Source organism: Sceloporus occidentalis, unplaced genomic scaffold, assembly GCF_023333645.1.
Source record: "Sceloporus occidentalis isolate IW3139 unplaced genomic scaffold, rSceOcc1.0.p SCAF_120, whole genome shotgun sequence".
Taxonomy (NCBI): domain Eukaryota; kingdom Metazoa; phylum Chordata; class Lepidosauria; order Squamata; family Phrynosomatidae; genus Sceloporus; species Sceloporus occidentalis.
This window is the reverse complement of record NW_028317100.1, coordinates 1,270,216-1,414,394: the sequence shown is the minus strand read 5'-3', so window position 1 is coordinate 1,414,394 and position 144,179 is coordinate 1,270,216. Positions and strand designations below refer to the sequence as shown.

The 144,179-nt window shown below is 39.4% G+C and overlaps 1 protein-coding gene across 2 annotated transcripts; it reads left to right on the top strand.

The window, feature by feature from the left end:
* The first annotated feature begins 28,687 nt into the window (after window positions 1-28,687).
* On the top strand, window positions 28,688-67,949 carry LOC149282257 (actin filament-associated protein 1-like). 2 transcript variants are annotated; one of them, XM_089498396.1, is made up of 17 exons: window positions 28,688-28,818; window positions 29,228-29,312; window positions 36,229-36,337; window positions 37,223-37,434; window positions 37,604-37,783; window positions 44,579-44,671; window positions 45,343-45,424; window positions 52,993-53,142; window positions 54,288-54,499; window positions 55,068-55,213; window positions 58,278-58,395; window positions 59,934-60,191; window positions 63,877-63,991; window positions 64,776-64,940; window positions 66,706-66,896; window positions 67,229-67,390; window positions 67,923-67,949. In XM_089498396.1, the coding sequence occupies exons 1-17, from the start codon at window positions 28,688-28,690 to the stop codon at window positions 67,947-67,949; spliced, it is 2,436 nt and encodes an 811-aa protein (XP_089354522.1). The 2 variants fall into 2 exon arrangements, with proteins under 2 accessions (XP_089354522.1, XP_089354523.1); XM_089498397.1 differs by lacking the exon at window positions 59,934-60,191.
* The last annotated feature ends 76,230 nt before the right edge of the window (window positions 67,950-144,179 follow it).

The window sequence follows — 144,179 nt, the reverse complement described above, 5'->3', positions numbered from 1 at the left end:
AAGGAAACCCAAGCTTTATGGAAGAAGAGCACAGTGGGCCAAACAACCTCGTTTTAGTGAAGAAACCTCCTAGAAATCAGCACATAGGACTCATTTGTTTTCCTGCACCTCATTGTTTCATTTTCTGGCCGGGTTCCTCCACCTGGAGTATGCACAGGATCTGGTGTCCACATCTGTACAGAATGAGCGGAAGATTATCTGCCGGGCCCTAACATTCCTCTGTAGGCACCTATGATGTCATGTTTTGTACCTTTCGATATATAGTGAAGTAATTTAGCTCTGTGTCTTATATCGAATATAGATTTACTTTCAAAATGTTTTCCTTGGGAGCAAGAGCTTGTTTTATCAGTATAAGGTCTGTCTGCAGCTGTTCAGTTTGGTTTGTGGGCTGATTTCTGACACAAAGCCATTCTTGGGTTTTAGGATTTATTTGTTCAATGTTTGCATGATTCTAGTCAACTTGAGACGTGTTAATTGTTTATTAACAAACCCAGGCTTGTGAAATTCTGTATAGTCTACTCGACCCATTCTCCAGATGCCATGCCCCATGGAATGCCTATTGTGATCTCTTCCTCTTGTCAGGAGTAGCTAGCCACCAACTCAGCTTAACTCTTTAGAGGAGTCCTCAATCAAACATTGGAGAGCTGTGATCAGCCGAGTTTAGGTAAAACTCTAGAATTTTCAGACAAATAAGTCTCTTTTGTGTAGCTATCAACAAACCGTTATGCCAAGCAAGGGTTAGCACCAAGCAAAGGTTCCTTGAACAGTGATGGGAATTACAAAACAACGACACACATTGTATGATTCCAAAAATACAATATGGTCAAGAACATGCATTTATAAGATAATTGACACCTACATAATCCAGAACATTACAATCATTAAGCTTGAGTTTAAAAAAAATAAACAGGATTATGTTCAGGCTCCCTAAGGTGGACCACCCAACGACTCTTAGTGCTCTGGCCTGTATACTTCTCGTTGTCATAGACTTTCTGAGACGTTGCAGAGCCGGCGTTCCTCAGGCTGGTAGACGCTCTCGTACCACGCCATCGGCTCATCTAAAAAAAGAACTTCTTGAGTCTGCATTTCCGATGCTTCCATTTGGCGTAGCTTTGTTAACCAGAGGCTCAATATGGTTTACCACACTGTCTATTTTCACTTCCTTTGGGTGTCTTGATGCCTAATTCTTTTTTCACAAACACTTTCTTTTTAAAGCATTACCTGTCCACATAAAAGTAAGACATCCAAGAGATTTGTGCTCGTAAGTTTCTCTTCTGTGTGTTCCCCTTTAGATATGGTTTCATAATGCTACGATTTATGACGTTGACTTTGAATTGATGGTGTATGAAAACCAACTACAGATAGTCATTAGTCTGTCTTTTTGCTGTGTAGAAGAACATTGCAGCGTAAGAAACACAAGGTTAAAAATAGCTCATTTTGATCCTTCTAGTAATAAGCGGATGGCGATTAAATGTTGGGAGCCTGACTATACCAGGTGATCCTGATACATTGATTCTTGTGACTCCAATTCTTTGTTGAAAAGTTATTATTCTTGCCTTGTGGTCAAAAACGTCAATTAGCCTGGAATAGTAATTGTTTTTAAAATTGGTTGTAATTTTTATTGTTAATACTCTAGATCATACTCCTTAACAAAAAAAGAATACAATGAAGATCTAGACTCCAGTGTTCATGCTAGTAAATGTTTATTCACTAACGGGAGAGTTGATGGGAGAATTGTGGCTTCAACTCCCTCACTTCACGTTTTGGTATCAAAGGGCCAACATTGGCAGTTTTTGTTCAGCAAAAAGGGCCGAGCTGGCCTTGTGTAATGGAAACTTCGTTGGGTGAGATGACTGAAGAAACCTAGCTAGTATTGGGAGATTTTCTAAAAGTGACCAATTTAACTATACATTATTCATGGCCATCTCAGTCCATTTGCAGGAGAAGATCACTTGGCCCTTCGTAATTTATTGACGTGCCATTGAGATTAAATGTTCAGTGTTCAGTTTAGTTAATGCACCTTTAAGTAACCAACTTACATGTATAACGTATATATCAAATATAATTACTTAGAAGGGTGCTGGGTTTCCATTGCTTGTATTCATTTGGCATATACAGGGGAATGTTGTCAACTAGAAAGTACATTTAAAAAAAGGCTCAGCAACCCAGAGGGAAACATACATTACAACTTCGGCACTCAAAAGGTTAAATGACTGTAGTTGTATGATAGATCCTTAACCCTGCATGTTTCCTGGATGATCAATGCACAGCAATACTTTACTTACCACTCAAGTGCTTAAAGGGGTCATTTCAATACCATAGGGCAAGCTAGCATTTAATTCACGTCATCAGTTTTCCCACTGCTATAAGTCACCCCCCGAGGATGCTGGAGATGAGAGGAGGACCTCTTCTGGAAAGCTGTGGCGGAGGACAGTTTGATTTATGTTCTGTACGGTTGCAGTCTATATACTGACTTGGTGCTTGGTCAGCATTACTTTATTATTCAAAGCAACGGAATCTGCTCCATCACTCATCTCCTATCTCAGAGAACATCACAGACATCTATAGGCTCCAACAACCCAAGTCCTCAGGGTCTTTCAGCCATTAAAACTAAATATATTTAATGGGCTGAACTCTGGGTAAAACTAGGTAAGAATAAATGTTCTTAATCCAGCGGTCCAAAAACTTTGCCTATATGCCCCTTAATTTTTACATGTCTGTTTTTTTTATATCCTCTGTGTGGGGGTCTCTCACACACACAGCGGGAAGTCCTTCCCTGGGAATATTTCAATGTTGACCCAGCCTTTTTACATTAAAAATAAACCGAAATACATATAAATGACCACCCTTTGCCTTCAAAACAGCATCCGTTCTTCTAGGTACCCTTGCCCAAATTCAGGGATTTTATAAGCATATGGTTAGATTTATAATTTTACAATTATACCAAACAGGTACTTATGATCATCAATGTGATTTTTATTTTATTTTTGGGGGATGCTGGTTAGAGCCATGCCTATGGGGTAGGACCTTTCATGACTATTAGAGTTTTCAAAGAATAACAATTTTAAATATTTATATATATTCTGTTTCTGCACATATTATTATGAGTTTTATGGCTGTAGAACACTGTGATAGACTCATACCCAGTAAACCCTCTGAGCTTCTAGAAAAAAAAGGACATCAAAGGATGATTTGGGTCCGAAAGATGGTCTCTTTCTCCTAAAATGTGACTCCTGGGAGGTCAATAACCCACTGTTTTTGAAAACGATCACTAAAACAAATAAAAAAAAAATTCACTCATAAAAAAACATTACTGCTCTTTTAAAACTAGTTTGTATTGTGCCTAAAAACGCATGATCTCAGCCCATTTGTATAAAATGTTGATTCATCCAGTCACAAGAAAAATCTTTCTTTAGGCTGGAGGATATTGCATCAGCTGCGAGTCTGTTTTAGGAAAAGGTGGATCCCAATTCCAAAAATAGCTGAAATCTGTAACGTTCACCTCCTACCAAAGGCATTGTGTTTCATTACACGAAGAATAAACTGGATGCACAGGTAGTAGAATGCCCCCTATATATGTATATATGTATATACACCTCGTAGATCCTCTTTAAATATATCATGTTCTAGACTATCCCTGTTAATCTTGTCCTTAGTGTAAATCCTTCTATTGAAGAATACACGGTGCATAATTTAAACATATAACATTAAAAGATAATATAAAATAATAGATCTAAAATTTAAACAATGCAAACCATCCAGATGCTTTGAGGCGTATGGCTGCATACATGCGGACATGCGATGACACGTTGGAAAATGTGTTAAAGCAACGGGTGGCAGCAATAGAGTGTGAGACACTTAGTAGATGTCTTACCGTTTCTACACAATATGCAAAATTTTTTTAAGCATTCAACCATGCTTCATGAAAAAATGCCAAGTTGGCATATATAACATACAAGGACAGCTATGTCATATCTCCCAAAAGCACCAGGGTTTCGTCCGCTGTTCAGGGCATGTGCCCCGCTGTCCCAACTTTTTAAGAGGATGATGGAATAGGTTAGAAAGATCTCCTGACCTCCCCAGACTGGCCCAAGGAGCTGTGAAATCAGTGGAGGTCTGTGTTGTTGCTCCCATGTGGCCACCTTGTGATGCTCGGCAGTCAAGCACCAGGCCATGACTGTTGGGGTAAGATGGATAGGTGGCCACTTCCCAGGTCTCAAGCACTGAAATCATGACAGCCCCACCTCTTGCAATATCTCGCAACACAAGTGACCCATTTTGGACACCTGAAATGTTAGTGGATATGCTATGCTAAATTGACTTGATCTGCGACACAGGGTCACCTTGCTTGTGGTGAACGATAGAATGTCTCAGTCTAAACCCCCCAAGCGACCCACGGCATCCTTCATTAATGAACACCACTACTAGGAAAGAATTCCTGGGAAGAAAAATAAATGTGGCACTGTCTGACAAAAAAAAGTGTTTTCCCATTCCTCTTTAAATAATACACACACTTTTTTCTTTGATGGTGTAACAGGCGGATGACGCTAATTTTTTCCTATAATTTACACATAATCTTCGAAATGTGCTACAAAAAGCCAAATGCGCCTCATTTCGCTCCTTGACAATTCCTTTCAGGAAGCTTAGAGTTTCCTATCGAGGACCGGTAACTTCGGTGATGCTTGATTAGGGGGCTAATTTATGTCATAGAAGCTGAGATCTACACCAGAATGAGCATAATATAATCATTCTCCTGCCCTAAATTTCCCAACCCTTACAAAGGCTGTTTGAACCAATCAGCAGCAATCAGCAACTTAACAATAGGTGATAAATTGCTTAATGGGGATAAATCGCACCAACTGGAAGTTAAGAAAACCGCTCCCGTAGTTTACATTACAAAATGCAGTTTATTCAATAAATATTGTTAAGTAGGTTTATTGTATCTCTAGAAGATTTCGAGAGTTTCCTAAACTAATAGACCCGCTTTAGGAATAGAACTCAAAATTCTGTACGGAGAAGAGCTGCTAAGCCATGATATAATTTCCTGTATGTACAGGGCTGCGGAATATGATGGCGCTATATAAACTTACCTGGGAACATCCTGCTACCCAAAGCCCTCTCCCTTCGGGATGTAAGTGGGCGGGTCTGCTGGTGTCAATGGGCTTGTCTACAGACAATGGGCGGGGCAGATGATGCAGGTGGGGCTAGCTCCAAAGTATTTATGGGGTAGGAGGGAAAATGGGCGGTGAAAGGGGTGTGGCTAAACGCTGCTCCGGCAACCCTGCGATTTTGTGCAGTGACTCGCAGACCCGGATGAGCGGCGCATCATCCAGAGACTCCGGGCGAACCTCAAAGAGTTCCCAGGCATGTATATAAATCAGTATATATTAATAGTATGTGAACCACAAGCACGCATTCACTGCGAGGATGTCCAAGCCAAGGTATCCTTCCAGCATGCTAAAGCTATGGCCTTCATCTGCAATGGGCTTTATTCCTGTAAAAATCTTGCAAAGACTCATGGGATTTGTAGTACACCACAGATGGAGTGCCACATATAATATTTTCCATTCATGGTCGAGGATTATTTCACCAGCTATCTTGAAAATCCTACGAGGATAAAAAAAAAAGTATTGGGAAAATAAACAAAACCGATACTTAGAAATAAAATCTCCATTGAGAATGAGGCAATTTGTGTGCAGCCCATACCAAATGATAAAGATAAATTATTCACAGGTCAGGACTAAAACAAACCTATAGTTTACAATGCAACATCTGTAACGTGTTTAAAACTGCTGGGACTGTTTTCTCGAGAGAAAAGGCTTGTAAAACTCGCCCATGTGGTGGGTCACAGACTTACCGAAACCTATAGACAAACAGTGGATCAGTTTTAGACAGGTATGGACAGATTTCAGCACGAGAGGCGTAAGAAAAACGGGGGGGGGGGTCAGCGTTTTCTTTCTTTATAAGTGACAGGCAGGAATTAAGACGTAAATCATAGCATCGGCTGTGTCCGCAGAGCTTCCGGGCTACCGGTCTATTGAGAACTGTGTTTAGCCGTCATCTGAAGCATATGGACCCCAGACAATTTTAATATAGTGTAGATACTGTCAAAAAAATAAGACTTAGCATGACGTTTGGAGTTAGAAATCCATAGCACCTTAACTTGAAACAAGACGTTTGTCTGTATTCCTATTATCCATAATTCTTTGTTAAACTTTCAGCAGTGAAGGAGGATCCATCTGGAGCTGGTTCTCATCTAATGCCCAGATAGCTGCTAGGCTGACATCAGAGAAGATATCATTTTCTTGTTTGTTGAGTGTAGTCAAAGATTTTAAAAGCATGAAGGTTCCATGGGTCAAAGCTCAAGGGGCCAGGGCAGCACCACCACTTGGTGCCTTTTGGACGGCAGCCTTTCTAACATGGGATCAGTCATGTTTCCTGGTCTAGGGTGGTAGGTCCTGGGGGTGGCACTGGCAGTCACAAAACACTCTAGGGTGGTCAAGCCCCTAGGTGTCCCACTACACAATGGGCTGCACCGTTCAATGGATTCTTGGTGCCGACCAGTGAGAGGGGCGGCTGGGGTAAAAACATGGCAGCATTGAATAGGCATTAAGGTATCCTGTATCTAAGACAAGACCAAGGACTGAGTCTCAGGAAAAACGGGTTGACTAAATGGGCTGAGTGGTCCTTATCTGCCGTCAAATTCTGTTTCTATGTATGGATCTACTAACCTTATGGATTCAGAGATTTTCTGGTTACAGGTCATTCTTTTCCTGAGTGTTTTCTACTAGCCATTTGGAACCAATATTACTCATCGCTGTTGTCTACAATAGAGGCATTATCTTTAATTCAAGGGCTTGTAGAGACGAGAAAAAGCCATATAGTTTATTTTTGTAAATCACGTGCGCGCTCATATTCTGCATGTGATTTTTCTTTATAACTCCACATTGAATCTTTGTGACCGTAGTAATTATACTGCTGGGGCGATGATAACACGATAAGAAAACAGCTGCCCCGGGCAGTGTTTTTGGATTGGAGTCTGCCATTCCAACAATAGAACATATTAAAGAATGCTCAAATACAAAGTTTTGTTTAAAGACGCCAAGCCACTTGGGTACTAATTGAACTCTAGCGTGTTAAACAAATAATCCTTTACAGATCTGTCAATTTATTTGAAGGTTTAATCACATTAAAACAACTCAAAACTTGTAAGAAGCCTTTTCAGTACCTATGGCAACAGCCTGTCGGTGACTACTTTTGTGCCACTTGATGAAGAATGGGACAAAATTGTGTTTGATGAAATAGTTATTTCTATCACCTCAGTTTTTTCAGGATTCAGACTACGTTAGGATTAGAGGACAAAAAAAATATATATAATTTTTTTGGTTTTTTTTTAAGTTGCTCCTTGTAAACGCCTCACCGGCTTCCAGTACTCATAAATAAAGATGTGAGGGAAACAAGTGATCCTTCAGTGACAGGTAGATATCTTTAGAGAAACACGATAGTGTTTGTCTTTCAATATTTCCATTACAGCCACACATTTTAAGTAACCATTACGCATTCCTTTCCAGACCACCTCATAGATTAACATCTGCCGAGGCATCGGTCTACTTATTCAGCGTACGAGTGTCTTGTTCTATTTGCTGTAAAGCTGAAAATGTTCTTTAAACACAAAAGAACACTGTACGATATGCAGTGTAGAATACGCCCTGTACGATACGCCCTGTACGATACGCCCTGTACGATACGCCCTGTACGATACGCCCTGTACGATACGCCCTGTACGATACGCCCTGTACGATACGCCCTGTACGATACGCCCTGTACGATACGCCCTGTACGATACGCCCTGTTTGATACGCTGTGTAGGATACGCACTGTAAGATGCACTGTAAGATACACCGTGTAGGATACACACTGTAAGATACGCCGTGTAGGATACGCTGCATAGGATACGCCGTGTAGGATACGCACTGTAAGATACACCGTGTAGGATACGCACTGTAAGATACGCCGTGTAGGATACGCACTGTAAGATACGCCGCATAGGATACGCTGCATAGGATACGCACTGTAAGATGCACTGTTTGATACGCCTTGTAGGATACGCTGCATAGGACACGCACTGTAAGATACACTGTGTAGGATACGCCATGTAGGAAAGGCACTGTAAGATACGCCTTATAGTATATGCAATGTAAAATATGCCGTACAGGATACTCACCTTCCTGTATATTTACAGAAATAAAATGACTTATCTTTTATGTAGAAATTTTTAAAGATGGGGAAGAGGTATACTCCAGATTACCCCCAGTCTCGATTATTGGCAATAGATGTATATGCATACCTGCCAACGTCCCAAATTTGTCAGGAGAGTCCCTTTTTTTAAATCTTGTCCTGGCATCAATCCCTATCCGCGATGCATTACACGGTGCACGGGGAGCATTGCGTCTGAGTCTGAGGGACACACATCTTAAACGCCGGTAAATTAACTCCACTCCGGAACAGAATGAGGTGGAGCCTAAAGTAGGAGGAGTCCTGCAGCGCTACATAACCCCGCCTACTTAACACCGCCCCTGTTATGTCCCAGGACACCTGGCATGGTGTATATAATATTTATCTTATTACGTATATATTTTGTGTTGTGCTGGTGCATCACACCTGAGATGTTTTTGTTAGTAAATATATTAATCTAAATGTAAACAACCTCTAGCGCTAGAGGCTCAGTCTGCTCAAATATATATATATATTTTTTTGTGTTCCAGCATATACCATTTCATTGTACAAAGGGAAGCTTAACCCTATGAACACCGGGGAGATTAGCTATTCATTGCGCTGCGTTGACATCCAAGTTCTGTATGAATACAATAGATGTACATTTTCTCCACTTCATTTATCTTTATTAATGTACTTACTGTGTAAAACGTCTGTGAGAGGAGTCATGAAAATAAACCGGATCTGGCACAGGATCTTGATAAAAGTATACATTTCCCGAAATCAGACACCCTGAAGTATTCAGGACTGGCTGGCATGTCTTTCCACACAATGTTACCCAGACAGGAATGTTTGCGGAATACTGCGGTTTTCAAATAGTTTTCATAAATTTAAACAAAACTGAGATTATCTCTTGATGGCTAGTTTGGAATATAAAAAAAAAAAAAGCTGTGAATACCGTGTATATGTGTGTTTTTGACAGATATTCAATGTTCAATATATAAACTCGCACATTAAGGAAAGCTCGCCTATGTCGCTTATGTATTGAAAATACATTTATTGCGGATGGGGGGTACGCAAATATAGACTGTAGTTTGGTGAGCAGAGTGTACAAACTGGTCAATACAAACAGGGTGGCCCTCAGGGCTTGCAAGGAGTATTTGTGGGCCCCTTTTATTCCCTTTCTTAGGAAGGGGCAAATAGGGGTCCTACCCTCCCTTGTGCTTGTGGTGTCATGATTAACTCATATAATGTAGTGAATGCATGGAAGGGTAACCCAGCAGAGGTGGTTAGTTTCTTTGTTTAAGCATTCAATGAGTTAATCTGAGGCTGATTTAAATGTGTTTTTGTGCATGCCCTCTGTATCTGTTCTGGCAAGAGGCGTCATCTTCCCAAAGGACCCCTGTGGCGATTCATGGCCCAACTGATAAGGACCCTGAGTTATAGGAATTCCATTCCTATCTTAAGTGGAGGGGTTTCCATCACCTTTACCCCACTATAACTTATTGGCACATCAAAGATGGGACCCGATTCTTGGGGATGGTGTCATATAATTGGACATGTGGTCGGAGGGGCGTTTTCTTGCAAAAGAGCCTGATTTAGGGGCAATGCAGCGACCTCAAAGCAGAACTCCATGAGATACTCTGATCGGAACAACATCGTAAGAAACCATCTGGACTTAAGGAGTTCCCACAGGCCTACTTATTGGAGAAACTCGTGAGTGAGGGTCCTGTGTTTAAGTCCCTTTTGTTTTTAAGAACTGTTTGCTGTTTTTTTTTTTTTTTTGTATGTCTTGTTTTTGGTAATCGTGGCACTGTGTAATCTTTGTCTTTTTGTTATTAAAATATTCAAAATCTAAGTCTGTCTTTGGGCTCTAGTATCGATATCCACAAACCCTAAGAGAAGATAACACGTTACCGTATTGTTATACCGTATTTGCTCGATTATAAGACGAGGTTTTTTTCAGAGCAAATGCTCTGAAAAATACCCCTCGTCTTCTAATCGGGGTCGTCTTCTAATCAGACCTCAAATAGAGGTCTGATTATGAGACTAAGATCCAGATCCCCCGCACCGCTGCAGGGGACCTGGATCCTCCTGTCCCCCCCCCCCATTTAACACCCCCCACACACACTTACCGGTGCTTCCTGCTGTATTGCCGGGGCAGCGGGTTGACGTCTACGCGATCCACGTAGACAACGCCCGCTGCAGCCGGAAGGTGGTGTGGCTAGCAGCGGGGGTTGTCTGCGTCCGTCACGCATACCTTCCCCGACTGTCAGAGATCAGAGTTCCCCGCACCGATGCGGGGAACTCTGATCTCTGACAGCCGGGGAAGGTATGCGCGACGGACGCAGACAAACCCCCGCTGCCAACTCCACCTCCTTCCGGCTGCAGCGGAAAGAGACGTCAACCCGCTGCCCCGGCAATACAGCAGGAAACTGGAAGCACCGGTAAGTGTGTGTGTTAAATGGGGGCATAGGGCATTTCTGGAATGCCTTATACCCCTATATGCCACTCTGGCACTTAGGGGGTTAAAAGGCATATTATGGGGCAGAGTGGCATATAGGGAGGTATAAGGCATTTAATAGAGCACTCTGCCTCCTGAAATGCCTTATACCTCCCTATGTGCCACTCTGCCCCATAATATGCATTTTAACCCCCTAAATGCCAGAATGGGATATAGGGGTATAAGGCATTTCTGGAGGCAGAGTGGCACATAGGGGGTCAAAAGGCATACCATGGGGCACAGTGGCATATAGAGGGTTAAAAGGCATATCATGGGCCACAGTGCCATATTGGTGTGGCAAGCCTGGGGGCAGATGTGCGTAACTGGGGGACAGGTTGGAAAATACAAGGAAATAAAAACAAAAAAAATATTTTTCTCAATCATAGCTTTTATTTAAAAAAATAGTTTACATGAATTAACATTTACTGGTAAAACTTTTTTCCTTTAGGGTCTTATATTCAGGCTTTTTCTTTTTTCCTAAGTTAATATTCAGATTTTGGGGGGTCGTCTTATAATCAGGGTCGTCTTATAATCGAGCAAATACGGTGTGTATATATATATATATAGATAAAGGTTCTAATTCGGATTTCTCACGAATCCGGTATCAAAATCGTGAGTGGTGGCAGACTACCTGGAGGGATACAGGCAGGATTTGGAGGTTCATTTGGTGTAACTGATGCCTTGTTAAGGGGTGAAGTTAGTAAATCCAGAGGCCTGGTGCTATTAACCCCTTCATGCCCACGCCCTCCACACAGTCACGGCTTGGCAAGTAGTCCTGACCGTGACATGTGGTTCCTGCATAACTATTCAATATAGGATATAACATAAGAGATCTGCTTAAGTCAGCGATACAGAAACCTCACCTGTGAGGGAGAGGTGTAGTAATTAGAGGGGAGCCCGAGACGTAAGCTAAGGGTGACCCCGAATACAGATTCTTCACAAGTACAGCACACATCCATACTTCACACACCATGCTCTATGAAATATAAGTATACATGGGAACATGCGATGTTTGGCTTCCCAGACCTCCCCATCTCCTGGGATTGTGGTCAAGATCGAGTGGCTGGGTTATTCACATATAGGGTACGAGCTGGTCCCAATTAGACTCGACCTATAGATTGATGTGGTACGTATTGATTGCTTTAAAATCAGATGAAACCAGGTTTTTGTCAATAATAACTTAGGTTACTATATATATACAGACTTCTGTTTTCTGTTCAAGGAGAAATTTTATTTCCATAGGACTTCTTTTTTAAAATGCTTGTTGATTAGTGCCAACCCTGGCCACTCATAACACTGGAGAAAAGTTGGCATGGTAGATGACGGGATAGGCACAAAGCTGTCCTGAATGTAAGATAAGATCAAGGACTGGTCTGCGTCTTTACATTTGGGGATATGGGCAGAGTAGATGGACCGAATGGTCATCAAATTCCATGTTTCTATATTTAAGCTTATCCTGTAATAAATAAAAATAAATTAAAAAAACAAAACGCTACAATGTGCATTTTAAAAGAGTGAAAGAAACATGTGAAAAGCAGGGCTTCTCACCCTTACACAAGAATTCCTCTTGTTACATCCATCATTCTGATACAAAGTGATTTCTTTTTTACTGATATGTTAATGAGCAGAAGAAAAATCTTAATCAAATCGGTATTCCCTTTGCCTTCAAAACAGCATCAATTCTTCTAGGTGCACTTGTACAAAGTCAGAGATTTTGTAGGCGTATAGTTAGGTGTATGATGATCAAACAGTTATACCTTACAGGCAATATCATCATCAATTCAATAATCATTAACTCAAACAGAGACAGCTGTATAGGATGTATAAAACTGGTTAGGGAACAGCCAAGCTCAATAGACAACTAAATTTCAAAAGTGATACACCATGGCAAAACAGAGCACAGCAACAAGACACAAGAAATTGGCAATGTTGAGGACTGTAGACGCAAAGATTGGCCTATGGAAGACACATCATGCTGACTTAATTTTGTTTATTCCTTCCCAAATGGAAGATGTTCAGCAGTGCCATCAGCTAGGCATTGCCAGAAAACAGTGGGACCCTGGGACTCTTGAAGACTTGCGGCCAAAATAATATACACCAGTGGAAACAAGTCTAAGCAACTCAACAATGCAGCAGGTGGCTCTAGTAGAAGGCACAAGAATGATTGTTTGCAGGCAACAGTGAAGGATGATGGGGGTTCCTTGCACGTTGGCGGCTGCATTTCTGCAAACAGAGTTAGGGATTTGGTCAAAATGAATGGTCTCCCCAATGCTGAGAAGTACAGACAAATACTTATCCATCATGCAGGGAGGCATTTGATTGGCCCCAAATGTATTCTGCAGCATGACAGCAACCCCAATTGAATTTATTTAGAGTATTCTTCTGTTCATTTACTTTGCATTTTGATAAAAATAAACTATTAACGTGTCTGTTTTTCTTACTTTACACACAGTACTGTACATCAAACGTATGTGTGTATATATATATATGTATAGAATATTATACTTTAATATAAATAAATTGAAACTAAAATTCCATGCACTGGCTTCAATTTCTACTGATAAGAAGAACTGAGATTCTAGGAATAGATCTGTGGGAAACCTTAACTTAGGAACTGTTCCGTTGCATTCTTGCCATCAACATGCTACATGATTATGATTTAGGCCAAAAACTCTGCTTTTCATCTCTTATAAAAAGAACCACGAGGAGTACGCCAAATTGAATGACATTAAATGTTAGAACAGAAATACTTGGAACTAACATAAATTCTCCTTGTACATCATTTGAAGTGGCATGTGTTACCGACAGACTCTTCTCTGTAAACCTCTGTAAACCAATAAACCTTGGCTTTGGAAATTGCATTTTTTTGGTAATCATCTCTTGGGAAGATTTTGAAATTAAAACCTAATAACAGATGAACTGGCACTGCATATCCATTTAGGACCCATGGGAGTGTTTTCTGTTCATGTGCACATGGGTCTCTTAAGACCCCCATCTGGAGTGTTGGCCAAGCCAGTTGACTGGTCACTGCTGGCAATTGTTAACTATATCATGTGCCAGTAAATCTGGGGAAAAGGGGCCAATTCATAAGTCCCTTTACATTTTTCTATACGATTTGGTCTAAAGGAATAGATATTTGTTATTAAATTGCATTTTAATAGATCGATATACATGCCCCTCACCTGAGCAGCTGTATTGATTCCCAAAGAGGGTACCAGGCTGGAAGGGGATTGATGATGGTGATGAAAGTGATACTATGTATCTGCCTGGAGGACTGTAGAATACTGTGTATAGAACTGTATAGTGTTAATTCTCCCTGCCAGATGCCGATGGCTGCATTGGGAAAAGGTCAGCTGCCTTGGAAACAATGACTTCACCACTTGACATACATTATGCTGCTATAATGAACAGAAATCCAAAATCCCCTCACGTGTAGTCAGTGGTAACCCTTGCAGTAAGCAAGACCTGATGAGCATGACGTCACCGGGATGTGGTACATTCCCGTCTTAAGAAGTAATGGAATGGTGCTGCACAGCAAAAAAAGAAAATAAAAAATAATAATGATAAATATATATATATATATAGATAAATATATATATACACAGTGCTGTAAAAAAGGTATTTGCCCCTTTCCGATTTCGTCTATTTTTGCATATTTGTTACACTTAAATGTTTTCGTCATCACCAACTAATTTTATTACAATACATAGATAACCCGGGTAAAGACACAAAGCTATTTTAAAATGATGATTTCATGTAAAGAAGGAAAAAAGTTATCCAACCCTACATGACCCTATGTAGAAAAAGTAATCGCCCCCTAAGTTAGTCAATCAACCAATTAACCAATTTTAATATATAAATGGGTTTAGTTTCACTAGACACAGCCAGACATGGGTGCAATCTACAGAAAGAACGGTTAGACACGGGGCTGGTCGTGTGATGGTCTGGCGCTGCTTTGCCTCTTCAGGACCTGGGCGACTTCTCATAATTGTTTTAACCATTAATTCTGCTCACTACCAGAAAATCTTGAAATGATAAGGTCCGGCCATCAGTTTGTGACCCAGCGCTCAAGCACAGTTGTGTTATGAAGCTCACAAGCAATCCCACCACTGAATGGCACAAATCAAACAAAATGAAGGTTTTGGAGGCCGAGACAAAGTCCTGACTTGAATTTGATTGAGATGCTGTGGCATGACCTTACACAGATAGTTCTTGCTTAAAAACCTCTTAATGTGGCTGAATTAAAACAATTGTGCCAGGAAGAGTGGCCAAAATTCCTCCACAGCGATATAAAAGGCTTATTGCCAGTTATTGCAAACGTCAGATTTCAGCTGTCGCTGCCAAGGGTGGCCCAACCGCTTATTGGATTTAGGGAGCAATTATGTTTTCACATGGGTGAAATAGGTTTTGATTAACTCTTAACCTTCAATGAATTGATTATTTAAAAAGCTGATTGTTTGCGTTTTTCTCATGTTGTCTTTGTCTTATATTAAAATGAGTTGGATAATCTGTAACATTATAGAAGAAATCAGGAAGGGGCAAATGCTTTTTCACACCGCTATAATGTATAGAAAATATTTGAAAGAAATTTGCTGTATTCTATAGATTTTTACCTATTTTTTTTTTTAAAGATCCATAAAACTTGCTCACTCCTTAAATTCAAAGTGCTGCCAAAAAGTTGGCAATTCCTCTGCTTTTCTTTTAAAACTTTTTGCCATCTTTTCTCCCTTAAGCGAGTTTTGTACGAGCTCAGTATGTGTTTGTATTTGAATATAATTGTACATAACGTTTCCGTTCCTCCATATCCCCTCCACATTGCTGACCCCAGAACCCTATTAACGAATGCCTTGGGAATGTGAAAGGCCAGTGCGTTGCACGAGCCGCAAAGCCCACGTGGACAGATACTCATCACTGTAGTCTGCCATTAGCAGAGTCGAGGGCAGAGTCCTGATGAAGACACGGGTCCGCGCACGTTTCTGGCTTCGCTCCAGCTTGTATTCTTCCTTATCGCTTGTAGCCCAGGCAGGCCAGGTGTATGCTTACACAAACTCACCCATGTTCTTTTTTTTTTTTTCTTTACCGATCCTCAGTCCCACTCATTATAGTGGAAGTTGGGCTTGTTTGCTGCTATGTAATTTGCATGTTTTTGGTAGTCGCCAGATTACCTGAACATACTCTACCAGTTAAATTTTAGCTGTGGATTTTAGCCTACATATGGGTTTTTCATACCAAGGACGTCGTACAGGAAAAGAGATGGGACATTTTGTTTTAAGGCTGCGTCTGGTTCACATTTCTATTATATTCGTGGGAAGGGTCAATGCGAATCAGTTTGTCAGTGTTCTAAAGAAAAATGTTCTCTAGGTTCCCATTTTCATCAACTGATCTTTGAGGTTTCGACCCTAAGGGATCCAGGCTGTCTGCCACCAGTGTAAAATATTACGTACGTTTTCACCCTATAGATTATTACGAATGTACAGGCTGGTTTGAGTTTTATCTAGTCGACCTCTTTATGAAACTAATGCTTGAAAATAAAATGCAATGAAATAAACTATACTGACAGTTACCTTAATATAAAAAATATATAATAAAAAAACACAGGTTTTTCACAATTATGGTGTTTGCTGGGATATACCATGAGCTTTCTGCTTCATTCCTCTTACTTCTCTTCATTCACTTCTATTTATTATTCTCCTGTCTTCTTCTTTAACTTCCTCCTGGGTGGTTCTTCAACCCTTGGGTTTCTAACATTTGATGTCGGTGCGGTAAAAGAGTACTGGTAAACCTGCTTACAAGTTTTACTGGTAAGAACCCTAAAGTGGGAAGGGGCAGAAAAAAAACCCAAATGGGGGTACGGGTGTAAGTAATGGAGAGAGAGAGAGAGAGAGGGACGTACAAAATTTATCCACATACAGATATAAAGTAACAGCAGGTGTTGCAATAAATATTTGTCTGTCTGCAAAAAACAATGATTATGTCGCCCCCCCACACACACACACAGTAGGGTCGTGATGTATTCACTGTAGATTTCCAGAGAAATTCTATAGTGGAGCTTGTTGGGTTACGTGGTCCAGCCCTTGTATGCTCCTTACAGTCACATTTATTTTGTGAATTTAAAAACTTCTGTGGCCTTTGTAATGTCCGTCCTGACATACTAGAGATGGAACCATAAGAAGATTCTGCATGTCTATGTTTGAGAATAGAAGACAGCAGAACGAACAGGGGCACCCAAGTGCATGGCCATTTACCTCTGAAACCTCAAGTTGTACTAAACCCATTATGGGTTTATTCACTAAAAGGAGAGTTGCCAGGAGAGTTTGCAGAATTCTGTTTTCAACTCCCTCACTTCACTATACATTATGAAGGGCAAACACTAACATGTTTCTCCAGCAAGGAGGGCTGAGATGGACCTGTGTAATGCATAATTCAAAGGGTGAGGGCCAGCCAAGCTCTTCTTGCAGATAAAGCTGACTGGGGTTAGACCCACAACTGTCCCTTTATTGAATAAACCCCTTCGACTCTATATTGAGTACCATGGCATTGATACAGCGTGCTTTACCCCCACTTTGTCAAATCCTTCTTCAGTTCTCATCATTAACGAAGGTGCTGTTTCTTCATCAATATTCAAAGACCGCTTATTATACCGCTTTGCTTAATGGCAGCAGATTCTCATCAATCGATGTGTTCTTTTAGTAGGCAGGAAGGCTTCATCGTTGCTCCGCATTGTTAGCGTAAGTTCAACCATCCAACCCCATAAAGGATTTGCTGGAGCTATGAGATTTGGTGCCATTTTTGTGAATTTTTATTTGTGAAATTACCAAGAGAAGTAGGGCTTGGTAAGGACCAGAACTTCAGCACTTTTTTTTTATTAGATCGATGAAAACCCCTATGGGAGCGTTATTGGTCAGCCAGCTGGGCAATCAGTGATTTATGTCCTGGTCTGAATTTGAGATAGCGCTGAAAAGGTTTACAAGCCTTTTAGTTTTCAATTAAGTTATTTTTTTTAGATGTTGTTTTTGGATATTTTCCCTTTGAAATGAATAGAAAGGAAATTCCTCTTTCGTACATCCGTTGACGTACTTGGTGCCATTACCTTCTTACTATAGCATTTGGTGTCGCTCTGCCCACTTTTCAGAATTTTCTAACATCTAGATCTGCCACATTTCAGTATGACGTATATTTAGTAGTAAATGCTTTTATAATATATGTTTGAGTTGTTTTTTTTTTAGTTGTGTGTATGTATAGACATCATGTAATAAACACGACAATATGGTGGAAAATGTCAATTACTCTGGGCCGAACAGAGGAATGCGTTCTGGTGAGCAGAGAACATATTGTTATTATTTTTGTTATTATTGTCTTTTAGTCATATAGCGCCAACAATTCACATAAGGGGTCTGTCAAAAAAAAAAGAACTGACGGACTAAGACAAAGTGATACATCAGGTATTTTTGTATTTCTTTGGGCGATGTAGTTTTTAAGCTATATTATTGTCCTTCACACATTGCCTTGTTCTTTTGTATTTTTAATAAAATGATAATATTAAGGGTTAAATCCCATCAAACTACGGTTGCTGTACAGTAGAGGAAAAATGAATTAGTTTCTTGTGTGAGGAGTCAACCTAATGCCCAGCTGGTCCCTGAAATCTGCCTCATGCTGACTCTTCCATTCTCTTTCTGATTTATTACAATACGGTTACAGATATTAAGGGATCAACTTAAAATGCAAGGCCCTCGCCCCCATCCTCGCCATCTGCTGGGGCGTTGAGAATACATAGGGGGTGTCTTTTGGAAACAGGAGCTCATATTGCATCTGTTTTAATTAAACGGCAGATAATTTCAAGGTTTACAAGGACTGAGAAGTGTTGAGAGATGTGATACAAGGATAACCTAAAAGTGAAAACAGAATTAGCCCCATCTAGCCAGCCCAATTTTTTTCTTGCTGTAAAACCTAAAATGTTACTTATTCCTTTGCTTTGTATTTTATTCCGGATGGATTTATGCCTGTCTCCTACCAGTTTACAGTTCCCAAACTGTGTCACGCTTTACCACTTTTGCTGTAAGGCATTTCACTCAGGTGTCCTTGGCAAGGCTTGTAAGGGACATAGAACGTCATTAAATTGTCCACCAAAGACCCCAGTAAATGTCCACCATGAGCAATGTTGGTGCCTACAGCTGTTTCCACTTACCCACTCACTCCTTAACTTCATCTCGTGCATTCTGCGGTTTGGTCCGTCTATGAACCAAGCTGTTACAAGTCGCCAGTTCAGTTTACCTTGGTGAATTGATGAGATTGGCAGCTCAACTTTGGGAGTTCTTACAATCTTAATGGTGAAAACAATAACTAAAATGTGTTCTTAGGGAGATGTTCTTGGCTGAGTCTAGGATACAGGAAATATAGCTGTAGTTGCCCTGTTGACTTATGTCAACATGGTGTCACTAAATTGGCTTTCTGCACTGGGCTTGGGCAGATTTGATCTGTTTGTGATTTAAGGACTTTTTGGATCACCTAAGGTCAAGCAAGAGTTGTATTTCCGATTTACAGTGCACTAGCTAAAAGGCATCAAAAGTCCATCTCTTTATAGACCAGGATTATTAAAAATTGGGGTCAAAAACCCATTATGCCCATCACAGGGATGCACTCAACTGAGTCCCTGGATACGATGTTGCTTCCTGGCATGCGGTCCTGGGATATTGGATTGGATATGCTATAGTGAATTTTGCATTCTATTAGGGTTTCTATATTTCTTTCTCCACTAATAATTTGCAACAATTTTATTTGTAGTTTTGATTTTAATATTAACTTTACCACATACAATACAGTGAAAGGAAATGTTGTCTCTGGGGTTCCTTCAGTAGGGAAAGTTGGAATTAGATTAGATTTACTGGAGCGTTTTCAACTCTTTCTTTATTCATTAGGAAGGACCAACACAGGCAGGTTTCTCCAACAATAAGTTCTGAGCTGGCCGGCATAATGCATAATTAAGTGGCTGACGAGACTGAACATCTCATCGATTTAGATATACATTATACGGGGCTAGACAAGCTCTCCATGCAGCAGAAGCTCCTTAGGGTTGGGCATTCATAATGTATAGTCAAGTCAATGAGTTGCAACCACAAGTCTCCAGCCGGCTCTCACTTCAGTGAATAGACCCCTCTGTGGTAAAATTTGGAGGTGTTGAGCATGGCAGGATATATTTGATGTCTGAGGCCTACATTTACATTATTCCTGGAACCTCTGGAGTTCTTTAAAACATTCCCACATGTTATATGATCTTTCTTCGGTGAAACTGAATTATTGTGCCCTGATCCCATTATGTCAGTGTAGTCTGGCTTTATTCAAATTTCACAAACCACTACAGATTTGTGTTATTGCTGTGAATGTATCTGGTTTGGAAAAAAAATCCTCTTTGTCCATGGCTGGTGATGTTGTACACGACCACTGTAAAACGTCTGAAGAAAGAAACCTGTCAACGCTTCCCAGAACTGCTGACCACATTGACTCGCAAAGCATCTTACACGGGATTATAAAGTGCGACTAAGAGGGCCATGCTTTACAACACGCGTGGGAGAGCGATGAAGCCTAAATTAGTGCGAATATATATATTTTTTTTTTACCTAAAGCAGGAGCTTTGTTGATGTGGTCAAAAGTGACAAGGGGAAAGTTGACATCCATGTTTGGCCCAAAGTAACCACTTGACTTGATGTTGGCCATTCTGATGCTGTCTGCTCATATGCATTATTCTGCATCATGCAATATTTTGTTTAAAAACCTTAGGTTAACTTTGTGTGAAGACATTTACTTTCTTTAATAGGAATGAAGACGCTCAAAGTGATTATTTTCATATAATTATGTTTTGTAATTTGTTTTGTCTTATAATTGTACGTTTAAAACTCTTTGTCTCATATTCCGAAGAGACTCTGATCCTTCTGTCACGTAAAGTGGTAAAGTAAGTATGGTGAGATCAATTAATGGTATGGGACATTCAGACTTTCAGCTAGAACTGTTTCTATAATAACATAAGCATCCTCCTAACATTTTTTGATTTACTTTAAGCCACTCGGTAAATATTTGCACTACATGTGAGCAGCCAGAGGTATTTATTATTGTGTGAAATTATTTTGTTTTTTTGGAACAGTTTTAGGATAGTGTTGAGAGTTTGTTTTTTGGGGGGCAAAAACGACATGGAAACACATGACTTGTAATTTTCATAACCTATTTATCTTTATTGAATCCTTAGTTTACAAACTGTTGAACCATCTGTCAGTTATTAATTAAGAGCATCAATTAAACAAACATATTTAACATTCATGAAGGAGAGATGGTAAATCTATAAAGATCAAAAGTTAAGTCACGCAGGATAAAAGATGACATGAATTCTCCTTCATAGTTATTATAGTTTATGGCAACCAAGGAGCGCATATACATGGGGAGAAAGCAAAAACAACACCAATAGTGTAATATGTATACAAAATTAAAAATAAAAATAAAATAAAAAATTTTTTACTTTTTCATTTGTTTGACTACAAATCCATGCGAAAATCGAATTTTCTCCTGAGGAAGCCAGTATAGCACTGGCGAAACGCGTTGAGAGAGAGTATCCCATACAATGGATCCGGGACTTTGGTTCACCTGCGCTTTTGCACACTATGATATAGTTGTGCCTGTAATAACTGTAAGTGTATCCAGACCTCCCCCTCCTCAGATTAGTCAAGATACTGCACCATTTGTGGTCTTTTTCTATTCTTATAGATTTTAGAAGATATTACATTCTGCTACTACTGAACCTTGATGAGCCTGATTTATTCAGCAAGTTTGTGAGTGGATCTTACACCCCTTTTTTTATTTTTAATTTTGTATACATATTACACTATTGGTGTTGTTTTTGCTTTCTCCCCATGTATATGCGCTCCTTGGTTGCCATAAACTATAATAACTATGAAGGAGAATTCATGTCATCTTTTATCCTGCGTGACTTAACTTTTGATCTTGGTTGCCATATTGTATTGTTGAGCATCTTTGGAGGCTAGTATCTTGGGGAGTATTCATTTATTCATTTATTTATTCATATTACTTTTTACACTTTACACGTGGAATTTGGATTTTTGTTTTTGGTCTAGTTATTATAGTTGGCTGTATCAGAAAGATAGAGAGTGATTATTAAAAATCCGGGCATTTTTGATGATATGTTGGGAGCCTTGCTCATCAGATTTTGGCACCTGCTGATAAAAGGCACAGATTCATCTGTCTGTCGTCCCCTTAATGTTCTTCTTTTCTTAGAGCGAATGTTTGGTGGGTGTGGGGTATCATAGTGTTCTACAGCCCTAAAAGACACAATAATGTGTATATAAACGGCAGATGGTAGACCAAATGCGTTGGTGGGTGAAATTGTGTTACATGGCTATCGGTAGATCGCAATGGGGTTGTCTTTCAGCTCCTTGACTTTTACTATATGATATGAAAGTCCAACCCCAGTGTGCCTCTGTATAATTTATAGTTAAATCAATGAGTTTTCTGCATCGTCTCCTCACACATAATGCATTGTGAAATGAGAGGGTTAAAACCACAACTCTCCTGCCCTAAAGTCATAAAAATTCTCCCCAGCAACACCCCCCTAAAACAACAAATGCCTCTTAGCCGTTTAAAATGCCTTAACTTTTGTGTCTTGAACCAAAAAGAAGAGCACATCCACGTAAGAAGGAAAGTAATATGAAACTAACACAGTGGTGATTCTGTGTAACCAGAAATGATGTTGGATAAGAAAACCTGGCTCACGATCAGCATTTCAATTCATCCCAGAGATGTTCTATTGGGTTGAGGTGCAGGTTACATGAGATCCTTCACACCTAACTTATCAAATCATGGAGCTTGCTTTGTGCGCTGGGGAACAGTCATCCTACAATGGGCCTTCCCCAAACTGTTCCAACGAAGGTGGAAGCATACAGTTGTCGAACATTGTCTTTGTATGCTGTAGCATTAACATTACCCTTCACTGGGCGTAAGCAGCCCAAACCTGAAAAACATCCCTAGAAGCATAACTTCCTCTGCCAAACTCTGCCAAAGCCAGATTCATCAATCAGTCTTCCAGATGTGATGTGAGGTAGTCCTATAAGTTCCCACCGACAACGTATTTAGAGGGCACAATGATTACTTTAGTAGAACCAGCATTTTAAAGTTATGTCATATTCATTTTTTTAATGGTTACAGTTTTTTAGCTGAGCACATACAGCACTTTTTTTTTTCTAAACTTTTTTGAACCAATGCAGACTTTGATCTGACCAACCTTCTTAATGACATCTGCTTGAAGTAAAATTCCATTACGTTTAGAAATGAGCTCCGAAGTGCCCCACAGGGTGCCAACTGAAGACTTTCCTAGATTTCCCCTTTACTAGTAAGCCTCGTAGAATATTGAACATGTGCATCTCAAGATTTTAAACCGGCGTATTACTGGAAGAACAGCAGACGCAGACAGGTTAGTGGGACATAGGAAGAAGGCTGTTTATTTTGATTAACTCAATGCTACGCCAGAAGAAGGGAACTGGTGTAAGCGTGAGGATGGGGAAGTGAATGGAGAAATGGAAACGTGATTCAAGATGGAAATCAAATATCTTCCTTTCTTAACCGACTTTAATTGACTGACTGGCCTTCTATACACATTTATGAACATACAATAATATTTGATATTTTTTCTTTAGTGCAGTACCACCCATTTTGATTTTCTTAGAAGCATTTTTTAAGGGTTAACCATAGCTAACGCAAGGTGCATAGATTTGACTTATGTCTTGGAAATATAAGGAAAGAGCTGTTGTATATTTTAGCAAGTTCCTTGGAACCCATATGTGTTTTTTATATTCCAAATTAAAACAAATACGTTAACTTGTTGATATATGTCTTAATTCCTTGGGAGCCGTAAATGAAAAACCTTGTGGTGATCCATTCCTAGCGCAACATATTCATTTAATTATTCATAAACTAACAAATGCAAAATGGGGATTCATATGCTAAATATAGCAATTATAAAATGAACACATGTACATATTTAATATATCGTTAGATTTCCATGTCCTCTGTGCTGTGATTGGGAAGCTCTCATAGCTCCGTTCTTTTAATTATTGATTTATTATAGCATTTCTGAATTTTCGTTATACCTATAACTATTTGTATTGGTCCCATGAGAAAATGTTCGGAACTCCAGGAAACATTCTAAGCTCCTAGAAAAGAGAGGGGCAGTGGGATCTGGGGTCTCCAAACAGACACACTTAGGAGGTTTGTGTACTTTTTGTTCAAAAAAAGTAATTAGTGATCATAAATATTGCATACCTTAATGTATGCATAGACATTATATATATATATATATATATATATATATATATATATATATATATATATATATATATATATATATATATATATATAATGTAAAGTGTTGGTTAGTCCTTAAAATCTGGCTCCCAGAAACTTACAGCTGTTGAGCTACGAAGGTTAATGCCTTCTGATCGGAAGAGAAATATTGTGAGACGTGAGCCTTTTTGTACTTGCATTGTAACAGCTCATCATGCATTAAAGAATGTGCGTTGCATAGATTGCTCGCTGCTCGCTCCTCTTGCCATTAGAGTATTAATTACGATTAAAAAAGCAGATGTTATGACAAATATTTGGCATACGGGCAAACCCCTGACCCTGGTTATATTGCTGATTAGTGTTTTTGCTGTATACTGCTCTGAATAATCACCTCTCCGATGATGATGATTTGGGATGGTCCGGAAAAATGAAAAGAATAACATAAGTCGAATGTATCATTCCTCCAGGGTGACATTCTGCTTTCTGGTAATGCTTATTTTTTTGGATGACATCATAAGGGTTTGCTGAAGTTTGCAGGTCATGCAGTAATTTCATCAGTCTAGAGGATTTGCTATTTGGTAAACAGTAATATCATTGGGGTAGAAGACATTCCATATGCTTAATAGCTTTTCAGAAGGGATAATTAACTAATTACATTTTATTGCCCTTTTTTTGTCTTAAAGGAATAGATTCTTGCAACTGTATTTTTTATGACATCACTAGAAACACACCATGTAACAACTCCTTCAAGATTATGTTTACAAAGTGTCCCGTGGGTTCTAGATTGCATGACTTGAAGCTAACCTCCATTTACTGTTTGGGTCTGTTTGATGGTGGCTCAGATCACAGGTTTTAAAAAGCAAGATCATTATGCTTTTATATGACTCCATTTTCACCAAGAGTCTATTCCTCATATGTATCATTGACAAAAAAGAATTCCTTATTGACTTAGAAAAATATTTACTTTTGTCACATCTGGTTTACGTTGTCTTCTCGTGAATTGAACCACATTTGCTGTGATCCTTAAAACTGCAAACTCCATCATTTATGGGAATGATGGGAGTGTGCGCACGAATCTTTGAGCATTAGTCAATTAGTTGTTGTAAAGGTGTGTGTGCGTACCCTTGGGGCGTAAGTGAATGATTGTCTTAGACTGATTGGCTATTTACGTGAGCCTTCCTATTACCCCCCCCCCCCCCGACACACTGAATCAAGCCTTAAATTATATATTTAATTTGGGTTCATTTCCTCCACAAAAGGTGCAGGGGTTATAGATGACACTGCCAGGTATAAGAAATGAATTTACAAATTCATGATGTTCAGGTATGCATGTATTTTTTAATTATTAATTTATCTGAAGTGCGAACCTACATTTTACCAATACCTAATTGTCTAAAAAGCAGCACTTAGGCCTTTCTTTTCTACGTAATTTTTATCTAAAGATGGAGACTGTGTGACTAGGTGATAAGGCAATAAAAAGAGTCATTTTGAAGGCCTCTTTGCTCAGTCATAGTGCTAAATATATGCCTTAATTGGCTGTAATTAGCATTGGCCCCAGGTCCCTTGGGTCATCTCCTGTATCTGACTGCCATCTGCTCCTGAGAGCTGTAGCCTGGGGCAGACATTTGCCTTCATCACATTCGTGGTCCTGTCTGCCATGCGGGACTTGTTCCGGGAGCTCTGTTTCATTGAGAAAGCGAGACGCGTCGTAGGGAATATTCGTTTTTATGCTAGTAGATAAACCATGATATGAAGTGGCTGGTTCTAAGAGCTAAAGACAGAAGCAGAATTTTAAATCAAATCAAGTCAATCCATTCCGACCAGTTTGATCAGGATACCAATCTATGAAAGAAAGAAACACTGGTCTTATGTCCCTCGTTCTGTGACGAAACCTTCAGTACGCTACACAGCAGGTGAAGCGGTAATATAAATAACGTATTATCTGAAAGTTATTTGTTATGTTCTTTTTGTCTGTGCTTTCATGCCGCTGTCCTTTAACACTGATACTAAAGAACTTGTATGAGTAGTTTGTTGGTCGAGGAAATGTTGATTTAAAAGAAAGCTAGCTATCTGTTAAAAGGGCAAGATAAAAATATTTAAATGTTCATTATTCATTGGACATCTCTGCAGAATATGATGGAGCTTAAAAAAACACAAAAATATAATAATAGTATTATGTTGTAGCTGTTATATAACCTCATGGAAATCTAGAAAGTATTTAAGTATGACCACGGGGGCTTTGAACTTTTTTTTTTTGTGCTTAGGGATATGTCACATGCCGGAATCACTGAAATGGTTAAATGGCAAATTGTAGCTGATATTGGCTTCTGACAGGGTCTTATTGTTCCTGCCATGGTTGGCTGTTGTGTGACCTTGCATCATGCTATCACTGGTGCCTGAAGCTCATATGTTACTGGGATGACCTGTCTAATACATGATGTTCTCTGTCCTAAAATGTTTCTATGCGAACGCCCCTATGAAAACTATGAAAATGAAAACTGCATCTCACCCAAGTATCATATGCAAGGGGGTACAAATTAGCAATTTTGTGTTTCTTCTTGTTTAGAATATTTCAAGATTTGGTCTGATTGATATGAAAATGAAGAATAGTAATGAATATTAAAATGAATAAAAAAACCCCAAACAACCTCTGGATCTGTAACTAAGCTGAATAAATCACACCAACATATTTTAATACAGCTATTTATTGTTAAAACGGCATTCTTAAAGATTCATTATTTATACTATTAGAACGTTCATGTTCTAATAAATTATATTATATATATATATATAATCTGCCCCTCCCCCAAGCCCCTAAGGGGTCCTGTCCATGATCAGGTCCACTGGAGGCTTCCTCTCCAGGAGGAGATTCTGCAGAACGTCCATAGGAGGTTTACCAAATTGGTGAATGGGTTTCAGGATATAATTATCATGAAATGTTTAAAGACATCAATATAAATAGGTTGAAGGAGAGAAGGGAAAAAGGGGATGTCATAGACATATTTAGATACATTAAAGGCTTCAACGAGTTACTAGAAGGAAGAATATTTTAATGGAGGAGATATGTTAAGACAAGAAGCCATAGTCTAAAACTACAGGGTCCGTGGCTTAGATGTAATGCACAAGAGGGGGCAGATAAAAAGAACAGCCTTCCAGCAGAAGAGGAAGAGGCTAATGAAGTGAGGATATTTAATCACACACGAGATAGGCATAAGGCTCCTCGGAAAGTAAGACAGACCAAGAACAAAAGTGTGGATAAAAGTGGGCCAAATTGTTTTAGTCTGCAATCAGAGTCTATGTTTCTGTGGTTTTTCTTAATCCGTCCGTTTCCCTCATGAGTGGAGACAACACCAGTGGAACGATACATTTGTAAATCACAAGCCTGATTGGGTTTTGTCAGAGCTGACGAGCTGCCGCTCGGGGTGAGCAGGTCGCTACTAATGAAGTGTTTTTTGTACAGTAAAGAAACTTGGCTTGGAAGAATAAAAACAAACCCATCCATACCACATAATCACTTAATCATTCTCTCCAGAAGAAAAGAAAATGTTGACTGGCTACATATTCATATCTTGATTAAAACGAATTTGCGAGCGTCAGGAGAAATAAATAAAAAAAAATATCTTTGGTTTCTCAGTATCTGAGGCAGAATGTATCTTAGTTTTCCATCTGTTCATGCTTTGTTTGCATGGAGTGAAAGAACCGATGCTGTGGTCCGTAGTACTTCATATCTGGGTTCTTTTCACATATTGAGTGTTTCAGAGGTTCAACCTTTGGGACTTTTTGTCAAAAAAAAAAGGCAATTAATGGGGAATTAGTTGTGTTCAGTAACTAAATACGTGATATGTGTTTTATTGAATAGGTAGGATTCGGGGGAATATGTAACGTGTCTGAGTTTGATGCACCAGTTACTAGGAGTCTGCCTACTTAATATTTATATAGAGTAACTAGTTGGATTCTGCCAAAGCCCTATACACTGAGAATGTCTCGGCAGCATTGGCCAAGAGATCTTTTGGTCTCAAAAGCCTTTTCTCAACAGTGAAGTGTCACTTGGGTGACGATGGTGTAATAAAGGCCACTTTTATCACCCTGCTGTGTCATATCTGGAGATTAATGGAAATGTCCCAGAAGCTTCAGCAATGGTAGCTCATAACAGGGGTAGGTTTTTAATCTCCAAGTGGTGGCAAGTGTGGGATTTAGCATTATCACTCTCCACTTGCATTTGCCCACTTACTACTTGCATAAGAAGTGTGTGTGTGTGTGTGTACCTGAGGTTCTATTCCACAAAACGTCTTACTGTAGCCCAACGAGCCCCTTTAGCATGACTTTGAAAGTGCAGATGGCTGCCAGCATACACTCCTCATTACTCCCATACATTAAAGCTTTCGCATGATGCCATCAGACCTTTCGTGTTCAGTCTGCGTCTTATAAAAATACAGATTTGTTTGGAATTAGATAATTCCTATTCTGTTTTTTTCTGATTAGGGGTAAAATGAGGAACAATGTAGGCGAATTACTCTAGGTTATTTAAGTCATCTGTAGCTGCCGGTAAAACTCCTATTGTTTCCATTTATGCAGGCTGATTTAATGTCATTTTATACATTATTTGAGAAAATATGTTTTTTTTTGTTAGAAATGGAGGAACTGATAGCTGAACTTCGCTTGTTTCTTGAACTACTGGACCACGAGTATCTTACAACAGCCGTTAGAGAGAAGAAGACCGTTATAAGCAACATTCTTCACAGGTTACCGTCATCCAAAGGTCAGTACACTGAGGGCCGCTTTATTTGAGCTTGATTAGCCAATCAACCCGCTCTATGCAAATACATTGACATTGTGATACTGGCTGCCAATGACATAGATAAAGTTGTAATTTGTGACATCACACTCTCTTTTTATGTTTCGTAATAAAAAGAGAATTTACTTTTGCTTTGGGTGTTCACCAGGACTCAAGAAACATTTATTTAATAAAATAGTAATGCATTTTCTTCATATTTTAAAGTATATTTCATTTTCTTTAAACTCATTTTCTATTTTATTATTTTAAAACATTTTATATATTTTAAGTTATATTCACAGGAAGTATGGAAGCATTTTGATATTAATTTGATATTTTGTTTTTTTGTTTTTTTTTTATTCCTTAAATTTTAAACCATTAATTTGTTCCACAGAAAGCGAGGTAAAAAACCATATTCACAAAACAGAGAGCGTGCCTGCACCCCCTCAGATGCCATTGCCAGAGATCCCCCAACAATGGCTGGTAAGAGCTGTTTTGCTAATGTGAGGCGGGCAGGGGTGGTAGCTGGGTACTATAGGTGGTCCCCAGAGCAATAACGCTGTGTAGAGAAGACATGGAGTATCCGTAAGCTGTAGCCCTTCCCTTGTTGACTAAAAGATGTGGTCATGGCTAAGATATGTGGCCTGCGGATAAAAAACTAGGGTTGGGCGAGACCTGACATGCCTTCCTTTGTTGTAATCTCCTGCCTTTCCTGTACTCTGCATAACGCTTGGTAGGCTAGAGTGCCAACAACCCATAGGGTGCAAATGCATTGATGGGAAAATATTGTTTTCACTTAAAAAATGAAAAACACTAACCTCAACATTGCATAATATCGACAGTGCCCCGCATCACAGCCATTGCGGCACCCAACCATCGATTCGGCACATTGTTTACGTTATGCCATCGAAATCACAAAGGTTTGCGTTCAAGCATTGATAAAGTTAACTTCAGGCACAGAAGTTTTCCATTCCAGCACTGAAAAGATTAATTACACAAATGTGAAAGTTACACTCAAAGAGATAAACTAGAAACATATATGCAGGCGCACAGACTGAAAAGGTAGTTTATGTTGTATCCATTGTGAGGATGGCGGGGAGGCTGCATTATGCTACAATGTAACGGTCTGCAGAGCGCTACATTCATTAAGTTAGTCAGGAGCCAGCTATGCCAGCTGCTACTCACAGAGCGGAGACCAGGCTGTTAGAGCACAGCCTTCTCCCTCTATAGAACTGGTTCAGGTGTCCAACTGGCAACCACCTTAACCTTTCAAAATGAGTTTCTTGGTAGCCTTAGAGGAAAATACTCTGACTCTGCCCCTAAAAACAATGCATATGTAAGTACCGTATTTGCTCGATTATAAGACGAGGTTTTTTTCAGAGCAAATGCTCTGAAAAATACCCCTCGTCTTCTAATCGGGGTCGTCTTCTAATCAGACCTCAAATAGAGTCTGATTAGGAGACTAAGATCCAGATCCCCCGCACCGCTGCAGGGGACCTGGATCCTCCTGTCTCACCCCCCCCCCCCCATCATACACACTTACCGGTGCTTCCTGCTGTATTGCCGGGGCAGCGGGTTGACGTCTACGCGATCCGCGTAGACAACGTCCGCTGCAGCCGGAAGGAGGTGTGGCTAGCAGCGGGGGTTGTCTGCGTCCGTCGCGTAGACCTTCCCCGACTGTCAGAGATCTCTGATCTCTGACAGCCGGGGAAAGTATAAGCGACGGACGCATACAAACCCCCGCTGCCAACTCCACCTCCTTCCGGCTGCAGCAGAAGGCGACGTCAACCCGCTGCCCCGGCTGGAAGCACCGGTAAGAGAGGGCTGAGAGGGGAGAGAGAGGAGAGAGGAGAGAGGAGAGGGGAGGGGAGGGGAGGGGAGGGGGGGGAGAGAGTGTGTGTGTGTTAGTTAAATGGGGGCATAGGGCATTTCTGGAGTGGCGTTAAGGGGGCATTTAATAGAGCACTCTGCCTCCTGAAATGCCTTATACCTCCCTATATGCCACTCTGCCCCATAATATGCCTTTTAACCCCCTAAATGCCAGAGTGGCATATAGGGGTATAAGGCATTTCTGGAGGCAGAGTGCTCTATACAATGCCTTTTAACTCCCTTAATGCCACTCTGCCTCCTGAAATGCCTTATACCTCCCTATATGCCACTCTGCCCCATAATATGCATTTTAACCCCCTAAATGCCAGAATGGGATATAGGGGTATAAGGCATTTCTGGAGGCAGAGTGGCATATAGGGGGTCAAAAGGCATACCATGGGGCACAGTGGCATATAGAGGGTTAAAAGGCATATCATGGGCCACAGTGCCATATTGGTGTGGCAAGCCTGGGGGCAGATGTGCGTAACTGGGGGACAGGCTGGAAAATACAAGAAATAAAAACAAAAAAAATATTTTTCTCAATCATAGCTTTTATTAAAAAAAATAGTTTACATGAATTAACATTTACTGGTAAAACTTTTTTCCTTTAGGGTCGTCTTATATTCAGGCTTTTTCTTTTTTCCTAAGTTAATATTCAGATTTTGGGGGGTCGTCTTATAATCAGGGTCGTCTTATAATCGAGCAAATACGGTACTTCCAAGTGCTTTGTTAAAGCCGGAAGAATAAAGGTATTTACCCGAGGAGAATCTGCAGCCGCCTTCCTGTCCCTTGGCCTAACGATTATTGCCACTGGCTGCTTAATGCTTTGTGTACATGCGCGTTGAGGTATGAACAGACCCCACTGCCCGCAACATTTGTCGAGCCAGCACTGGAGCTGACTATAGGTGTGCATTTCACGTGCGGGAGGTCTCCTGCCCAGAAAAAAGCTGGGGGGTGTGGAAAGGGACAAATGTATATGGGAGGATTCTCCATTTGCAAGTGGGACACTATATGTTAAAGTACAAGGAGTAGCCCTTTAAAGGAAGAGGCTGGAGAGAGGACCATTTTTTCAGTTGGTGACTGATTGAGGGCATATGGCGTAAAGGTGGAAAGGTCTCAACTGGCTGAATGTAGACTTTTCTTTGCTTTTGATGTTTGTGTTCTGGGTAAGATACCCCTCGCTCACAAACGGTTTATAAAATAATCATTTTGTTCTGGCACAGAACCACAGTAAATTAAATACACTCGGGGTATTGGGTGGAGACATTAATATGTCAAGCACAATCATGTCATCACTATCTCGGTTTATATCTCTGTCCGGCTCATTATTCTTGGGAAGCGAACGCAATGATAAATTGTTCCAGTGTTCGCTGAACACAGAGCCATTCAGGGATGAGCCTGGAATATTCACTAAGGGGTGTGAGCTCCCAAAATGTTAGAGCGCAGTGTTTTTACAGCTTATTCACATGGGATACACGCACAATGTGCGAGGTGTGCACAGATGGGCTCGTTTCTCTTACGTATTTATTGAATTTAGAAGAAAATGTGTTTTTGGAATGGCGTGGGCAGTTTAATGCCAGTTAACACAGATTCTATCTTTTTCTGTTTTAGCAAAGGTTCTAGTTGACCTACTCTGCCAAATGTAACCCTTTTATAACTGAGGCATTAGAAAACCTCATTATTCGTACTGTTCAGTGTTCAAACCCTTCTTTAATCATGTGACATTTTTTCATGGATAATTATTGTTCCTAAAAGTTTTTGTGCCTTTATGCAATCAAATGAAATGCCAAAGAGTGTTTTTTTTTTATTTGTTTAAGATGCTAGGGAGCTCAATTGAACAACAGCATTCAAACTCTATAGAGGGAACATTGAAAAGCCTGGCCATTGTGGGTCTGTGTATGAGCGCCACCTGTGGTTGTATGTGGAACTACAGGGAAAAAAGATGCTTTACATCTTAAGACAAAAGCAGCCTCAGCTTTAATTCTTAAGATAAACGTTCAGTCCCTTGGAAGTTGCTTACAGAGTTTCAGAGTAGTCAGCACTTACGTAATAAACTCTATGATTTTTTTAGTATAAACTACACAATGCCCATTCCAGTTATATGCCGTATTTGCTTGATTATAAGGCTACCCCCCGAAATTTGGATATTATATTTAGGCTTTTTCTTTTTTCTCCTAAATTAAAGACTACCCTATAGGAGAAAAAAGTTTTTACTAAAAATTGCCACAAAGGCAATTGAGTAATCTGCAGAATATCTTAGAGGGCTGGGTGTAAATGAAACCTTATGTCAGAAATGGCAGGAGCACAAGAGAATTGGTTATTAAAGCCTAATTCTTCACAGCTTCCCATGATCCTAACAAAAAAATGTTCTCCTTATCTGACAGCATCTTCTAATTAGGACTGCAACAATAAGCCTTATAGATAAGCATTTGTAAATATGCAACAATATAAATTATCCCCTAAAAGGTCCTGTTATTGTTGTTGTTATTATTATTATTGTCTTTTATTTATATGGCACCAACAGTTTACGCAGCTGTTAATACAATACATATATTCAAGGGGTCTGACAAGACGAGAGTTGACAGACTGAGACAAACCGTTACATTAGGTGGAGAGAGCCCGGCTCGCAAGCTTACAATCTTGATGGAATGTGGTGACAAACATAAGGTACAGAGAAAGGGTGAGAGGTAGTGTCCACCTACTCTGCGGAATCTGATACTTTTAGAACTACCGTATTGGCTCGGATATAGGCCGCCCCCGTATATAGGCCACACCCTAAAAGTTTGGTGCTTTTTTAAAGAAAGTTTTTTTCTTTAAAAAAGCACCAAAAAAACATGCTGCCACTCTGTCCCCCCCCCCCCGAGATATGCTGCCACTGCCCCCCCCCCCGAGATATGCTACCACTGTCCTCCTCACTTACCGGAGCAGACTCCCGGGTGTCTTGCGGGGCCGGCGGGGGACATCTACGCAATACGCGTATACAACTTCTGGTTGTGCCGGCACCAGAAGTTGTATACGTGTATTGCGTAGATGTCCCCCGCCGGCCCCGCAAGACACCCGGGAGTCTGCTCCGGTAAGTCGGGGGGGGGCAGAGGTAAAACGCATCGTGCGGACGGTCCGCACGATGCACTTAGACAACCTCCCGTGCCGGCACCCCCCCCCCCCCGTGGGAAGTGCTGGCAGGGGAGGCTGTCTGAGCGTATCGGGGAGTAGGATGCAGGTCCCCTGCACCGCTGCGGGGGATCTGTATCCAAACCCCGCTGCCTGCCCGGCGCCCGGGACTGCATGTCCCGGGCGTCGGGCGCTAGACCCTGAATATAGGCCGCACCCCCACTTTAAAAACTTAAAGTGGGGGAAAAAAGTGCGGCCTATATTCGAGCTGATCTGGTAAATGCACGATTAGATACATTGTTCCTGGTACAGTCGAATGCCCATGCTCTTCCCAGAAAAAAATTCTTTAATCATTTTAAACTTCGTCCCGTATATATAATGTTTGGTTCAAACACTTAATTGTCAATTGTCAAAGGAGGCACTGATAAGGCAATAGACTGCTCTTCAGCGATAGGGTCATTTTGCCCATTAAAAAAAAAAAGTGTGAATATTGCAAATATCAAACACCAGTGGCCCATTTTAATGGGGATGAAGCACTCTCATTTTGGTTTCATTTTGCCTTTAAGATGCTAACGGAATAGCACTGGTAAAATGCAGATCTGTTGAGTAACAGCAATTTTATTCTTCCAGTGGTATTCTTGGCTTTCGCAGATCGACAGACCTCGCGCCCCCCATGTACTCCTGACTCGGAGAGTATGCATTATATGCCCTGGAACAGCCCCTGGCGCTTCGTGTTTGGAACAGCTGTGAAAATTCTAAAATGGAACGCTTCAGTTTCCCTTGTATACATTGGCGAGCCTGGGAGGGGAATATAGCTCTCATGTTCAAGGTGCACATTTGGCTGGCAATGCCTGGGAGAAATCATTGATGCTAAGTAACATCATAGAACAGGCTTTTCCACCTAATGGCACTTATACAGAAGGTGAAAACAAGACAGACGTCTATTAAATAAAACCTTTATATATTTACATTGATGCCACACCTTTTAAAAAAGGGAATTCTGAAAACTATTGCAAATATTTGTAAAATATAGAATTTTATGCTATTTAAATCCCTTTTCATGATCCTCCAAAAAAAAAAAAGCAAATCTCCTATACAAACAGTCTTTTGACACATGACATTTATATTAAGAAGGAATGAGGTGTAAGGTGCCTTTCAACCGGACTCAGGACCTAAGTTGCCTTTTTTTATTTGAACAATAATACAGCCTTGTTTAACAAGGACCGTTCCATGACGGGTCTATATGCAATGTAACATTTACGGCAGCTTGAAAGAACGGCCAGTACAATCACAAATTGATTCCATCTGTGTTGACGTTGGCTTAACGTCGCAGCCCGGCCCAACCCTTTAGTAACTAGCGGTGTATAGGTATCTGTTTCAGACATGAACACCATTTGTGTTTCATTTCCTCTTTTCTTTTTCTGTCTACATAATGTTAACAAAGCCCTTCCATGTATTCAGTAAGAGCACAAGGTACTGGCAAAGGTTCCAAAAGGTGCATTGTATGACGTTTTTGTAGTTGAGTTTTTGTACCATAGTCAATTTCTGGTATGTAGTGATATTGCAGAAAACATCTCAAGGCAGTTTTCTCAGGTTATTCTTGCTTGGTGTGAATCCATAGTAGATCTTCCAGGTATTTTTATTAACATGTTGAACATCAGCATATAAGAGTGGTGCCTTCAAGACCACTAAACCAGGAGGCTGACTTGAACATGTTGGTTGAAGGACCACTCCGGTGAACTTATTTTGCAGGATGGGTAGACCTGGACCGGCATGTTGAGTAGTTGTGAGACTTCATCCACATACCTGAGAACCCATTGTCTGGTCATTACCTGATTTAACAATGCATTCTGTAGAGTCAGTTCGCCAATTCTAGCCAAGTCTCTATATGGGTCGTGCAAATTGCATAGTGAAGTTGTTGAGCTGAAATGTCAATTCCTTGCAGCTTCCAGGCTTAGTGAATAAACCCCTCTTAATCAATAACATTCTCATTTCCATAAATGTCTCATGCCGTTGCGAATAGCAGATGGTGTTCCTCCCTCGGCCAAGGCCGCTTTATTTGTACCAAGAGGAAATGCTAGGAGGATCTAAGGTGGCAGAAGTCCGATGTTTATTTGGGGAAAAATGAGTGTTTGGGGATTTTTTTTTACATTTCAGCGTGACAGTCAGAAAATATACATCATGGGATGTTTATAGTATGTTTAACTTGTTTAAAGGGTTGTGTGGGTGGAATATTTACTGTGTGAGGGGCTTATAGGGTAAGTGATTGTGGTTAGGAGTTAACAACGTTCTGTTGAAGTTGGTATTCTCTCAAACCCCATATAACATATGAATATATAGCAGGCCTCTAGTTGCAGTTCTAACGTATTTCTTTTAGGATTAAGCATGACTTACTTAAGAATTTTGTTTTTTCTGTCAGCCGCCAGATAATGGGCCGCCCCCTCTGCCAACATCTTCCCTTCCAGAGGGCTATTATGAAGAAGCTGTGCCGCTAAGCCCCGGTAAAGCCCCAGAATACATAACATCCAGTAAGTAGCTCTCTGAAGAAAAGCATACTTAACCATATGACGACATGGAAGCCAGTGTTCTGGCCCATGGCTGAAGGAACTCTTCTTTTAAAAAAATAATTTTTAGTTTCCTACTGAAAAAGTGAAAGAAGGTTAGCTCTGGCTGCGAGAAACCACCTTTTGACCTCAGTCCATGACAGCGGTAATCCATTCCAGATTTTGGAGAAGCTATTTCACTTTATAGTGATTCCCCCCCCCCCCTCTTGGCAGTTCTCCGTCCAACACTCTCCAGGCCTGGAGCGAAAGCGCGCAGTTTGCTTAGGCCAAACTAAGGACTGTCACTTTGTCTGCCAAATCAATGCTTAGATACTAATGTATCCCCCTCCTTCCATTTTTTTATTGTTGACACAGCAGTTACAAAGCAGAGTATGTGGGGGGGTGGCGGGGCGGTGGCAAACAAATCTTGTTCAGGGAAACAAAGAAACATCTTTCGAAAAAAGAACTCTGGTGTAATCAGAGTCTGTGGTTTGAGGATTCTATCAAGGGAAAAGATCAGTCTGAAGTTCTTTAAAGCCATACATGATATATTGCCCTACGCTGTCTCAAAGGGCATTATTCACGATTTGGTACCAGTATTCCATCTGTCCTGCTGTTGAGATTGTAATAATTATCACATGATGGGACTCTTCTGAGTTAAGCTTCTTAGATCCATGTGATAACAATTCGTATTAATGCCAGTGATATACCGGTAGATAAAAAAATATTGAATAAATGTTTGGCTGTTTTTTATGCCTTTTTATGCTTCCTTTTGCATGGAATAATGATAATATTAGTATGATATATATTAGTCTATGATGTTCTGTCAAGTAACGTATAATTGTTCAATTTATGTATACAATTCTTTAGACTACGACTCTGATGCTATGAGCAGTTCTTATGAATCCTATGATGAGGAGGAAGAAGATGGCAAAGGTCAGAAGAAGAGACTTCAGTGGCCATCAGAAGAGGCCTCGATGGATCTTGTGAAGGATGCTAAAATTTGTGCCTTTCTTTTACGGAAGAAAAGATTTGGCCAGTGGACCAAACTGTTGTGTGTCATTAAAGAAAACAAGTTATTGGTAACTAGTCTCAGAGTTCTTCAGTGAAAACCGTTGACTACAATTTAAGGTTTAAAAGGTTGAAACTTCTCCATTCATTTGTGTTCCCAGTGTTCCCCATAGTTCTAGACCTATTTTGCTTTGGTATTTTTAATATTCAGTGTTCATCATTTTTTTATTTTTCTATTAGTGCTACAAAAGCTCCAAGGACCAGCAACCTCAGATGGAGCTGGCGCTGAACGGCTGTTCTGTGTCTTATGTTCCAAAAGATAGCAAAAAGAAGAAACACGAGCTGAAGATTACTCACCAGGGAACAGATGCTTTGGTTCTTGCTGTCCAGAGCGAGGAACAGGCAGAGCAGTGGCTGAAGGTAAGCCAGACCATAGCCTGACTTTGATAAACGGTTCTGTGCTTTAATGGCTGGCTGTAGTTGATGACCACACTTATGACGTTTTATACTTTGTACGTTAAAATGGAATGATTTCATGAACTAGGGGCAGCTCTGTTAATGATATTTAACTGTTGAAACCTCCACTAGATGGAGTGCTCTGTTGTAATAACTTAGCATAGCAGGCGTATTCTCAGCCCCTTTGGTTGTCAGGACCTTGGCAAGCAGGTCGGGTAGGGCCCGGTTGCAGAGGGTTAAAGTCTGTACTCCACAGTGTATCATGACTGGTAGGTAGGTACAGACAGGCAAATAAAGAATGAAGGGGCTGGATAAATATGCAGTTAACAGTCTATATTGGAGTAAGCTGACATGACAGGTAAGTGGAACACAGGACCGGTCTTCACTGACAATACGACTGGAATGCCCTCGGACAGGGCACGCGGCCGGAGAGCCCTCGGACAGGGCACGCGGCCGGAGAGCCCTCGGACAGGGCACGGGGCCGGAGAGCCCTCTGACAGGGCACGTGGCTGGAGAGCACTTGGACAGGACCCCATACACACGGCAAGGAGCCCTCGGACAGGGCACGCGGCAGGAGAGCACTCGGACAGGACCCCATACACACGGCAGGGAGCCCTCAGGCAAGGCACATGTAGTCAGGCAAGCCGGGTCAGAACCAGAAAGACGAATCAATGCCGAATCCAGGAGCAGAGTGAGAACAACCCGGGTCAATACCAGGAGATCACTATTAGGAGCCAACAGCAAGGTCAGGACAAGCCGGTTTAAAACGGGTAGATTTCAACAGGGAACAGCAAAGCTGAATACACTACATTGTAAAAGTCCAGACTGTAGGGCAGAGCAGGTATATAAGGGCAGGGCTACACCCAGGTAACGTGGCTTAGCTGATACAAATTAGTAGTTTGTGCTCCGGAGAGGAAAGGGTGGCTGCAGGCATGGGAGTAGGTATCGATATTACATAGTCCAGGCAGGCAGGGTGGAATCCTGCCATTTGTAGAGGGGAGGCCTCATGATGCTAATGATATCAGCTACTAATAACCTTTGTAATTATTTATTAGCGTCCCTTTTTCAATCATATCATGCACTATTTTTAGTGGAAAACTTCCATCTTGCCTTTATTTGCTCCATATTACAGAACTCTCCAGGTTTGACCTGGAGTCTCAGAGTCAAGCTCTGTTTCAATTTTTTCTTTGTGAACAGGGGCGTGGCATGTGGCTACACCCAAAACCTGCCCACTCCTCGCCTACATTTCCTTGCACCCCCCACTAAAGGTTCTAGCCCCGCCCCACGGGAATCCACTCCCCAGAAGAGGGAGCACTCCTTGGACCCCAGTCTGAGAAGTACATAAGCGTGTACAGATTTCATACGTGTGCAGTGACATGTCTTGGGTGAACGCTATTCAGATCCAAAATAAGATTTGGGTGCTGAGAGGGCCTCTGCAATGTTAATAAGCGCTGCTGTTCCATTTAGACAAAACTTTTATTGTAATCTCTAGTTACACAACTGAACTAACAGATCTGTCGTTTTATTCTTCCCCGTGGAGGTAAGTATGCGAATACGATAAGGTGCGTCTGCGCTGCTCTATCACTAAACCTTTAGAACGGCTCGGAGAGAGGGATGTTTTTGGTTTTTTTGGAATGCAGAACATTTATTTTTTGTAATACTTTCAAGTAAATGTTCCAACTATAACACATTAATGCGCGAAATCTCCATCTGAGCCCCATTTGGAAGAAACATTCAATTTTTAATAAAGTGTATTAATTCATGAAACGGAAACAAGCTACAGAACAAGAAGGAACGCCGACACCCTCTTTCATAACAAAGAAACTCTTGCTGGCACAAGGGATTGGCAAAAGGGAATCGCCAACTGGAAATGTAATGCGCTACGCACCAGAGCACATTTCAGATGGAGGAGTAGCAACTGGAAATGCAATGGTCTAAGCACCAGATTTATATTGCAACATTTGGTATCTTTAGAGACATACATTTTATTATGATATTTTAATGTGTTCCGGACAGCCAGTACTTATGCCCTATACCTGACCCAATGCAGTGCCCCCGGCCACCCCTCCGCAGCCGCCATCTTTATGGAGTGCTGACATATAACATCATATCCCAGCACTTCACATCTTAAAGGCATGCAGCTCCTTTTGCTGTATATTATTGAGGCTGTGCCAGCTCCGGGCGGTCCTCCATATTGTAACCGGGCCGGATGGGGAGATCAGAGATTTCCACTGTGACCGGCCCATTGATCAGAGGCATACAAAAAGTCCTGATGTCCAGTGACAAAATTCCAATTCTTCTTCTTTCTCTCGGAAATTACTATTGCTGAGTTATTTCAGCAATATCTGTATACTGAAGAATATTATTAACCCCTTAAGGACAATGGGCGGTCCCTAAACCCATTAAAAACAATGCATTTTGAGCCTGTACATGTACAGGCTTTGTCATTTAGGGGTTAAGAAGGAAATGCTGAATAACCCATATACTAAACTGCTACCAATCACTCGAATGATGGTGAATAATCTTTGCAGCCCCTTCCATTCTGATATATTATGAATGTGTTAGTAGATACATTCATGCTTATAAACCCGTCTTATCGTGGCCTGCAGACTGTGCTGGGATCAGGGAACGGTGTGCAGACATCACATATCCCTTTCTTGGGAATATTTTGTCTAATGCTACCTTTCTTAAGAAAATGAAAAAAAGCAGGAAGGGAGGTGACTGAAAAGGGAATTCTTTGGACAAAGTAGAAATTCATTCTTTGGGTGTAGACGGTGTGTGTTTCTTACCGAAATGAGGATCTACAGCAGGGTTCAGAAAGTATCTGTTTCTATCATCAAAAATATATATAACAAATCTGAAATACACCATGAAAGATAAATCATGGACTAGTATGTCTCATATGTCCCTCTATGGGACCTTTTACTGAGAGGGCGGTAGATAAATGGAGCAGCCTCCCAGCAGAAGTGGTAGAGCTGAATGCAATATGGGGATTTAAACATACATGGGGTAGTCATATGGCTATCCTAAATCTAAAACACACTCTCTGTTTATATGTTGGGGAGAGAGCAGTAGGAAAGTACATTTAAATAATTGGGTATGGTATGGGGTGCACAGTTTCCATGGCCCTTACAGCAGGTTTCACAGCAGTCTTTCCATGGAGTCGCAGTCCGGCTTAAATAATAAAAGGATTATACGGATCCAAGTGAATGATATAAGCACAACAGAGGGTTAACGTGTAGCCTTAATCCATCAAAAACAAAGCTAATGAAACATCTAAGGTGAACTCAAGTCTAGACGGCAAACCACATTAATGGCCTAAGGGGTTACTTGTAAAGAAAGGTTCTGGTAAAATCACTGTCATCTAAACTAAATACTTATATACATAAACACCAAAAGCTGCATTTCTGACCAAATACAGGGTCGTGACCCAGTCTGTTCGCAGACAGTCTACAGAGTAATCATTTGTAACAAAACGCTACCTCCTATTTCTCAGCGTTCCTTTTTGCCGTTGAGCCTTCTTGAATGTACAAAACAATCTAAGCAGCGTATCCTAAGCAGGCTACGAAACCTAGAGCAACCCAATAACACTCCAGTATTGAGAGTGTATACTTGGAACACAATCTGCTCTTCAAGGCTGGATGGTCGTTTTATATGTTTGCTGGTTTTCAGTAAAACATTAGCAAATGTTTCACTAGTACTTTGTGACTGTGCCGAGTTGTAGATAAGTGGAACAGCCCTCTAGCAGAAATGGTAGGGGTTAACACAGTGAGGTGAAATAGGCATATGGCTATCCCGAATATATAAGACAAGGCCAACGATCGGATAAGGCAGGGGCGTCCAACATGTGGCCCGCGGGACCTCGAGGTGCGGCCCACGTGAGATCGGCAGCCAGGATCACAAGAGCCCTGCTGCTTACTTGTGGGAGGGTCTATTGTCCTGCACAGAGGAAGCGGGAGGCCACGCCCCCTGCTGAAGTCTGTGAGCGGCATCGAGAGCTGTAGTGCAGGTAAGGGGGTGCTGGAGGGTGTTTGAATGAGTATGCGTGATTGAGGGAATTAATCTGTGAATGAATGAATTTGTGTGTGTGATAGCATGGATGTGTAAGTGCTGGAACCTAGGCATGATGGGACTGTGATTGCTGTTAGCAATCACACTCCTATCATGCCAAATCAGCTAGTACATGCTGAAACCTGGCTAGCTGCCCCCCTTGTGTATTGATGCTGCCAGCAGTATGGGGTCTGCACTTACAGCCACCCTGTACCAGCATGTATTGGCTAACTTGGGATGATAGGAGTGTGTTGGTAACGGCTAACAGCAATCACAGTCCCATCATGCCTAGGTTCCAGAATTTACTGGTTGTCTGGGTATAAAAAGAGTGTGTTTGCTGTTAGCAATCATACCCCTATCATGCCAAGTCAGCCAGTACGTGCTGAAACCTGGCTAGCTGCCCCCTTGTGTATTGATGCTGCCAGCAGTATGGGGTCTGCACTTACAGCCACCCTGTACTAGCATGTACTGGCTGACTTGGGATGATAGGAGTGTGATTGCTAACAGCATTCTGCTAACAGCAGTCACAGTCCCATCATGCCTCGGTTCCAGCATTTACTGGTTGCCTGGGTATAAAAAGAGTGTGTTTGCTGTTAGCAATCACACTCCTATCATGCCAAGTCATATTGTTGATTTTTTTTTTCTCCAATTGTGGTGTGTTTAACGCACTAAAATTGGACAAAAAATACAATAACTATTAATTTATATATGATTGTTGGCAGCACTCCTATCATGCCCAGCCAACCAGTACATGCTGGAATCTGGGTATTGCTGTTAACAATCATAATATATTTTTTTGTACAATTTTGGTGTGTAACTTACTTTTATTAAAAGTGTGGGATTTTTTTAAATTATTTTTAAAGGTGAGAGGGGGGTCATTTTCGGTTTCGTTTAAGTGAACCCTGAATTTTCGGTTTTGGTCCAGAATTTTAATTTTAGTGCATCCCTAAAATAAATAGACCTATTTCATTTTAATTTATCCAGAATCCTGAATTTGTAGTCACAAAACTTTGTAGGCCCAGAAATCAGTGAGAGGAAAAGTCAAGGTTTTGTGTCATTTACTTTATTTTAATCTGTATATTTTATTAAAGGCCATATTTTCTCACAGTGAAAAATGAGTGCGGCCCTCGCACGTATACAATTCTGATTAAGTGGCCCACTGCAGAAAAAACTTGGACACCCATGGGATAAGGACTAGATGGGCAAGGTAGTTCTTAATTACATGGTTTCTGTGGGTTCCATGAATACATGGGAGTTCTGTGGGTTTGACCCGGAGTCTCTGGGTGAGTATTTTTAATTATCCCAGCGGTTTGTGGCCACATTCACTCCTCACCCATCTTTTACCCAGTTCCCTCTCAATAAGACACTCCGGGGCCAGCCCTGCCCTATGCACAACTGGCCCCACTCGTCGTACGATAAGCGGCTCCATTAGAAGGGAGAGCTCTGGGTAGCCTAACTTGTGAAGTTCCCACCATGAAGCACAGTCTAACAAAATGGCGCTCATTTTTCACCTTTGCTTGTCTCACGTTGTTTTTTTTCTGCTTGCTTTGCTTATTCTTCTCGCTGTTAATATGGCAGGGCCGCTCCGTTTTGACCCGGTATGACAGCCCTGTATGTGTTTGGGACGAGTGACAAGAATAGCTGACTGCCTGCATGACTTCTTACATGCCTAGTGTTTTGGCCCAGTCTTCCGTTACAACATGCTGCTGCCAAAATAACTTAAGGGGGTGCGAGCCAACAAAAGCCAAACATGTTTAAGCATTCAGCGGTCACGGATAAGACGACCATCGCCGTTCAGGATACCGAGTACACGGATTTCTTTGTTTGTTACACAGCCGCTGTATGTAAAACATGAAAATAATTTAGCCACTTATAGAACTGAACACCACAACATCTCACGACAAAGTCTCTAACCACGAGGGTCTTTATTAACCGTGTTAAAGACCCTCGTGCCTCTTGACAAAGCTTGATGTTGAGATTCAGCAGTTGCCGTAGCAACTAGTGATTCATGCCCCCTGCTGATTGGTCCATTTTCAGTTTGCCCCAGGATTGCGGTTCTTTTTGATTCAAGATGGCCTCCCTCATTAAATATGCTTGTTATGGGCTTTTTGCATGATTTCTTTTTCGTTCCTGTCATGCTCCCCCCATTGTGTTTATCAGATTCTTTCGGGTTAACAACGGGGTAAAGAAATAGACTCCCCCACCATCATCATGAAAAGTCTGCATAGAATGACTAATGCTAGCTTCATCCAGATAATAGAAATATACCATTACTCAGCACGGAAACCGGATCGTGTTATTAGCAGGAATTCTGCAAAAAGATACTTTACATGACAGCTGGGATTGACCCAAATTTATTAGAAGTTCCAACCAGTGTTGGAAGCAGCCAGTGAGGCTGCAACGCCGCGATGTGATATATCCCAGGCCGGTCTGCGCTCTTATTATATTCCTGACCCACATTAATCTCTTGTACAATCATTATGCAACTTTTATGTACAAACTTGACCCTTCAAATTATTTCAGCTCTAGGTCAGTGTGAGGTTTAATTGCATCATTGCATGAAACGGCTGTCTTTCTTTGTGTTTCACGGAAAGGAGTTGAAAGGGAATATTTGGGACGTAAAAAATGTATTTATCTAGAAAATGTAAGTTGAGCTGAGCGGTGCTTCTTGTTCCGTATACACATTCTTTGGTTGTGTTGGTCTTCCAGGTGATTAAAGATGTGTGCAGCAGCTGCGGTGGGACAGTGGACTCAGAGGGACCTTCGTCAAGCTCTCCCGTACCAAAGTCGGAACTGGAGAAGGTAGGTTTCTACCATCATTAAAATAAATCCAATCAAACATAAAGTTCTGAATTGCTTTAAGGATAACATGGATAATCTCCTAGAGTTCATTGGGGTCCATTTTTATTGGCCCAGGGGCAATATACAGGGACAGATATAAATCTCTGGTACAACTAGGTACAAAGAATACCGTCATTAGGACACGAGGTGGTAGAAATAAAAGTAGGCAGATGGTGCTGTAAGGCTACACTTGCTTATTTATAGCCCCACAAAAGTGGGAGCCATTCGGCAGATGTGTATTATAGAATTGGGCTTCAATTATCGGTACCCTCCCCGCTGCCTCGTCTTACACAGATCGTTCTCTCATATCCACTGCTTATACAAAGGAGAGTGTCAAGGTATGATGTCATACCCTAGTTCTTCACGCTTTAAACCCACGGAAGGACTGCTTGTGAGACCAGCACTAGAGAAGGCACGGACCTCCACTCGTCAAGAAAGATGACAGGCAGGTGGCACATCCGCTACCCCATCTGCCTTTGCCACCCTCGACATATAATCAGTCAGCCTAAAGCTGGATACGCTCCTGCCCTTCTGTGTAAATCTTGATACATAAAAGGCTTTTATGAAATCATGAAAAACAATTAACAAGACAATTGTTAGTTAGTAAGCTAATGCATATTTCCTTCAAACAGAAATTATCATTGGAAAGGCCCAGCTCTGACGGGGAAGGGAATCAAGAGAATGGCACAGCAATTCCTAACAGCAAGGAGGAGGGTATGTATGGCAAATGCCAACATATGGATGTGTAATAAACATGTTACATGGGGGACATACGGACAGCCAATGAGGCATCTCTCGTTACAACGTACAATGCAGAGCCTATGGCTGAAAGGACATCAGACATGAGGTCACACGTTGGAGCTGTGCGAATGGCTGCTACCCATTGGCAGTGTCTAGCTGATATTTAACCTGCCCGTCAGACTAAAACCAAGACGTCTAGTTTCATCCAGCAGTTATGGATTTCTTATCCTTTAATAATAATAACAGGTTTCCCAGCCTGCATCCATTAATTCTCTTTTTTGAAAGGTATAATTCATTAAGCTGAACCTTTCAAACACAGCTTTATCTAGAACACTTGTTGTCCAGCTGGCAGCCCGCTGGCAGAGATTAGGCTCTGTCTGGGTACTTAGTTTTGTGAAAGATCAACATAAACAGAAAAGAAATGACCATTTCTAGATGCTGGCGTGATGTAAAACCATGGGAAGCCTGCAGTAGGATATGTATTGATTTATAGCGAGGTGTGCAGATGATGCTCCAACCCTAATGAGCTTCTTCTGGAAGAAGGGCAGAGCTGGCTTTGTGTAACATAGTAACATAGTTCATAAGGTTGAAAAAAGACCAAAGTCCATCAAGTTCAACCTATATACATATTGTGTCCCTACTGTGTTGATCCAGAGGAAGGCAAAAAACCCTTATGAAGCAGATGCCAATTGCCCCATACCAGGGGGAAAATTCCTTCCCGACTCCAAATATGGCAATCAGAATAAATCCCTGGATCAACGTTCTGTCCCTATTAATCTAATATCCATAACTTGTAATATTATTGCTTTCAAGAAACACGTCCAGGCTCCTTTTGAACTCTTTTATTGAGTTTACCATCACCACTTCCTCTGGCAGAGAGTTCCATAATCTCACCGCTCTTACTGTAAAGAACCCCCGTCTGTGCTGGTGTAGAAACCTTCTTTCCTCCAGCCGTAGAGGATGTCCCCTTGTTATAGATACAGTCCTGGGTATAAATAGGTCCTGGGAGTGATCTCTGTACTGTCCCCTTATATATTTATACATAGTTATTAAGTCCCCCCTAAGCCGTCTTTTTTCCAAACTAAATAACCCCAATTCTGATAATCTTTCTGGGTACTGTAGTCCTCCCATTCCCCTTATTACTCTGGTTGCCCGTCTTTGAACCCTCTCCAGCTCCACTATATCTTTCTTGTACACTGGTGCCCAGTACTGTACACAGTATTCCATGTGTGGTCTGACTAGTGACTTGTACAGGGGTAGAATTATTTCCTTGTCGTGGGCATCTATGCCCCTTTTGATGCACCCCATGATTTTATTTGCCTTAGCAGCAGCTGCCTGACACTGGTCGCTACAGGTAAATTTACTGTTAACTAAAACTCCTAAGTCCTTTTCCATGTCAGTCGTCCCCAGTGTTTTCCCATTTAATACATATTCCCAGCCTGGATTTTTCTTCCCCATGTGCATAACCTTACATTTATCTGTGTTGAACCTCATCTGCCACATCCCAGCCCACTCAGAGTATGTACCATTAATAACCACCCTCTGTTTCCTATCACTGAGCCAGTTACTTACCCACATACACACATTCTCCCCCAGCCCAAGCATTCTCATTTTATGTACCAGCCTTTTATGTGGCACCGTATCAAATGCTTTGGAAAAATCAAGATATACGACATCCAGCGATTCACCCCGATCCAGTCTTGAGCTCACCTCCTCATAAAAGCTGATCAGGTTAGTTTGACAGGACCGATCCCTTGTAAACCCATGCTGATATGGAGTCATACACTTATTTTCATTGAGATACTCCAAAATAGCATCTCTTAGGAAACCCTCAAACAGTTTACACACAACAGAAGTTAAACTAACAGGCCTATAATTCCCCGGGTCACTTTTTGTCCCCTTTTTGAATATTGGCACAACATTTGCTATGCGCCAGTCCTGGGGAACAGACCCTGTCACTATAGAGTCCTTGAATATTAGAAATAGGGGTCTGTCTATTACATTACTTAACTCCCTTAGAACGCGGGGGTGAATGCCATCTGGACCTGGTGATTTGTCTATTTTGATTTTTTTTAGGCGGCACTGCACTTCTTCCTGCGTTAGACAGGCGACATGTACTGGGGCATTTATCTCATCCTGCTGTATATTACCTGGCATTTCATTTTCCTCTGTGAATACAGCAGAGAAGAATATATTTAATAGATTAGCTTTTTCCTGATCCCCGTCTATAACTTCTCCCTCATTACTTTTTAAGGGGCCAACGCTTTCATTGTTAACCTTTTTACTATTTATATAGTTAAAGAACATTTTGGGGTTTGTTTTACTCTCTTTGGCAATGAGTCTTTCTGTCTCCAATTTTGCTGCTTTTATCTGATTTTTACATATTTTATTTTTTTCCCGATAGCTTTTTAGTGCTTCCTCACTGCCTTCCTGTTTTAGTAGCTTAAATGCCTTTTTTTTGCCATTTATTGCCCCCTTTACATTTTTATTTATCCACATTGGTTTTCTCTTGTTCCTGACTCTTTTATTCCCATACGGTATGTACCTTTCACAGTGAGAATTTAAGATATTCTTAAAAATCTCCCATTGAGCGTCTGTACTCTTGTTTTTGAGGACATTTTCCCAATTTACAGTGTTAAGGGCTTCTCTTAGTTGATCAAACTTTGCCCTCCTAAAGTGCATAGTTCTTGTGGCTCCTCTAAGAGTTCCCTTATTGAAGGACAAGTTATAATGTATCATATTGTGATCACTATTTCCTAGATGTCCCCTGACCTGCACATTAGTTACTCTGTCAGGTCTGTTGGTTAATATTAAGTCCAGTAGGGCGCCCCCTCTGGTCGGGTCCTGTACCATTTGGGACAGATAATTATCCTTACTTATAGTCAGAAACCGGTTTCCTTTATGAGATTCACAGGTCTTGTTTTCCCAGTTTATGTCGGGATAGTTAAAGTCCCCCATAATAACCACCTCATTGTGATTAGCTGCCTTGTTTATTTGCTTTAATAATTGATCTTCTGCTGCTTCCATTATATTTGGTGGCTTATAGCAAACCCCGATCAGTATTTTATTATTTTTCTTTCCATATATTTCTACCCATAATGACTCCACATTATCATTTCCCTCACATATATTCTCCCGCAGTGTGGCCTTTAGGCTGGACTTTACATAAAGGCAAACTCCTCCCCCTTTTCGTTTTTTCCGATCCTTCCTGAATAGACTATAACCCTGTATGTTAACCGCCCAGTCATAGCTATCATCCAACCATGTCTCTGTTATACCCACTATGTCATAATTTTCTTCAGACATTATTAACTCCAGTTCGTCAGTTTTATTGGTCAGACTTCTGGCATTAGTAAGCATACAATTTAGAGGTGTATGGTTTTTTTCCCTATGAAGCCTATCCCTATTAACTATTCTAACCCCTCCCTCTGCTCCACCCCCAGGTACATTTATAAGCCCCAGCTCTCTATCTACACTATCTTCCCCTTCTATATTGTAGTTTCCCTCCCCCCCTTTCCCTAGTTTAAACACTCCTCCACCCTTCTAACCATCTTCTCCCCAAGCACAGCTGCACCCTCCCCATTGAGGTGCAGCCCGTCCCTACCGTAGAGCCTGTATCCGACAGAGAAGTCGGCCCAGTTCTCCATGAACCCAAACCCCTCCTTCCTACACCAGCTTCTGAGCCACTTGTTTAGCTCTCTAATCTCCCGCTGCCTCTCTGGTGTGGCACGTGGTACAGGTAATATTTCAGAAAATACTACCTTGGAGGTCCTTGCCTTAAGCTTGCTACCCAAGTCCCTGAAATCATTTTTAAGGACACTCCGCCTCCCTCTCACTTTGTCATTGGTGCCAATGTGCACCATGACTGCTGGGTCTTCTCCAGCCCCCCCCAGTAATCTGTCAACCCGATCCGCGATGTGCCGAACTCGAGCGCCAGGCAGACAACACACTGTTCGGCGATCCCGGTCTTTGTGACAGATCGCCCTGTCTGTCCCCCTAATAATTGAGTCCCCCACTACCAGCACCTGTCTGGCCTGCCCTGCGCTCCTCCTTCCCTCCTTACTGGAGCAGACACCCCTCTGGTGGTCAGAGGCAGTGACTTGCTGCAGTACTGCTAACTCTGAACTAACATCCCCCTCATCTGCCAGCCGGGCAAACTTGTTGGGGTGTGCTAGATCAGGACTAGCCTCCCTGTGTAGATACAGTGTTATGTCTCTGATGGCCTCACCAAAAAAGAATATGTATTAAAGCACTTGAGTACTTTAATATACATTTTTTTTTTTAAGATTCAAACCGCTACAGCTCCCTTCCTCCTCTGCGGTTAAAAAATACTTGCCACTCATTGCCTACACGCTAGCCATCATTTGCACTCTAACGCAAATGATACAAGAGTGTGGCCTTTAACTTTTTTGTGTGTGCAAGTGGCTAGAGAGAGAGCAATCAGAATCTCATTCCCTGCCACTAGCTATTTGCATTGCAAGATGAGACCCCTAGGCCAATGAGACCCCTGGGCACATGCACAGAAAGTGCTCCCATTGATGTAAATAGTAGTGTTTTCCTGCCAGTTATTGGCCCCAAGGTGGGACAAAAGAATACCAATTTTTTTTTTTTCCTACTCTTTTCACGTCATTTAAGGTGTTTTACGAAGTACTTTAATGTGTATTTTTGTCGATGGGTCCTTAGACTACCATTTTGTGATATGGCTTTCAAGAAGTCTCTGTTGACTATCCATTGTGCCTTCTTACCAGAGAAGCTTTAAGATACCGACTCTTTGTCACACAGCAACGTCTAGTAAATACGCCCCTGTGTTTTGATGCCTGGGGTTATTGTCTTTTTTGGAGGTAACTATAGTTTTGCTGGCTTTACTTTCCAAAAGTGTTGGATTTGTTACTGCTGAGGCTTTCTTTTTACTGAAGAACCCTGCAGTGTATGAACTCCATTAAGCTATTATTTATGAAAATTCCGGTTTGCGGTGGAGAAGTCTTTCTGTTGACCACTTTTTTCAGGTATCCCCTACCTGTATTTCTAGCAGCCATGTCTCCATATTTTCCCGTTTCTCTTTTTTTTTTTTTTTTAAACAAACTATCTTTTAAAAAATCACTTAAAGGAACACACTCCTTATTGAGATGTCAGTTATAGCTCATATTTCAGTCAATATATGTTTTTTTAGTCACCGTTGAAGGACATAAATTAGTTTATCCTCTTGTTTTTCAGAGGGAATGACTTCCTTCCATTTCCGCTCTGGGTAGACCACCCGGCTGTCTTACAGGAATAATTATGTAGCGTTTTCCTTTTTATAGAGTTAATGCTTCCTTAGTTTAACCTCTGTGTACCCCTGCGGTTTCTGCTTGTCTGGCCGGCATGGTGGGACTCACTATGTCCCATTGTTGGAGATAAGAATTCCGGAATTCTAATGCTTCACGAGCCTTCTTTGGTAAAAGTTGAATGTTTACATAGCTCCCTATAACCTGATCCGAGCTCTCTGAATAAATCATCTACTTGAAAAGCATACTGGTGTAGGCGATACAGCTTTCCGTGAGGACTGATGATTATAGTTTATAAGGATTTGCATTACATTGGAAGAATATTTTTCTCTTTGAGCGCTGTATACAGTAATGTAGGTCGACGTTGACCAAAAACCTGGCATTTTTAATTCCAAAAATCTTCCTTTATCTGCAGACCTGGAGGCGGCCATTGCTGTTGGTCATGTGATATTTTGGGTGACTTTCTATGCTCAGTCACCACACTGAGCTGATTTTTTTTATATAGCAATGCTAATGAAGTCTGTTCCTCCATAGACTTTCATTAGACTGTCAGACTGCGTGATTAAAACTGAGCCATTCTATTGTTTACCGCAGGCAGTATGATAAGGAGTCAGGGCGTGCGCCTGGTAGATTGGGCTAAGATAACAGAGTAAGGATAAATACAAATGGCTAACATGCTGCTGTCTGAAAACACTATATTATGCAAAAACTAGAACCGTTTAACCAACGGAAATGGCAACATTTTTAGATATGGTACTAGTAATAAAAATGGTGGCAGTTAAGAAAGGTTTGGAAGAGATTTGTTCTGGGTGTTAAGGACATTGGAAGTGTTTGTTAATAATTTGTTTTCTTAAATGAGGCATAACCTAAAATTAATCGACCGTTTCTTGTTATAGAGGCATGCTTGCTAATATTCTGTTTTGCTTTATTGGATCAGAATGGAGCAGTAATGCTATCTGTGAGTTGAGTAGTGATGTCATCCTTCACTCACATCAGGTGGCAATAGCATTATGCCTCACTTTGCTAATGCAATTACCTTGTTGCACCCTTTGTGTCTATGTACATAACCAATTTTTTAGGGAAAATCAAGACTGTATTCAGAACACAAGACCATGGAGACATTGCTCAGGGAAATTGTGGAACAGAACATGTTGGGATTTATAAAGCTGATCACATGTGTTAATAACTGATTGTTAGTGATAATGACAGATACCAGGAGTTAGAATATGTGGCTTTATGCCCAAGTACCTTTGGGGCAACATCATAGATGTAACTGGCCCATTGAGCATCAGGATACCAAGGGGCCTAATCGCACAAAATGGCGCCCTGTGATTATAAAAGCAGAGTTAGTGGCTGCTTACCTTACTTATTAAAACTTTGTATTATTCACCCAATGATCAGTTAATAAAACACACAAAAGAACACAAATTAGAGTAGGCGCATGGATATAATGATTATTAGCTTTTATTTATAGAGAGCCAACAGGTTCTTCAGCTGTTATATACGCCGTTCTCAGGAAGAACGTGAAGAGCTCTCAAGTTGTCAGACAATCTAAGGGCTCTTACTCTGCAGTTTTACTGTAAACTGACATAATTTGCACTTGAAGAATAGGAATTGTTTAATGGAAAACATTCACCGTTTCTTTTATTTATTTTTGTATAAAAAATAAACACTGTCCAATTAGGCTTAAATTTACGGTATTTGCGTCACTGCTAACCACAATAAAAGAAAGTGTTTGAGCTGGGGGAAGAATACATAAATTGCTTTTTTTCCATTTTAGTGTGCTTTCACTGCAGAAAGAACATAACATTTTTATGCATTATCATGTATTATGTATGGCTCTTTGATACTTTGGTTCTGGTTAAAGGTACACTCCAGCCATTAGATGCATGCATTGGAGGGATTCTGCAGAATTTCCCAAATGGGATTTACCTTTTTTTCCTCAGCCATGAGCTTCTAGGCTTGCAGGAGATGTCTTTGGACAATGACCCCCCCCCCCCCCACTGCCTACACTGACATGCAATACTCATCTCTACTCTACTCCAGCCTTGACTCAGCAAGAGTGCTGAGTGAGGTCTAAGAAGACCCCCGGTGTGCATGTGCAGAGATCGCTCCCATTAATTACAAAAGGGAGCACTTTCCTGCCATTGATTGGCTGCTACAACCAGTGGTTGAAGAATACATATAAGAGTATTTACAAAGTAACATGCAGTCTTTGTTGTGTTCTTCCTTCAATGTCAATTATTTTTACAAAATATTTTTGTTATTTTCCATCAGCGAAAAGAAAGAAAATGAACAAGACGGAACCAAAGGGCACAGTGACCAAAGTAACAGGAAAGAAAATAACAAAAATAATTGGCCTCGGGAAGAAAAAGCCAAGCACCGACGAGCAGACTTCTTCAGCTGAAGAAGACATTCCAACATGCGGTGAGTGACAAGTGCAAGACTGAACAAATGGTGGATCCCCGACTATTGCTTAAATGGATCATGGTGATCCCAACAAGCTACTGTCCACAGGTTAAGGATAATGGGAGATGTGGTTCTGCCAGCTTTCGCCTGAAGAAAAGACTTCATTATTGCACATGGCTGTTCTAGTCTGTTCTAGACCCCAGCATGTTCATATATGGGAACTTTGTTAACAGACTGGCCCACAGACTCACCAAATATTAAATCTGTGATCATCATCACAAAGATTGTATTCTTTAGAGAGTCTGTAGTGAAATCAGAGTACGTCTGAGGACGTCGGCTCTGTGTTAAACAGGTAATTTGAGGGTTGATATTTTGATAAATGGCATTTGAGATGATCTATGGACCTCCTTGGAATCCCTGTTGAGTCGTGTTCCTCAGAACTTGGAGTGATGAACCTCTACCCATTGTACAGCGTTGTGGAATCTGATAGAGCTATTAAAATCAATGGATAATAATAGTCCGTTAATATATAATAGTATGCAGTCTTCCAGCTTCTCTCAAGGAAGGGATTTTAGTAAGTTGTGGCTTTTATTGAGTTAAGGTTTTAGGTTTCTCTAGGCTCGCCCTTCAACGTGTAGCCACATTCAGATGATTGCTACTTGAAGAAAAGTACCAGCATAAGTTTAATGTGTTCAGACATCCAAAGAAACCATTAATTTGTTTTCCTTCTGCAAGAGAGCATCCCACCAGGACACCAATGCTATGACACCATAAACTTGATTCCTTTTTTGTTTTAATATAAAATAATGTATTTTTTTTATAAATTGCAATTATTTTTAAAACTGAATGTTAGTTGTATAGATTCGCCCAATGTGGCTGTCTAGCGTTAGTGTGAAAGTTTCTGAGCGAAAAGGTGTTTGGATTGGAGGAAAATAGGGATCAGGACAATAAATAAAGTTTACTTCACTGATCTGAGAATTAAAAAATAAACCTAACAAAAGTTATACAAATGCTTAATATTTAGGTAAACAGTGATAATATTTTCTCTCTCTGGGATTCTCTTTTAAGATAGCTGCTAGGTAAACACTGGTATCATCTTTCTCTACGATGTCTCAGGCCCTTGCCGGGTTCAGCACCTCACCATCTACAATGTTTTATCTCAGGGTATCTGAACGTGCTTTCCAACAACCGATGGAGAGAACGCTGGTGTCGAGTCAAAGACAATAAGCTCATCTTCCACAAAGACCGGACAGATCTGAAGACACACATTGTTTCTATCCCTCTTAGAGGGTGTGAAGTTATTCCTGGCTTAGACTCTAAACATCCCTTAACGTTCCGACTACTCCGCAACGGTCAAGAGGTCGCCGTGCTGGAGGTAATGCTCTTTCATGTAGGAATGGTCACTGTAGGCATGCATGTTGTGCTGGAGAATTAAATGCCTGCTTTAGTCTCTCATTTTGAGTCTTACCCATTTCTTGTGGGCCATTTAGGCACCCCAGGTGGTTGCATATGTGCATCTACTTATAATGTCTTTTAACAATACATACCTCCCAAGACAGTCCATCTCTTGGCCCCAGTCCGTCTGTCCCTCGTCCCTCGTTCCTCCCGATATCCCTCTGTTCTACAAGCTCAGAATGTTTGCTTGTTATGGGGGGTATCACAGTGTTCTACAGCCCTAAAAATCACAAAAATGTTTGGATAGACAGCAGAAAATGTGTTTATGCCAATAAATTGACATTATTCTTCCAAATGCCTTACTCAGCTATGTTTCACTCATATTGGCTTGCACTTTTCTCTGCTGAGCGAGTTATGGCTTTCACAATATTATCTTAGTAACTCTAAAGATGCACAGGGGGTTTTTTTCACTTTAAAATGCAGAACACTTTGCTTTTATATTTGAAAATATTATCTTCTCATGTACTTCATGATGGCTTTTTTTTTAGGCTTCATCATCAGAAAACATGGGCAGATGGATTGGAATATTACTCTCTGAGACGGGCTCCTCTACAGACCCTGGAGCTCTGCACTATGACTACATCGATGTGGACACAACAGCGAACGTGATACAAACGGCAAAACAGTCTTTCTGGTAAGAAGTCAAGAACATGGCAATCAGCAGACATATTTTTTAAAGGCGTACCATTTTTATTATCTAATTCAAAGTGGATTGTTCAGATATATTGACCTATTGGCATTTGAGTACCAAAGCCATGAGTAGTGTATTCTGGGGGGAAATGGCAGCCATGTAATCTATTCTGTAGGGTTATAATTGAATGCAAGTTATTTTTTAACCAGTTATAATGTAGTTACTATGGGCTGTGCTTGATGCTCAGACCCTTAATAATAGGGCTTTTTATATGGTTTCTATGGTATTTGGCAATTAACCGCAAAGGCTTCCTCCATTGTATTGTACAAGGACTAAGGTGACCTGAGCAGGACTTGTAGTATATGTGGTCTACTGAAAAGGAAGAGTCCTTATTATATCGTAAGTAATTACAAAGGAGGCATCACACAGTTTCTAAAAAGTTTAAATCTCTTTATGACATATACTGTTTAAACGTAACACCTTACGTATAGGAGAAATTTTTGAAGGGAAGCCCTTCTAGACACCCCAGGAAATGGGATGGGTGCTCCCTGAAATTGCTTCCCCATTCTGCTGAAAACAGTATTTCTATTTTGCTGTGGATGTTTTTTTTTACATCCACATCTGTAAATGATATAACAGCTAGCACATGCTTCTTAGGCTTAATTCCCCTATAATTGTGCATCATATTTTAAAACCGTTATGTTTGCAAGTTCCACAAACAATAAGTCATTAGGATCGTTTTTTGGAACTATATAACTTCAGCAATCCACGATTGTGAAAAGCAGCATGCTGTTTTATTCTTGGGCTAGATTCGTTGCTGGAGAAAATTGAGATATATTGGCCGGCGTATCCCCGTTTCTAATTAATTTTTGTTCCGTTGCAGTCCATGGGAGGACTGCTATCCAGTTACTGAAAAGTTTGAATCCAGGATTAAATCCAGCCCCCCTGACTCATAAAATTGTCAAAATTAGTTTACAGACGTTAAAAAGACTTGGGTATTTGCTGACCTAAGTTGTTGCTAAACATTAGAGTCTACTATTCTTTATCTCAGGGTATAAGAAAGGCTCTAGTCCTTCCGTTCATATAAAGGAATAAACGGCAGCGTCCGGGGGGGGGGGTTTGATCGTATTTTACCCTTTGCAGGTTTTACGAAATATAAATGAACAGTCGTTTAGTAGATATTGACAAAATGGGCCAACAATTGCAAGCAAATATTCTTCGTGTAGAAAACAGTGAAAATATAAAAAAAAAATCCAAGGTCTTCAAACCATGAGATTTTTCTGCTGTGGTGGCTTAGTACAAAACAAAACTCTCTTAGTGTTACAAATTTATTACAGCGCTCTTTCTAAACGGAGGAATCCATGCTTACCAACGCCATAGCTTGGCTGGAATTAATGTTATGTCAGTTGATGCATGTTAACATTTTCTGTTCCATTTAATTAAGTCGTATTTACTTGAATAAGTCATCGAGGGCGTCTGTTATTGTGAGAGGATCAGGCAAGCGGCCAATTTCTTCGATGTAGATTGAATTACAAAGGGTATAAATAAAAGGAATTAATAAACCATGGAGGTTAATGTCTCTGTGATGTTGTAGTCCGGTGCTAGTTAACCTTCGCGCTGTCCTCTGCATGGCCACAGAATTTTTGGACACTCTGGTGATGCTTTGTAATGGGGAAACAAACGAGGTGGATTCCATAGATGTAGGAGAGGGTGCAACAAACAAGCGAAGAAGGTGATCGGTGATCCAAAACTGTGGGAGCCACAGTGGAGCCGAGTCCCCAATCTTCGTCTTCTGGGGCTGCCCTCCCCGAAGGGACATGCAGCCCCTTCCTTCCTTCCCACCCAGGCAGAAGCCCTGGGTGGGCCGAATCTTCTAGGATCTCCCCGAGGGGGGATCCACTGAAATCTTCAATCCCCCCGGGATCCTGTTATACCGGCCATGCTTCATTTTTGCTAAGCCGCATGGAGGCCACCACTACCTGTCTTGATGTAGCTGACTAACTGTAAATAATTAAGAAATATGCCAATTTCCTCTTAATAATCTTTACATTTTTAAATCTCCTTGTAATTCAAGTTCTGCTCATTTTGTGCTTAAAGCGGAAGCCTTAATTTCTGTGTTTTTCTACAATAAGCCTCGTGTAACGATAAACAATAAATGTATAAAAAAAACAGTATTTGTATACTATGGAAGCAGTCATCTTAACTTCCCGTTCTCGCCGGATCGCTTCTCCCAATATGTCCGCTCTCACCTATTGTTAAGCTCCTGATTGTTGTTGACTGGTACGACCGGGGTGAGGAGAAGGGAGGAAACTTTAGAGCAAGAAATAAATTGTGTTGAAATCTGCCACATAACAAAACTATCCCCAAAAACATTTTCACCGATCAACAAGCAAAAAAACGACCATGGGTGGTTCTCGTAAATGAACGTGAACGTTCCCATTTCAGTTATGTTTCATATAAAAATGCTCATGTAAAGGTTCTTGATTATCTGGAATAATCCAATATATTTTTGATGGTAATCAATCCGGGAAAATCTCATTTAACTCCAATTGCATCATACATGGTTTTAGTGTATGAACCGGAACCACGTGACTCCTGCTTACCCCATCATAATGACTACAAAAAAATGTAGCTGTCGTTAAAAGCCCTTCTTACCCCTATCCCCAACTTATAGCCCAGGGGTGTCCAACCAGCGGCCCTCCAGCTGCTGCAGGACTACATCTCCCATCCTCCTCAGCCAGCCCCTTAGCTGAAAGAGCATTATGTGAGATGTAGTCCTGCAGCAGCTGGAGGGCCGCAGGTTGGACGCCCCTGTTATAGCCGGTCCTCTGCCAAGTAGAAAGTAGCACTGTGATCACAACAGGGGTTGGCCATACAATATATATACAATACCAGCATATGTTTCATTCTATAGGTAAATATTAATAGTCACTTATATAGGGCCAGTAAGCAATGCTTAGAGGCTGTCAGGAATTAAGAAATGTGAAATTTGTTTTTTTTTATTGTTTGACAAGATAAAAAAAAAAATACTATTTCTTGGAAAAAAATGTTTTTATTGTTCTTTCAGTTTTATGAACAGAAGAGTGATATCAACAAATCCGTACCGAGAAGCCCCCACAAACGGCTATTCCTGTCCCAGCGGGATGGCCCTTCATTACGATGACGTCCCGTGCATTAATGGATTGGTAAGAGTGAAAATTGTTTACGCGTGCAAAGCAGAAAGCACATCTGTAATCAATAAACCACAGCGAATCCAAATATTCTTGTCTGCATCTCATCAGTTAGGCTGTGTCTCTTTTTATGACCACAAATGACTGCATAGGTCATTATTATGGTGCGGTAAATACCTAAGAAAGCACAAAAAGGTATTGGCACGGGACTGAAGTGAAATTAATTTCAGTGCGTTCCTGTGCCCAAGGTCAGGAGGGAGGAGTAAAGCCCTCGTCTGGAACCCACGCAACCTCTAATCTGGCAGCGCTAGCTCTGATAGAATCTTTTTTTTTTAGCTATTGATAGGATGGAGTTAACATGCTGATCAGAATATCTGCTGCAAGATGTATTTCTTATGTCAGGGCTTGACAAATTTGTTGTGAATCTAGGCGCCAGCTAAAAAAGTTAGGAGCCAGGATTTTTTTTTAAACTAACGGTTAGAAGCGATCTGATCATCATCAGCCCACTTACTAAACTCACAGCATTTGACCTGGAAGCACCCTGGACTTTCAGGTCAGTGCTGGTTTTTGTTGTTGTTTCTTTTAATTATTATTTTTTTGATATTTTTTTTTTTTAATGCTTTCAATGCTGATGTTCCATTGGAGCACAGCATTGACTGGTATTTAGCCCCCTCAAGCTTGTGGGGACAAATGTTAACCCCTGCAATGCCACGAATGTGTCATACACAATTGTGGAATTGAAGGGGTTAACGCTGCACTGTCGCTCTCAGGGAGCGATCAGGCAGCAGGGGGGTGTTGGGGCTGGTCTCTCCCCTCTCCCGGAAGCTGCCTCTGGCAGCTGGGACCCAATTGCTGGTCTATAGACCATCCATTGCAGGGGGAGTCTCTCTGATGACTGCTGTAGGCTTCCATGCCTACAGGAATCATCAAAGGGCTTGTGGGGGCTCGTTTTTGCTGTTGCTGGTCTGCCTGGGCTTTCAGACAGACCACCAGCAGCAGAGCCCCTTACAAAATGGAAATTAACCCCTAAAATGCCACGGCATTGAAGGGGTTAACGCTGCACTTTCGCTCTCATGGAGCGATCAGGCAGCAGGGGGGTGTTGTGTCAAATCAACACTCAAACCCCTATCCTGAAGCTGCCTGTGGCAGCTGAAAACGCGATTGCAGGTTTTCCTGCAATCGCGGTTTCAGCCGACAGAATCACTCCGTGGGAGTGATCTCAGGCTCGGGGGCGGGCTCTGAGTGGCTGGGTAGACAGCAGCAGCAGCAGCGCCCCTGCGATCACAAGCTGACAAACACCTAGGCGCCAGGAGCTGGTGCCTGGGATTTGTCGAGTCCTGTCTTATGTATATTTGGCAAAAAAAGAAATACATCAGTAAATTGTAAAAGCTTATTCTGTGAAGTATATGGGAAAAAAATTATGGTGGGACTGTGCCTTTAATGTCTATTTCTAACCATTTTTGCATGAAACCTTTCGCTTTGTTGTCACTGTTATTCTGCTCTTCTCTGCGCATGCTGTCTCTGCTAATAAATAAGATATATGTGTATTGCAGTGGGTGCCCGATGAGGATACATCTCATAACCAACAGAAAGGCGAAGAGGGGCTTTATGATGACTCAGGCCTGTACGATAACTTACCGTCTCCGAAAATCTTTGCTCGCTACGCGCCCGCTGACAAAAAAGCCAATAGATTTTCTACTGACAAATCTTCTTCTTCCCACTACAAAACTCCTGTCTCGTCCAGTCTGTCTTCTCAGTCTGTCACTAATACCTCTGCGGTGGGGAGGGGATCACTCGGTTCTCCGTCTCAGGTACGAGACCCTTCTAAGAAACCTACCGACTTCGTCCGCCTGCTGCTTCTTATGTGTGTACATGAGCAGATCGTCCGGCGTAATTATGATGTCATTTTTCATTGCCGTAGTATTAGGTAACATATTCTCTTCCGGTTCATTTCAGAAATACTATTGTGTTTATAATTTTAGTTATCGGCTTTTTTTTTTTGTTTGTATTTCTTCCACTTCCTCAATTATTTGGATGAAATTCTGTCGCTCTCGGCCAATCAGTTTTGCTGCACAGGTGTTTGCTCTCCAATGGCAGTCTGATGACCTGCCTAGTACATATGTGACAAAAGTAACTGTGAGAAAGAAGCACAAAAAGGATCTCATCAAGGTGTAAATGCTCCCTAAAGCCCTTGTTACATTAGACAACGTGGCGGTTATAAATGCAACTGCAAGTAAAAAATTAAAAAGACTTATGAAGGTGGCCCAGGAGCTTTAACCGGGAGCAGCCAAGGTCTGAGCCCATTTGCCACCCCCTGATTCCGGATCATGGGCATTGTAGTTTAACAGCCTGTACAGAGCTCTAAGTACCGTTGATTAATGTATATTCCAGGTCACGGCAGTTGAAAGAGAGACTGTAGGATAATTTTTTCTTTTTTTTTTGCTTAACTCACAAACCTTATTTGATCCTTACACCTCAAAAACACATCACACAAAATAACCTTTAAAATGCAGGAAACTACACGAAAAACTTAGGTAAAAGAGTTGACATACTGTGAGTAGAATAAAAGATGGTTTTTATGTGGTGTCAAAAGTTTACACACCCGAGGGCTATTACAACTATATAATTTTTTTTGTCGTTAAATGAAGAAAAAGGATTACGTCCATCAATGTTAAATGCAGTTACCGTATTCGGCCTGCAGGTGGCACCACATGCAATATGTTTTACGATAACCCCCTGCGCTGAAAGTTCGCCCATTCATCAGTTTTAGAAATGTGTTAGGAGTTGTATCAATCCCGCCGTGTGATTAGTTTATTTGGACCTGCTCAGGCTGCATTTCGAACGTCCGTAGTTTATTATTCATTTCCAAGCTGACTGTTCCATGGCAGCAGACATTAATCGTCCGCTGGGTTTTTCGCACAGCGTTTTACATTTTTGTAGCGATGCTGATTTCTCATGTTTGAAAGACCTGTAGGTCACACAAAGTCATGGGCAGGGCGTTTAAACATAGGCATACGGCGCGTGGATCTAAGACAAGGGCAGTTCTGGATTCTGTGTTTCTATGTAAGAACTTAGAAGGGTCTCTTTTCGTCTGGGCTAAGAAACTTTTCCCCCCTCTCTTAACCTCTTTATCTTTTGCAGCCGCGGGGATCTGGTTCTTAGTCGTCTCATAGTCAGACCTATTTGAGCTCTGATTATAAGACAACCCCCATTTGCTCTGAAAAAAAGTTTGCCTCGTCTTATAATCGAGCAAATACGGTAATATTGCAGGGCTGAGTTGGCAGCCACAGCCTTTGTGGCAGACATTTCAGCAAATGACCTCCTCAATCCATGTCGTGACTTGGTGATCTTGGTACGGACACTTTGACTATCCCTGCCTCGATGAGGAGACACTCGGCAGTCGTAATCGGTTATAATGGAACCAATCGATATTTCAGGATTGTTTGAACCTTTATCTTGGTTGCCAGACCTCTCCTTCAAGAGCATGCTAATGTATAGAACGTCACGCAGCAGACACGTGTAATCCCGTCGGCTCACATTCATGCCCCTGAGCTCTGACATGTCAGCCCCTATGTAATAGAGGAGAGTAACGTTACACATTGGGGAGCGCTGCAAGGTTTTGATCTTTCTATTTGTCTCCTCTGATCTAGTGAACAGTCACCTGTTTATCAAAAGAACTGTTATAGATCTTTATTTATTCGTTCCTGGTCTTGATTGCCGAGAAGTGAAACATAAATGCAGGGGGTCGACAGAATTAGCAAAAAATAATGTTTGACAGGCGAGGAAACGTCTGGTAAGGTTTTAAAGCAAGGAAACCCTCAATGATTCTGCAGGCATGAGATAGTCTGTTTCACGCTACAGACTTCAGCTCCCTCTAAGCTCAGCCAGCATTAGTACATGGGATTGGATAAGCGTGATGAGAGTAGTAGCCCGCAGCACTAGGGGTGCCAGATTTGGCCCAGTTTTGAACCATTCATTTAATCCCTCTTGATGTTTTTTTTCTTCTGGGTAATTTGATTTGCCCTCGCTTTGCGACTTGCACAGACAGGATTAACATTCCTTTGCAGTGATTCTTGCCGTGTAAATCTACCCCGTAATCCGTTATTATTTATATTTTATCATCGCATGCTGCTCGTTCTGCTCATTAACACATTAACTTCAGATTGTGAGCTCAATTTAGTGCCGTGAGGGTTAATTATAAAGAACAGTTCTGATGAAGATATTTAGCAAGGTCTTGGCTGTAGTATCCTTCCCTCTTTCCCCCACTGATAAAGGATTCATTTTTTATTCATTAAAAAAATATATTTCCAAATCACCAGACAGTAAAGATCAGACCAGGCTGATGACCTGGTTCTTTTTTACATACAGAAGTGCGGGAGTAGAAGCGTTTCAAAGCTGCCTTTTTATAGAAACTGTGGATACCTATGGAGATCATATGATGTAATGTTGATGATGATGACTTCATAGCCCTGACAGTGACGTTTGCACATACACGGTTCCCATAGGTCCCACAAACAGAGGCTTCCAGGGGTTAAGACATAGATCCCACTGTAGAAATAGCCCCACGTAATCGCATGCGCTGGCACCTAACGCAGAATACGCGGGCTGTCGGTGGCATAATAAAATACGAGGTCCATGTCTGCAGATCCAGAGAAAAGACACTAAATGTGTAACTGGTCCAATACAACGACAGAGAAACAGTGGCTTTAATTTGTGTATTTCTGAGGAATCGTTAGAGAGGAGAGGTATGGAAACGTTCACGGATCCGGCTGCGTACACGCCAGTCTGCTCCCTCCTGCTGCTGCTGGAGCGCGAGCCCCATAGTGTGATCTGCCCAGACCGCCGCGTTCTTCTTCTAATCTCTGAGTACATGGAATGTTCCATTGTATTATGAAAGCATGTTGTGCCACGTGATGCGTGTTCCACCAGTTGGTTAATACACTGGAGTCCTGGATTTGCTTTGGACCTGGGGCTTGACCATTTAGTATCGGGAAAAAAGTGATGATGTTCTTCCCATTTAATTGTTTATTTGTCAGAAAAAAACATGGATTTGGCTGATCTATTTTTCTTTTTCTTAATATGTGCTAATAAACTTGATTGATGGTGGCCAAGAGTCATCTGTAATGGCCAACTCTCTGTAATCTCCCACGAACCCCTGCCTGCAGTTGAAAGATCTCTGTTGTAATTTATAACATTCTAGGGAGCCTAATGCTCTCTAAGCTTATTTCCATCTGACGAAGAGACCTCTGAGGTTCTGAAAGCTTATGTTACTCAGAATACACGAAAGATTCCATTAAATATGTTATCCATCTCATTGCGTACATCTCCAACCTTCCACTGTCGAATAAATCCTAACCCAGAGTGAAAAAAAATATTGTTGCATTTTTGATAAATAAATTCGAAAGTACACCCCCTACTAACATGCAGATACACGATAAAAGGGTTAATACTGTTCCACAACTAACTTTATTAATCCACAATGTTTCTTTGCAACAGCTAAAGAGCAAGAAGCCGCCTGTAACCGCTAACGGGAATGCATCGAAAGCCAGAGCGACCAGCAGCCAGCAAAAGAAACCCAACGCAACGGTCGGAGTGAAACGCGTTGCCTCAAGTAAGCATGTCTTCCACTTTCACGGCAAGAATGAATGAATTACAGTTTATCTGCTTATCCGCTGCCAACTCGCGCATGCTTATTCCCAGAACATAATGAATAATTGGATTGCATAATCCCCAAATTTTATCCAGGAAGTCAAGTCACTAAAATGCAAGCCTTTTTGGTACAAAATGAGGGTTTAGCACAGATTTGAAGTCATATTAAATGTAGACTTGCCATTTCTTGTAATTATTTCTACTATTTACCATGCTTAGTTCGGGTAATTTGTACCCGGTGAACTTTTATGATTTGGAACAACTCGCTTCGCACACACTTCTGCTGCTGCTTCTTATATTATTATTGATGCCGTTAAATTATATTATAGCCGGTTGTGATCTTTAAAGCTCTCTTGAGTAATCTAAGAATCGAATATATCATATAAACTCCACATTTGTAAATGTAATTTTTTCCCGCAACTCAAAATGCACATTGATTCAAAATTCACTGCATTCTAGAAATAGATAATGTGAATGGCTGGGGTGTACGGCATATAATTCCAGGTTACTGACGTACAAAATGTTAGAATAAATACTCATATCTCCTGGTGTAGGTTTACCCTATATCAGTATCCAGCCGGTTTAGAATTTTTATGTAATAATCAAAAATAAATAATAGTTATAATGTTTTTAAGTCTGTAGTTGAGTCAGTTTGGTTTCAAAGGTAATTACGTGTATATGGACAGCAGACCTAAGATCTATGTGCTCGTGTAACACCACCGCGTGTTTTCTCCCTGTGGTTCTAGATGCCGAGCAGTATAAATACGGAAAGAACAGAGTGGAGGCCGACGCAAAGAAGCTTCAGATGAAGGAAGAAGATCTACTGAAGAAGAAGGAAGCTCTTCGAAATAGACTAGCCCAGCTCCGGAAGGAGAAGAAAGACATTCGGGCTGCTATCGAAGCCAATGCAGGTACCTGACACAAAATAGCTCGGAAGCTTACACGTTCATGCTCATACACACAAACGCCTAAACATACATATTCATCTTAACACTCACATACACATACATTCTCAGTCTAATGTGCGTACATACATGCATATTCAGTCCCTTACCCTCTCACTCACTTCAGAGGCAGCTTTCTCTGTCATAGTAAATAATGAAAATGATCAGGGATGTGCATTTATGTACTGACAAAATGAAAAAAGTACAACATTAACTCTTACGCTTCTGCTCTCTCTCTGTTTGCAGTATGTGGGTCTCTGTGCACCCGATCTGTAAAGTCTCAATACTGACACCTTGTGGCAGTGTACAGATTGACATGTATGGGATAATGCCCAATACATGTTAGTATCATTGTTTATAAACTGCTTATTGTAACGGGTTTGTATTTTTTCTTGCATGGTGTGTGCTCTTGGATTTGTAAAATGCCAACGTATTCTTCAGGACAAAGGATTAGGGAGGATAACGGGCCCAACAGACTGAGAGATCCAGGGAGCTGCCAAAACCGGTAGAAAGATCGCTCTCTTGGAGGATCTGCCATTCCGCTGTGCTGCTGCTAATTTCATTTCTAGTACCTAGAATTTAGAAATTGAATTCTGCAGAGTAGGTGGAACAGCACCTTTAAATGCAACATGATGGGACTTCAAACAGTAATAGTCAAAACACATAAGTACCTGTAACATGGCAAAGCTTTATATGTAACGTGAACACATGTAAAGCATATTCTCTTCACCAATTTTCCTTCCTGGTTTCTAGGATAATATATATATATATACTATATATTAAGTTGTCTCATTCACTCACCACTCATTCACTACGAAAATACGTCGTCAATATCTTTTTAGCCTTATCTAATACCATCTAATCCATCTGACGATTCCTTAATACTGAGGGCAGAGCATCTTGTAGATTTCTGCATGGATCAAGTGTTTGTCAATATAAGCGTTAAAATTGAGACCATTTTGTACATGCTGGATTATCTCTGCCGAAAATGTGTCATATAATCAATGCATACAGCTATACAGCACGTTGGGACCTATAAACTCCCGGAGAGTCGTAATGCCAGCAGTAATAGAGCTTCTTCGTAAGAATACCGTGACTGAGAATCAATATCTCACTGGCTACATTCATATCAGAAGACTGCAATGCCCATAATGCTCATCTATTATTGGTGGCAAGGGTACTTTTTTATGCCCGTTAACTGCCCTTCGCTTAAGCCCACCACCTAATAGAATTACCATATTTCCCCATGTATAAGATGCACCTTAATTTTGGGGCCCAAATTCATACTCATCATCCTCATTACTCTCATCCATTAACTGCCCGTAAATTAACCCTAAAGACCCCATCAACCATAACTGCCCCTAAATTAACCCTAAAGACCCCATCAACCATAACTGCCCCTAAATTAACCCTAAGCATCCCATTAACCATAACTGCCCCTAAATTAACCCTAAAGACCCCATCAACCATACAAGTTACTTTTTTAAGTAACTTGTATGTTCTGCAGACTCTTTCTGGAGCGCTCTGTAGATTGTCCTCCTTATAAAATTGAAGTCTACCCTAAATGTGAAAGCCAAGCCTATGGAAACTTTGTAGCACCTTCTCTATTCTATTAACACAATGTGGAAACCAGGGCTGTGCTTTTCAGATATCTTAAACGTTTTTTTGTCTTTTGACTTTTTTTTTTTTTTATAATCTTTGACTTTTGATAATCTTCTGACTCCATTTACAGGCAGAAAATCACAAATTCTCCTGGAAGACAAGCTGAAAAAGCTAGAGGAGGAATGTAAACTAAAAGAGGGGGAGCGCGTCAGCCTCGAGTTAGAACTGACAGAGGTAAAGGAGAGCCTGAAAAAAGCCATGGCCGGAGGAATCACCCTGGGCCTCACTATCGAGCCCAAAACAGGAACGTCGAGGCCGCAGGTAACTACCGCTTTAATGCTTGAACTTCTTGTGCGGAAACGTCTCTCTTTCCTATCAAGTTCCACATCAATTATTCGACTATATTTATGCCTGACCGCCTCTTTTAAAATAACACAGATTTTTGTAGGGCACACATTACAATTTTTAATTATTAACTAAATTCTTTCTTTCGATTTGTTGTTAGTTATTTTCGCAAGATGTTTAATGTTTTACGAGAAAGATATGTGCGGCCTACTGTAGTGAAATATAAAATAGCTCTAATCACAAGGTGAATGTTTCCATATTTTCCAAAAAAAAGCTCGAATGATCAATGATTTTTTTCCCCTCGCCAGTCCCCTGTTCTCAGACAACGCACCGTCGAGAACTCTCCGATCTCTAGTTGTGACACGAGTGACACTGAATGTTCGCTGCCAGTGAACAGTGCCGCAGCTTTAAAGAAACAGACCACGGCAAAAAACTCCCCAGTACGAGGTCATGTGCTAAGGAAGGCCAAGGTGAGATGGGTAACAGTCCAGAGGCATTCTAAATCTACTTAGCCAATAAAGGCATCGACTCGACTCTTACTGGCATAAGAATTTAACCTTCGACATTGGGCAAAAATACAATGGCTAATCCAGTTTTGTCCTTGGATTATTATATGTGTTGGCGTCAGTAGGACCTAAAATTTGGCATTAGAGGTTAACAATTGTACTGTGTTATCTCTAGAAATGTATAAATATTCTGCTTTATATATTTTGAAAAAAGAAAAAAGGTAAATTAATAATATACATGGTGGCGGGTTGCTTAGGAAGAGATAATTGTGACACTCTACTCCCTGGTGGCCATTAAGGGTACTACAATATTTTTCTCAAACCATTACTATAGACGTTTAGAAGCTATTCATACCCGTTTACAGGCTGCAGAAGGGCCCTTTAGGAGAAGTGTATGGGTTGACGTTTTAATTAAACAGCTTAAACAAAACCTAATGGTATGGCTGCTGTAATGTTAGCAGTTATTTGTAACTCTAGCTTGTTTTTTGTTTTTCAGGAATGGGAGCTTAAAAATGGCACATAATCCCAATACAAGCAATTTACTTGTATCTTCAACTCACAGCCTTAAAAGACTTGGACCAAGGGGGTAGAAGGAAGACTATTTATACGTTTACCCGTTTCTTGCTACCAAGCAGCTGTGAATGGTTTACCCAAAGGACCAATCACAGAACCACCTGCAGAGCTAACATACTCTAAATGTCTCTAATACTCGCATAATGGTGTTCCAGACCTCTCCAGAGCTAAAGTGGTTAACTAGTTGTGGACATACCCATTATTTTCTCCATACATTCCTGACCAAAAGAAAGGAACCATTTTGTGGCAAGAGGACCATGCAACCAACCTTAGAACATTTGAAACGATGACTTCGGAATTCTTTATTTCAGACAGCTCCCGGCTATGGGGTGTTGACTACTATCTGGCGGAATAATTAGAAGATGCACATGATAATCCCACCATTCCCAGTTCCGCATTTTAATTTTCTTATTGCAAGAAAGAAAAGATTGGTCTTGGATCAGCCTCCCTACCAGCAGCACAAAATACTCTTTTATTATAGTACAAGTGTGTGTGTGTGCGCGTGCGGGGATCATAAATCGCAGCATTCCCTTGAAGTATATATTATTATTTATTATAATAAGTAGTGGATTGCTTTGTCATCTCCACATCACAAGTGTAATATTATTTTTGGGATAAATTCTGCAAAATAATTAATTGAGCAGATAAGTCATTTACAATCAAGCTCAGTTTCTGCAAATGTGATTTGTAAATGCCAGATTTAATTACCATTTGACCTTAAACCGGAGCCTTCATCTAGTCTTACATGACATTTTCATAGCACAGATGGCAGAGCATTCTTTACCGTTAATGAGATACTAGCTCTGAAAGGTCTTATGTTTTAGTCAGTGGTTTTTACTTAAAATTTCTCTTTTGGGGCCCTCACGAGGAATATTAAAAGGCAAGCCAGCTGTTACCTCATTGAAATACTTTGATCGGTGGAAGTTCCTGTATTGTAACCTTTAGTTACCAGTAGGCACAACAACAAAAAAGTGTCCAAATGTTTGTGGAGCAGCCATCTTGGAACCACTAACCTATGAAGAATAGGTCATGCTGTTAAAATTATGTTTGTGTGGAGAGGGCATGAAGACTTTGGTTTTATTTCGTAATTCCACTAATACGTACTAATATTTTTATGGGGTTTATATAAGGGTTTTATAATGTGATACATTATTTTCTCACTGAGAACAAGAAGGGCCACTTTTAAAATGGTTTTAGTTGCATCTTAAATGGATCAGATTTATAAAAAATATACTTTGATAATCAGAAGAATCTATCCTGCTATCAACATCTCATAAAGTCACGATTTGATTCACCTGTCGCATTAAAACCCATTTTATTCTATCCTTGGCCAAGACATACCTGTTCTGGAAGTTGCTCACCCACCCTTCATGTGACTTTCCACTGCTATCAGCTGAGGAGCCAACAAAAATACTATATTTAATTAAAATACAACAAATTCACTTTACATTATAAAATAAAACAATAGGGGGTCATGTATGAAAAATGGTTCTGGTGCAAAGTTTACAAAGTGATCTCATCACCATAACAACCAATGGAATTTTCTTATAATTTAAATTGTATACTTTTCATAATTTAAATTGTCCAGTGGTGCGTAGTCGTAATTTGTCTACTCATGTCATCATTTTAAAACATGTAGCTTATTAAAATTGTAACCTCTTGTGCTTTAATATGAGACACAAGACCCCCAAGTGATCCAACTAACAGAGCAAAAATGTAAATTACACGACATTGAAATAAAATATTAGCATTTAACACTTTTCAATTAAACAAACCAACCTTGGTTTATAAAATATAAGATACGTAGCACTGCCAATGTAAACCCGGAATCCACGTTATCACCTTTTGTCTTTATGTTTGGGATGGTGCTACCCCATTATGAATCTAACGTTACTAAATAATTATTTTGAATTAGTAGAATGAAGCTTCCAAGAACAGCACAGAATATTTAACAATGTTTGCAAATCCCCCATTAAATAGGAAAAATAGAAAAACATTATTTCAGAAACATTTAAAAAAAATTTAAAACTCATAATTGTCTTATTTTGCTATATATATATATATATGTAGCATACATTTCTATTGTTCACATTAATATATAATCTAGGGTCATGCAACTGCTGAGAAATATATAATGCCAGGGTGTTTCTTAGTTGATTAAGCCACAATATATTGACATATGAAAAAGTTCCATTATACAAAAAACGCATTTTGTTATTTCAAATTAAATTATTTATTTGTACATTTCAAGTCATATTGTTAATGCTTTAATTTATGTGTAAATACTTTAGGGGTTGGGATACAAATTGGGGCGTCTAAGACTCAAGAAAGGAAAAAAAAAATCCCACTAAGTGTCTCTTTGAAAAGAATTATTGTGACCTAGAGCAGAGTTATCCAGAACTGATCAGGTTTTCAGTATGTTTTTCCATAAATCAGATTAAATAAATCCACCGGGATGCTTTACTGCTGCTGATAAAACGGTCCAGGTGAATGAAGCCTCGTATACTACATGGTACTTACTGATGAGGTACTAAAGATAGGGGAGCCTGGAGAAAAGGAAGAACACTTTCTGTGTCACACGTTAACACCGTACAATAGTAACCTGAAATCGGCATAAATCAATTCCTTTTACATAATGGGTTAAAAGAAAACCACAGGATTTTTTTTATATTACTTTTGCTTGTTTGCTTAACATAAACAGTTATACTCAAAGCAGTTTTACTAACATATTTTTTTAAATAAATAATGTCAATTTCATATTTGCAAATTTAACACAAAATGCATGTAACCAAAAATGTGCTAAATCACCTTTATGTACGATGCTTTGGATTGTAACAGGAGAGCTTAAATCGTTTGGGAAAGGGTTAAAACTGACACTTAAATCAGGATTTTAAAAAAAACAATCCACATTTCCTATATTAGATTTTTTTCTTAACTTTGCGTTAGTTAAAGAGGCTGGTGGATTTTAACCCACGAGTGACAGATTTATGGTGCACTCATTAGAAAGCATTGCGATGGTTAATTTGATACATTCCGGAACAGAGACCGGGCATGGGACATTCTGTTTTGCTGTTTGGTTGTTTTAGGCCAAGTTGCAAAGGGTTAATTCAGCAAACAGGAATCCACGTATATTTAAGTTCATTATCTGAGCACTTTTTGTTTACCACACAACACTCTTTAAGGAAACCCTCCATTTTACTCATTGCGTTGGCACAGTCAATGCACAGACTTGGAACAAACATATGTTTCGGGGTTTTTTTTAATCAAAGCACAATTTTCCGTATAGAAATCTGAAGGCAGCCATTAACTTGTTCAAACTTTGTCCGTTTTTCTCGGAATTGCAAGCTGACCTTTCTTGAACATTGAGGAATAACTGGTTCTAGGAAGTAAAGCATTTGAGAAATAGAATTACATTTGTGATCATGTTTATGAACGGAAATATTGTGAATGAAATGCCATCAGATTTAAAGTTATAGAGTAAACATTATATTGGACGTACAATAAACAAACTCCGTAAAGTACCGTTGAAATATTGTATCCCATACGCGGCTTCTTGTTGTTGTTTATATTACGTTGATCTATGAAAAGAATGACCGGTTTTATGAACGTGTACATATTGTGTCAGATACTTACATTCCTATTCTAATCTTCTAAACGGAGGCACTAGAAAAAAATATCTATAAACATGTAGGCATTTGAAAGGATTGTTGGCCCATTATCTAACTGCAATTCCCATGATGCTCTTGGAAATTTGAGTCCAATAGTGGCCTGGAAAGTTCTGTAACAGTATGATAAATTGAAGCTGTTATCTGCCCAAATGGTGGCATAGCTGGGGGCAGCCATCTTGACCTGGTTTAGTTCCGCCCTTTTATTTATTTCACTCCTGTGAGGAAACATGGTAGGTCCTTGTAGCTTCACCCAACAAGGCTCAAGGGCATGCTCTGCGGGAAAATCTCAAATGGTTCCCAATCGATTTGATTGTCCTTTTTTGTTCCATACTCTGTCCTTAGGTGCCCTTCTGTGGGACATTTAGATCATATGTCAGTGTTAATTGGCTAAACATGTTTGTAATATATAGTGGTTATACGTTGTATGGTATAGTTTACATTATGAATGTAATAAACTCTGTGAAAAAAAAACAACCTTGCAATAATAGAGTGGTGCTGAGTATACCGGATACCATTTTACCCTTTAAGTTCCGCACAGTGGGCCACACATTTTAATGCAATGCATTGCTCACAAGTCTGGCGTTTAAAGGGACAAGTAAAGACTGTACATAAATCCATTTTATTTTATAACATATTTAATTTTTAAAGTACAGACATATTTTATTTAAAAATAAAAATGACTTATCTACTTTTTATTAAAGTAGATCCAATTTTATTATGTTTTGTTGCATTTTCAGCTTACTCTTTCTGTACACTGTGCTGATATGGACTTGCGTCTCTTTTGGGCGTTTCATGGTTATGTGCACTTTTAATAAAGTCAATATACCAAACAATATGTGTTTCATTGAATTCTATTGTAACAAATGCATTGTTAATATTTATTCTACAATAACTTTTATTCTAATTCCTGGTTCTAAATGAGGCCTTTTAAGGGAGGTTCACCTTTATTGGCTCTTCCTAGTGGATGGTAAAATGTTTGGTGGATGGTAAAATAATGAACTCTTCTGCAAACTCCTGTTTTTTTTAATACAACTTACTTTACTCGTTATTGATGCATCACCAATGCAGTAACAATAGAAAAGGCTAAATTCACATTAATATCTGGAACTTAGGGTTGCCACATTTTGCCATTTCCTAGACACCCTTAAGACATTGTGTGGTATCCAGAACATAGTGATATCAGTGACAGCTTAGTTTAATGAAGAGAGGCATGGCCAAATGAGAGTTGAGAATAAAGAGAGAGCAAAAATAAGAAACACAATTAGATAAAGGAGATGAGAAAGGAGAGGCAAGAGAGCGGGACATGGCAACACCGGATAGAAAAGGAAAGAGAAGATGAGTGAGACTACATGCAAGTAAAGAGAGAGAGCAGAGGAAAGAAAGGAGGAGGACAGATGAGTGAAAGGAAGAGAGGGCAATAGGAAAATGGGAGGCAAGAGAAGTGTGAGCGAAAGAGGAGGAGAAAGGAGAGGAAAGAAAAAGTAGGAGAAAAGAGCAAAAGGAGAGAGATAGGAAATCATTTGCCAAGACATAAAGAGGTTAATCCTGGGACTCACTTCTTTATTCAAGGACTGTCAAGGTCAAATCGGACTGGTCCCAATCCTACTGGAACTGTAGGACAAAAGTAGTTCATGGCTGTCAATGGCTATAGCAATGCGTGGAGTGTGAGCCTCCTCAACATGTACTATAATTGTTATGTTTTATTTATACAGCGTCAAGAGATTCCACAACAACCTAATTAAAGTGTTTGTTTAATGGGATTCTGGTTCCTGTATTAATCAGCATCATCGAAATGGCTGTGTAAATAATGAATTGTCAATGAATTAAAGATATCCGGTCCAAGCTAATTAAAATTAGGGTTCATAATAGTATTCTGAGATTGAAAAATGATAGACTTTAGTAAGGTTTTAATGAGCTTTGAAAAATTTAATTAGCTTACACTGCAGAAACGTGTATTAACAAAATTTAGAGAAATCTCCTGCGTTTACTGGAATACACCACGCGGACAAACAGTCCTGATGGACCATAATCAGAATGATGTTTAACAGGAATTGTCACATTTGTGAATTATTCGTGATCCTGATACAAAGGAGACGCACTTCATGATGTCTCAGTCCGCTGCGGTGCCTCCTCTGTCCCTTTAGAGTCCCTGTCCAGAGTGGCCAATTCGTCAAAGCAATATTGGCATGATTTTAAACAGAGCTTTCCACTATTCTTTCTTTTTTGCTTTTCCAATATTGTTTGTTTTTAATTTAAAATTTAAAAAGGGGTACATAACGTAGCAGCACACATCACATCATGAACTCTTCTAGTGCCCAAAAATGCCACTAAATTCCTTAATATTCCTGAAGCGTTCCAGCACATTTCCTCTTTTCTTGACATATTTACCATCCACAAATGGTGTGCCAGTGTTATCCAGCTGTAGAAGCTGCGGCGATGTGCATCCAATCATCGGGAAATGTAAATAAAATGCATTATTAATCCTTAGTTACGCAAATCTAAGTCACCAAACTGGATTAAAAACGCTTGGTAAAGCCCTTAGCCATGCCACCCGCTGGAACGTTGGGCAGTATGCTCAGAAAATGATTTCTGGTAAAAAGAATGGCATGGGATTATGTGAATATTATGGATTATGTGGAAAAGGAGTCATAGGGATGTAAAGCTTTGGAAAAAGTTAGACGTGACCATAGTCAGTGGTCTACAACAGTCTGCCAATGGTCTGCCATGAGGTGAGTGGCACCAGTGGTATACCGGCCAGGCTGAGGTGTGATGTATTCTGATTGGTCAAAGTGACTCTTTAACCTGGTCAGGCCAATCATTGGACCCTTACTTAGCACGTAGAAGACAACAGTGTGGTCCTTCGATTGCTACCCGGGCAGCCATTCCCTGAATGTTCTTTGAGCATGACCATGTTGAAAACCATCCCTAGACACAGAAAGAAACGTACTTTAGTTTGTGGTTGGATATTTCCGCCAAGTGTTTTGGAGATAATACAAATACGGTTGTGTTGCAAATTTTACCTTAAATGTCTGGCTCAATGCTGATGATTTACAAGAACGTAATGCAAAGAATTGTCTGGAAAAAAAACAACAAAACACAAACATAATGATAAAATTCCTTATTTCCTCCTTTTATTTCAGAATAATTTAGAGAAAGGTTATTAACTTTCCATACATAGAAACACTTGCAAGTAAACCAAACGTACATTTGCCATTTTTGTTTTTAAAAACTGTGCTATAAAACATTTGAAAATATGAATGTAATATATTGAAAGCCAGGGAGAGGACGGACTGGGATGCCACGTATCCTACAATTCATGCCCCTCTGGCACTCGTTAGGGTTAAAGGGGGTGTTTTTTGAGGCAGCGTGTTACACAGGGGTGTGAAAAGACTGGTGAAAAAATACAAATTGAAGGTAAAACATAATCCGTTATATATATCAATTTGTTCTCACACTATTTACGGAGTAACATAAGGCGCTAAACACTGTTGGGATGCTGTATATACAAATTGTTTTTATTGTTTTTCTTGGGATAGTAGGACGTTCAGTTTTCAGGATAAAACTGTGCAAAATGTAAATTAGGCCAAAATATATTAGTCAGTCGCAAATTTCTAAGGGAAGGTTGCTCACACGCAGCAAATACATACATTGCAGTCACTCCTAGTGATGTCTACAGCTGCTGTTCCTAATGAGATTGTAGTTCATGGCAGAAAATGTTCGCCATTAAAGCAATTATGTACCTATCACTTGAGTTTATGGGAATCCAATTAAATCGGTATCTGGCACCTTAAGGCCAGCCGCTGATAAATGACCCACCTGTGGGTGTCTGCAACTAATGCAGAATAGGAGCTCCCCCCACTGAGGGGGCTACAGATCTGCCAACTAAATTGCACATTTTTGACCACACAGATCCATGTCTTTTCTGGCAAAGAATACTGGCCATTAGGTGGCAGATCTTCTGTATTGGTATTATGTAGTTCCCACTAGCGAGTAAAAAGCTCTGCGTGTACGGGGCAGATTTCTGTTGTTTGCGCCCTCACACTGCTGATTGGCTCAGACAGCTGAGATATGACGTCATAACGAGGCTAGAGACAGATCTGTGCCAGGAGAGTCATAGATGTCTGCATTCTCACCACCAGATGGGGTGAAGGTGCCACCCCTGCTGCAAGGTGTGAGAGGTCCTTCAGAATAGAATGTGAAGGGTTAAGTTTGTGGGCTTTCACAGTTCAGCACTTCACAGTTTAAACCGATAACCATACCTGGGAAGTGTCAGGGTTTGCCCCTGAGTCTCAGAGTTTTTGCTCCATGTTCAGGGTCTCGAGGTGAAGGGGCAGATTCTCAGAGTCTTATTTAATACTCTCAGTTGGCACTCTTGCTACCAGTATGTTATGATGGATATGCCGGCTGTCCTCATGAAAAACCTTGAGTTAAGACAATTTGTGAGTCACTACATAGTATCTTCGTGATGGGTTATTGAAGGGTTAATATTTCATGAGCCTCTGTGTCCGCTCATTTAGAAAGTTCCCAGGTATGGTGATACGGCATACTAGAGTCATAGGCCAAGTACCCCACCTCTTCTTACACTGTAATAGTACATGGTTTGGGAAACTACAAGAACCTTATCTGCAAATAATGCATTTGTGCAAATTTAAGCAACTGTCCCTTGGCCAAATGCATGCCGATTTACTATGTCTCTAAAAACACTGAAAGCTTTATTTCAAGGGTAAATAAAGAAATGTATGCAAACTTGCACCTTTAGACACAAAATGTTACAAAATACATAAAAAAAAGCTGTGTTTTGACAAATTAAACATATATTGATTTTTGGGGTCATTTTCTATTGAGTTGCAGTTTTTTGCAATTCAATTTAAAACAAACCAAATATTTCTAATTATTAATTTCTAATAAAAAGGACTCCTATCACAAAACAATTACTTCCGGTGACTGTAGGGCATTAAAATCGATTTATGTATGCAAAGGTACAGATCAAGAAGATATTTGCTTGCTCTGGCAAATGAACTACTGTACGTGAGAATATTTATAGTGCGTATGTGGCTGCAAGGTGATATTACAAATATGGAACACATGCAAATGTATAGTCTTGTTTGTGTTTTATACATTTACTTTCTATACAATGTATTTTCTGTGCTTTCTATGCACACGTGGCTGGGGCAGTTCCTAGCCAAAATACACCACTGGAAAAAGATCAGATCCATATGAAGAAGGAAGACAAGTATGGATGCTTCATATTTCTGTTACTTAAAGGCACTGGAAATGGGGTCCTGTTGATGTTTTTTTGAGACAAGGTGTGTATTTTCTTGAATTGCTTTACTGTGTAAACATTACTATAGTGTAATACTCTGCTGAAGCATTTTAGTTACTCTGCTATTATGAAATAAAACCCATTCCTTCAACGGTCTTAGAGCCAGACTGATTATGACTTAGCGGCTGTGGTACTTTAAGGCCGACTGCTGCTAAATGATGTAAGCGTGGCTGCATCCCGCTGCCGCACCTGATTTCCTTCTGTACCAGCAGATGAGCATGGACCACTGTTGGACCACCCGTTGTGCCAGATGGCCAGTCTGGCCCTAAATATCTTACTGTTGATCAAAAACCTCCAGGCCTAGTGTGTACTTCCAAACCTGTACTGTTACCTTAAATCTTGAAAGACTAGTATAGATATAGGGCTGTCTTTGACATGAGGCAAAGGTGGTACTTTTCCCAGGCCTTGGTTACCTTAGGGGCCCACAGCAGAGGTCAGAAGGGAAGGATCACCATGAGTTGGGGCATCACAGGCTGCTGGTAGCAGGTACAACTGGGCTGGAGAGATACTGAGCAGAGCTCTAGGGGAAGTTTGCCCCTTGGCCCTCTTAACCTATATTTAAGGTGCTTAGGTAAGCCATGGGAAGAATTGAGCAGACCATAGAGAGAACAGGTTCAAGCTAATAAAACACTTTCATTGGTTTTGTGGATCAGCATACCTGGGAACTTCCCTTCTTGAGAGCAGTGGCTTTGTGAAGATCAGAAAGCATTTAGTGGGAGGGAATCGGGCGTGGTGCAGGGAAAGTGGGACGGGAATAGGCAGAATATGGGTGAGGAATGGGTGTGGCCAAACAACTTCCCTGCCCACAGAAAGAACAAACTGGCCTGAAGACCCAGGGAAGCAGTGCTTCACCCGGAGACTCCAGGCCAAACCCGGAGCACCGCGCATGTGGATCAGGTCCTCCTAATTTCCATTAACTAAGACACCTTCTTTTATACCCCAGGGGATACATGAAGTACCTGATGAACAGACAATATTCATTACAGATGCACTTTAAATTCGATTAATAAATTCATTTCATTGGTATAACCAATAATCTGTACTGTTCATGGTCCAGTTGGCGAGTTTTTTTCCCTGGAGCAAAGCCAAATTGCGACAACATTTAGAAAACTCAAATCTCGTAATTTCATTATTGTAAAGAAAAAGTGGACATTGAAAAAAAAACAGAGGTTTATCTTTCTAAATAAAGAAAACATACAAGTGATAAGGTATACACGGAATATAAACAGATCACAGAAAATGCGTCCTGTTACAAGGTTCGCTACCATTTGATTACGAATTATAAGAACCGTCTTTTGAAAAGAAGTCTTTTATATGTGTAGGGGTTTGATTGGTCTTCCGTAGTAACAGACATCGGTATCTTCATAATGGTTAGAAAAAAACTTCTCCGCTTCCTCTTACAGTCCATCATGAATCCTGTGGCTTCCCGGGGAGAAATGTTACAACAGAGAAGAACAGCAAGTCTCTAATATTTTCCAGAAACGGTAAATATCAGCTAACCAGGTAATTGTGCATCTCTCTGGAATTAATGCTCAAAACCACGCCTGAGTGATTACCTACCAATAAAAGGAAAAATATAGAAAATTAGTACGCTCGTTTGGGTTAACACAGTCTTGAAAAAAAAAAGGTGATTTAACAAAATAATTTTCTATGTTGATCCATGTCTAGGCATGGATGGTTTGGTGACATCGCAAGGGTAATAGAACAGTGGCAAGGTGCATCGGAATTGTCTTTTGTGCAAGTACAGTGCAGATATTGGTACGGGATACAGGTACGGGAGTCCACATCTACCCAGCATGCCACTGACCTGCGAATGGACACTGGCAGGCATCGATAACAAGGGAACTTTGTAGCTGCTTGTGTATCCACCTCTCCCAGAGAGAGCCACTGCAAGGAAATGTTGTGGAGGAATCCCAAGGTTTTAGCCGTAAACAAAAGCAAGCAAAATAAAGTATATGGGAAAACAAAATAGAGGATGAGTGACACTGGAAGCACCTTGACGTGGATGTTTAATGTATGGACGTATAAATCAACTCAGATTAGGATCTTTGACCCCTTCTTTCCTACCCGTCTCCTGAATATTCATCATTGCTGTTTGATTATATTTGAGACATTATACTTAATATCACTTTAACGTTTTTATCTTCCTCTCTAGTAAGTGAATAAAGCCCAAAATCAAAGATTCCTCCGCTCATGGAGAGATACTGATGTACTTTCTCCTGTTATTCCGGACACTTCCAGCACATTGGAACTTGGTTACTAATACTACCCTAAACATCCTACTGAAGATCAGCACTGAAAGTCCTAATTATTGAGCAGGTGCCTATAGGAAGTAGAATGTTCTATGGTTATAGAAGGTATTAATTAGTGTCCGTCCTGTCATTGGTTCATAACATTGGTTCATAAGTGATTAAATAACTCATATCATCTTTAATTAGACTGCAATGTTATGGATCAAGTACTTTGCTCTGTTAATGCTTTCTGAAAGGTACTCTGATCCCTATATCCTTGTAAATCAGACAAGCTGTCAACAGCAGGCTGCGCATGAGTATAAAAAAACTCCTTTTAACACCGCATAATATAATAAGGAACCGGCAAGACTGACACCCAGCAAGCCACCGAGTTTGTTATCGGAAATTGTGGGTTTAAGGGCTCTAAATGGGTTATAATATAACTTCATGAAAAACTGTAAACCACCGCATCGTTTAGGTGGCTAGAAAGACGTTGTCATGAATTCACGGTTTGCTGCACTTGTTTGTTCTCTATGATATTTTAAGGAAAAAACAGCAATGGATGACAACCTATGGATTGAGCGTGATGGAAAACAGACTGAAATGAAGCACGATATGAAGAAGCAGCATTTCGTTAAAAGATCATTGGTCCCTCTGATCATTCTGCTCCAGAAAAATATTGGCAGTTTTAGTTTCTTATTTTGCACAATGTGAAAAACGTCACCGGTCATTAACAGTTTGATTTAGCGCCACAGCTGAACAGATTTGCTGTGGAAGTATCTGCCTGAACACTTATCACCCAAACCTCCAGAATAGATAAGAGATTGCTCTAGAACTCACTTAACTTAATCAAGTGTCCCATAAAATATATTCTGGCTCAGGTATTCCCATTAATGGTTTATCGGGAAAAAAAGGATTCACTCCACAGGTGTTTTTGGAGTATATTTCTGTTCTGAACAATAGGAAAAATGTATATTGTTGAAGCTGATACCTTTTATTAGGCCAACAAATGAGTTTGCTCAGAACTGCACATTAAAGCTTCACCAAAAATCCACCATTTTTGTGTTACCGAACTAATGGTATAATTCAGTTGTGTAATAAAGATTCCTCTTCCACAAGTAGGTTCCAAATTTCTAATGGAAAGGTGGATTTGGAAATAGTGTCATAAAACAATACTTTTTCACTAGAGTTTTATTACTAGATTAATAGAAGCAGAGCCTTGGCCGTGGGATATCATTCTAGGACCTGGGATTTCAGACAACTTTAAGAGATAAAAGCCTTTTTTTCTGTGATTTATAAGGAGTTATCTAGATAATTAGTAAATGTTTGTGATTTTATGTTATTTAAATTTTTTGTTGCTATATAGTCAAAAATATAAAGCATTAGAAAGCTTTTTATGAAATTTTACTTATCAAATAATTTAACGTTAGCTAAATTTGGATATATCCCTGTGTCACTATGTCATCTATTATCATTGTGAAAAAAAATAATGCTTTTTACCACCTTCATAATTTGAGATAAAATGGAACTTTCCACCCCATGGGAGCTCCAGCAGAAATAGTCATGTCTCTGCAGGAGAGTTTCCACAGTTGTTTTCATTATGTGTATTTATGATGTTATAACACATGCAACATTTCAGGAAATTACGCTTGGTTTGACATCATAAGGTTCAAACTGTCAGTTTCCGTTTGCCTTCGTATTTATCATTCCTCCCGCAGGAGTCGCGGAAGGCATGCAAAAAAACAAAACCTAAGTATAAGATCATAAAGAGGGAATGAACCAATTTCATTTTTTTTGTTAACTGTAAGTATCATGTGACGTTTATATCGTGTAACATGAACAAAGTCCATGTAAACATTTACTTCCTTTTCTAAATCAAAGAATACGGCGCAAATCATCAGCATGCTGATTGATCTATAATATAGATGTAGAAATGAAAGCAGTGTAAGGAGTGTGTTTTCAACGCACCATTTAAAACATCTGAGCATTCAATTCATAAATCAAGCGAACAACAAGGGGAAAAATACTTGTTTCCAGATGCGATGTTCTCTTTCCATTGGTAATGTAAAGAGAAACTTGATGATATTCTGATTATACGGCACGTGAGAACATAAACTAGGAAGCAGGTGGCGGCCAAATGTACCTCTTGCATGTCCTAGAGTTTGCGTGTCCATGTCGTCATCAATGAACTCCTCTCCCTGGATTATATTTTGGGTGTCCTCGCTGTGATTTACTGGACTGGTCATCTCCTGCTCCTTCTCATTGTGCATTTGGGCGTATACATTCCGTCCTGGCATTTTCCTACGTTGGAAGAATACACAATGTTACGTCATACGAGGAAAGCACTGTGACGAGATGTTGGTGATGGCTCCCAAGACCAGCCAAAGCTTGCATGAAGCTCTTGGGACTTGAAGCTCTTTAATTTTTTATTTATTTGTTTATTCCAACAACTCCCCCCGCTATTTGGTGGACTAAAAAAGAACAATAAAAAGTGTGATCAGAAAATGATTTCATTCTTCGATGATATTTAGCACATTCAGTATCAGTGCTTTTTTTGTAAGGGTAGTATTCAATAAAATTAAATTCCTAGTGGGATTTTATATTTTCTTTTTATTACTACTGTAATAGTTTTAAAAGCACTTAAAGCACTGGAAATAGAGTTGCTTTGAAGTATAATTTAGAGAGGTGGTTTTAGGTGGCATAGAAAGGAGTCCACTCAATGGACTCGAAAAACAAGGACATTTAATGAGATATTGGCAGCGACGTATTCTGTCCTAGTCCAACTAAGGTTAGGGTGGTCTCCCCAACTGGTCTCTAGGCAAATATTAAGAGGTCCCAAGGATAATGAATTTACAACAATATCCAGTGAGAAACGGAAAATAATGTTTTCTATAGCAATCTCTCCTTTATCATAGATATACCGGAATAGTCCAGCATCTGTGTTCTTAGTATGAAGGCTAAGTCAGTCATTGTCTCCTATTAATCTTTATTACACACATGAACTTCACTTGCCTTTTGAATTTATATAGGATAAAAGCTCCAACCGCCACCAGGCATATGGCAAAGACACAGACTATTGCCCAGTAGCCTCCTGCTCCGCTGATCCTGCCAGGGTCTGAATAAACAAATAAAGGTGTGATTGTGACTTTTTATACAGCACAAAAAAAAAACAAAGGTACAAAAAACAAAAAAAATCCATATTTTTAGTAATTTGATTTCTATATCAGCTACTGTAAAATTCTCAAATAATATTTTTTTATGATTTTGGCACGGGTTTTGTTTTCAGTGGTTACATAATTGGTGCCTTAGAGCAAACAATGATTTGTTCATAATTGTTCCACGTATAACGAGTCTCCATTTGCTACAATAACAGATACTTGTAATTAGAAATGAATTAGCCTGAGAGCTCTTCATAAAGAGAGACATCTACTGTATCACTCCTCGTCCTCAAACGTCAGATCCCATCAGTAATACTGAATGTACAAAACTGTATAATGTTTTTATTACAGGTTAAATAGGGGTGTTTAAGTACAATGTCTATGAAAAGTGATTTTAATTGGCTATCACACAACCATTATCCAAACTATGAAAGAATTGTAAAGGGACATCATAGTCTTATGACATCATAGCTTTATATTAATTAATGTCTGATATCATATTGGTACGATTGACACGGTCAACTCAAAGATGTAATATAGCTACAATGTCTCATGTTGTACTGATCATGTATGCAAAATCTAAAACAACTGCATTATTATAATCATTATTTATGCATGAAAATGAACTTTTTAATAAGGTTTTTTTTTAATCCAAATAGAGATCATTTCAGCTGATTTCTAACATTTATGGAAACTCAAAGAATATGATTGTTTCATCTGAACGTTAACGGACTCATCCGCGCGTAACCATGCAGGACATAGGACAGGTTGGTAAGTACTGGAAAGGGCTGATTTTTTAGGTCTGTTTCTGAAGTCACAGAGAACGGCAGTAAATTACCTGAGCTGGAATCACGCAGCGTTACTAAGACCCAAGATCCACCTCTCAGGAAAAAACTGATGTTGTGAGCGTTCAGAGCCTGTTTTATGACAGCTATTCTCTGAAACAGACAGGGGACATCTATTAGTAATATAATATCGCAAACAATACATTTACATGCTATTAACGGCACAGAGGGGACTGCTCTTCTAAGCAGTGTATGATCAAAAGTTAGGACAATCCGCAAAGTTTTTGTAATGGTCAAATCGTTACACCTTTTATGTTTGGGGTGTGACCTGAGCAGAAAGCCTTGAAAATAATATTCAAGTGATGTTATAATTTCATACAAAACACATTTTCAGATATTTCTATGCCCAATACTGTAGCTTTTAGGGCTGTAGAACACTGCCGTACACTCAGCTCCTAAAAAAAGAGGGACATCAGGGGGGGTTTCGATCTCAAAGAGGCATTGACCCTGCTAACGAGGGACACTGGGGGGTGTGTATGCGTCCAGCATGTGAGTTTTCTGCAGTCGTGGCGTTGCCTACACACAAATGCATTTCCTGAAAAATACAGGTACAGGTTTTCACACACGTGCGCGCACACACGCACATACATATGCGCACACACACGTGCATCCATACGCACACACATGCACACATACGTGCACACACACACATACGCACGCACGCGCATATGCGCGCATACGCGCACACACGCGCACACACACACAGAAAAATGTGTCAATATCAGAATTATTCACGTTACCTACTAAAAATAGCTACTTTGCAGTATATATTTTGATTAAGAATTAAGAGGCCTATCTTTTCATGGTGTTTTGACAGAAAAAGAATGTTCCATTATGCCTTTTTATCTAGTAGAAATGACAGTGACAAAAGACTGGAAACTAATGTAGTGCTATAAATGTTATAATGCATCAGCTGCTATAAAGTTACTGAATAATATTAATAAAGTTTCATGATTTTGGTACGCGTTCTCTTTTTGAGGGTTAAATGCTTTGCCCTTAGTAGCAGGCAATTATTTTGGCCTAATTGTTCCACTTGTTTCCCCACTTGTTTGCTACAATAAGAGATCCGATGGTCATTGTCCATTCTTTTGCCATTATTAATGCCACAGAACAACAACAAAATCACAAAAACACACCCAAAAATGTCATACTCATTTAAATATATTCATTCTCTTTTTATTAATTAAATGTATCAATAGAGGTTTATAATGAGATTCATACAACAGACATTAATAACCATTTATCTTTCGAGCATGATAACATAAAACAACATAAAGCCGTGACAGCCTTATTAATGTGTTGGAACAACAAAACCATAACTATTTAATCAAAATATAATTATGATGCAATTCGGGAAAATAAAGCTTCAGATATATTCAGCCCGAGTCATCAACAAATAAAATGTAATTAGTCTTCACTAACAAAAGATTTAAACAAGGATATCATAGAAAATTAGAAGAGGCGCTTTGCATATAGTTAGTCAGACATTGCATGCAGAATAACGGCTCTTATATTAAATGGAATATTGATATAAATGGAAGATATTATATCATTCAAGAATTTTTTCCCAGGTGAGAAAATAGGTCTCACCCGACTGAGGTGATCCTATAGGTTACAAAAATGAAACGATGTTCTGCATAAATATTATTGCAGTGCAGGTATAGTAACGAGGCACACTTCTGGCACTCGACTGGTTAAGTGACACTGCGGCAGCCGTTAACTTCACTAAAATAATATATTAAAAAAAAACCTCATTTTTTTGTTACTGTATTTTTGGGGGTATTTACCAGTAACAAGTCTTTTTTGTTACTTTAATGAAGCTGGTTAGTTTCCTATCATGATGTCTTTTCGCTCCCTCTAATGACACAAAGGCTTTTCCAGCTTAAAACATGGGGACAAAACTTAACTTAATGGGGAGAATAATCATCCAAAGTAAAGATAGATGTTCATAAAGTGGTTTTCTATTGAGTACTGAGCTGTAAAAATGTAATATTTGGGAAATATGACAGATAAGAAAGCTAGGGAATAACATCTGATACCTGTGGATGACTGACAGTAATGTCCATCCTACTAATATAGACGTGCACGCCACAAACAGAAAAATCAGTTTATCGCTTCATATAAATATACCATATTTTATAGGGAGCTTGTTTTTGTTCTTTTATGTTCTTGTTCTAGCCCTTTTATGTTCACAAGTTAAGTTAACATTTTATATAATACAATCTGCATCCTATTATGCAGAACTTGCACTTACACCAACTTACCACCAGAGGCAGTATATCATTAACCTAAATATTATTTTTAATAATAACCTGATGTAACCTCTAGTGACTTATTTTATTCTATGTTGGGTATCATCTTAAACTGAATACACACTCTTTTTTTGACCCAGTACAGCTATATCCATTAGACTTATAACCAGAATGTAGCGCAAAGAGCGTACCTTCTCATTTGGCACACTTCTCCTCCTCTTTGGTTGATGTTTTTCTGGGAGAAGGTACAGATCAGCAGTAGTTGGGAGTCCTGGTTTAACAACAGCCACCAGAGTTTGCTCTGGAATATTTGTTTCCTGTAAAAATGTAACAGAGTATTTTTTGTTTCATGTTTGAAAGATAAATAAATTATTTTGTGTATAATATTATTACTATTATTATACATATATTGCTGTATTATGGCAAAATTGATCTTTTATGTTTACTTATATTTATTTTATCATTTTTACATTTGTAGTGTGAAGCAGGAGATACAGTTGCAGTTTCTATGTGCAATATAACACAGAATATTGGGCATTTCAGCTTTTAACTATAATTATTGTCATACATGCAAAATGAAAACAAGGGTCTGTAATAGTTAACTATATCTTGTATACACCATATAAAATAGAATATAAGACAAAGTAGGTATGTTACATAATCTTTAAGCAGAATGCATTCTTCTAAATATAAGATTATTACTGGATTATAAATATGTATAGTTTAAAATGCATGGCAATTGATAACCATAAAGTAGACACACTAATAGGTTGCCAAGAACAAATTACTAAGAATTGATTTTTAAACAAATATGAGAGCTTGTCCAGTGAATCAAAAGAGAGCCACAAGTTCATTTTAAGCCAAGCGGTCACCACAAAAATATAAGATTTCCACCTAGAAGCAAAGAGAGCAGCCCTGAAATCTTTGCTTTGGACGCACTACTACATTATTATTGACAATAACATAAAAGACGTGCAGCTGACATTCTGTTGGAGGTTAAATTTCCTTAAAAAATTCCTAAATAAACATTGTTCCAGCCAGTTTAATACATACGTCTGCCAAGGCAAGAAGTGAGAATATAAATCACATTGTGATTTGGGGGTTTGCAAGCAAATAGTAAAACCTCAAGTAGACAGGGTGCACTAAGGAAAATGATTGATGTGCAATAAAATTCTATAGCAGAACTTCTTGATCTCCATTCAATCATAGAAAAACTACTAACAGAGACATTTGTATTCAATTATAACCTTAATCATCCTCAACATCGCATGAAATGTATACTCTCTGTGATACTGGTTATATGTTAACGTTTGCTAGATTTCATACCGAGTCTAGAAAGAAATGAAATAACATCTCCTCAGAGTTGTGGTGTGGCCACTGCTGGAGACATGCATGCGACTTACTACAGTAGAGTGTAAGTTCATTGGACCAGTGCTTCATTGTTATGTCATGCACTACTTGTTATGTCCTGTTTACCCATAGTACAGCACCTTAGAATATGATGACTATATAAATTAAGAAATATAGTGATCGCGAAGCATGTTAATGATCATTTATTAATTATATTAAACACTGATGAATGTGCTATATATATATATATATACATATTTATTGGTAGTGGTCATTTGTGTGAAATAGTTTTCATTAAGCCTCACAGATCCCAACTCACTTCACAGAATGCTGCGTTCTCTTCCCTAGCTTCATATGCTCAATGCACTATGGACCAAATGACCCTCTTTGAGGAACACAGAATATAAAATCTAGGAATTTACTTTAGTATACTATGTACCCAAACTGCCCCCCAATCTTGGAGAGTGACTTTATAGTTTATTCATTAAAACATGATTTTGTAGATGACTTTCCAAAAAGAGTTGGGATCTTGGCTCATTGACTTCATTGCACATTATGAAGGGCCAACCCTGGTAAGCGGTGAGGGTTGACCTGGACCTGAATAACAAATAGTTCAATGGCAGGAAATCTCTCTGGTTACCCATATGCCATACAGGACCAACAGTGTTTGTCTTTGCAGGAGATGCTTACTAGGGTTACACTTTCATGGTGGATGGTGAAGTCGGTGAGTTGAAAACTCAAACTCCCACCTCAGTGGAAACCCGCATGAACGATTCGCTTGCATCATGTTATGCTGAGTATGAACGCACTTTAGGAGAACACTGAGGGATGACTCGGTTCACATTGTATGTTTTGTTCACTGTAATTTTTACATGATCCTTATTTACAATGTCCTAAAATCCTTTCTACGCCATCAATGTAACTTTCATCTTCTTTCACGGTAGTGGTCATGTGTTTTTGAAATACCTGTGCAAAATAAAATACCTCATATAATCATACCTTTGCAAGTAATCTGGTCACAACCTGACCAATGTCTGCCCTCCACTCTGGAATATTTGGATTATACGTGTCCAGATGCTTGCTGAACATGAGGGGAAGAACTTGGAATTCATCTGCAAAAATATGAAATGTAATTATAAAAAAAATAAATTTTAATCTGAATCATTCGGTAATATTGAACACTATATGTGAGGCCTCTCAGAGTCTGAAGCTGATGGCACTGGTAGGAATGGCAGCCTAAGGCCTGGGGGGGCAAGTCGAGTCAGGTGGTCGAATGGGCCACCTAATCAGCCCACCATCCATGCCCGTCGTTTCCTGATTTTCGCATATTGATATAACGTGATGGGATTGGGAGTACATCAGTACACTAAAAAACAGTCATCATACACGGGATGCCTGAAGTCACAATTAAATGCCACTAATCCTTTTTAATAAAATATGCAGATTAAAATAGAGTAAATAACACAAAACCTTTACTTTTCTTCTCACTGATTTCTAGGCCTAGAAAGTTTTGTCCTCTGAATTGACTACAAATTCAGGAGGGTGTTTTATCTCTGGATAAGTAAAAAAATAGTTCAAACCAGGACAGGCTCTGTCACACTGACACCCAAACACACACACACATCAGGACAGGCTCTGCCACACCAACACCCAAACACACACATCAGGACAGGCTCAGCCACACAAACACACACACACACCAAGAACGGCTCTGCCATACTGACACCCAAACACACCAGCACAGGCTCTGCCACACCGACACCCAAACACACACACCAGGACAGACTCTGCCACACCGACACCCAAACACACACCAGGACAGGCTCTGCCACACCAACACCCAAACACACACGCCAGGACAGACTCTGCCATACCGACACCCCGACACACACACACTGGTGGTGTGAGAAGTGTTAAAAAGTCAAAGGAGAATGCAATGCATCTTCCGGAAACTAAGAGCTGCTGGTGCATGGAAGCATATATACACTACCCCATGCAACAAACAATAGTTTTTTGATGTGCTGTTATTGATTACCTTTATTTTCCTTTAACACAGACCATCTTTTTTATTTGGATGGTCACTTCGCTAGATGGGGCCCACAAAGGTAAGTGTTCTTTTTGTGACATTCCTAAAATAAATACTCTAAAATACTTATTTTCATATTTAATTATGAATAATGCTTAAAAAGAACATATATCTCACCAAACACTCTGATTGTTTTAGAATCCTGCAACATTGAGTTCCAATAAGACACTTGGACCGTGACCCGGAACCCTCCAGCTTCTGCAAACCTTGTCACCAGGTAACTTTCCAAAGTAAGAATCGGCTAAAACAAACAAAATTATGACTCACTAAAAATTTATTTTGAAGCTAATGGTTAGAAATAGTCCACTTATACTTTAATTTACCTCCCAAAGAGAGAATATTTAGAAATACATTATAGAAAAGTTGTATTTCAGTATTAGTACAAAATTTACTTTGTATTTAATAAAAAATGAATTCACTCTCTAAAGCATAATGACTATATAGACGTTAGCCAACATTTTGCAGCTGATTTATAAACCAGTTGCAGTAACCTCCAGGAGCAATTTACGCTAAAACGGTTGACTGCAAAAATACAGAACATTACCTGCAAGTTGTTTCCAATCCACCAATAAAACACTGACAAGTTTACGTTGTTTGGCTGTATAACAGCTGTCAGATTCACTTCTCTGTTTTTGCCGACAACTGGCACGACTTCTAGATGCAGAGCCTGCAGAGGAGCTGGGAAAAGAATCCAAATTGTCAATTACATCTGAAAGTCACTGCCTAATCATACTGGCATTATGTGCAGTTTAAAAGGTACCTCGAGGTCTTCCTACAAAAAATTATTCAGAAATGCTTTTCTTGACTTACACACTTTTACCACTCTGTATGGTGCAATGTATTTTTATCTCAAACCATACATTTAAGGAACAAAGGTGGATCTGTACAAATGAGTCACATCTAACGTGTGCTCCAGTTACTGCTGTTGACCTTTTGGGCATAAATGTAATAGGTTTCTGCTTCGATTAAAGGGATAGTCATGTCATTTGTTTCAAATCGTCTTTTCCATGATCTTCCATGAGCAGTGAATGCTCAAATATAGGCAATTCAATAGATGAATTCATTTCAAGCGCTGTGATAGTGGCTATGGACAGTCCCTTATTGAGACTTTTTCTGTGGCTCTCTTACCTTCTGATCTCTATGTATGTAATTACGACACCTATCTTTACTGAGATTTTGGTAGGTAAGTGGAACAGCCTCCCAACAGTGGTAGAGGCTAAATCAGCGAGGGAGCATGCATGGGAAAGGCATAAAGCTGAATATAAGACCAAGGACTGAGTCTTCATCATGAAGGATGAGCAGACTAGATGGTCGATTGGTTCTTATTCAAATAGAAGAAGAATGAGGTTTCTTCATTCACATGGTTCCATTCACACACACATAATTTCCCCTGTTTGCACATCAGAGGAGGAATGAGGAATATAGGGCAAAAACAGGACACTTTGAAGGTATGCAGTGCTGCACATGTGTTATAGCTAGGCTTAATCCTGAACCTGGGCTGCTAGACAAGAAGGTTTTGGGTGTCAAACGAAAATCAAGCACTTTAATGGCATCCTTTAGTTGACTGGTGAGGCTCATTCAAAGTAACTTGCTTCACTAATCGCTAAAAAAACATGGGTTTCTTATATAAATATAAAAATGTGTAAACACCTGTTCGGTAATGTCTCTGTACAAACTGAGGAACAAAGGCTATTTAAATATGTTTACAACTTGCTACGTTTATGGAGAACCTTCATTGTTTCACCATATGCTTTAATTTAATGTCCTTATGTGCGTAGTCTTGGGATACTTAACAAAGATGTCACTTTCTGGCAGGACTCTAGGATGGCACAGCCAACAGAAAAGGCTAACTTCCAATTACTGTTTGGCTGTTTACAGAATATATTCATACCGTTACATATTAACTGCATGATTGCATTTTGCTGTATCTGAATATTAAAAATTATCTAATTAAATGTATTACTGCCAGAAGGGTGTTTGCTAAATTGTTTGAGATTAAGGGGCAGTAAATGGACAACAGGCCTTTTCATAAATGTGTTTTTGTCATTAGGTATTGGCTACCAGCATTAATATCAATATAGAATTAGTGGAATAGTTCAGTCTTGCCAGAATTGGACATACCGGTATAAGAAAGATTAGAAAATCAGTCTCCTGGGTAATAATGCAAATAGGTAAAGTAATTGGCTCTAGCTATAAATTGGATATATCCTCAGGGGGATTGCGGAAATATGGGCGCTTTTAAAGTATTACGTATAATAAAACATATTCGGAGTTTACATCTTACTATATAAAGAGACAGCGACTTGGTGTTTGGTTTAACTATATTCTTGGTAAATTGTACGAATTCTATTCTCAAGCTCTTGGGTTATTTAAAAATTCACTGAAAAGTGCAAAGTCCCTATTAAAACAATATAGTAGTGATTTCTCACACTAGAATGAACATCACACTACGTAGGTTTATATGGACAGCAGAGGACCTATTGAGCGAGGACTTGCACTGAGATTGCATCCTACCCTATATCCAGGTCTGAACTCTGGAACTCTGTACTCGTACTAGTTATTACGCCACTGATACCGCTTACTAACCTTAATTCTGCACAGCATCTAGAGAAATCTCTGGAAAATATACTCCAAAGCATACCATACATTTAGAAAACTGTACATAAGGCAAACACTGTCCAGGTGTACTAAAACAGAGTATTAATTCCATTGTAAGTATTAAAATAACTCCGCTTAGAACCAAGACCAATGTTTCCGTTAAGTCTCAATAAAGCCATTGCTTCCCAAACCGTTCCTTACAGTAAAAGGTAAACAGATGCTGTAATATCGTCTTGTTTCCAACGTCCTGGGATTCCCTACTGAACCGACACAGGCAATGAAGAAATGAAATACATCTGTGATTTGTGTTTAAATATCTGTATGTCTACAAAAAGTATAAAAGGAATCACAGATGTGAATATGTTCACCAGAAAAGGAAAGCTTTGTCAGGTCCTCTATCAAACATTTAAAGCAGTGTTCTTTTTTTTTTATTATAACAGGCATTATATCATAAAGTACATTTAAATTATCATGAACAAAAAGATTCGTGTTGGCTAAACAGTCAATAATACAGAACAATAAGAAATGAATTTGATGAACTTACAGATGACCTGCACGTAGACTAAAGCCTCGTCGAAGCCGGCCGCGTTTTCTGCCTTGGCTGATACGCGGTAGATCCCTGGAGTCTCGTAACGCGTCTTAATCGGTTTTGCAATCTGTGTTAGGTTCACATATATCATTTTTGCACCGTTTCCTAGATCCACTTGATATTTGGTATTTAAAACATCTCCCTGTAAAATATCATTACAATAAACAAATAGGAAAGCACTGCAAGCACACATTTCAATATTTTTCTATTTTAATATATTTTTCATATTTTTACTAATGCCTTTATCTAATAATTATTTCTTTACATTATATTTATTCATATAACGCCAGCAGATTCCATAGGTGCTGTCTTATAAGGTTTAAAGAGCAGGGATCTACTGTACATACCTTCTGTCTCTGTTAGTTTTCATTTGCCGAACTCTGTATAACCTATAACCAATGCTATGGAACATATATATAAATTTAGAGAGATTTCCCATTAGAATAAATAGGAGTTTTACTCTCTGGATAAAAAAGTTATAATAACTATGTTAAAATATATCAATATACATAAAATATAGTTAGACAGGGCGTAAAACTGGGTATCTGTAATTTTTTGTATTTAGAATTTACATAATATATTTTGGCAGTTTGTGGAAGGAATTCTTAAAGCATTCAACGCCAGCTTCCTCTCAAATTACAGTAAATTAAAAGCCTCACTAATAAGTATCCAATCACAGGTAAATATCTTAAAAAAATGTTCCACCACTCAATAAAATGTCAAATAGGCAGATTTCTAAGAACTACCGATTAATGTAGAGTACTTTTAGGCTTTCTTCAGTAACTTGGGTCTACTAAGCATAAGGTAAGTTATTACTCGCTTGTATCAATAATTTGTCAGTGTCTTGTATCCCTTACTGTTCGCTAAATATGATTACATATATAGGCTATTGTTAGGATTTTTTAATTTAATTTTGAGTCTTCCCAAACTATTTTTATTAATCTACAAAATATGTGTATCTTTTGCATGCCGAAATCTATATTAATTATATAGCTGATACGATTTGCCATCTGCAGGTTTAATAAATAATGCAATGCTTGTTAAGTATGTTTTATAAATAAGAGAGCAGGGAATAAAATGAGATACCAATTATTTGATGAAAATGCATAATACCGCAATATATACATAACAAAGGATTACGGCACCCATTACAGGATCAACATACATGCTACGGAGCTGAAATGTTTTTTAAGGTAGTCCTACAGTGTATATACAGTATATATTTTCCAGAAACATCCTTGGTTAATAACTTGTATTTTCACATTCTGTTTTGGAACTAAAGAATTTTGGATACCTGGTCCTGTTGTACAATGAATGTGATATCTTCTCCGGGTTTTACAGTCATTGAGTCCCCTTTAACTGTGATTCGTAGACCTTTTGGTGCAATCAAAGGGCACGGATACTGAACTAGGTTCTCTTGAAGGTCAAGGCCACCTTCGCACACATTGGATACAACTTTCCTGTAACTGTAAATACAATGCACAGGAAGATGCCGTGTAAATAAAATATATTTATATATATATAAAATTAAAGGCATGTGGTTAGTGAGCCCCACTAATCAGGAGGTTAGTCCACATTTCAAACTTTGTACCAAAGTTTTGCATATATATATATATAATTTAAAAAAATCAAAATAATAGTTTAAATGTAGGTTCAAAATTCTTATACCAAATACTTATCAAGCTGCTATTGAGTGTTATCCATAGAAACTTAACCTAACATCTTATGGGATAGAAGCTTGTAAACTGAGCAAGGTGCATGCCTGAACCTCTCTAAGAACGTACTGCCTAACAGACATTACATGACAGGACACAGAATGTACATGTATGTGACACTCTTTATGGTCCTTGGGTCTCTTTATATATTCAAGATGTTTGTGACCAATGGCCACTCAAGCTGTCCAGGTGTCTTCTTTTCATATAATTTGAGGACTTGAAAGCTTTATATGACTGTACATTTTACAGCTGACCCACTAAAAAGTGTCACAAAAGTCTCAAGGTGAGATAACCGGCTGGATGGATGGACTTCTCCTGCCAGACGCTAGAGGTGTGTGGTGCTGACATAAACAGCTGTTTTCTTCACATTCTGCTCTGATTTCATAAATCTAAGCATGCCAATTGGTGCTTTTCTTACTGCTATGTTACAGCTGGAATCCCTGCTTGAATACAGGGGACGGCTTATAATATATCTCTACTGCTTGTCAATAAGTGGTCATGGACTGTTTAGAACCAATTGGATGCCATCATCATTGAGACTACAATAGAATGAGTGTTTTCATAGGTTAATATTTTGAAGAATTTCATTCGGAAAAGATGCCTAGCATTTCTACATCAGGTGCTGGAATGAACCATGAGAGGTTTGGCAAGTCGCACATCTAATTTGGTAGCCAACATTCTTTGGCCTTTAGTATTTGGTATTTGCTGAAATAAAATGCTAATTGAAACATGAAACAGTGAAAAGGTATATGTAACTAAATAAATATACAGTATTTATATTATATTTATATTATAATCCATGGGTGTGCTAATCCTGTGCTCGTGGACTGTGTAGGGTCTGAGGAGAATTACTTGAATTCATTTTTAATAGAGATCTCTGTGTTTCCTTGGGATATCCCAAAATTATGCTCTGTTTGCGACTCTAAAGTCCTGGAGTTAAGCAGCTCTGGATTAGAACATTTATAGGTATTTTCTGTTTCATTGCAGCCCTGTTCCAATCAGAAGTAGCAGCCCGAAATCAGTTTATCTACAAGTCCTGCCAGATAACCGTTTGGGATTATACATATATATTTATGGAGTAATCGAGTTTACGGAATATACTGTCATTTATAGCTAAAAGAAACAATGGGAACTGACAGCATCTGCATTTGTGTTACGTCTGGTTTGCTCCGCTGAATGGTCTTGTATTCACAGAAATGCTAAATCCTTTTTTTAAACGAGATGGGCTAAAATTTAAAGCAGTCAATTGTATTCCGCCGAGCCGCGCTGTTATTCTAATAGAAGCCGCTCGTTACCCTTCATTGATTCAAACGCTCTAGGAACGTCACGAATTTCTACTTGGTTGGGAATCATGAACAATGAATTGAATTAATATTCCGGTTCACGTTGGGATGAATTTAAATTTGGAAATTGTGATTATGTGGCACTTTTTTTTTCAGTAGTTTTTGAATAGGAAAGTGACTTTTTTTAAAAAACATTGCCTAGATCAAGCAAACTGGGAAGAAAGTCAAAAATAAATAAAAGATAATCGTTCTTCGTATCCCCGGGCCTATTTATCAAAATGCCCGAGAAACTGTACAGTTCCTACATGATAATCACAGAACAGCAACGGCGAGACACCATCAACCGTGATGGAAGAGTTTTCTGCCCCCCCAGCAATAAAAATGTTGATTCCCGGCACAGAAATGGTTAATAGTCATACGTAACATTGCAGGGGGTTATTTCTTGGGTCAAGGTCAGGCAAGTATATTCAGACAGGTACGGAGCAAGCACTCAGTATCTATCAGTCTATTCCCTTACCTCACTCGCAGTTTTCTTTCAGGCACTCCCACTCGATTTTACCGCGGGGTCGCATAACCTTACGTTACATGACCCCGGTGCCTTCCTGTCTCACTGGGCCGGTCCAGAATTGTTGACAAAGGGCCAATCTGAGCCAACTTGAACAAATTACACTAATATGCAAAAAATGGAACAAAAGCCCTTGTTCAGAGTATACTGCCTGGTATGTCCGACCCAATTGGTATTTCTCGGCCACCATAACTCATGCGCTTGTGAGTATTACTCCTTACTGTTTTTACCACTTACCCTGTTGTGCTTGTGTATGTCTGTCCCAACGTGCAATCATCAGGGGGAGATTCAGGGTTAAACCAAAAATCAGCATAACATTTATTTGACTCTTTCGGATTTCTCTCTTGTTCAAATCCATAATCACTAAAAGAAAAATAAATTTCGAATAGAGACAAACAAGACAAAGGACATAAAAGACATAAAAACAGAACTGTAGACCTGTTACAAAATATACATGTTCCTGGTCTAATTGCTTACTACACAACCACAAGACCCTTGCATATTGTGAGAATACTAATGAAATCATTGTGCGACGTGTCCTTTTCTGACCCTTGTCCATAGTAGTGATGGGGGCAACAACAAAGAAAGAGACAACATTCACTCTCCATATAATCCACGTCCAGTAAGGACCTGGAAGTGTATGTGGATTGATATCTTCTTTATGTGTTGGCCCAATAACAAGTGTGACCTTCAACTAAAGACACCATATTCGGCTGTATCCACATTCCTTATTAAAATACAATTCAGATTCATACTCCATTCCAGAAACAGAGTATACCATCTAAAGGTCATGTCATACAATGAGATCTGTGTAAATCACAAGCCTGTGACTGAGCGTCACGCCGAAGAATAAATGGGGAAAAAACACAAAATGAAGCCATGAGTAACCATGATATCTCTATCAAAACTGGAGACACCAGTGGACAAATAGTGGACAATGTGGTGTATCCTTACTTTTGTGTATATGTGTATATATATATATATATATCTTAGATTTATTAATAAAGAATTATAATTAGGAAAATAAATGACAAAGAAAACCTGTGATAGCAGATGAAATAAATTATCTAGATACAAAATCTAATATGTATCTCTTGAAGGACACCTCGCTAAATATGTCTCCTCCCGAGGTCCCATCATAAAAAGGGGATTCACCAGGAAGGGCATCCCACTAAAACCAAGTGAATCCCGGCCGATGCGTGTTTCGTTACGATGAAGCTCTTTGCTTACCATACAAAATCTGAACTCTCACACTGGCATATTTTAGATGTCAGAGGTGATGTGAAACTCCTGCCTTTAATGCACCAAGAGGTCAGTTTTCTCTTTCTAAAGCTTCGCTGTTGACCCATAACGCACTGGTCCCCCTAAAAATCCAAACACATGAAATGAATTATGATAGGTGACATCACATGTTCTGCAGAACGGACATATCGTCATTCTGGTGTCCAAGCAGAAGATATATCTCTTAGAATGTCTATCATTATATATATATAGTATTTTTAGAAAACGTATGTATTAGAGGCTCGAACCTAATAATTCAATGTTAACGTCACAGAGAGCAAGCAATATGTAACATAGCAACTCAGCAAGTTCCTTATGACCCTACGTAGACATCAATCAGTGAGGAACACATTAACTAATATGACTTTTCAATAAAAAAAGAAGATATTTAATCCTTTATCGTGTATATTGGGGATGAGGTTTATTCACAAAAGGGAGAGTTGTTGAGAGAGTTTGCAGGAGACTCCTTGACTACACTGTATATTACCATGGTCCAACCCCAGGCAGCTTCTGCTGGCCCTGTATAATGTATAGTTAAATCAGTGAGACATCTTCAAAATATCATTAGGATCCTTGGGATTATGCACTATAGAGAGCCAGCTCAGCCCTTCATAATGAATAAAGACATAGTGGAGTTCAAATCACAACTCTCCTGTCTACTTTCATTAAATCTCAATATCTCTTAAAAAAAGAAAATACATAAATACAAATATTTAACAGTTTCTCTATAATAAAGATTAAGGGAACATATCTTATTCCAATTCCTGCACTTCAATGTGTATCGAGCACATAGGTTCACAAAGATTCAATATTACAGTGGACTTTCCGTTACCTGTATATTAGAAAGGTCCCATGAATCATAATCCTCTTCGGTACACTCCTTGGAGAAAGTTGGCCTAAAATCCACCTTCACCAGTTCCCAGTCTGATCGGTAACTTATGTGTCCAAACACTCTGTACAGAAAAATACTGCATTAAAACTTTTTTTTTTTTTTTTTTTTTTTTTTTAATAAAATGACATTATTTTTAATATGGATGATTATTTCAACAAACCGACCCTTAACTTATCTAATGTGCACGTCGGAGCCACAAACAGATTTATCCATCAAAATAAATATAAAATGTGAAGAAAAAATGAGTTGCTAGCAATCTATGGAGCAATGACTGTATTTGGATCCTGAGATTTGTCCTGTACTACCAAAAAAGCATAATTTAAAAGAAAAATGTTGCAACGATAGAAAAGAAGCCAGGGAAAGATTCCCATAAAAATAAACTTTTAAATTGAAGCCTTTACACTGTGTTTTCAATGTAATTTTACATGTAATTATAAGTGGTAATTATCTCTTAAAATGCTTAGCCTCGTTTCCTGCTAATGGCTGCAGTTCCTCTTGTTGCCACTATGTGGTGCTGTCCTGTAAGATCTGCTTTGAAGAATATTTGAAAAGTTGTTACTTTTCAGAGTACTTCAGATAACGTTTTAAGATATGTGAATATCCTATTTTTTAAGCTGCATGTTATTTATCTTCAAAAGGCACTTCTGGTTTGATAGGAGAATTCTCACTGTATATTTTACATTCTGCAAATGCTTGATCACTGTATTGATCTAAGTGAAATTGATTGAAGGTGCTGTTACATCCACTCCATACATCCCTTTTATAATGAAATGTAGCAATAGAAACCATTCTTAGTGCTGTTGAATGCCCAAACCCACAAAGAATTCTTTAATTTCGTAAAACTGTGCCTTCATATACACTGATTAGCATACCTCGGAACTCTCTGGGTTTGACCCGGAGATTGCTGCTCCTCCGGTTCTTGACACGCCCTGCTCCCCACCCATTTTTTCTTTTAAATGGGGTCTTTTCCCGCTGCCGTCAGCGGTACCCGCCCCCGACGTCAGTGGGACCGCCCTGCTGACGTCAGTGTGCAGTCCTGGCCGCGTCCCGCAAGGGACAAGGAAGGTATGCTGTCTACCTGTCTAATCTTGTGTAGGTCCACTTTTTCCACCAAAACAGCCCTGACCCATCGAGGCATGGACTCTGCTAGACCTCTGAAGTTGTGCTGTGGTATCTGCTTGAAGACGTTAGCAGCAGATCCTGTAAGTCCTTTAAGTTGCGAGGTGGGGCCTCCATGGAGGCATCCTGGTGCCAAGTGTTCTCCAGGTAAGCGACACACCAGGCCATTCACCTGAAAACGTGATTCATAAGACCGGGCCATCTTCTTCCATTATTCCGAGGTCCAGTTCTTATGCTTATGGGCCCATTGCAGGCGCTTTCGGCAGTAGACAGGGGTCAGCATGGGCACCCTGACTGGTCTGCGACTACGCGGCTCCATACACAACAAACTGCGATGCGCTGTGTGTTCTGACACCTTTCTATCAGAACCAGCGTTAACTTTTTCAGCAATTGCTCGTCTGTTGGATTTAACCACACGGGCCAGCCTCCCCCCCACGTGCATCAATGAGCCTTGGCCGCCCATGACCCTATCACCGGTTCACTGCTTTTCCACAAGAGCTGCAGTTTTGGAGATGCTCTGACACAGTCATCTAGCCACCACAATCAGGCCCTTCTCAAAGTCGCTCAGATCCTTCACAACGGCTAGCTCAGGTAATAATCGTCGTCACAAATGGACAAGTTCCATGTTCAATTTACATGTTCTTTCTAATGCCAGATACTTTTTTTTTTTTTTATATCAATATTTATTAAACTTTTTTTTTTCCCCTACAGACAATATATGGCTTATATTATGGCAGATACTTTGTTTTTAATATGCTTTGTCTAATAAAATTCTAAAGCCACAAGAAACATGATTTCACTTTGCGTTAAGGCTGATAGAAAGAAATATGCATACAACATATATTCTTCATATGAAATACAATAAATTTTTCTGGTAATGGATCCATGTATTTATCTGTTAGACTAGGTGGGTTAGCAATGCATCAAAGTCTACTGCTCAAGAAGGCAGATAGACTAGAAGACCAGTGTGTAGCCAGTGGTACTAACAATCAGTGCTTATTTATCTTTGGTTATACTAACATTTCTAAAGAAAATTAAATGGCTTTCAAAAAAGAAGTAATTGTTAATACAGCCAGGTAACTGACAAATTCATGTTGTAGTTTTATACAATATTCTGGAGTTATGCTCATTTTGTGGCTCAAACAAGCATCATTTAATGCTTACTTGGGTGTCCATCAAGAAAAATATACCTATGGGCGACCACCAAGCAGGGCCGGACTGGCCCACCGGGATACCGGGAAATTTCCCGGTGGGCCGGAAGGTCCGTGGGCTGGGCGGCCGGCAGACTAACCATGAAGACAGCCGCTGAGCGGCTGCAAATGGCATTGAACGCCTCCCTCGGTGCCAGGGGCGGGCTGGGCAGGGGGGCAATTGCCCCCCAGGCTGCCCGAAATCTAATCAAAGTGGCCGCTGGGTGCTGACGCGGCCGGCCGGCATCAGCACCCAGCAGCCGTGTGCGATGGCCGTCTAGTGATGGGAGCAGTGTGAGGGGTGAAAGCTCCGCCCCCTCGCACTGACCTTTCACCCCTCACTCTGCTCCCATCACTATGCGGCCATCAGATTGCTGGGAATGTAATCTGAACGGCCGATGCGTGCTGATGCCGCCGGCCGGCTCTGCTTTAATACTTTTTTTTTACTTTATATGGCAAGCCGATCCAGCTTACCATATAAATAAAAAAAAAGTGTTAAAGTAGCTCCGGCCGGCGGCATCAGCACGCATCGGCCGTTTAGATTACATTCCCAGCAGTCTGATGGCTGCATAGTGATGGGAGCAGCGTGAGGTGGAAGCTCCGCCCCCTCGCACTCAGACTGCTGCAGCACCGGATGTCAGGTCAGTGGCATCCTGTCAGCATAGAGGAGAACAGTGTGCAGCTACCAGGAAGTCAAGAGAAGTAGAAGGTGAGTAAAATAATGTATTTTTTGTACTGTATAATGTTTTTTGTATTTGTTAAAAACAAAAAAAAAATCGGCATGTGTGTGTATGTAAGTGTGTCCCCCTATATGCCACTCTGCCTCCAGAAATGCCTTATACCCCCCTATATGCCACTCTGTCCCATGATATGCCTTTTAACCCCCTATATTCCAGAGTGGCATATAGGGGTATAAGGCATTTCTGGATGCAGAGTGGCATAAAGGGGGTTAAAAGGTATATCATGGGGCAGAGGAGCATATAGGAGGGTATAAAGCATATCGGGGAGGCAGAGTGGCATATAGGGGGCATAAGGCTTTTCTGGAGGCAGAGTGCCCCATGATATGCCTTTTAACCCCCTTCATGCCACTCTGCCTCCAGAAATGCCTTATACCCCCTATATGCCACTCTGTCCCATGATATGCCTTTTAACCCCCTATATGGCAGAGTGGCATATAGGGGGTTAGAAGGCATATCATGGGACAGAGTGGCATATATTATTTTTTATTTAATATGGCAAGCTGGATCGGCTTGCCATATAAAGTAAACAAAAATGTCCCATGATATGCCTTTTAACCTCCTATATGGCAGAGTGGCATATAGGGGGTTAGAAGGCATATCATGGGACAGAGTGGCATATAGGAGGGTTGAGGCATATCAGGGAGGCAGAGTGGCATATAGGGGGGTATAAGGCTTTTCTGGAGGCAGAGTGCCCCATGATATGCCTTTTAACCCCCTTTATTCCACTCTGCCTCCAGAAATGCCTTATACCCCCCTATATGCCACTCTGTCCCATGATATGCCTTTTAACCCCCTATATGCCAGAGTGGCATATAGGGGTATAAGGCATTTCTGGATGCAGAGTGACAAATAATGAGATAAAAAGAATGGCGAATAGTGTGACGTGGGTATGTATAAGGGGTGCGTGTGGGTATAAGAGCTTCACCGTGAGATAAGCTATATGGGGCTGGTCTCCAAATTTTTCCAGGGCTGCTTTTCAGTCCCAGTCCGGCCCTGCCACCAAGGTTTAATGCCTACTATTATTATTGATTGATTTATATAGCGTCATCATATTACCGTGGGTTTCAAGCACACAGAAGAATCCACTAAGTTTCCAGGCATGTGTGGGAATTTACAAGGGTTGCATGCCAATGGAAGAGTTCAAAGAACTCAGCTTCTATGCCTCAGGGATGCGTTCAAGCATTTGCATTCTTTTCAAGGCTTTCATGCATATGGTGTATATTCAATGGGTACATGATCATCTGCTGATTGTTAAAGGTTATTGTGTTACATTGTATTATGTCCATGTTGCTTGACAGTACAGGATAAATGACACTTTAGATTTTTAAGGAAAAGTAGAAACGTACGTCATGACCAAGGTCTCATCTCCTGGCTCACTGAGGAGTCCATCCACGAATACAGAAGTGCTGGTAAAGTTGTGTATACTCCAAGTCTGACCTTCATCCATGCTGAACCTTGTATGAAAAAGAAACACCCTTTAGAGTGGAAAAGATCAGCGAAATGGCTATCCCAGAGAGTCTCGGTGTATATGTGTTATATTAGAAATTAATGACAACCCCCTATTTGCTAAAACATGGGTAATAAATATGAAAACAAGCCTTATAGTGTTCACGTATACCTTGATCCATCACTATGTGTGATCTTTCATAGACAAGATTTAACTCCTTCATCTCTTATAGAAATTATTATTTAAAAAGGGCTATTTAGACTCCTTAAAGCCACCTCGGCAAGCACTCATACTGAAGTGTCTCTTTAAATGGACTTTACAAGCCATAAACAAATAAATGCACATGAAGTGCTCTGAAACTGACAATCCAATAGCAGGGCCGGCCTTAGGGGTGTGCGACCTGTGCGACCGCACAGGGCGCCATGGTAGCAGGGGCGCCTGCCCGGGACTTAAATTAAAACATCGGGGTTTTTTTCAAACTTTATTTAACATCATTCATGTTAAATAAAGTTAAAAAAAAAACCGATGCTTTAATCTAAGTCCGGGGCAGGGGCGCCGAGCGGTTGCTCGTGAAGTTCTCAGCAACCGCTCGACGCCCCTCACTCTCCGTGACTATTCCGGTGCTCAACATGAAATGCCGGCACCGCGGCAGAGCGAGAAGACGGATGCCTCCCGCTCTCACCGCAGAACTCCGGCAACAAGGTAAGTGAGGGGGGGGTGTAGTTTGAAGGGGCAGAGGGGGGTGTAGTTTGAAGGGGCAGAGGGGGGGTGTAGTTTGAAGGGGCAGAGGGGAGGGGTAGTTTGAAGGGGCAGAGGGGAGGGGTAATTTGAAGGGGCAGAGGGGGGGTAGTTTGAAGGGGCAGAGGGGGGGTAGTGAAGGGGGGGCACCAGAGGAGTAGTCCGCACAGGGCGCCACAACGCCTAAGGCCGGCTCTGTCCAATAGTATTACACTTTTTTATCACAGCTGTAAATATTTCAGATAGGTTTGTGTCTCCAAATCAAGTAATTCTATCTGGAAAAAAATATATATAACAAAATGTTTTGAAAAATAAATTAGTGAGTCCTGATTGATGTCATTTATATTTTTGCTTCTAGTTTCTCCCCTGCTATTTCCACCAAGCCCGATTCCATAAATCAGAATGGTAAGTGCGATTCCAGCCACTGGAGACTTCCTGAGATCTTTCTAGGCAAACTATGAAGGCAACAAAGATCAATCTTCATCAGATTAGATATGGGCTGTATATCCAAAGAAAATAATAAAAATAATGTTTTAAAAACAGTGTTACTGTTCTGCTCCAGCCAGATCCCTTTCTGAAATTCAAAGGATTTCTTTGTAGGGTTAAAGGTTGTAGAGTAGATTGGATTTTGTTGTGAAAAGCAAAATTTACATTTTACATTTTATTTACTTTATTAGATCTTTCATTATGCCTTTGCTATGTGAATGGTTCCATACTATACTGTTACATTATTTTATACACAGATATGTGTGCAATCCCCTAACAACAGCTTTCAGAAACCTCAGCCTTGTGATCTTCCCTTCCAATAAGTTACATGTGTGCATAGTTAATAGAATTCTACAGCAGAAGCTCAACAACAATTGACAGTTTAATGTATAAACCCATGTGTGCTTTTTGTTTTTTGGGACCAGACTGGGAATAAGAACCAGCCCTGGGGGAGAAAACGCCCCAAACGGTATAATTTCATTATTGCATGACCCATATTTGTGGGGTCTTAAAACCAAAAATGAAATCATGTCAGGGGTTAAATAATCACACACACACACACAAAGATAAACCCTCTTCCTAAAACACTGCCTGCATTCCTAAATGTACAAAGCTCATTCCAACACAAAAATTCTATTAATATTTATCAAGCTTGGTTATCTAGACCTTCAGAAACGTACAGTTTTGGAAACCACTTCAGAAGATACAAGAGAGGGGTTACATAACATATAAAAAGCAGTAAACAGTATCATTTATATCATTTCCATTTGCAAATGCGTCTTTTAGTAGCAATCGTAATAAGTATGAACTGTTTGTGAACAAGACTGTGATGTACATTTCGTGAATGGCAGGAAAACCGAAATATTTTATACGATATTCTTTTTGAGAATTGCATTTTTCATATCAACATTAGTGAATAAAAACTGACCAATAACAGAAAAAAAATTCTTGAATTTGGGTAAATGTGTCATTTAAATGATTTAACTACAGACAGAAGTAATATATGTATATATATATATATATATATAATTATATATATATATGTATATTTAATACACATACAACTGGGTAACTGCTGAGGTGCCATAACGATTAATTAGAAACATGTAATCCAATAAAAACATGCATGTTTCTAATCATTATACCATAACACATTAAACCAATAACATGGATACAGTAGTTTATTAAAAGTTCGCATTACTTGAGTATTTTTAGAGGGATTGACGTATCCTTGATTGCCACAATGACGCCACCATGATCCAAGTACAATATGTGATGTTCTTCTTCAAAGACCTGTATGAAACATACAACGAGGTCAGTTTTAACTAAAAGTGCAGTTTTTCATATTTGACTATATTCTTAAAGTTCCTTATAGCTTTAACCCAGAATTTAGCAGAAACTACTAACATTATCATTTTTATTATGATTATTTGATTATATTTTATTTACAGAGCTTCAATACATTGATTTTCACAATTAACCAAGTTAATAAACATAAGACCTAAGGGTACCGACTGAGCTTAGAACATCTATTAGAAGGTTGAAGATGATTGAGGAAGAAGGTAAAGGGGCTTCTTTGGAAATGTTTCTCAGGAACTCCCAGTTGTAGTTGTATCTGTCCCTGCCTGCCAGTGTGTGTAAGTGCTTGGGTGCGCATGCTCAATAATCCAATTTCTCTATTAAGGGACCCTGAGTCAAGACCTGGCTTGGAGGTAAGTTCAAAGTATTGGGCAAAATGGAACGGCAAAGTCCACCAAAATGAGGTCACCAACATGACACAATGACACTAAACATACAAGCACAGAATATGATGGCAGGCAAATCCCATCTACTCTGCCAGGTCTTCTACCTTTCCTTGTCATATGTTCAAAATTGCTTTCTGTCAACTGCATGATTCAAAAAACATGAATTGGATTGTCCGTGAATAGATGATAAGTGTGGCTCATAGTTGCATTAAAATTTGGCATTCTGTTTTTCCTATCTAAATTGGATTGATACTTTTCTTGGCATTATTAAAACCGAGATTCAAACAGCTGCCACTATCTGAAAATTCAAGAATGACAGATTAATACCTTGAAAGGTGATGACAATCAACTTAATCTTTACCAAGTCATTTTACCAGTTCCTAAATCTTTTTTTTTTCTCCCCTATTCCTAAATCTTTTTTTTTTCTCCTCTTCTCCTACTTCATCAACTGACTGCCAAGACAGAGAAAAATCCTTATGGAAAGAAAGAATTCTAATAGCACGCTGGGAAGGAAAGTTCCTTATAGCAAGCTGCCAGCTTTCCTGCCTGTATATCATACGCTTGAAATCATCTGTCAACTTTTTGCAGTGTTGAAAATGAAGAATTTAACTCACAGTTCAAAAATGTCTATGTCAGGAACCACTTTTTCGCTGCCTGAATCATGGCTTTTTCATACCTGTGGCATTTAAATCTGCTACCACTAGTGGCCACCCTCTGCCCTCTGGAGCACTCAGAACTCTATTACTAGGATCAGGTGTGCCTTGTTACCAGGGTTGAGCCCTAGTCAACACATCCAGCTGGGCCTTGTTACCTGGAGTACTCTGCCTTTATGAACCTGCCTATGGACCTTCCTGCTGTGGCTCTGCACCTGTACTGTTGCTGGTTCCCTGCTTTGTGTCCTTCCAAGTGGACTCCCTGCTTTGTGTCCAGGGGAGGCAGTCACTCCACCAGCGCCTAATGAAATTGAAGTGGCCGGCGTGCACGCACCACATGCCTCAGCTCTTCATCACACCCCTTTTAAGACGTGGGAAGAGGAGCTGAGGCATGGCCGTTGGGTCTGACTGCCGCATGATGCAGGGGCGTACCGAGAGTATTTGGCACCTGTGGCAGACCCTGTATGTGGCACCCCCCCCACACACACACACTTTAAAACTGCATAGTTTCTATGGTTAGGCAAACATTGACAGGGGTACAGCATATTTGTTATCATTATATGCTTAGGGATTACGCGGTACCACCGTCAATGTGTGCCTATACATTGAGCCAGACACTGACAACCCCTATCACTATATACTAAGCCAAACATTGATGTGGTGTAGGCTTACCACTTTAGTGACTGGCATAGTATATAGTAGGGATGCACCGAAATGAAAATTCTGGACTGAAACTAAAAATTCAGCATTCACTTGGCCAAAACTGAAAAAAAAAACCGAATTTTTTTTTTTAAAATACTTTATTAAAAGTAACACCAAAATTAGACAAAAAAATCAACAACAATATTAACATATATATATATATATATATACACACATATATAACAACAATCACAATCCTATCATGCCCAGGTTCTAGCATGTGCTGGCTGACTTAGCATGATAGGAGTGTGATTGCTGTTTGCAATTATATATATATATATATATATATATATTAATACTGTCATTGAATTATTCTGTCCAATAAAAGTGTTAACACACCGAAGTTGGACCACAGTTGCCGCGCGCATCGTTTCTGGAGGCGTGCCGGCATGGTGGCACCCCTCAGATGAGCGGCAGCCGGGGCGGACAGCCCCCCTCCCCCGCCCGCCAGGTACGCATGACGGCCGCATTCAATCCTGCTCGCGGCCGCTTAGTTTTTAACTTTGCGGCCGCATTGAATGCTCGTCTGCCGGTCGTCCGGCCCACCGGCCCGGATTTAGGGCGGCCTGGGGGGCAATTGCCCCCCTGCCCAGCCCGCCCCTGTTTGTGTCCTTCCAAGTGGACTCCCTGCTTTGTGTCCTTCCAAGTGGACTCCCTACTTTGTGTCCTTCCAAGCGGGCTGTGTGCCTTTCGTACCCTTCCAAGCGGGCTGTGTGCCTTTCGTGCCCTTCCAAGCGGGCTCCCTGCCTTACGTGCCCTTCCAGGCGGGCTCCCTGCTAAAAGACTTATTACCGGTATTTATTTTGCCATACGTCCGGTTTCTTGCTTTGACTATATTACCCTTATTTGCTGGTCCTGTTATATACAAAAAATACACTGCATTACCTGGATTTCTGCTTGTGGTGTCTTTGTTTGCATAATCATGGACCGTGGGTTACAGACTGAACCCCAACTATCCCCTGCGCATGGGCTCCTACCCGACCTGATCACCCGAGTCCTGACAGTCTAGAAATGTTCTACTGGATTTTAGTCCATTTGATGCCTGCCATGTTTATAATAATTGAAAAATAAATAAATACTCTGAACTAGACTTGTGCATTCGTCTTCGGGCGAACATAAAAACGAACACGAAGAGTGCGTTTTCATGTTCGTTCCGAAGAGAAGACAGCGGCGGTAAAACGTAGGCGAAGATGAAGACACACAAACCACGAAGATCTTCGTGATCGTCTTCGTCTACCATTCTTCCCCCCTTCTAACTTACCTTGTCTTCGCGGCATCGCGGCAGTTCCCGGAAGAGGAAATCCGCAGGTTCGCCGTCACGGGTTACAGGGCAGTGCAAATGAGCCTATTGGTCGCCTATTGATGCCAGAGGAAGACCCTGCAGGTGTCCAATAGGCTCATCCCACTGGTCTCCCTCCCTGTTCAATTAGTTAAATGTCCGTACGAGCGAACAATAAAGTCGCTCGTACGGACATTTAACTAATAGAACAGGGAGGGAGACCAGTGGCATCTGCAGGGTAAGTTGCAGCATTGGGGTTTTAAAACCCCAATGCTGCAACTTACCCTGCAGATGCCACTGGACTTTAACTAATTGAACAGGGAGGGAGACCAGTGGCATCTGCAGGGTAAGTTGCAGCATTGGGGTTTTAAAACCTCAATGCTGCAACTTACCCGGCACATTCCACTGGTCTCCCTCCCTGTTCTATTAGTTAAATGTCCGTACGAGTGACCAATAAAGTCGCTCGTACGGACATTTAACTAATAGAACAGGGAGGGAGACCAGTGGGATAATAAACCCACTGCTGCAACCCCAATGCTGCAACTTACCCTGCAGATGCCACTGGTCTCCCTCCCTGTTCAATTAGTTAAATGTCCCCCTGCTGACGACCAATAGAGTTGCTCATACGTACATTTAAACTCCTGGCGCCAGAGCTGCGTTAACCCCGTATTAACCCCTTAACCGGGGAAACGAAGAAAAACCGAACACGAAGAATGTCCACGAATATTCGCCCGAAGAGAAGACAGGAACAGGCGAGTATTCGCGGAATACAAAGATTTCCCCCCCCCGAAGACGAGCACGAAGAGCCCCCTGGTGCCCAAGTCTACTCTGAACAGTTTTGGTGTATTCCATTCAAATGAGGTATTATACACATGGCAAATCATCAAAACAAAGGCATGGGAAAAATTATATTTTCCTGGGGATCTTAAAAAGTTTACCAAACGTTGTAAAATATGGACTGTGATTCAACGGTGGTGCCATCTACTCCCAGTTTACAGTGTTAGGTCACTGAGGTCCCATCTGTGTTTAGTTTGGCCAAGGAAAGGTAGAGATGTCCTTCAACTATTACTCCAGAATATCTGCTCTTGAAGGTGCTGTTCCACCTAGGGTTCCTCATAAAATCTCTCCAGCTAAGAGCTGCTTCAAGCAAAGGACAGAAAACCTGTCATTTATTTTTTCTTCTCAATGCTCTCTGTCTCTTCCAAACCGCATTAAAAGGTTTATTGAGATGCTAGAGTTGAGTCTTGTCATTCTTCCGAAGACCTTCTCTATGTATTGCATCACAGCAGTGTGACCTCGTACAGTCCCTCACAGTCTTCTCTAAACTAATATCCCCCGCTTGATGTCAGAAATTAGCAGGCAGCTTGTGCAGAGCAGTGCAGAGGGAACACATTTTTCAATAAGAAACTACAGAAAATGGTATATTGTGTTAAAATAAGAATGTGCAGTGCATAATTCAAGTATTTCGAAAAGTTTGGAAAAAACTCATTATCAAAACTGATCAAACCCTGGATTTGCACGATTATAAGATGACCCTGATTATAAGACAACCCCCCAAAATTTTAATATTAATTTAGAAAAAAAAAAAGAAAGCCTGAATATAAGACTACCCTATAGGAAAAAAGTTTTACTAGTGAATATTACGTTACATGTAAAATATGTTTTCATTTTTTACAAAAACTATGATTGAGAAAAGTCAACTGCCCATCTGCCCCCCAGATATGCCTTATATCCCCTTATATGCCACTCCCCACTCCCCAGACTAACCAATGCATCCCCAGACTTGCCCCCCGTGCTCCAGACTCCCTGTGTGATGCATGTAGATAACCTCTGCTGCTGCCCGCCACTTCCCCTGGGGCTTCTATGACTGAGCACCGGAAGCTCATGTCACGCCGGCGCTCCATCATAAAAGCCCCGGTGGAAGTGCTGGGTAGCAGTGGAGGTTGTCTACACGCATCGCACAGACGTCCACCGGCTGCCCCCACTAGACACCAGGGAGTCTGGAGCACAGGGGGCAAGTCTGGGGATGCATTTGTAAGTCTGGGGAGGGGGGAGTAGCATATAGGGGGCATAACTGGAGGCCAGATGGCTTTTCTCAATCATAGAAAAAAACCTTATCTTATATTCATGCAAATACAGTACTATATATATAGTATAAATATAATAATATAGTATTAGTATAGAATAGAATAAAATTAATATTTTGAACAATTCATTAACCTATGTGATAGAACAAAATGATGAAGAAGCAGAAGCCATCCATTTAAGGGTCTCTAAGTAAAAAAGTCCATCTCTAACATAATATGGACTTAATTATATGCAAATGATAAAAATAACCACAACCATATAGTATAATCACAGTCATTAAAACATGACTATATAATATGATGAAATCCTCATGGAGTTGCTTGTCCTTCCTATATGTTAGCCCCACCGCCGGCTTTAGGTAAGTACATTTATTTTGAGCACTGCATTACTGGTAGCTGTAGGCTGTATTTTTTTTTGAAAAAAAACATATTCTGCATATTATATATTCTTGGATTTATTTTTTTACTTTACAGTTAAAGTGCATTTTCAATTTCTACGCTTTTGGCACCTGAGACACTAAATATGCTTGTTTTTGCTTTTTGCAACATCTGTCAGTAATTTTTGCTTCATGGGACTACTGCTGGCCTGCTTTTTTTGTGCACAGTAAAGCAAATTGGATGTAGTTTTAGAAAGAAAAGTTTGTTTCTTTTCTCTTGGGGAGAAAGTTGGGTTTTCAGAAGTTGACATCTTTAAGAATCAGACCAAAAGGAATTGTTTGTAGCTCCAAATGTTTCTTACTTTGTTTCGTTAGTAACTGGTTTAACCATCATGATGTTTTACTTCAAGAGTATCTGTTATTAATATCATAATGTGACAACAATTTGTACAGCATTCAAGAGTAAATAGATCTGGCATCAGGGCCAGACTTGCGAACACAAGGAGGCCCTGGAACTTAGAGCAGCTGCCTGATGACATAAGCAGGACCAACAGCTGGATATGCGCAGCCACGTGCTACATTTTGTATGCTCATGTAATGTATGGCCAGGAATACCCAGCCGCTGACTGCAGATTAGGTGAGTGCGTGGTGCTGGCATGATGTTCCACGATGTCGAGATTAAGATTCTGTACTTCCAGCACTCCTTGTTTTACTGTGCTGAAGATAGTTCTTAATGACTGTGCCTGTATGTTTGGGGTCAATGTCATGCTGTAGAATACATTTGGGGCTCATCAGATGCCTCCCTGATGGTATAGCATGAGGGATAAGTATCTGCCTGTACTTCTCAGCATTGAGGAGACCATTAACTCTGACCAAATTCCCAGCTCTATTTGCAGGAATGCAGCCGCAAACTTCCACAGAACCTCCACCATGCTTCACTGTTGCTTGCAAACACTTCTTCCAAACATTTCAAACTTTGACTCATCACCCTGTGTTTCTGTGTTTTCATGAATAGTTGAGACGATAGGCCTTGTTTCTGTCTCGGCGGTATGGCTTTTTGGCACAAGTCTTCCATGTAGACCACTTGTGACCAGGCTTTTCCTGGCCGTAGATGAGTGTACCAGGGTAACCTTACTATTGTGGAGGGAAGTAAGCATGATGTGTCTTCCATCTGCTGCACTAAGTTTCCTTGTAGGACCCCTGCGTCTACGGTCCTCAACATTGCCCATTTTTCCATACGTCTTGGACAGAAAACTTGGACAGAACATCTGGAAAAGCTGTCTGCCTTGAAATTTCTGCCTGGGAGAGACCTTGCTGGTGCAGTATAATTACCTGGTGTCTTGTTGTTGTCATGTTCTTTGACTTGACATTACACTGTCTTCAGAAACCTCACCTTATTAGTGAGTTTGTCTCTTCCTCACCAAGTTTTATTCCCCCTACATATCTGTTTCTGCTTAAGTTAATGACAAACTCCATGAATACAAAGCACCATCTGTAAATATTCAGATTTGCATTTTCTTGGAGCTTGGGTGTTTTATATATTTTTTTTCTTTCTTTGCTATAACCCTACATGCTGCTAATTCTATAAATGTATCCATACCTTTAAAAACTCTTTTTTCCAGAGTGAATAAGAAACCCATTAGAAGGGTTAAAGGTATCTTTGCTGTAACTTTAAAACGATAGGGAAGGCGCCCTCAGTCTGAAGTGCGAGTACTTTCATTTAATTTGTCTGGTTAAGACTGTTATTTATAGAGAGATTGGTACTTGAATATGACAGCCTGCAAGAGCTGTTTCTGAAATATAAGAAATGATATGTTTTACCAAAGTCAGTTTAGAGCGAAAATATAATAACAGCGATATCTTAACCACGGAGTTCCTTTCTTTGTTATTTTTTTTTAATCTTCCACATAAAATAATTTTTTCTTCTACGAATAAATGATACGCCGTGTTGAAGCCAAACAAACACTGGGGTATAGATTAATATTAACAGCTGGAAATAAAGTAACATACACAAATATTTTGTATGCTTCACAGGGTTTGTCTATTCTTGCCCTGAAAACTTAATTTCACACAACAGCAGGACTCACGGTAAAAATCATTGATTAGCTATTATAGAACTAAGAACTACTACTTCCATGTGTTAAACACCAGACAACACGTCGACAATTTTTGTTTATTATACTGTATTAAAAAAAAGGATTTTCAACACATGCACCAGAAAAGAGACCATGGGTTATGAATACATTAGAATGATGCACTAAAGTTGGATATTTGACTCGGTTTGGAGAATATTTTCTTATGTCATCATACACAATTAAGACAGGGGACGTGTACTGGTTTTGTTTAGGTGGAGAATAGGGGTAAATGGCATTTGAGTGCAATTACTAGAGTAGTGGAGGGTACAGTTGCTGCTAGGCTTTTATATCAACGGAATAAATGTGTCTCCTAACATATGGACCTACCGGCAAAAGTAGAAACCACCAGGACATTATATTCCCCCCACAAATGTATAAATACAAAATCTGCAGGGCACCCAATTTTTAGGGTTTAACATTTTTAATATTTGTTTTATACATAAATATAAACATAAGTTTTATTACGATGAATTAAGATCGATTCCCCAAAAAGATCCAACAAAAAAGGCTCAAAAAGAGATTACACCGATGCACTCATAATTGAGCATATCAAAGGTTACATTTTATATTTATATAATTTATATTAGGTAGCTGGCTGCAACCTTGAGCTGTGATTCACTACAGTAAATAGGAGTGAGAGTGTGGACCACAGATCCTCACCACGAATAAATAAAAAAGTACCCATTGACAATTTTTGTCCATATTCACTGTTGGGTTCTACGAACCAACTATGGGCTACATATGCGGTCCATTTTATTGAGTAGTAGGAAGTTTTGGCCATGACTGGTTAGATTATAATTAATGTATTTTTGGGGCAAAGTTCAGTTGGCCAATTTGATAGACTTGTCTCCTTCTAGTACAAAAGTAGGAGTGACTCTTTAGGATATAATACTCTTCGGTTCTATAGCTTCTGGTAAGATCCCAAAGATCCCATAGATGTCTTGCGTATTATCCATTCCAGCTATAGTGAATAGGCTCCTCTATAAGGAGTTTTCTCCAACTAGAACACACGTTTTCTAACCCATAGCCTACGTTAATCGCCTTCTCCACATTAGCTGCTGCTTGGGTGATTATAAAACATATATAGTATATTATACTATATTAACATAACCAATTCCTTAAAGTTTTTAACCTCTTGGAAATCAATGTGTACTTTTGTAACTATTGGTTGTAAAAGTAAATCCCCCCCCCCAGCGTACATACCAATAACCCACACTGCATATGCTTATACACCGGATTTTACATAGTTAAAAATGATGGTTTGCCACGGAATTCTCTCTTACTTGTCTCCATGTTTTTCCGCAGTCTGACGTGATGTACATTTCTTCCTTATATTCTACTAACTGCAATCCCAAGTTGCCTGAATCAAAAATAAACAGCGGATAAAAAAAAATGAAATCAATATTTTTTTTATACTGCAGCATCCATTCAGTTTAGATATCACTGTTAGAATCGAGGTGGATATTATTATTATTTGTTGGTAATTCATGTTAACCCAATTTGTTCTGTAAGTAAATGACATAATATTCAAAAAGGAAACTAAAAAATTGATGGTGACAACTCAGGTCGGAGGGAGTTGTGACATAGGGTGATATCTTCAGCATGTGGATGAGTTCTCCAGAACACTCAAGACACGGAGAAGTTGGTAATTTGGCAGCTTTTGATACCAAAGGCACAAAAAAGCACAAGGGGGGAGGGGCTTGTAATCTTTGCCATCATGACATTGTAATGCTTCACAAGGTTTGTTCCAGAATGCTCCTCTCTCCATATCTCTAATGTGGGGGACAAGTGAAAAGATGATGGAATACGAAAAGATAGGTTGGGTAATAATGGAACAGGAGGGGCGATTAATTAACCAACATTTAACAAGGCAATCGGCTATAACAGACCTTATTTATTGGATATGCAACTGTCTTTTTCAGAAAAATTATTTTTAGATTTGAGCAGAGCATGAGAGAAGATCACACAGTCAGCGTCCAGTCTCAGCTGATTGTTGGTCACAACATACCTGCGCCAAATGGAAATATATTTGGCATGGGGGTGAAGGTGTTTTTAAGGTTTAATGGCTTTATAAAAAATGCAAAGCTCCATTAGAGCAGAGCTCTATCCACTGGTACTGAAAATGGAGAGCTCAACAAGTTTGTAGGCAGAAACTCTAAAAGTATCTGCAGCTAGAATCCCACAAGGTCCCAGGTGTTACATGCAGTCACCGCAGTGCTCGAGAAAATGCAAAATCACATAAGCTTTTGGGTCTTTAGAAGACCTTTCCTCGGAAGAAGAGACTGAGCGCTTATGTAACTTTAAATATTTTTTCTGTGTTGATCTCATTTCTCCTATATATCCATACCTGCCCCCATAATAAGACCTGGTGCCGTGTCCTTGGTGTGGACGGTCCCTGATACATATGGATTGTCAGCCCATTTGAGGTGCAGGTGAAGGTGACAATCAGGCTATCAGAAAATGAAGAAAAGAGAAAAATGAAACTTACATTACATGTAGGAGTTACCATAACACAACAAGAAAATCAATGTACAATTTCCAGATATGCACCAAACAACTGTTCAAGGATAGGTATAAGACCACCCTGAATCAAAGACAAGACCAAGGACTGATTAAGGTTTGGGTCTTTAAATCAGAAAAAAACTGGCAGTCTAGATGGGCCGAATACTGTTTAATTTATTAATAAGTCTTTCCTTTAAGCCATGGATTTGGGAACATTGAGAACTGCCTGGAGTCTCCAAAGATGACCTCCTGGGTTTAAAAACAAAATCCAGAATTCTGCTGTTAACCCCGTGAACCTGCGATAAGCTGTGTATGTTTAATACTGTACAGTAGCTAAGCCACTGAGAATTTTAAAATCCCCCTCTTGTTAGTTAGGTGCCATCCTCTGCTATCCATGTTAATGGGCCAGTTATTATTTATCCTCTGAGGCTGAACTATCAAATTTTAAATATTACATGATTCAAAGTGTAAAAGTAAAACATATTTCATCTTAATCTCTACAGGCAGTGGCATGAACAATTGCTTAGACAATTTAAACGTAAAATGGAGTGTTAACTTGGAAAAGTGTCAAAGAAAAGCTCATTAATGTTAATTATAATTTGTATATTGACTCCTACCAAGAAATACGGAGAAAGATCAATTTTCCAGGAGATAGTGTGACAGGTGTATGATTATAAGTGTCATATACAAGAATAACTATGGGGGTTAGTTGCTAGCACTGGGGGGCACTTCTCTGGCACCTCTTAAAATTATTAAAGATTGCTTAACAGAATACTGGAAATTCTTCCCCTACTATGATTTATTAACAGAACAATTATTTATCCAGATAAAGCATCGATACTGTAGTCCTTACACACATGTTCAATAAATATGATACGCAAGTAACACAGTATAATGGAAACACACATGTTTGCAGTTGGTTGGCTTGCCAATCATGTCAACGTTCGGTGGAGTTAGGTAGTCCCAGTCTCGCCCTTTGTTGTATGTGATGAGCGTTGTTACTTTTCCATCAATCTTCTGATTGGCCAGAAACACACCCTTCACACCTCTAACCTACAAAACACAACACAACAGTGTTATTTCAGAGTATATTCTTAGCCAACATCATTGCTTCCATTATACATATAGACCTTTATTACTAGATGTAATCGATAGTAGTTTTGAAGTTGTAGAAGATCATCCCATGTGAAAGATTTTCCATGGAATACTTGCAAGAAACCTATTGTTTTCATTGGAACAAACACTATGGAAGTTTCAGATCTTGCATTTGATCATTAATTATGTTTGTAAACACACTCGACAATTGGTATTTTTCTCTTTTCTTTATATAGCACCAACAATTTACCCAACACTTCTCATAGTGCATAAATTCAAAGGGTATGACAAAACTAGAATTGAAAGACTGAGACAAACCGACACATTAGGTAAATAGGGTCATGCTGGCAAGCTTACATTCTAGAAGATAACTATTCCGTAAGAGACCTCCTGTTCTCCATTGTGTTTTCCCAGCAGAGTATTGAGAATGAGAGGCCAGCCGGCCAGAGATTGTTTACTGACCGATATCCGAAGCAAGGGTGGCCTGCAGAATAGTTATCTTCTACGATACTGGCCTCTCATGCTCTTTGTTCATCTCTTTGTCAGTTTCTCACAGGCGGAGAGCTTTAAAAGGCAACCTGCAATTAGCCTTGTACTATGGGTTTATAGAGCTTCTGCTTAATGAGTCTCGCCAGCTCAAGCAAACAATTGAAACCTTCAATGTGAATCTTCTCTGTCCTGCACAGAATTACTTTCTGAGTCAATGAACAAAACAACAGGCTGATATATTACAGCAAACAGTGGACACGTCGGTATAAATCTGTTTTAAACGATGTAATTCTCACATTGATAGCCAGGCAGTCTTGTCATTGGCCTTATATGAGCTGTTCGTACTTAATACTAGTAAATATTTTAATATACAATAGGAAATATTTACAAAAGCAAAAAAAAAAAAAGAAACAGTGTTTGCCTTCTTGAGCTAACAATTAAGTTTCTGCCTTTATGTGATAGACAGGGCCGGCTCAACTGCTCGGATCTCTGTCTAGGTGTCTTCAGAGCTGGTCTCAAAGAGAAACCACGAGCCCTAGTTATAACTGGTGGGAACAGTAAGCATAGGTTGACAAGGCGGGGAGGGATGCTGTTCCCAATGGAGCAAGTTCAAATTATTCCGTTTTCTTGAAATGGAAGAAATAACTGTTTGAGAGATAAGGTGGTGTTAATAGCATAAAGCATTTCCATAGCTTGGAACTCTAAGGGCTTGACCCTACGTCTTAGGGTTCTTACAGCAGTCTAACGGTGAATGGGAAGAGTCTTAAGGGTCATGCATCCTAGAACTGACTACTTCATAATCTGACAGTGAATAGCAATGAAATAAATCACAGCAGATAGATCTCCTGAAAGTAATGGGTTTTTAATCCGGCTGTTATTAGAATGATTTGGAAGCCGACATTAGGTTGCCATTACATCAGAATCATTGTGATGGTCTATTAAAGGGTTAATGTTTGAAGAGTCCTAGCCTCGTCTCATTTAAAATGTGCCCCAGGTATTCGTATTCTAATTGTTAGTCATAAGTGTAACGTTACACACTTGGAGTAAACATTAATTTCCAGTTTACATATTAAGTATAAAAACAAGATAGAATAGAATAAAGCATTTTTAACAAAATCGTTTATATGTCATTCGTAGATATTTTCTTGTCTATTTAGCCGTGTGATGGTTAAATAATAACATTAACATTTGGAATATTAAAAAGTACAGCCAGTGTTTCACACTATCTCAGTGGTATTATGAATCATAGATTTGGCATTAATGTTTCCAACCTGCAGTTCTTCCTGCAGCTACATCCAGCTGGGAAAGTTAATTACGATGATTGTGATGTCATCCACAAATATGCAGACCTCCCAGAGAGTGACAGACAAGACTAACCCAGCAGTGCTTCTTCCTTTTGCTAAATTTGTAATGTTTATTGTCTAGTGGTATTATGGTCAAATCCATGCATTGGCAAACAGTGACGCTCCATATGTTCCTGAACTATAATTCTCATGATCCTCTGTCACAGGTGGCTGAAGATCACAAAATTTGTAGTTCAAGTACACCTGGATCTACCTTTTATATGTCTAGTAAAACAAAGTGTTTAACAGTATAAATGTTCTAATTATGTTCCCATCTATGCCAAACGAAATAATAAAAATAACTCCTTATCCCTTTTGGATCATATGTATTTAGTTACATTTACGGCACTTAACCTTGTGTGTGATCAGAGGCTCCATGTTTAGTGTTGATGCGCTGCGTTCCAAACAAAATGGATAGGAATACACCTAACATATACATGCTAAACACAAGACCAATGAACATATAAGGCTTGAGGTTTTCCCAAGGATAACTTGTTCAGATTAGACGGTTGGCATTGTTCAAGCTGTATTATGTGAAAGTGTATCTTAAAGCAGCAGCAGTGGAGAGATAAACAGTAGGTTGTTTAGAGTAGGTTAACTAGTCATAGAGAGAAAAAAACACCTGAAGCAAAAAGCTTTTATTTACTTGTGGACAACCCCCAGCTGTTAGAGTGGTTTGGTCTGCTCTTTTCCTCTCCCCCTAGTTGGTCTCCTCCCTTCAGTTTGATAGCTGCTCCTTCACAGACACGGAGTCACAGTTTGCATGCAGCAGACACAAGATAGTTTGTTTGAAACATGTACTGCAGCTAGGGTTAGTTAGTACCTCAGCTGTTAAAAACTACATTTCTATGATTCTCATAGAAAATGGTATGTTAAGCATCATGGGGAAATGAGTACTCAGCAACTGGAGTGCCAAAGGTTAGCTTTTATATAATTATGGATTGGCACTGCAGCTGCTGTGGAATACATATCTCATGATTCTCATCCATTCATCTGTTTGGCTGAAAATTATGAGAACGTGCCAGATTGCAGAACATCACAATTGCTGCAAAAGTACCAAGCGTCCTATTTTGGTCCCAAGCCTTTACATCCCTTTTTATTACCCTCTAACTACTCTCTTTATTGTAATACATAAGAGGGGGCATCAGAGAGCTACACTACCCTACACAACATTAACTTTTTTTGACAGGAACACCCATGATGTTGAGCTATAGATTGGTCTTTGGAGGGTACACTAAGTCTATAGTACAAACATTAACTTTTGCTGACTGCATCTACAATAATATTCAGCCAACCATATTATAGACTGGGATAGTTGTGGCTAATCTTTACCATCCCAGTTTCCAGTTATTGTAAACTAACGTTCTCATGTTGTCTGTAGCTACTACCATGGTCATATATTTTTTGCTACTAATGGGTAAATAACATTTGCCTCCCACCAGGAAACCCCTCTCCTGAGTCATCAATGTAGGTGATGGAGAGACGGTAAGGAGGTATTGGGGTGGGAGATGGGAAAGGTAGGGAGGTATATTTTGCCCACCCTGGAAAAAGTCCTGCAGATGCTCATGAAAACACTTCTACGATTTGTTTAAAAATGTCCTAACTTTAAATGAAAAATGAATCTAAAGAAATAAATATGGGCACAAATTTCTTTACGTCCCAAGAGATGTTCAAGGAATTCCAGCTCAGCTCACATTTGTTAAAGAATTTTTTATTGGTAAATTATGGATTTCGGTCAAGTCTTTGGAACTGGCTTCAGGTAAAACCTCTGAAATAATCTATTTAGAGTGATTGCTGTTTTAGTATAATACAAAAAAAGTGTGTTTCCCAGAACTCTGTGGGAACAGAATATGTTGTATCTCATCCATTTGGCAATGAAAGTAATTATGAATAGACAGACTTAGTTCTTTCCTTCGGTAAAGAGTCTTTTTTATTTTTTTTTCAAGTAGCGAGTTGAAGCCAGGATTCCTTGTTGAGCTCCGTCAGCTGCTAAAGCCCATTGTACTGTGTTATCTGTGTGCAATGTGCGGTATCATTAAGTGACGGAACCTGGCACAGATCCATAACGTGAAGTTCATTTTCCATAGCTGCTTGTGGCTTTCGAAAAAAGGTAGCATAAACAAGGACTTTAAATCTGAAAATGGATGATTATTTTGCATAGGAGTCTAAAATGCAATCTCTTTTATCCAGATGAAAAATAATCAAGTGAGATTTAAATGTAAAATGTTTTGAGAGCCGAAGTAGATAAAACTAAATTGAAAAATTAATGAAAACCTACGTTTCTCATGTAAAGCATTCAGTCGTCAAGAAACTGTGACTTCAGCCCCCAAACTATGCAGACGCAAGCTCTAGTCTATGACAAGTAATCAAAATTGTCTTTTTTTCCCCATTATACTGTGGTTTAATATGTAAAGTTGTTTTCATTACTGATGACTTGTGATTTATTTTGATAATAAAAATGTGAATTTATATTATATATTTTTTTCTTCAAAAAAGCCTTAAAAAGCAACGGTTTGATAAAGACACTGCATTTAATGTCTGAAAAAAAACAACCCTTTCCATCACCTTGTGTAAATAACCAGAAACTGGTTATTACTGCCAGTGAAAACGGCCAGTGGCAGACAACACATAAAACCAACATATCATAGCTGGTTTTATTTTGCGTGTGGATTTAAATTATATTTATGGTTTGCGGGACAAGCTTTGGGCAGCTGGAAGTTTATAGAAGTTCCAGGTATAATTATATAGAGCAGCATGTCCCTTTTATTTGAAGACTGAATGTGATTTCCACTTAAGCTGAAAGCCGCGGGTCGGCATGCCTTTGCTGGCCTCCTTGCCATTTTTTTTTCAGTGTAACCCTGGAAATGTATGTTTTGTCTTTTCTTCTTTTTAAGAATTCTCAATAATGATTATGGAACACTTTTTAAAAGAATGTGTAAAGGAAATGGCCATAAAGGTTAAGGTTTAAAACAGAATTCAAATGTAGCCTAGAGTCAATTATCTGTACGGAAAGGAGACCCGACCTGAAAAAGTTGACTTTACAGCAAGTAACAAAACAAGCAAAACACCATGAAACTTTCACCTAGTTTCTATTACTTTGCTAGTAAATTCAACTTTTTTTCAAACTTTTTTCTTATATGTTGCTGTAGCTGGCATCTGTGTAGCTCACATTATTTTTTTTTTTCACTTTTTTTTCTGAACAATCCCACGCGTTCCTATTTTTATTTTTTTTTTCTTAAGAAAGTGTGTATTATGCAAAAGTATAACATATTTAAGGTTTTCCGGAAATTTTTGTTCTAAACTAAGCATTCAAACTACCTGGGTGCATATTATACCCAACAGGTTATGGTGGTTCCTTGTGGAAGTGTCTAAAGATCTAAACAGAGCAGAGAGGTAGGTCCTAGCGGCATAAGCCCAATATTTTTGCTAGCCACTGGGCTTGCACAATGTATGCATGAAAAACTGTGTCCTATACAATGAAACGTCTGACTACCAATAGGAGAGCATGAGAACTAGAAAGTAAATATCCACCAATACGTTCTTCGGGTGCATCTCATTTATCCATGCAATTGGGTATTGGATAAAGTTATTGGATAAAGATTAAATGTCTTTTACACTTTAAGCTATTATACATGTATTATTTTTTAAATCTTCTACATTGCCAATAATCCTCAGATTCACCCCGTTGCATAACGAAAATGACTCTCGGATAACAAGACGTTCCTCCAGAATGGCTCAATACAATACATAGAGGTTTGGGCGCAAGTTGAAATATGTTTCATACTCCAGTGTGGTCTTCTTACTGTTAATTCTGCTTATTCAATTACCTATCTGGGCTAACAAAGAAACAGAAGTGTGATCATTCATGTTTGACCCACACCCTGACTTGCTTTCAACATCCGTAAATATTTGTTCGAATCACAGTTAAATTGGATTTACATTCCTGATGTTCTTTAGATAAGGATCTTGGCCAAATGTTAAGCTCTGTGCGGTATAACGTTTGTTTGCATGCTCTGAGTCAAGTTTGATAAGGAAGAAATTATTTTTATTGGGGATACAAAGTTTATCGAGCGAATAAAAAACAAAGATACGTTTATTTAATGAACTCCAAAACTGTGAAGGATCGTCAACAAGCTTGTACAGATCGTGAAGGAATGTACATGGTTGGAAGGTTAATGTATTTAGACAACATTTTCTTTCTGTGAGCATTGTTGGAATAGCCAAACATGGTATTGGGATTATGATTGTGCAAATGTAGTTTTAGAAAGAAAGTGGGCTTTCTCCACTAATCCCGGTTCTAGCTGATGAGTTCAGTGGTTGTGGAGGAAGTTCTAAATTTGGCAGAAACAACCAGACACATTTTGAAAATTGCACATATTTTTAGATGACTTCTAAGCGAAATAAAATGGTATTTGGTAGGTGATCTGTAGGTTATTTTATTAATGTCTGTAAGAACTCATCTCCTTAACACACTACAATTCTCTGCTAGTAAAAACCATAGGACTGGTCTTGCCAAAATATCCTAAAATCTCCACTGCCAACTAAAGGCGGGCTGAAGCTAATTTCAGTTTCAGAGTCCCGAAAAGTTGCAATCAAGATCACACTAGATTGATTTACTGGAGGTCCATTTCCCCACCCTGTGTCTTCCCTTGAAATGTTTTCCTCAAACATACACATTGTGTGATACACAATAAGAAAAATGTGGACTTTTGTATACAGCTTTAATATCACGATCAGGAAAATGGATGAAGCTATAAGTATTCAAGAGAAGAACTGAAGAAGAGATCTCTGAGGTCCTGAAAATTTTTGTCAATATCTTTCGCATTATTAATTCAGAGGTATCCCCACTAGGGCGACTACACTTGGGAACTTACCTCAGTTTGACCCAAAGTCTCAGGGTTTTTGTGTCAATTTCAGCATGGAGGGGCAGATTCGCACTAAAGGCTCGATTAAGCGTATCTTTAAATAATGTCACGTAAAGGTTTCCTTGAGGACCGGTATTAGAGCCATTTGATGAGTCACTACATAGAATCTTCTAGATGGGCTAGTAAAGGCTTAATAGGTTTAAATATTTCAAGGGTTGAACATTTCAAGAGTCTCTGGGTCAGCTCATCTAGAAAGTTCCCAGGTATGGCGACTACTATCTCTTATATCTCCCATATATATCGTTCTTCTGCCTTTGATATTTCATAAAATATCGAGGATTTCACAAATATAAAACCATCGATAAATCTTTAAAATTAAATTCCCATATATACAGATTCTGTGAGCTTTTTATTTGTACCATTCCTTCAGATTATTTCATTCCAATGACAAGTTGGAATTGGCAGAGAATCCCGGTGCAGTTTCCAGAACTGGTTTTGGAACAGATATTGTAATTAGGCTGGAAACCTTTCCTAAACATCTGTGCATCAAAAGCATTCAAATTGCGTCCATTACAATTTATATCTAAGATATTATTTAGGCAGATGGTAGACACTGATGGAATGAAGACTAATTGTATCATTGTGTCTAAGTAAAACACTTAAAAACACCATGGAAAGTCCATTTGTCAGCCCAAATTGAACACGCTTGAAATCAGAAAATATTGGCTACAATCGTCTCAGGGTCCCCAAAACAATTTTTTTATTTTCTGGACAATAAGGTTTAATTGTAGGCATGGGTTTTTACTGTTACTTTAAAATCAGAGGCTTCTTGAGACACGTGACCGATACAAGGCAGATAAAATATGCAAAAAATATTTTCAACAAACTGTAACTTTTATGCTGTCTTTTGTTGCCGATCAATAAACAAAAATATTTATTCATAATCACAAATATTGGACTATTACCAATGCACCCCTCTTTCAAATGAACACCACACAGGAACAGAAACGCTATGTAGGGCCCAGGAAGGTTGTAGAATCAAAATTATTTTATTTTTACATTAAGCTAATATCTAAAATTTGAAAAGAGCCTTTTTTATCACTAAGGGCAATCCTCTGTAGTCCATGCAACCGGTTTAGGGTCTTCAAAAGCCAACCCTTGCATCTCAACAAGATGCTCTGTGGAAATTCACCACATTTTGTTATTTTCCGGGACCATTAATTTTACTACAATTGCATTTTCATAACTGGGATCACATGTCGTAAGATCGATAAGCGCTTTAATCCTACGAGTCTCTTCACGCACAGATGCACGTTATGATCTTTTGCATTGCAAAGTTATTTTATATGGTGGTTTGGAAAAGTACTAATCCGTGCCGAATGAGTTTTTAAAAATGACCAAACAGCTGCCTTGTTCTTTTCAATCTACCAGCAATACTTATCTGCTTTACTTTATTCCTAAATACAGACAAAAAAAGTTACAAACATATTACAATGTTTATAGAGAAAGATACCATCGTTGTTATTTCCATAAAGCTATTATTTGATGTAAATAAATATTGAATAAAGCAATAAAAAAAATACATTAATCCAAATTAAGTCATAGAATCTGACCATACCTCTAGAATATCTATGATGACGTTTTCTTCCGGTTGCTTTGTGCTTCTTACGTTCTCCAGAACTATGGAGTAATAGACACCTTGTGGGTCGGACTGATATAAATTGTACGTGTCAGTCTGATACCATTCTTGGATGGCGATAAAAACCTGGTTTTCATCTGTGCTGATGATTTGTAAATCCTGGAGAGAAAAAAATAAGATGCAAAGAAACGCCAGATAGTTCAAAGGAGACTGCCACAGCTTTTAAGATAGCTTTTATGCCTTCTATCAGCAATCAGTGTGATTATCTTGGAGATGTTTACATTAACATTCAGGGACTATTTTATAAACCATTACATTAGTTTATTTATTGAACTGATCGCTTGAATTTTGAGTTCTCACATCTGCTTTAAGAACTTGATTCCTCTAATGCATTATGTGTAGCCAGACATCAAGTTAATGAAATTTACAGTCACAACCTAAAAGAACTATGGAGAACCGATAAACAATCTTTTCAAGGGAGATTTATAATTGTTTGAAATTCCCTTTACCTAGGATAACTTTACTTAGTTATGAAAAGACATTACAGCTACATCATGGAGGTGCAAGATGATGGATGGTGAACTGTGGCTTGGGAATGCTTGGGTTTGAAACATTTTACTAATTAAGACTTTAAACCCTAGTAGCAGTTGGTTTTATATACATACACTATATGGCCAAAACTATTGGGAAACCTGACCGTTACACCAACATGGACTTTGCAGCTATAACAGCTTCTACTCTTTTGAGAAGGCTTTCCACAGGATTGTGGAGGGTTTCTGTGGGAATCTTTGCCCATTCATCCATTTGGGCAACCTATGTGGCTGCCTTGGATAATGGGCTTGTGAATTGGTGCAAGCAAGTGCATTTAGGAAGAGGTTTGCCTTTGGAGCCAGAAAACTCAGAATATGGGGTAAAACCCAGAGACAGATGACGCATAACAGTCTGTGGTCTAGTATGAACTACATTTCCCATTAAGCCAACCTCTTCGACTCATTCATAGTCCATATGACAGAAGTTGCCTTTCCTAGGATACAGCTCTTTGATTGATCAAATAGCAAGCTTTGTAAAAAGTACACAAAAGATTAGCATATAGATATATATATATAGAGAGAGAGAGAGAGTAGAAGCATTATTAAACACTTATCTACAAACACCAGACAAGCCAGAAGGCTTGTTTTTTCCCTCAGAAATCACGTGGTGCTGCCACAACCACAAGGGATTCTGGGTAGGTGCATGCAAATAAGGTCAATAATTATCACCTTTTGCCTCTATATCCACTTTATACATGGAACCCTTAAAAGTATATATATATATATATATATAAAGGTGATCAAATATAAATCAAAAACCGAGAGAGTGACTTTATTGACTAATTAAATATATATTGTAATGAGATATACATTTAAAATACATGTACTATCTTTTCTAAAATTCAGTTGATTAATTAGACACATTCAATTGCTTGGAGTAGTATCAAAATCTAAAGTTCATGGCCTGTGTGGATGGAAGGTTCCTTAATTCACTATTCTCTAGGAAGCAATTAGGTCCGCTTGCAGAGCAATTTTCATGAAATATGAATACTTAATCAGCCACTTTTACCTATTATTAACTAATAAAATTCCCCTAAAGCATTATTAGAAAGGCCAATAACTAATTGGAATCTAGATCTTCTGAGTGTTATAAATTGGTAATGTCTTTCATGTGAAGAACTCAGATTAAGTTACAATGTGATACTAGCTATATCAATTTTTCCATGTTTTACATTCATGACGTAAAACGATTGTTAGGAAAAGTGTATGCTGAAGGACATTGTAAAAAGTGAAGTATCTTGTTTCTTCCTACCATACCCGCAGGGGCTTCACCCAGAGACCCTCGGTCAAATTTGGAGAGCTCCAAGGTATGCTGCCTAGACTTGGACATAAGCAACATTGCCGTGATGTCTACAACAGTCCTCAAAAAAGAGAATGTTTGTTTTCTCACAAGTTCTGTGGTTCTAGACTCATCAAAAAAAGACTTTCTTGTGCATTTGCTAATGTTCTGCTAATGGAACAACACACCGACTAAGCAGATTTTCAATTTTAAGGATGTCTTATGGATGAACTCTTGTGATCCCTGCTTTTGACGGCTCTAAATGTTTTTCTTCTATGGCAATGTAATTTTAAAGTTGCTGAAATGAAATAAAAATACCATCCTATTGCTTCTGTAAAGTGAATTATGCTTTTGTGATTCCCAAAAGTTTTATCAATGTTTCTCACACCAAGAATAAGAATTCTAGGCATTTTGCAAAATAAATAAGATAGAGAATGTAGGTATCGTCTAGGAATTGAGACAATGGGGTTAAACAAAAGTGTTTTGTTATAAAGATATAAGTATTCAATTAATGTATTTGAATTATATTCTTTGTTTTATTTTCTATCCTTATGCATACTCATTTTTGTTGTTATAAAAGGCATTATTTTATACCCCTTTAATATAAAGCTATATTTATTCTAATGACATAAATATTCACTAAAAACAAGATAAAACATTTTCTCACATAACCAGGATTTTACCCACGGTGTTTCTATCCCCTACCCTGTTCTGTCAGATTCTTTTCTATGTATTCCAACTTATAAAGTATAAAGGTTCACTAGATCCTACAACATCCGCATTCTTAAAGAAAGTGTTTGTTCACCCCACCCTTAAGATCTCCACTGACTTCTTACCCTTGCTACAATCAAAGCATCGTCACCTTCTATATTCTGTCTCCTTCCTTCTTAACTTTCTTGTAAGCCCTCTTCTCCTTCTGTATCAGTATGTCTTAGATAGGATGACCACATCGGCCATGTTTTCCAGGACACATATCATTTTTACATATTACAGACCAGCCCAGATACAATGCTGCCCTGCAGTATGTGGGATCTATAGACGCATGGAAGGGAACTACATCCTCCATACTGCAGGGCAGCATTTTATCTGGGCTGGTTAGCGATATGTAAAAATTATACGTGTCCTGAAAACATGGTTGACATGTGGTCACCCTAGTCTTAATGTTAACGTTAATAACAATTTTGCATATTATCAATTTTAAAGTTATTAATTTTCTCTTTATTTTAATAGGACTAAATAATCTGCTGATACTCTATAAAGAAAATGTAATTTAATTTGGTGGATCACTACCCAAGTGTCAGGACAAAAATAGGAAAATAGAAGACATCCTTGTAAGGATCCCTGAAGAAAATGTTCTGAAGTTTGGGACATCCGACGGGGGGCGCACAATGTTTTGCTCCACCTAGGCTTGTTACTCTTTTTAATGCGGATATTCGTACAATAGATCCACTGCCAATAAAACATTGCATTAGTTGCTTAATGAATCTCGAAAAAATCTCTCTTCTATAATTATCCATTATTAATTAGGAAACGCACATTTTTGTTGGCTGGGTTTATTGATTCACATAAAAAGCTGACAGCATATTTGGTAGGTGTGATTAATGCCTTGTAATAAAATTGTGATGCGAAAGCCGACAAAGGCATTACTTAATGCTGTAAATGATATATTATTGGTGGAAGACATTTCCTCGTTTGTTCTGTTTGCTTAATCAAAATTCAATCAAATGAAAAAAATGGGCATTATGCGTTTGGCACTCAGAACTCAGTAAATATAAATTATGTTTTGTTTTTTTAAAGAATGTGTTTTTTCATAATGAAATCTAATTCACTTTGTTTAGTCCTCAAATATACTTTGTTCGCAATGTCAATTTAGTAAAGTACTTAATTTAGGTAACATCCTGAATGCTAACTAGCTTGTCTTATTACAATCAATTCACAGTCAAAATGAAGGATATAACTTTTTTTTTTTAGAAAAAAATATATGCATGTCATTTTTCTTGTGATTATATTGTATCAAAATGACTTTTATCTACATTTTGCATTTTACTAATATACCACATATTTCTGTGGTTAGGTTTCGGACACTTTGTGCAAGCCTTCTGCAATCTGCTCCTCTATCAGTTATAAACATGCTCTCAGAGTTTGACCCTGAGTTTCTGGGTTTTTGCCCCAATCTCAGAGTGAAGGGGCAGATTCTCAGGGTCACACAGTCAGGAACGGACTCTGTTCTAACGTTCTATTTTACACTGCTGTGATCATATCTAAGGCTTCTCACTGGTTCCTTTGCCACCACTGTCATGGTTGATGACTCAATAAAGTGTATCTCAATAAGGGTTAGTGTAGGCTGGTATTAGAGCCATCTGGTTAAATCATTTGGCAAGTCGCTACATAGTATCTTCATGATGGGCCATTAAAGAGTTGACGGTTTAAGAGTTTCAGGGTCAGCTCATATAGGAAGTACCCAGGTATGCCCATTAAAACATGTAGAAAAATGTCAAAAAGCTGTTTAATAAGCAGACAATCAGGGTCAGGCGGTCAGGTGCCTAATGGGATGCAATATTTTAGTAGAGAAGAAATGTAAGGGAAAATGGTATGCTACAAATAGGACTATGAATTCTGCCTGAGCACAGGTTAATCCGTTTCCAAAAAACTTTGCTGAGCTTGTACCCAAGATGTTGAGTGGACCTTTGTGAGTTGCTTAGCGAACTCAATTAAGATGGCCTGAGTAACCTGACTGCCAGCTTCATACAATTAGACTCTTGGGAATAGGCTCCATATGGAAAGTTAATTAATGATCCACATCCACTGATTTAATGTAAACGTTAATGAAGCTGAAGGGGGATTTAAGATCCGATTTCTGTAGTTGCAGTTTATTCCAGATTGTAAAGGTCTGTAAACTGGTACATTTGGGAGAAAAGTAAAAAAACAAGTTCTCTCCATTAGAGGACTAAAAACACATATATTACATATTTACTTAATCGGGGGATTGTTGTTCGGGAAGATTGGGGTACTTGTGGTCTCTATTTTAAAGCTCTGCTTTTAAAGTAGCAAAAGAACAATTAGCTTTTTATACAATCACGTTAATTCAGCCCTTTTTCTAGGTTCCTGTGACAGCATTTTACTTTTAGGATGTTTTTGTTTTGTTTTTTGTTTGTTTTTGTTTTGGACTTTCCAAAACCGTGCAGACAAGGTATCGATTTTCACAAAAATCCTGGAAATTATCCTAGAAATTATCCTAGAAAAGTCTAACTACCTAATCACGTGGCAAAGGGGAGATGGGATAGATAGTGAGAAGGGGGAGAGGGGGAAGATAGTGAGAAGGGGAGAGGGTGTAGGGAAAGGGGCCAAAAGGGAGGGTTAGAAAGAGGAAAGACTGCACTGACTCTCACAGTCTTCCCTTAACATGCAGAGTCAGTGTGGAAAATGCTTTTGTTGCAAAGATTAGCACCCCCCCTTATATTTAATGTATTTAATGTATATTATTGTTACCAGTATTTCCAGTTATATATTATTGTACTTGTTTGCACTTGCACGTAAATAATCTCTAATTAAAATTAGTTGTTTGTTACAAGATTTTTTCCCCTTTCTTTTTTGTGGTGGCGGGGGCAGGATTGCTCGCCAGAGTCCGCACAGGGCGCCTGAACACCTAAAGCCGGCCCTGTAATCAGACCTGGACAAATTGATTTCATAGCTTTGGAGACAGCACGTCGCCATTTTCTTATTGTTTACCTGGAATGTTGCAATATAACATTGTGATTAGTGCAGGGGGTACTAAGGTAGGGGGTTTAAGGTGTTGTTGCTCTGTGTCCTGAGGGGAAAGCGACCAGTTTAACCCTTTCACGTCCAAACCAGCCCACCAGCACTGCCTGATCTAGGAATGTGGCCCATGTGTGACACAGGGGTTAACACATTGATTGCTGCTTCATTGTAAGAGCTATCATGAAGTGTACATACCCAGCATTCATATAGCAGTTTGCCTGATTATCTGTTTTAACACCATTTTCTGAGGATACTCTGATATCGACCAGATTTAGCAAACGTTCTGAACAATTAACTTCACTATGGTTTAAATATATTAAGAGATGCAACGCTAATTGGTGTCTGGGGCTTAATATCTGGAAATAACCTCCCGCATTTCCAACTTGTCAGAACATTTAGTTCACCTCATCTATGTTGGTTATTATAAATATCAGGCAGAATTCTCTTTAAGGCATTTTTATTATTATGAAGAATATATTTTCCTTGTCTGCTCGTCCTCTTTTGCTTTTTAATAACGTTTTGTAAACATTACTCTCAGGGATTAGGAATTGAGTGCCAAATAACGTGTGGGGGAGTTGTTGGTGAATTCATATTTGCTAGACTTTTGTGACTTGTGTCCCTTGTGGCTTCAATGGAGACTATGTTTGTGACTTCGACAAACCCAACATAATGGGTTATCAATGTTGCTGAAATGTGAAGGTTTTGCAGTGAACTCGCGTTAGTTTAATGTAATTAAAGCAATATACAGTATAATGGATAGCTCCATCTCTGCATTGGCCTATTTTTTTTTTGTTAAAAAACTATTTTTCAAAGTTCGACAGATAATGGCTGTATAACACTGACTTCATCTTCAAAACCCCCTAAGACTACAAAAAATCATTGAAAGGGCAAAAGATTATAAACACCAAGGTCACCACTGAAGGAAAGGAAAGTGTTTGGGTGTCGGTGTGGCAGAGCCTGTCCTGGTGTGTGTGTGTTTGTGTGTTGATGTGGCAGAGCCTGTCCTGGTGTCTGTGTGTTTGGCTGTCTGTGTGGCAGGGCCTTTTCTGGTGTGTGTGTGTTTGTCTTTCTGTGTGGCAGGGCCTGTCCTGGTGTGTGTGTTTGGGTGTCGGTGTGGCAGAGCCTGTCCTGGTGTGTCTGTTTGGGTGTCTGTGTGGCAGAGCCTGTCCTGGTGTGTGTGTGTGTGTGTGTGTGTGTTTGGGTGTCGGTGTGGCAGAGCCTGTCCTGGTGTGTGTTTGGGTGTTGATGTGGCAGAGCCTGTCCTGGTGTCTGTGTGTTTGGCTGTCTGTGTGGCAGGGCCTTTTCTGGTGTGTGTGTGTTTGTCTTTCTGTGTGGCAGGGCCTGTCCTGGTGTGTGTGTTTGGGTGTCGGTGTGGCAGAGCCTGTCTTGGTGTGTATGTTTGGATGTCAGTGTGGCAGAGCCTGTACTGGTGTGTGTGTTTGGGTGTCGATGTGGCAGAGCCTGTCCTTGTGTGTGTGTTTGGGTGTCGGTGTGGCAGAGCTTGTACTGGTGTCAGGGCGGGCTGTTTGGGGATGAAATTGGCTCACGCTGGGCTGTTTGGGGACAAAGTTGACTCACTGTGGATTGTAATTTGTTAATGTTATTTTGGTGCTAGTCGGGTTCTATGTGGGCAGTGTGGACACCAGGGCTGGCTTTGGGGGTGTGCATCCTGTGATCTATGCCTGTAATTTAGGGGTTTTTATCTATACCTTAAATGCTTAGTTGTTATGTGATTTCCGGGTTGATCTGTATATGCAAAGCTGGGTTTGTGTGTTATTCTGTTGATCTGTATCTGCTATGCTATGTTTCCATACATTATTTATATATAACTGCAAATACTAGGTTTGTATTTCTTATTCAGTGCTGTTTGTTTACATGTGTTGTTTATTTGAGTTAAACCTGAACTACAGGGAGTAAGTAAAACAGAGGTGTGGCTTAGTGAATGAGGCACAAAGGGACTCTGGGGATCATTACAGGCAGGGGCCCAAGGAAATGCCTAGGGTCCAATTTTTCCATATTTACATTTTATTTTGTTACAAAAATTAGCTGTTATGTATTAAACATAATTTTTTTACTCCCAGTCCCATCACATTACATCAATAAGCGTTAGAAAACCAGGAAAAGATGGGCATGGATGGTGTGCTGATTCGGTGGCGCAACGGGCCACTTGACTAGACTTGCCCCCCAGGTTTTAGGCTGCCAGCCCTCCCCTGGCTAAGGTGGACCTCATCTTCTATGTTGAAGGATTGATGTGACTGCATTCTGTTGCTAGCGCAAGAATGAAGTGGTGTCTGTGTGACATCAATCCTATAACATACAAACTGAGGCCCATCTCAGCAGATGAGACGCACGGCTAATCCCAATCGTAACAACCTTTTTAAAATGAATGTCTCATAGTCATATAATACCTAGTCATATTCTTGGTTACATCAACAAGCTGCTCAACCCCAGCAAAGAATCCTGCAAACAATCTATTATTTTATGTTTAAGGGTATTCCTTTCAACTATTAATGCTACCTCTATTTGTAATGTTAGAAAAGGAAAGTTGCTTAATAGAGTAAGAGGTCTTGAATAAAACCAGTTTCCGGGTAATGAATGCCTTGCCGAAGCGCTTTTAGTATTTCCACTGTGTAAACATACAGCAGCTCATCGGTAAAGGTCCTGTAGATGCTCAGAGATAATTACATTTACAGTAACGTGCTCTATATTAATCGTACACTTTCCCCGAATCACTAGAGAAACCTGGTTAACAGAGGCATGAATCAGCATTGTTATAAATAAGGTTGAAAGAAGGTCAGAGCACATAATATTTTTAAAACAGTGGGTACAATGATGTGATTTGACTCTTCATCATTCTAAGTTGTTATAGCCATGACATATAGATTTGTACATTTCTAGTGGAATTGAGGAAATCAACTATTATCCTCTTCAAGATCTTTCAACACTTTCCGCTAAATACTTTTACAAACTCAGATCTCTGGGTTTAAAACATAAGACAATGTCCAATATGGACCTTGGTGGACAATATCTGCGTATTTTACTACATTTTTCTTTTCAGACCACAGTTAATTAGATCCAACTGCAAAGTTGCCAAATGAATGTTTATTAGCCCCTGGTGCATATAGGAGAAAAAGAAAAACGGACACGATGAAGCATATCGGAGGGTACAGGTTCAGACGAGATGCTCACATTCTCTTTAGCCTATGTCTGTGGTAAATGTCTTTACATACCTTCGGCAAGGCATATTTTGGGAGCTTCATTGGCACAAAGTCATTTCGTCGGTATGATACGTAGTATTTACTCTGGTTTCCTGAGGTTGTCTGCAAATGCACCAAGAACATTTTAGCATTGTTACAAGAATACAGGCATGCAGCAACATTCACTCAAAACTAAATGTTTGCAATAATTCTGAAAGATGCATAGATGTGTGGCTTTCACTGTACAGATATCTGCATTGAAAATTAAAAACATAATGTCTAGCCATTCATATCCAGCCATCAGCCATACTTATGACATCAAGCAGCCACTGGTCCCAGGACCCATCTGTCACCAGTCTGGCCCGGCATGTTGAACAAAAATTCAACTCGCAAATTCACTAAAGCCAACTTGGATTTGAACTTGAAAAACTGAGTTGGTGCAAGTTGAGTCCCCATCCCCCTGGACAAATCAAATAAAGTACTGTAAAAAAATTCTAAAAAAATTGTTAATTGAAGACGTGAACCCCATTCCATGCCTCTTCTTCCCTCATCCCATCCCCAGTAGAATGTAGGGTTAAAATGAATAAAAAAAACCAAACCTTAATATTCTACATTCCACAATGAAAAGTCTCAATCTGCAATGTTCTACCTTGGGTTGAAAGTACATATTCTGGAACTGAACCTGTGTTCACTGTTCCATAAATCACACAGCCTGGCATCGTATCTCGACAATGCGCACTTGTCGAGCCATTCAAAGCATCAATCACTGTCCAACCCCATCTCTACAGGACAGCCATCAAGCTCAATTAATCACTCTGATCTGCTGGTAACAGATATGATTTCTATTTTTTATGTTGACAGAGGGAAGAAATTGTAGAGGTAGCAGTATGGGGAATTGACACCTGATATATACTTGATTACATTAAAGATATTTATGGAGAAAACAGTTTTGAAAGGATTTAAACATTTTCCTTGAGCTGACAGAAGAAAATATGCTCTTCCTTTACAATTACATCGGATGTTCTGTAAAAATGTGCGTACAGTCTCACTTTTGTGAGGTCATGGTTACCTCAGCTTAAGTTAACTTTGCAAAATATAGAAACATGTTGTTGATGTCTTAGGAACATTTTAGATTAGCGTAAAGTAAAAAAAAATAAAAATTAAATAGATAAATAAAAACAGTCACGTCGTTACTATGTAACTGACCCTATCCTACCATAATTATACATTTGCATCAAGGACTGCACTAACTAACCAGTATTATGACCATCTTACAGCTTTATTTTACTTGTGCCGATTTACCTTAAGGAAGATGTAATCGTCCTGTACGGTCAGAGAATTTCGATCAATGTTCCCAGTGAACTGCGATGTTGGTGTTTTGTCAGAGCAGTTCCGAATGTGGCATGTCACGTATCGATAACCTGCGGAGAAACAAAATCAATAATGAAAACATTAACTATCTGGAAGAAAATCCCAAGATGATGAATGCAGTTCCCACACTATATGTACAGTATATATATATATATAAAGACAAAGAACTGTAGCAAGCAGAAGAACATACATTCACTGCGTAACCAGAGCACATTAGGACATGAATGTGAAGTCTATTGCTACCTGATTTCTGGTGGTTACTAAACAGAAGATAAGACTTTAAATGCCACCTCTGGCCAAAACCATCTCTCATGCTAATAGATTCAATTTCTAATGTGTGTTGATTCCCAGCCCCCAATATGTTTTCTCTCGGTATAAACTTGTTGCGGTGCGTTCCAATTAAGAGGCTACAGTCATTTTTTGTCAAGTCGAGCAAAGAATTGTTGCATCTTATTCCATTATTTCAGTATTTCTCTGAATTACTAATTTCACCAATTCTCCACAAACAAAGCTGTATATACATTTTAGGGATCACGAAACCTGTTAAATCTTCTGTAAGTGATCTGAAGTTCTAAAATATAGACTTTTCATAAGCTAGTCTATCCCTTGGCTACTCAAAATGGAAGATTTGGGCAGTAGCCCTGTGATCAACGTAGTTGGGCAAACTGGCCATAGCACACCACAAGCTCAGCCTGGGGTCCCCAAAACTGACCGATTGACCCGTGCATAAGTCATACATGTCCGGATGCTAACTTCTAAAGACTGAACATAAGGATGAATTTTAACTGGCTCATGTCTCTCTCCCTAACATATTGGTATGATCTAGTCAATCGCCATTGCCTAGATAAATAATATAGGTATAGCATGATAAACAGCTTGAGTGGCTTGACCGTTTAATGACAGTCAGAAGGGGTCTGTCTCCTTATATTACACCCCTACAGATATCTATACCTGCAGGGGGCACATTTACGCATTTCTGATTGTAACTTTTATGTTGCACTTGTATTAACATTTGGATACATAGTTGACAAAGTAGAATGACCTTTACAGCCATGACACAGGACTCGAGAACGCACTGAATCATTTAGCTCTAGGGGGGACCATTCATAAAATGCCAAGTATTAGCTTTTAATGAATCGCATACATTAATCCAGTTTTACCCGCAAGAACTTCAGCAAACAATTGTTTAATAGGACATATGTATAAATTTACTCTTAGACCTACTCACTGAGGGCAAGGCTGAAATAGCAGCGGTATTTGTAGTCTAAGAGGATTTAGTACTGAAGTATGCAGATGCATTACACTGTCTGTTAGCTGTTTTACTCAGTGAAATGTGACTGCATTGCTTCAGTGAATTACTGCACTGAAAGCAACTCTAAAATATAGATCATCCAAACAGGCGTTTCGAACAGGTCAATTAGAGTATGTCAAGAGTAATAAAATGCACTATATGAAAAGAATATTTTACGACTGTATATTAGATCCTTTCCTAGCAACAGTTCTGAATAAACTGATTCACTGTAACAAATTCTTAACGCTCCATCACTTACATATGTTACTGTAGCCTAGATGGTGACATCATAAGTAAAGAAGATAGCAGTCATATAATTTATCCAGCAATGTGTTTTCATTTGTGTGCGTGTTTTGAATTTCTAGGCAATAGCTTGGGTTTTCCATCTTTTCTTGTGTTTGAGGCACCAAAAAATTGGACGATTTGCCCCTAAACACAAGGTGCCCAGGGGGAAGCTTTTCAGGCATCAGTTTTTAGTGTTGCTTAGCCCATCAGACAGTATGGGTACCTACCCAAGGGTCACCATCAAAGGCTTTACTATCAGACTCAGTTCAAGGGTAGGTGGACCATACCATGTAGTCACATTTTCAAAGATGGAATTCACCATTTTTTCTTAAGAAATAACATCAGTTCCCCATTTTTTTCAGGTTTTTTTTGGTTTAGAGACGGAAACAAACAGATTCTAAACTGCGCTTGTTTCAGCTGCTTGTTCACTAAGAGTTGTAGAGTAAGTAACTTCTACGTATCTACTGACGCACAACATGTTCTATATACTGGGGATGTCATTTTTTCTTTCAGAACTCCAAGAGCCAAAATTAATTACATTTAGCAAGACCAAAAGCGCTGCTCGGAATAACATTAACGTTCTTACAGCTCTGCGTATGATTATTTCTTTTCTCAAGTTTTTTTTTTTTCCGAAACAGAATAATAAATGCAATTATAGGTATATATGCCACGCATTAGGTAATTTAACAATATTGCCTTTTACACTTTATCTGTAGCACAGTATATCCTTCTTCAAAAAAAAAAAAGAGCGACAAATACAGACACACAAAAATGTTGTTTGGGTACCTGTCCCTATACATTAGCAAATTAAAATAAATACATGCAAAGCTCTGAGTTTTTAAGGTTTTTGAGTTCTCTATTGTTATTTTATCGTCGTAAACCTTCAGACCCATACGTAAGCCAGTAAATACTGCGTTATTGAATATCTTTCACTAAACATATGAATTTAGCTTTTTTATTAATATAAAAACATCACAGGTATATTGCATTTTTTTTTCAATATTCAATTTTTTGGAAGAGAAGAAAAAAATAGACAGAAGAAACAAGAACATTCTCCCTAAGTCCACCACGTCCGATCATAAAGATATAAAACAAATACATGTTTTCTGTGTCGTTGCCATCAAAATATTGAGAAGAAATATCATGGATGAAAATAACAGGTTATAAGAGAAAAAAAGTAAACAAGCGCTGTCAAAGTTACACAAAATCCTATAAAATCGATAGAACCCAGAGCTCATCTATGAGTCAATTTACCTTTTTTTTTTTTATCAGGAATATATTTGGCCTTTTCAAATGCAACAAAAATATTGGCAGAAATGTAATTTGAAAGTTTGAAAATTTTTTTCTTAGAATGTTTGGAGGTGATGTAATGGATGGGATGTAATGGATTTCATTTATAGCTTGGGGGAAAGAAGAGGAGATGTAAAACATTTAAATGCATAAAGGGATTAAAAAATACAGGAGGGAAGTTTATTTTAAAGCGGAAGAAATGTTAGAACAAGAGGTAATAATCACACTACAGGGTCAGGTGTTTAGATGTAATGTAAGGATGTTTTACTTTACTGAGAGGGTGGTAGATAAATGAAATAGGCTCCCATCAGAAGTGGTAGAGGATAATACAGTGAGAACATTTAAACATGCATGGAATAGGCATGAAGACACCCCGAATCTAAGACAGGACTGATTAAGGTCTGAGTTGTTCATCAGGAACAATATGCAGACTAGATGGGCCAAATGGTTCTTATCTGCCATCAAATTCAAATGTAGACTTTTAGAACAGCATAATAAGGAGAACCGTGTCACATTTTACCTCCATCAGGATCTTGAACCTCCATGTGAACCAGGTCAGGATCTGTGTCAACTCCAGCTACAGACCTATAGTATAAGCATACAATAAGTCACCATTATAATTAGTGAATATGTTTTAATGTTTTCATTAATGTCAATCAAAAATTAGTACTTTTATCCCCAACTATCTCAAACTGAAAGCACAGAACCACAGGAAAACAGCCTAAAACTCTTAAATCAAGATGTTAACCATTGGTAACATAGATCACCGTTTGCACTGATAGCTCCAAATGAATGCTGGTGCGCACTGATTAAAATTAATTGTAAAGGTTGTCAAAATGAATTTTTCTTGAGCAAATATTGACAAACAAAATAAATTTTTCTGTGTAACACTGTTTAGGGCAAGAATCATAATAATAAACGTATAATAGCATATCTGTTTTCCTTTGATCATTAATTTTCTCCATCAACTGCATCTTACCTGCAACAACCAACCTTTTCCTTGAAAATTACATGTATCCATTTTATTCTTAAAATATCAACTTAAAATATCAACAATAATCTGTGTCCCTCTCTTCTAGATGGATATCCGCTGACTTTCAACATTTAGTTCATTATTAATAGGTTAATCTGAAAACAGTCCAGTGACTTTAGCTGCTCTCGGATCAAATTAAAAATTGATCTACGTAAGAGCATAAGGAGAGATACGATCAGAGTTCTTACAAACACATCTGCTTTCTCTGGCATATGGCAGTTTTGGAGACTTTGCAAGCACAGTTGAGTTTTGATGCGAGTGCAGTGAAGACATCAGACATACTCCTTAAAACCTCTCGAGGGGCTTCGATGAAAACATATACTCCTAGTGACTGAGCTAAGACCACACTCAGAATCCGGTGAAAGATTAGATTCGTTTTCCAGGGTCCATCAATACTCTCTTGGAGTCCCAACTGTCCCAAACTTAGGTGGCAGACACACTCTACTGAATCATCAGCTTTAGATCCGTTGACATGACACTTCCACATGGGTATCAATATTCAGCATAATGAGTATTAAGCCTGACCTCTTCGACCTCATTCTTCATTCATTCTTCATTCAGTCAAGAGACTTCTTATGGTTGGACTTTATACCCTGATCATGTCATTTAAAGTAACAGTAACTAAGTAATGCGTCATTATACACAGTCTGCTACCTATAGTAATCAACTAGACACCATGTTCCATATTTAGCTAAGTCAATAATAAAGAAATAAGATAAAAGACCTGTTGTTAGAGCTATACATTAGTATGTATATATGTCTCACCGTGACAAAAGATGCCTATTGTATCCCCTCAAAATTCTATCTGAAGAAGAAGCCTCAGAGGTCCTGTAAGTTTAAGTCCCTTTACATATTTTTTATGTTGGTCCAATGAAAAGGTACCAACTTTAACAACTTCAAAGGCTCTTTCGCTTTAAATTAAGTTAACATTAATTCAATGATTATCACTGTCAAGGCTTTCATCATGAAGGCAAAATAAACTCCTTTAGTGCATCTGAAGCAGGAGGTAACATCTTTACGCCAACCCTTAAAAAAGAACCTAAACCGATCGACAACAATAAGGAACTTAACTATAGGGGAGAGATAACATAATGGAGATAATAAGAGATTCCAAGAACATAACCTAAAGATGTTCCAATGTTATAGAAATGGGATTTTAATACATGAGATTGTAATGTATTACTTATTTTGACCAATATTAAATTATTTTATTTGGTGCATAGAACTGTAAATAGAAGATATGGTTTATGCTCCTTAAGTAAAACCTAAAAACTAGGAAAGTATACTTGAGGTAGGTGAAGGACTATGTATTATTGGCCCTTAGTGATAAAATACACTAGAGGGTTCCCACAACATCACGTGTATTACAGTGACACGAGACCCAAGTTAGTTCATCATGAGAGGTTTATCAGCAAACACTTTATTCCTTGAAGCATGTCCGGTGTTACTAATTAATTCTATTACAGTAGAACAGAAAATGGTAGAGTACATTTATTAAATGTGTGTGTGTTCAATAAAAATAAAAAAGTATTATTATGTCGTCTATTTAATAACGTTTTTTCCTGTTATTGAAGGATTAATGTTCACTTAGTGGTTAAAAGATTTTTTTTTAATTTGTTCTTACAATAAAAGCGGATGTTTTCCAAAATCCCTTTCTTTAATTTTGAAAACCTGAAAATTCTCAGCGCTCTCCCTTTTTCTAGTCAAAGATCGTCGTTCGCCACAATAATAGGGCCCAGCAGAAAGTAATTACGTTAATACCCGGCCTAGTGAAATGTATTCCACGATCTTCTGTTTCCTGTATGTTAAGCCAATTTATCAAGTCAGGAATAAAAAGAAAGACGTACTGGGCTTAGTATAACGCAAAGTAATGTGTGTAATTAATGCTGCATAATGAATAAAACATTAGATTGCCAGCGTAATAAGCCATTCTTTCAGTCATAAAATTCAAGAAAATAAAAAAGGTAAAAAAAAATTTAAATACTTATTTATCTCCTGCCCAAAAGCAACCATGAGATGCACACAAAAAGCAATATTACGTTACAGGAACAATATATTATGATTCAGCCTTAATGCTGTTTTAATAACCATGTCTGTAATATTAAGAATAAACATCTATATGTGAATATATTATATTTTAAAAATTCACAGACACGTGGGAGAGTCCAGCAGATGAGGGCAGAGAGATCAAACGGTACTCGGGCTCAGAATACAGAACATTTAATTATTGCCCCGGCATTTTTACCCTGTGCTACCAGTCATTGTCCGTTAAACCTTTAATATAATAATTACGTTCTTGGCCACGGTTTCTGTAGCGTTGCCGCTCTTCTGGGAAGTCCCTGGGAGCTGCCAGTCATCTTATGAAATTGCCAATAAATATTTCGCAATTGTTTAGCCTGTGAAACCTTGGAGTGAGTACATTGTGTAAAACACAATTCATTATGAAAATAAATGGATTTCTTTTTTTAAACCAGTGTTCTTTGTGCATCTCCGTTTCTCAATTGTTTTGCTTTCTCACTGTCTGAAGTATAAAAGTGACGTAGATACGTGATGTCATGTCTATCACAGTCGGCCCTAGGTCTTCTAGTGCCGTTGGTGAATTGTGTGTCTGGTGCCCTCTCTTGCATGCACTTGCTTGCCAACATTGGAAAGAACATCATGGTGGCACCCCCTACCGTCTCAGTCCCCTATTTAGGCTATATGGCAAGGGTGTCCAACCTGCGGCCCTCCAGCTGCTGCAGGACTACATCTCCCATACTCCTCTGCCAGCCACTTAGCTGAAAGAGCATTATGGGAGCTGTAGTCCAGGAGCAGCTGGAGGGCCGCAGGTTGGACACCCTTCCTATATGGTAATGCCAGTTGTGCTGTTCCTGTATCAAGAAATGGATGGAAGATTCCTAGAGGAATTGCAAGAACACAAATTACAATATAATATATTATCCATAGCTACAGAATCTAGCATTTATCGGTACTTCAAATTCATACTTCAGGGCTAGATTATCTTATGTTGAGTTCTATACATTCTAATAATAACAACACTATAAGTTTCCATTGTAGTAATTATATCCATACCTAGGAATTTGTGTTTGCAGAATAAAGCCTGTTTTATACCAAGCGTCAAAAGTCCTCCATAAAGTGTTTGGGTCGTACGGGTTTGAAGAATTCCTAGCACCAGATCTTCTATGAGGCAAACCAAGCACTAGCAACAGTGTTTGTGGCAAGTGGCATCCGGGATACACGTTAATTTGCGATATTCTTCATTTGAAAATTTTAAGCACAATAATAACTTACAGGTCCGGTTCCAAACACGCATATTAATGCAGAGAATGCATAATGCACTGATGTCTGTATGCACTGGGATCGGGTGACCTGGTGCTAGTTAATAATCATTTTAGTTCAACAGACTCAGTATGATACCTACCCTTAGGGTAGACACTTGCTGTAGCGGAACACTGTCTGCATGCCTATTTTTATTTGTATAGAGAAATAGTGTCTACCCCCATATAATAAATGTGAAAATGAGCAGTTCTCTGAAAAGGTGGGTTTCGCGAGTGTTTTTTTTTAAATCTAGGACGCTATGCTAGAAAGGTGACAGCAGGGAATTAAAATGAGCAGAGCACTTCAAGGGACTTACCAAAGCCTGCAATGCTAAATATTTGATTCAATTCACTTTAATGGTATCTGATTTTTAAAGATTGTCAAATATTCTGCACCTTACTAAAGCCTGGGTGCATATGTCTCTGATGAAAGGGCTAATGAATTCCACTAGGCAGCTGACAGTAAGTTGTGGTCCATCTAAATGATTCATCATGACATATGCGGAATGAACACTCAGAATATGAATATACTTACTTTAATGTTCACAGGTGGAAGTGTAGAAGGTTATAAAGTGAGAGGCTGATCGCCAAACTTTTAGCTCTTACACTGGTGTGTATTTGGTTCTGCAAAAAGCCATCGATTCTCCGTCAGAAAATGGAAACACTTCATTTATTTAAAAAGTCAATTCTGAAAGCTTTAAGCTGGAAAAGGTATTCATCTTAATGCTGTACCAAGTTCTATTAATTCCAAACAGCAAGGTTTGTTTCTTCTATACCAACCTGACAAGAATAAATTAGCTCATTAAATTATACCGGTAGGTAGTGAGTAAAAGTATAATTTGTTGATTGGAAATGAATCTGTGATTCTACCATCCTAAACGAGTACATTTTGTCCTTAAAGGCATTATAGTGGTATGTCCTCCAGTAAGGAAGAGAATTTAAGTGTCACATGTGTGGGACAGTGTGTGGATGCTTGGACAGAGTTATCCAAGACTTTTAAGTGACTTCACAATCAAAAACTATTGTCGGAACTCCAAAAGATAAACAGTTGTAGGTGTACAGAATGAACAGTTGTAGGTGTACAGAATGAACAGTTGTAGGTGTACAGAATGAAAGGTTAGATTACCAGTAAAGTGATTTGTATCCTTTAAGAAACTCTTACAAAAAGTATGGTTTGCGTGATTGTTATCTTAAGGGATTTTGTAAAAGAAAAGCCAGCATTATTTACCAACCCAGGTTTTATTTCTGCCCTGGTCGCAAAGCCGGTCGTCGAGACAACAGTTTGCGTCAGTGTCCATAATGCACCACTGGATCCTCACTGTTGACAGAGGTGGTCGTCGACCAGGGCATTCTCTATAAAGCACTTTTGGATCCCCAATGCTAGAAGGGAGGATGTGACAGCATATTATGGGCACTGCCAACCCCTGTACTGTCAACGACCAACTCTGCCAACCATAGCAGAGAGATGACATGTAGGAGGAAAATAAACTTTTTCAGTAACAATTTTGCAAACCTTACTTTTAAAGCAGGTAGGGTTTTCTTTTTTTTCTTGTGGGATAAAAACGCCAACAGCGTGAACAAGCCAAACTGGCAATTTTTTTTTATTTTTTTTAATGGCTTGGACCATTTTTTTTGCTCTGATATCGCCAGAAATTAATTAACGTACAAACAGGTTCAGCACGACCTCTGTCTTAGTTCCTAGATCTTAAAAGTGGCAAAGAAGAATGAAGAATGTGTTAGACAAGATCTAGTCAAAGAAATACACTGTATTGGGATCACTTTCACACCATATTAAATTGTATAAGTAAAAAAAAAATGCAGATTATGGTTCGTTAGCAGCGTATGCAATAAGGACCCTTGCAAGGGAAACCATACTAATTCTAGTATTCTAATTCTAATTCTAGTGCTACCTAGGAGAGGTTAGCCATAGCCCATGGCAGTGTTGATGTAAATGGGTAACATAATATCTAGTCTAGCCTAGGTTGCAGCTACATGTTTGTATGTATACATCGTTCTCGGATAAATTAATCATCCCCAGATGCCAAGGATCAGGTTAAGACTTAAGAAATTTTTTGGCTGTGAGAACTGACATAAATAGAAATCGTAATTATTTACTTTTATTATTTATTTTCATTCATAAACGGTAAAATCTGGCATTTATGCAAATACTTTATTTTAAATCAAGTTATTTAAAATAATAACCTGATTTAAAATAAAGTATTTGGATTACCGGTAATACCAGTCTTTAAAAAAGAGCTGCCCCTTAAATTCTACAAATTCTCAAAGTGTTATATTCTCAAT

Excerpts from the sequence above, each read along its gene's own strand:
- LOC149282257 (XM_089498396.1), top strand. The coding sequence starts at position 28,688 with ATGGAGGAACTGATAGCTGAACTTCGCTTGTTTCTTGAACTACTGGAC. Across the intron at positions 28,819-29,227 it reads TTACCGTCATCCAAAGGTCA|CGAGGTAAAAAACCATATTC; the intron begins GTACACTGAGGG and ends TTCCACAGAAAG. Across the intron at positions 29,313-36,228 it reads AGATCCCCCAACAATGGCTG|CCGCCAGATAATGGGCCGCC; the intron begins GTAAGAGCTGTT and ends TTTTTCTGTCAG.